Source organism: Talpa europaea (genome assembly GCF_964194135.1).
Source record: "Talpa europaea genome assembly, chromosome: 8".
Taxonomy (NCBI): domain Eukaryota; kingdom Metazoa; phylum Chordata; class Mammalia; order Eulipotyphla; family Talpidae; genus Talpa; species Talpa europaea.
The window spans coordinates 10,360,682-10,504,860 of record NC_140075.1 but is presented as its reverse complement, the minus strand read 5'-3'; positions in this window follow the sequence as shown (position 1 = coordinate 10,504,860).

Below are 144,179 nucleotides of genomic sequence, written 5' to 3'. Positions count from 1 at the left end.
TGGTGCTTCCCCTTTCATGTCACTGATTGCGGATCACGGATAGGACAGAGGCTCCTTTACTTAGTGAGTGAGGCCTTCACAGAAAAAATAAGGCCTTGGGATCTGTAGTAGAATCTGAGCAGTCATGACCTTCTGTCGATAAGGACCACACCTGATGTGGTAGAGATCCTTCAGGAAGCTTTGGTGTGGGTGCTGACGGCGTTTACCGTAAACAAACTCAGCATACAGTGGACACCAGAAATAAGACAGTGAGTGAAAGCAGTTAATTTCACGGGCAGTATAATCACTAAAAAGTTACGAATATATAATGGGTCGGGGTTTTTTAAGAAACAATAAAGGAACTTAGGAAGCTATAATGGTAAAAACAAAATAATAGCTAGTGGACTGCACAATACTCTAATATTTCTTGAGGAATGGCACTCACAACATCACACCACACTTTACACGCGTGTTTATCCACATTGATTTAATTATCAAGAATGACTGGGAATTTGAGGGCAATATATTTTTGGGCACATTATTATGGGGTCTCAGATTGTTTGTGTTTCCATATGGAGTTGTTCAAATGAGAAAACTCATCAGCTTTACATATCATAAATAATGCTATAATTTAGTTAAATGTAAAGACATAAAGAATTTGAAGAAGGGCCTCCTGGGTGGTGCACCGGTTGAGCACTGGGCTGTGAAGCTGCCCGCAGCCTCTGCAGCACCAGTTCTATCCCCGGCCACTAGGTGGGGGTCCCACATGGTGCGCAGACCTCTCCTGCTGCCCTCTGCTCCCCTCAGCAGTGTACGTCACTCTGCCTGTTCTGTTCTCTGCTCTGGCTCTGGTGAATTTTCTCACCCTCCCGTGCTTCTGACTGTACTCACTGCTTGTATAAATAAATAAATCTAAAAAAAAAAATTTGAAGATTTAAAATTGGGAAGTGAAATACCCAAGTGTGTGGCTGCTGTCTGGCCTCAGCTTTTGTCTGCTGACTGCATCGAACACTGCTTTCCCATCTTTGATGTCCAATGTTTGAAAATTTCACACCAAAATATTTCATGATAAAATGTAATTCCAACTGGATATCAGACATTTAACTCATTCTCAGACATTCATGCTCTGAGGGTGCTAATCAGGCTGATCTTGCCTTCAGCCCAGGCGAGTCCCATGTGTGCACAATGTCAGATTGGAGGCAGCCAGGAATAGTTAAAACGATGGCAAAAACTCAAAATATAAACTTCTAGGTTGACAACTTGCTACTGTTCTTTTAAATCATTGGCATTTTTATTTATCAACTGATAAATAACTTTCTTAATACTTTATAAATACTTAATTATTGATACTGTCATAGCCTACTCGTAAATAAAAGTTATGGAATATAATAAGAATAGGCTATGGGATACAATGAGAATTAAAAACATGTATTGAATGAAGAAGCTGAATCAGACTATTATAAATTTATACTAAGACTATTCATACTAAGACTTATAAATTTATACTAAGACTATAGTAAGACTATTAATTTTGTCACCTTTGTATACCAGAATTGAAATTTTTAAATTAATAAAACATTAACTGTCTCTAGGTTGTATGGCTTTAAACATTTAAGCACAATTAAATTTGTTGTGGACGTATAATACACACTAAGAACACTAAAGATTCCACCGTAAAAACAAATTAAATCAATAAGCCACTTCAGTGTAGCTAGATTACAAAATCAACACACGAACATCAATTGCCTTCTTATTCCCAAAAATTGAACTAGAAGAGAAGTGAAGAAAACAATCCCACCTATAACCACAAGACTAAGTACCATGGAGTAGACACAACTAAGAAGGTGAAGATACAGGGAAAGGGTAAGGCATTGTTAAAATAAATAGAAAAGCAAAGAAATGGAAAGATATTCCCTGTCCTGGGCTTGGAAGAATCAACATTACCAAATGCCCATCTTACAGAAAGCAGTTTACAGATTCAATGCAATCCCAATAAGGACTACAATGACATTCTCCAAGGATATAAAACAAACATTACAGAAATGTATATGCAACAACCAAAAATCTTACAAAAATGAGGAAGCATGGTGAAGGTAACGCATTCCAGACTCCAGTCCATACACTAAAGATCTAATACATAAAGCAGCATGGCACTGGGACAAAAACAGACACACAGACCTCTGGAATATAGAGGGCATTCTGAGGAGCCAAGCCATGAAGTCAGCTGTGGGGAGACTGATGAAGGGGCAACTCAGCAAAATGTAACAGAGAAGTTGATGTCATGACTCCATTATAAGACACATATTGTAAGTTTTCACATTATATTACTGGGCCGCTCTGGGAGGCCCAGTGAGGCCGATGGGGCCCTGCACCTGGTGGACACTGTGGCTGGAGCCCCGCAGTGCGGAGGTTGCTGAGGTGCGCTCAGACGCACAGGGGTCCCCCCTGCTCCCCAACAGGAGGCCCCGCGGTTGAACACAGCACAGCCCCAGTGAGGGGAGTCACGCAGAGGGTGAAGCTCTGTCTGGGCGAGCACGGCCAGCCCGGGGTGGCACTCCGAGGGAGTCGGGGCGCGCGGGAGCTCCCCCCCGCACCCCTGCCTCAAGCCACCCTGGGACCTTTTTTGCCTCTCCCTAAGCAGTGTCACCCCGGCCATCGGGAACCTGGACTAGGAGGTGCCTCCGCGCTCCGTTGAGTCTGTTTCTTTAGGGCTGTGCTAAGCGCCTCTTTTATTCATGCTGTGGCGTGGCCCGGACATGGTTCAATGTATAGAAATATAAACCCATGTCTAAGTGACCAAAATATAATTTTCATTAAGTACTTTTAGGCAATATGTCTGTTTAGCACGATAAATCTCTTGATGTAATAACATTTCTGGACTCTTAGGGACTTAGAGAATGATGTCTAAAGAAAAGGTAATATATTGAACATAAATGTAGTTTCTTTGCTGATTTTAAGAAAATAGCTAAAAATCATGAAATATTTTCATTAAGTAAAAGAAGTATGATCCATCAACAAAATGAAACTGTAACTGATCAAATGGAGGAAGATATTTGCAAATTATATATTTGATAAGACATAATTTCCAAAAATATTAACAACTCATACATCCTGTAGCAACGCCTCAACAATCAGACTAAAAAACAGGCAGACAATCTGAACAGACATGGCCACAGGCCCTTGAGAAAGCGCTTGACATCACTCATCCCCAGTGAACACAGTCAAATCACAAGGCAACAACGGCATGTCATCTGGCAGTCAGGGGATGTGGGGAGAAGGGAGCGACTGGGTACTGCTGGTGGGGGTACAGATCAGTGCCCTCATGTGGAAAGCTGTGGAGGTTTCTTTTAAAAATTAAGAACATAAATGTTATATGACCCAGTAATTCCACTCTACAGATATATGCATACTGGACAATAAAGAGACACAAACCCCCATGTCAGTGCAACAAACAAATGAAATAAATAGTAGAAAAATCCACACCAAAAATAATGAGAGCTTTTCTTTGAAAGATAAGATAGGCAAGCCCTTAATGAGACCAGGTGGAAAAAGACAGGAGCTGAATAAAATAAAAAAAATAAAAGAGGGATTGCAGCTGTTACCACACAAATAAAAAAGAGAATAATGGCTGATTGTGAACAATTACCTATCATGTAACCTGGCAGGAATGCCTGTGTCCCTGAAGCATGTTTTGTGCCAACATTGAATAATGGAAAAAAGGATCAGACAAGCCAATTAAGAGACCATGTGATTGAAACAATAGTTAGAAAGTTCCCCAAGAGGAATGAAATCCAAGTGCAATTAAGCGAAACAGTTCTCGAAATGATGGCGGTGGCAGCTGAAAGCACCCTTGGAGACACCGGGCTTTGCAAAGTGGTGGCAGGGGGACAATTATCCACAATAGAGGTCTTCATTGAAAAGAGACTCTATCTTGAAGCCCTTGGTTGCATCTCAAGTTCTTTTACATAATTCAAGTGAGCAGCTTTATATTAAATTGGTGTATAACGGGTCGAGGTCCTTTCTGGAAAAACCGACTCCTTTAAAAATGAGTATTCAAGACCTTTCAAATCCTCTGCATTCCCTTCCCAAGGAAGCTCAGCTGTGCACCGGCTCTGCCCATGACGCAGACTCCCCTGCCATCGTCCCACCTCCAATGATGAACTGAGAGACTGGGGTTGTACAGGGAGTGTGTGAAGCTTCTGATTTGAAAGTAAAGGGAAAAGTAACTTGATATTAACTGACAGAAGAAACCCAGTGGAAACAATGTGTTGCAGTGAACAGAAGAAAAAGGCTTAGAAAAGTGAATTCATATTTTTTGTCACTTTGAAGTGAGGAATTTAGCTTTTCCCTGTTGAGTTGTACGAGATCCTTATACATTATATATTAATCATTTATCAAATATATTGTTTGCAACCTTTACTCCCACTCCCTAGAAGCCTTCACATTCTGCTGATGCTACTCCCTTTGCCCTGCAGAAACTTTGTACTTTCATGTAGCCTGGCATGTTTATTTTCTTTCTTGTGGATTGTGCTTTTGGTAGCACTTTCCAAAGATCATTCCCAACACCAATGTAAAGAATGCTTTCCCATGTTTCACTAGGATTGTTACAATTCCACCCCTTATGTTTAGTGTTTAATTCATTTGAGCTGACTTTTATGTATGGTTTGAGATTAGAGTCCAATTTTTTCTATTGATTGTGGATGTTGTGTTGTGCAACACCACACTGATGAAGACACGTGAGTCATGGAGAAGGCTGCACAAGGCAGGATGCTGCTGAGAGCAAGATCCTGGCTGTTTTTATTGATAGAATAATCATAGAGCATCAGCTATGTGCATTAGGAGGACAAGGAGAGAAGGATGGGTGAAACTCAGGAATGTTATCTAGGGCTTGGGGGACATGAGTCTGCTGACCATGTTATCACCTTGTTGACCAAGTTTTATCATTGAAACTAGACCCCCGGGCCCCCTGGGCACAGTCCTAATCTTATCAACTGATCAGCTTCTGGGGCTCCTTGTCATATATCGGTCCTTGCCCCCCCGGGGTGTTCCCAGTCATACCTCATGATGCGTGAGTTGGGGGTAAGTTCATGCATCCGTCCTCAGCCCCCTGGACATTCCCGATCATACCTCTTGATGCACACCCTTCCCAGAGTGTTGAAGCTTTCTGCTCTTGATTGATAGGAAAGGCACCTTGTAAGGTTTGGCTCATATGACTATGACTGGACAGTTCCGACCTTTGTATAGGGCTTTATCATTATTAGTATTAAGAAGAGCGGAGGGGATGTCTTGTATCGGGAGGTAACAGATGAGGAGTCAGAAATGATGTTAAGTGACTGTGAAGGAAACAAAGAAAGAGCCAAAATAGTAGCTGCTAGCTCAGCACGTGGGGCCGAAGGGGAAGGTGTGATGCAGGCAGTCGGCCCCTGGGCAGCAGCCTGGGTGCCAGACCATGACTCGGCAGCCTGGGGCGGAGGTGCTGTCCACGAGGGTCGAGAGAGCCTGGGGATGGGAGAACTGACCACGACATTGGAGGAATGATGAGGGAGAAGCTGTGGGGTTTGAACACGTTTATCAGGTGGGGTAGAAAAGAAGAATGATCCACCATAATCCTGGATAACAATCTGAAATTGCTGTGACTGAGCGAGGAGCCCTTCTGTGTCCTGCTCGCAGAGGCCTGTGTTAACAGAGCCGGGATCACAGCTGGATAAGGACTGACAACATAAACGGCCTTTTTGCAATAAGGAACATCTTTGAAAAAATAAGTAGATAAGTGATTTTTTTGGCCGGGAGGGAAGGAAATGCCATTCAATAATGTGAAAAGGTGAGGTCACAGTTTTTCCACTTATTGAAGAGACTGTTTGTTATTTCCCTATGTGTATCTCACTGGAAGGCCAATAAGGCAAGAAAAAAAAAAAATAAAAGGAATCCAACATCAGAAAAGAAGAATTGAAATTGTGTCTCTTTGGAGACAGAATAGCCTTCTATAGGCAGCCCAAGAAACCCCCTCCAAAGACAATCAGAACTGACAAACTCAGGAAGGTTACTGGATACAAAACCAACTGACAAAAATAGTTATGTTTCTGTACTAAAGATCCAAAAAGAAAGAAAATATTCCATTTAGACAAACCTCAAAAAGAGTACATGTTGAGGGAGATGTTGAACCAACGGGGTAGAAAATCTACATGCTAAAATCTATAGACACCAACAAATAAAATTGAAGAAGATACACTATGTGGAAAGAGACCCCAAGTTTATGAATCAGAAGGAGAAAGCGTCTAAAGGCCAGGAGCCAGCTACCAATTCACGGCACACCCTGTGAGAATTCTGACAGCCCTTTCACAGAGCCAGAATAAATAATTTGAAAACATCACAGAAGCACAACCCTGGGCCGGTCACGGCAACCCTGAGAAAGGACGAAGCTGGATTCACCCCCTTCTCGTCTTCAAATCCAAAGCTGACACCATCCAGGAGGCGGGATGGATCTCCTGTCACTGGCCATGCCCTCCTGCTGAGCCGCCTCCGAGTGTCTCCCACCATTCTGTCCCGCCCCCTGGTCTCGGCCTCTGGTGACCTCACAACCTAATTTCAGACACAGGGCACTGTAAGTTCTGTGAGGTGGTGCCACGGGAGGGTCTCGCCTCAACCTGGGATGAATGAAGCATCGGAAACGGGGCCACAGCAGCCCTGCCCGCAGGAAAGAGTGCAGCCGCGAATGGAAGCTGGGAGGGCCCCGCACTTCGACCACTCGCTGAGATTTCCTGCAGGCGCCTGCCGCTGAGCAGCCCACGGGCGCAAGGGCCACTGTCCCGAGGAGGAGGTCCCGTGGTCACTGAGGGCCATTCTGGAAAGTGGTCAGGGCTGGAGGGAGCAGCAGGAGGGTGAAGTAGCCAAGCGTTGCAGACCCTGTGTCTGTCTTTCTGTCTGTCTGGGTGTCAGAGAAGCCAGAATTTTGAAAATCAGTTTTCAAGCACGTCCCTGCCCTGGCACGTCTTAGGGCCCCGCACACGTCATGCACAGCGCCCTCTCGGGGTGCCACGCTCTGTGGGTTTAGACAACCCCACTTGGCCTGAGTCGGCATCCTAATATTACAGGAGGCCCACGGAGCTCTCTGCTCCCCGTTTCTCCCCCTCCCCACCCACCCTGGCCTTTTGATAGTCTTGGTAGTTTTGCTGTTGCAGGATGTCGTGGAGTGGGAAGAGCTGGACACGTGACCTTCCAGGCCTCTGAGCCTCCCCGGCTCCTACACCCCCGCTGCTGACAGCTCGTCCTCTCTAGCCCTGAGCGGCCCCACGGTCTGCCTGGCCTCAGGCCTGTCCTCTGGGACCCGGGCCTTTGTGCAGGCTCACTCCACGGAGACGCCTCTGCCTCCCCTGCTTGCCGCAGCAGGGTTCTCCCGCCCAGACGTGAACACCCTCCCCGCGTGGGCTCAGAGTCCTGCTGCCAGTGCTTTGTTTTCCCATGTACGTCAGTCTTCGGTTTGCATTTTAACTCATACGAAGTCACTAGTTTTGCACTCAGACAACTTCTCATTCCACGTGGATTAAAACATTCCAGAACAGTCTCCACTAAATAGATCCTTTCCCAAACTAAGTGAGCACATGTGACACTTGCAGAATTATTTTACAAGAGGACCCAAGGTTTTACAAATTCATTAACATTCAGCTGTGGCCTTAACACACCGTGCACACATGCTCACTCTCAGGAGAGGTTCTGAGGCAATGGGGGCTCTGGCATCACTGGGGTTCTGGGGTCACTGGGGTCCAGAGTTCACTGGGGTTCAGGGGTCATTGGGATGCAGGGGTCACTGGGGTTGTGATGTCACTGGGGCTCAGGTGCCACTGGGGTTCCGGGGTCACTGTGTTTCTGGGGTCTTTGGAGTACAGAATTCACTGGGGTTCAGAGGTTGGGGCTGCTGTGGTCACTACCGCTCAGGGCTCACTGGGGTTTAGGACCCAGCCCTGACAAGGTTCTTTCTTCCTGGCCCTCAGTGAACACGCAGGACACCGTGCTGACCCCAGGGACACTGGAGCCCCCGGGACCTCAGAACCTATCCTGAGAGTGAAAACGTGTGCACTGTGCATTAAGGCCACAGCTGAATATTAATGAATTTTTTAAATCTCACGATACCACCTCGGGGCCTGTCCCCACCCAGACCAACAAGTATCTCCAATGTAAGGACAACTCTTGGGCGTGTCCCCTGTTGAGAACCACAAATAAGCCCCGTCCAGATGCATGCAGGCCTGATGCAACACCAACCCAGAGACAGCCCAGCGATGGCGACCCCGGGTGCACGCAGGCCGTGCTGGCCAAGGGGAGACACACCCGCCAGGCAGATCTTGGTTCCGGTGTGGGTGGGGCTAAGGTGGCAGCATGGGTGTGACACAGGGATTTCTTCAGTGACAGGAACATTCCCGGTCCCGGGTGCCGGCTCCATCCTGTTGCCCTCAGGTTCTGCTACCCTTCCTGTCTTTCCCACTGTTCCTCCCCATGCTCCTTCCTTCCTGTCTGTTTATCCCTCCTCCAGGCCCCACCTGCCAGGCCCCAGGAGGGCGCACAGGGGGTGGCGGTGAATTTCCAGCTCCCTGTGGACGGGCCTCACCTGGGGCTCTGAGGGGGCCACACCGGCTCCCTGCGGCGGTCAGGGGAGGTGATAGGGCCCAATGGGGGGGGCCAGGTCCTGCTCACGGAGATCCCCTAGGACTCCGTGATGGTGCTGCTGACTCGGGGGGCTCATTACCAGGGACACCGCCGAGAAGTCCACGGGGACAAGGGACACCCGGGCCCCTCGGGCGAGTCCCCTGAGGAAGGGGAGCCAGTGACAGTGTCAGGGTCTGAGGGGGCAGCAGGGGACGGAGATAATGAGCCCTGGGGCCCGTCTGCGGAGTCAGAGAGCCGGAGGCCTGGACCCCACACGTCAGAGGCCAGCACAGAGGAGGGCAGCGGGTGACCAGGCCATCAGAGAGGTTTGCTTTTCCTCCCGTCTCTGTGAGGGCGAGTTTTGTGGGAAGCCACTGCTGGGCCTGCAGGCACGTCCTGCCAGACTGGACGTGTGAGTCAAATCAGGTGAAGTTCCCATTGTGATTACATGTTTTCTCTTCAGTATAAATATATATTCCATTGAACTGCATTTCAAAGTGTCAGCCTTTCAGTATGAACAACTGACCTTATTTTGTTGTCCTACCAAAGGGAATTTTATTTTTTCTCTTTTGAGGTAACGTGTTTTACAACCCGGTATCATTTCACAATGCATTTTGCATTTCAGAGGAGCAGTAGTTAAAATACTTATCTTAGAACTGAAAGCTAATATTTAAAACTCACAGTTCAATGTCACAATGCCATATTTTCTGGGATGAATTTTAAAGTGGGAAAGTATTTTTTTTTTTTTTACTTTTCTTCAACTAAAGGACTTCTGCAGCTTAGTTTTTTAATATATTTATGGTCATATAATATTTTAATTATGGTCTATCTGACAATTACTGCTCATAGCCACGATATTTCGGCATTGAGAACTCTGAGATGCAAGTGCATCACATGTTGAATATCACATGTACGAGAGCTATTTAGGAGCACTGAGGAAGAATCTTAAGAGGAAGTTAAAATTCACACTAGTAGTTTAAAAGGGAAAGCTTCACATGTTCATCCCCAGAATATGACACAATCATGAGTCAGAAATTCATAAAGTTTTGAGGCAATAAATATTGATTTTTTTTTTCTTTCACAATGAAGTGATAGTCCTGTGTAGAAATCAGTCTATCATGGATGTGAACATTTTACCTGACTTCACACAGCAACACAGCTATATAAAATATAATATGATCAACATAAATATTATTTTAAGTCACTGAAAAGATTTTGGCAGAGGTCACAAAACAGCAGGTTCTGAATTTGTTTTCTTGTTTCCATTACAATAGCAAAAATTGTTCCTCTAGTCTCATACAATAATTCTATAGCAGCACAATCTCCTAAAAATCCTGCCTCCCCAGGGCCTTCCATCCGTCATCCCATGGGGGGGGATGAGATTGGGGGGGAGTAGAGTGGGTAGGGCTGTCCCGTGTCCAGACATCCCCACTCATGCACAGGCCTGGGGGAGGAACAAACACGCACCCAGGGGACCCGGGGCCCTGGGACTGGCAGGGACAGCCACACACACAGACCATCCGGTTCAGCCCTGGAGCGGCCTCCTCCCTGCACAGATGTGCATGAGTCTGAGGGGAACAGAGGGGCCGGGAGGGACACGGGGTGGACGAGCCCATCCTGCAGGAGGGACGTGTGGGTGTGACCCAGGAGGAGACTCTGCGGGAAATGTGGTCTCTGGGTCCTCAGATGTGGGGAGTCAGGGGCAGGGAGATGAGGGGGTGAGGGGACAGACCAGGAGGCAGCAGTGAGGACACAGGGGCAGGAATCTGACAGAAGAGGGGTCAGGACACACTGCACAGGGACGCCGAGCCCAGATCATTTATTTCCAGGACAGTGTCAGGACCGGGGAGCAGGAAAATGGGGACCAGCACACCCCATCTCCCTGCATACCCGTCCCTTTGGGGCCTCTCCAGACCAGGGCTGTGCTGGAGGATCAAGGACAGGTTCTCCAGGGTGGGGAGGGGCTGGACATCGTCACGTGTCCTCTGGGGCTGTGCCCTGGACAACCTCTGGGAGGTGTGCTGGGCAGAGATGCTGGGGCCTGGGCAGGAGGTGGGAAAGCAAGACTGGGGCAATGGGGAGGGGCTGTCAGTCACGCTTGAGATCAACCAGGGCAGAATCCCACGATCAGCCTCTCCACTCCACACCCTGAGAGTGGCTGCAGGGACATGCCTGTGACTGTCCTTGTAGGTGTCATCTAGACTCAGACTGGAAGGTTTTGCATGTGTTGTATTCTGCTCAATATTTTTAGGCAGATGATGGCCCGAGGTGACCAATATCACGGCGGTGACAGAATTCGTGCTCTTGGGGTTCCCCACCCAGGGGACCATGAGTTTTCTGCACCCGCTGCTCTTCTCCCTGGTCTACCTGTGCGCCCTGCTGGGAAACGGGCTCATCGTCCTCATCACCACCCTGGACAGGCACCTCCACAACCCCATGTACTTCTTCCTGAGTGGTCTGTCCTTCTCGGACCTCTGCCTCATAACAACCACGGTCCCCAAGTCCATTGCCAACTCACTGAGGCACAGCAGCTCCATCTCGTTCCTGGGCTGTGTCGTCCAGGTCTTCATGATGATTATATCTGTAGGTACAGAGATGTACCTGCAAATGGTGATGAGCGTTGACCACTATGCTGCCATCTGCCACCCCTGCACTATGAGGTCATCATGAGCAGGGTCAGGTGTGTGCAGCTGACAGCTGTGTCCTGGCTGGGTGGGGGTCTCTATGTTGTGATGCACACAGCTGGCACCTTCTCCTTGTCCTACTTGGAGTCCAGCATGGTCCACCATTTCTTCTGTGACGTCCCCCAGGTACTGGCTATGTACTGCTCAGGAAATTTAATGAATGAACTTTTCTCTATTGCCATCGGTGTGATGTTGGATTTCTGCTCTTTCATTTTCATCTTCATTTCCTATGTCCACATCTTCTCTGCTGTCAGGAAGATCCCATCCACAGAAGGGAAGGCCAAGGCCTACCCCACCTGCCTTCCCCACCTGCTGATTGTGGTGTTGTTTCTCTGCATGGCATTCTTTGATTTTATGAAGCTGACTTCAGAGTTCCTGTCCACTTCTGACCTGGTCATTTCTATGTTCTACAAGGTAGTGCCCCCCACATTTAATCCCGTCATATACAGTCTGAGGAACCAAGGTATGAAGTCGGCTGTGGGGAGACTGATCAAGGGTCAATTCACCATAAAATGAGATATCACATTGTATTATTATACTCTGTCATTTATACAGATTCTCCCTCGAACTTTGATACATCATCATTACAATGCAATGACTCCTGTCATTAGGTTTTAATCATTTGTCAGAAATTTATTTTCATATTCTTCCATAATATGTTGTTTCCAACAATATTGCAATCTTTTGCCAAAACCCTCCCTGTGTGATGTTTATAAACTGAATCCAGCTCAGGACTAAAAACATGTACATGCTGTAGAAAGAATATTCTAAAACTCACACATCACCAGCATTTACATGAAACAAAACAGTGGTAAAGGGACGTCTTCCTGGGGAGCCCCTGGGGAAGGGACCCCAGTCCTGGGCATCGGTTCCCTCAGTCTGTGTGTGTGTCCACTGAGGGTCCTGCCCTTGTGGAGGGGGAGACAGCTGAATGGGTGTCCCCACCCTTCACAATTCCTAATGGGGTGTCTTCCTCTAAGAGACAGTCATGCTTCTGTTCAAAAGAAAAAGAAACTGCACTGAAGGAATGATGGACGGAGGCCAAGATGTGAGGCACTTTCTCTCCCTCCCTCGCCTCCTGGTGAGTCCAATCCCTGATTGCTCCCCGCTCACGGGTGACCACTCACTGTGGCTTGGACCTGTGCTGCCCCTAGAATTACTGATGTAGAGCAGGTTTCATGGTTAAAGTCTGGATAAGACACAGAACCGTAAAACACCAGAAAGAACACAGGGGCAGACCTACTGGACACCCCCCCACAGGTGGACTTGGGGACACAAGGCCAAGGACAGAAAAACTCACAAAAACAAGTCCCCATCCACACTAGCAATGTCCTGTGCCTCAGAAGACGCCATCGCAAAGCAGACTCCTGCACCGGGGGAAGCTGTGTGCACATCACACACCTGGCAAGGGCGAGCGTCCAAAGTACACAAAACCTCAGGAGTGCAACAACAGGAAGGACACCCCCACCCAACACGGCCTCAGGCCCCCAGAGACGCTTTCCTCACAGGTCAGGGGGCCTTGGCCTCTCACACTTACTACTGAGGTTGAAACAGTCCCATTGCTGAGCCGGTGACCAAGTCACAGACGCCGGTTTGCACTGCGTAAAATCTCTCGCATTCCTGATGTTTCTTTTGATTTTATCATTGGATAGAATCTGAGTGTCCTGACTGAATTCTGTCTCGTCATTTCCTGCAGCGTCTGACTGTGTCAAACTGATCCTTTCAATCCCACCCGCTCCCTGTCCCCTGTCTCCCCCCATGGCCTCCAGGGTGACAGAGCACCTGAGTCTGTTTTCTGACACTCACACGTGGGCAGCGGGGCTGGACGCTGCGCAGACCAGGACATAGGAAAGGACGGACATTCTCTTCACTGGCTGAGAAGTTTCAGCTAGAAAAGTTGTAGTGAAGAAACGGGATCCCCACGATCCCCACCAGAAGCACCCCAGCTCCTCCAGCACCCCAAGACCTTCTCCCTGAGCCCCTAAAGGACACCCTGCATGAGGCGATGACCCCACCTGCCCCTGGCACCCATGTGAAGCAGGACAAAGGGGGTGTCATCTCCCAGGGGTCTTACAGATCCAAAGCATCGTGGTCACAGTGGCCACCGGCCAGATCCCCCAGGGACAGGGCATGGGTCGTCCTCGAGGCCAAGGGGGCGGACACGGGGCTGCAGTGTGTGTCCCTCTAAATATGCCTGCGGGAATCCCCAGAGTTGGGAAAAGCACCAGGCACCCTTCCCTCTGTGGCCACAGCCCATCCCCTCTGGGCAGCGCGTGTCCCTCACCCAGGCCTCAGCCAGCCCCGGGTTCCGAGCGGACACCCCGACCCCACCCCACCTGCCCTTGAGGCTGTGTCCGCCTTGCAGAGCCCTTAGGGCACAAATATTCACATTTCAGTCAAAGGCGAACATGCATCAAGGAGGTTCAGAGACTTGTCCTGTGTGTACTCTAGTCCCGCAGGCCCAGCCAGACCGCACATGAAGGGGTCACTCCTGTCAGAGGAGGACATGGACTTTGGTCACTCTTGTCCCTACATGCCCAGCCTCACGGTCCATGCAGCTACCCCAGGGCGGCCAGCTCCGAGCTGACCACTGTCTGGTTGGCGACAACGCCAGAGAGAGATTCCCACCGGCCACTCGTCTGAAGAAGGCTCCTCGCCGGCTGCGTGCCTCAGTGCCCCAGAGCCCTGTCCTCCCTCCACACGGCTGCCCACAGGTCCCCCCAGCTGCTGGCCCAGGCTTGGGCAGCCAAGGCAGACACGGACCCTGCCCTCCCTCCCGACCCCCCTCACCCTCGGCCCCCCAAGGGACCCCAGCCCGGCTGTGTCCACCCCACGCCCCAGGCAGGATAGTCCACAAGAAGGCGACCTCCACGCGAGGTCAGCAGCAAGTCAGACTCTCAGGCACTGGAGGGGCCGGCAGGAGCGTCAGGACAGGGATCTTGTTGCGGCGCCAACAACTCGCACTTCAGGGATCCGGGTTCTACCCCATCTCATCCAGGTCCAGGGTGTCTGCTCGTTGTCCTGCTCGCCCTATCCCCCACTCTGCCCTCCCGCCCTTCCAGTGCCTCCACCCACCTGCCAGGCCCAGGAGGGCTCACGAGGATGGCGGCAACTTTCCTGCTCCCTGTGGACAGGGCTCGTCCTGGCTCTGAGGACAGGAGCCCCCAGTCCCCACAGCAGTCAGGGGAGGTGCTTGGGCCTGAGGAGGAACCACGGTCCTGGCCACACAGCGGTAAAAACTAAGGAAATGGCCTCTGACACACTCAGGGCACTAATGATCACTGGGATGGGCCACAGGACGACCCAATTAAGACAGTGACCTGAAAAAAAAGCACTTGTCCCTCGGGAAGGTCACTGAGGGCTGGAATCTGGACAGTGTCCAACCCCCGGACGCCAGCTCCAGAGCTCAAATAGCCCAGCCCTGAGGCCCTGCTCTGTCCATAAGGTGTCAAGGGATGGGGTGGAACATCCTGTGAGTGCTCAGAGGCTCCCCACGAGCCCCGACCATGGAGTGAGAGGCCTGGATGCCCTCTGTCCTGCCATGGGGCAACCTCAGGAGAGAGACTTAACACAGCAGCGGGAACTTCCTCTCCAGACTGCAGGTAACTGCCTCCAGATATTTGCAGGGGAGAATCCACTCACACTTGAAATATTTTAGATCTCAACCTTCATTTTTAGACTTGAGAAAGCTCTGTCGTTAAACTACTCATTTTAAAAATAATACAAGCTAATGAATTCTAAATGAGCTCAAGTCACTCAATGTCCCAATGCCCTAGCAGCCTGGGGAGAGACTCAATGACAGAAAAAAAAAAAATATATATATATATATATATATATATACATATTTTTAAGATGATCAAAGATACTGACTTTTTAATATATTGATCACATTAGAAGATTTTCATTTATGGGAGATGTGATGGTTTTTGCTTCATACCTGGATTTTAGCATTCAGGACACTGAGTATGTTTTTGTACTGAACAAAATCACAACAATTAATGAGATTAGATTGTAGCAAAGAAAGTCCAGACCCCTCCTGTCTCCCCGCTGCTCCCCTCAGCAGTGTGTTTCAGTCCTTCTGCCTGTTCTGCTCCCCACTCTGTCTCTGGGGAATCCTCTCATCCCTGCACCTCTGCCAGTACACGGGTTCTTGTATAAATAAAAATTTAAAAAAAGAAAATACAGAGGAAATTAAAATTATGCATTGTTAAATTCAGAATGTTATGCCTTTTCATCCTAAAAAGTATGACAGAAAGGAGTCAAGTAGAAAATCAATAACTCTTACAGCAACATGTTGACCACTTCATGGCCCTGGCACGAACATGAGGCTGGCAGAGACATGTGACTATTTATGGACGTGAACTTTGGATTTTTCGCCAACTCCCTCTCTCAGGGATTGTTAGTGATTTTGTAAAACAAAGTCACAGTATTTAAACAGGGTCAGGAGGACCTGTCAAAAATTATTTCATCATTTTAAATTTGTATACAAAAAACTAAAGAGATGTCAAAATTCTTGACCAACACATACCCTGATTTATTTCCTTATTTTCATTAAATTATTTAGCATTATTCCCAACAATGTGTTGCGATTATTTTATGTTACTACATGCTCCCAAAATTCCTGCTTTAAGTGGAATAGGACAAGGAGCAGAGAGGGCAGGGCTTCCCCGTGTCTTGACGTCCCCACTCTCGCATGGGCCTGGGGGGAGGAACAAACCCGCACCCGGAGGACCCGGGGCCCTGGGAGCAGTAGGGACAGCCACATGCACAAACTGTGCGGCTCGGCCCTGAGCGGCCTCCTCCCTGCAGAGATGTGCATGAGTCTGAGGGGGACAGAGGGGCCAGGAGGGACCTGGGGGTGGAAGAACCCATCCTGCATAAGGGACGTGTGGGTCTGACCCAGGAGGAGACTCTGTGGGAAACGTGGTCTCTGGGTCCTCAGATATGGGGAGTCAGAGGCAGGGAAATGAGGAGAAGAGGGGACAGACCAGGAGGCAGCAGTGAGGCCACAGGGGCAGGAATCTGACAGAAGATGGTGTCAGGACACGCCGCACAGGGTCGCCGAGCCCAGATCATTCAGTTCCAGGACAGTGTCGGTTCCTGGGGAGCAGGAAAACAGGGATCCGCACAGCCCACCTCCTTGCACACCCGTCCCTGTGGGGCCTCCCCAGACCAGGGTTGTGCTGGAGGAGCAGGGACAGGCTCTCCAGGATGGGGAGGGGCTCTACGTGGTCATGTGTCCTCTGGGGCTGTGCCCTGGACAACCTCTGGGAGGTTTGCTGAGCTGAGACGCTTTGGCCTGGGGAGCAGGCGGCAGCAGCACACCTGGGGCGAGGAGCGTATCGTGGGAGATCTGTTCAGATTTTTGACAAATATGAGATTCTAATTTGTTCAAGTGTTGTAGGGGACAGATAAAATTTTCAGTTTTCACCAAGTTTCAGGACTTATGTGGAGAGTGTAATAATGACATATTCACATATTCATTCAAATGGCTTGAATCAAACAGCAGACATAGATGACATTAGTGTCCATAAAACTGGAAGGAATAATCATGTAGAAAATACATTCAGTTATTATCTTGTATTGATAACCCATTCTATTTTCAATATTGGAAGAATTAAGATTTTGCTGCTCTTTACTATTCTGTACAGATGATGTCCCCAGGGGTGACCAATCTCTCGGCCATGAAATAATTTGTGCGCCTGGTGTTCCCCACCCAGGGGACCATGGGCTTCTTGCACCCGCTGCTCTTCTCCCTGGTCTACCTGTGCGCCCTGCAGGGGAACGGGCTCATCATCCTCATCACCACCCTGGACCGGCACCTCCACACCCCCATGTACTTCTTCCTAAGGGGTCTGTCTTCTTGGATCTCTGCCTCATCTCAGCCACGATCCCCAAGTCCTTTGCCAACTCTCTGAGGCACAGCAGCTCCATCTCCTTCCCGGGCTGTGTCATGCAGGTATTCATGATGATTTTTTCAGCAGGTGCAGAGATGACTCTTTTAACAGTGATGAGCCTTGACCGCTATGCTGCCATCTGCTACCCCCTGCCTGCACTATGAAGTCATCATGAGCAGGGACAGGTGTGTGCAGCTGACAGCTGTGTCCTGGCTGGGTGGGGGTCTCTATGCTGTGATGTTCACAGCAGGAACCTTCTCCTTGTCCTACTGTGGGTCCAATGTGGTCCACCAGTTCTTCTGTGACATCCCCCAGTTATTGGCTATTTTCTGCTCAGGAAATTTGATGAACAAACTTGTCTCCATTCTTATTAGTTTGGTTTTGGGTATCTGCTGTTTTATTTTCATCATCATTTTCTTTGTCCACATCTTCTTTGCTGTCAGGAAGATGTCATGCACAGAAGGGAAGGCCAAAGTCTACTCCACCTGACTTCCCCAACTGCTGGTTGCGGTGCTGTATTTCTTCACTGGATGCTTTGCTTATCTGAAGCCGGCCTCAGAAATCCTGTCTGTATCTGACCTGGTCATTTCTATGTTCTTCACAGTGGTGACCCCCACCTTTAATTCCCTCATATAGAGCCTGAGGAACCAAGCCATGAGGTTGGCTGTGGGGAGACTGATCAAGGGCCAGTACACCAGCATGTGAGATATCACTGTTTTCATTAATTAATGATACCATCTACATTTATAGACCCAGCAGTTATTTAGATTCCCATCCAAATCTTACCAGTGATCATTTTAAAGTAAAATAAGACTTTTCATTACAGATTTCCTTTGCAAATTTTAACATTGTTCTATTCCTCAAAAATATATTTCCTGAGCCTCCCAGGTGGCACAACGGTTGAGCGCTGGGTTACGAAGCTGCCCGTAGTATCTGTAGTGCTGGTTCAGTCCCCAGTCGCACGTGGCGGGCAGAGCTTCCCTGCTGCGCTCTCTGCTCCCCTCAGCAGTGTATTTCATCAGTCGGCCTGTTCTGCTCCCTGTTCTCTTTCTGGTGAATTCTCTCACCCTCCCGTGCTTCTGACTGTACCCAGTGCTTGTGTAAATAAATAAATAAATCTTTTAAAAATACATTTCCTAAAATAATGCAGCCATTTTTTTCAAAACTCATATCTGTGTGACATTCAATATATAAATCCTAGTTTTTTAAATATTATGGCTGGTATATGAATGTTCTAGATAGAACTCACTCATCTCCAACATTTACATGAAATCAAGCAGTTGTAAAGGGGGTTTGTCCTTGGGAGTACACGGTCATGGGACCCCAGTTCTGGGACTCGGTAGCCACAGCCCCTGTGTGTGTCTCCACTGAGGACCCGGCCTTGTGGAGGGGAGGGGAGACAGAAAGTGGGGCCTCCCAAACTTCAGGATTCATAAAGGGCAACATCCTACAAGAGAAATTAATTCTTCTGTTCAAAAGTCAAGTAGGAATTGCACTTTAAACGAATCTCCCACAGATGAGTGGAAGTTTCTTAAACAATCTGAATCTGGGTTGTTTCCATAGTGTACCTATTGTAAACAGTGCTGCAATAAACTAGTGGTGCAGGCGTCCTTTTGAATTATCGTGTTTTTGTCCTTTGGGTAGATCCCTAGGAGTGGGAATGCTGGATCATATGGAAGCTCCATTTTTATCAGTTTGAGAAATCTCCACACAGCTCTCCATAGTGGTTGGACCAGTTCATACTCCCACTAGCAGTGCAGGAGAGTTCGTTTTTCTCCACATCGGATGCCCCCTCATCAATGACTGGATCGAGAAGATGTGGTCTATACACAAAATGGAATATTATTCACCAATTAAAAAGATAAATTTGTGGCATGCACAGAAACACGGATGGAGCTGGAAGGGATCATGCTCAGTGAAATAAGCCAGACAGAAAAAGAAAAACAATACCAGATGATCTCACACATAGCAGGAACGTAGAGGATCCAAATAAGAGAACAGGAAAAAAAAAACATAATTATAATAAAGTAAAAATCAACACCAACAGGCAACTATAAACCAGACATACTACAATGGGGACAAAGGAGCAGTATCAAAACGGGTGGGAAGGGCACAGGGCACAACAGTGATGCTCGCGGTTGAGTGGGTGCTGGGATCTCACAGGGATTATACCTGAGATGAGAAAGCATACATTGTGCAAAAAATGAAAAATGATGTAAAAAATATATAAAAATATATCAAAAATAAAAAAGAATCAGAGTCTATGATTGAAACCTCTGTTTTATGGTCATTTATACGGCATTCTGATTTGATTACTGTCCATGAAAAGCATGTTTTTTTTTTTTTAATGTGAACTCTTTTTGAAGAACTATGTTTCTTTTACTAAGTTTTATAATTTTTAAGATACTTGTTGCTCTTGTGTTTATTTTTAGGAGTCACATTTGAAGGGTTCACAAGGTCGTTTGTTGATATCCTGTACCAGGTCTTCTTCCCCACTTTCTGGTAAGTTTGCAGTTATATAACTTTTTATATTATGAAAAGTAAAGCAGACAATACTTGTAACTTTTATTTTCCAGCAGGTTCTGTGCTATAAACGCAGGGGTCTCACGGCTGCTCACCCACCCTGAGAACATGAGATGGGGTGAGGCTCCTCCCTCACGAGTCCTCTCTGCAGCAGGACATGGTGTCTCCAAACACGCCTGATGGATCATAACAGACTCAGTCAGACAATATTTCTCTTAAAACATACATGTTAATGACCAGACAGCATCCATTGAGATTTCAAATAAAATTGTGTGGGGAAGTCCCCCAAGTTGCTCATCTTTCCATGAAAGACCCTGAAGGTAGGTGTCACCCCCCTGGGCCTTCATCACTCTTGGGCCACAGCCTTTACACACTTTCTGTCTTGGCTTTGAGCGAAGCCTCTAGACTCTGTTGAGAAGAGGATTTGACCTCCCAAGTGGGGTAATGTGGGGTCATGGTAATAATTGCCTTTTGTCACGTCTTTGCTGTCTTTTTTGGGGCTCCATTGCTGCTCCTCTGTGTGTGCAGTGCCCCCTCACACCCCACAGAACATCCTAGTGAACACCCTCCTGCCTCCACAATTCAAGGACAGGGAACCCCAAGGGTAATAAACAAGTGCCCCCCCACACTAGAAACCGCTGTGAGCACAGGCCCTGCACAGGGAGAAGCCACATACACCCACACTCCTGACAAGGGCAAGTGTCCATGCACACACATGTGTGCCCACCACAACAAGCAACAGCACCCCAGTCAAGACACGGGCCAAGGCCTAGGCGGACAGTCTCTAAGGAGGATGCCCAGTGCCTGCAGAGTTGCGGGAAGGTGGATCAGGCTCCAGACCCTGCTCCGTGCTCGCTGGCACATCCTGACCCCGGCAAGGATGTATTTGTTCCCATCCCGGAATGGGCTCATCCTGCGGGGCCAGCGGAGTCCAGGGCATGATCATGTCATTATTCAGCGTTAATGTCTAATTAGCTGGGCGGACTCTGTCCTGCTGCTTCCTGGGACCTCTGAGAGCTGCCGATGACGACGCTTCAGCTCCTCACTCTCAGCCCACACTTTCCATTAAGTCCCCTTCCCTCAGTGGGTGCTGGACCCCGGGGTCCACACAGTGGACAGACTCGAGTCTGTGTCTGGAGAGATTAAATGTGGGGAATGTGCTCCTGGGGCTGAGAAGCTTTTCTCAGCCGGAGTGAGCAGGAAGGACTAATCATTCTCTTCATAGCTGAGGTGTTTCTATCAGAAGAGTTTAAGTGGGAACCCAGGATCCCCAAACCCCCACGAGCAGCACCCCAGCCCCTCCATCCCCCACAACCTTCTCCCTGAGGCATAAAGGACACCCCACCCGGTGCTGACCCTGCCTGCCCCTACCACACAGGCAGCACAGGAAGAAGTGGGTGTCGTCTCCTGGGAGGTCTAGGGCATCCAGAGTATTGGAGGTCACAGTGCCCAGAGGAGGATCCCCCAGGGATAGGCATGTGTTGTCAGCAAGGCCGAGGTGGTGGGACATGTGGGCACACGAGCAGGCAGACGGGGCGTGGGGTCTGTCCCCCTAAACAGCACCCGGGGATCCCCAGAGTTGGGTGAAGCGCCAGGCGCCCTCCCGTCTGCAGCCACGGCCCTTCCCTGCTGGGCAGCACATGATCCCTCACCCCAGATTGGGCCAGTCCCGGGCTCCGAGCAGATACTCCCTGACCCCCACCTCCTGCTCTCGGGGCCACCTCCATCTTGCAGAGACCTTTGGAGATTTCTGGGACTGTCCTGTGTCATCCTGTCCCGTGGGCCCAGCCAGGACCTCACATGAAGGGGTCGCTTCCCATCAGGGGAGGAAACAGACTTCAGTCACTTCGTGTCCCTCCCCTGGCCTCAGGGGCCACACAGATACCCCGGGCATGGACAGCGCTCTGCTGACCACTCTCAGGTTGGCTCTGATGCCGGAGAGGGACATCCTGGTGGCTGCTCCCATGGAGGAGGCTCCTTGCATGCAGGTTCCTCAGTGTCCCCTGAGTCCTGTCCTCCCCTCCCAGTGGCTGACCACGATCCCCTGGCTGCTCGCCGGGCTCAGGCGGCTGAGGTGGTGGCCTGGGTGGAACAGGCAGACCCAAACCCACGCCCCCCAGTGGACCCCAGCCCAGCCGTGTCCACCCCAAGCTCACCCGGGCAGGACTGTCCAGGTGAAGGCGATGTTCACGCGAGGTCAGCAGCAAGTCAGACTCTCAGGTACTAGAGGGGACGGCATGAGCGACAGGACAGGGAGAGAAGCTATGGTCCCAACGCTCGCACTTCAGGGGATCTAGCCTCTGCCCCATCTCCGCCCAGTCCGGGGTGTCTGCTCGTTGTCCTGCTCGCCCTGTCCCCCACTCGGCCCATCCATCCCCCTCCAGTGCCTCCCCCCACCTGCCAGGCCGGGAAGGCACACGCGGGTAGCAGCGACTTTCCCGCTCCCTGTGGCCGGGCTTGTCCTGGCTCTGACGACGGGGCCACCCGGGTCCCCATGGCGGTCAGGGGGGTGATGGGCCTGAGAGGGGACCAGGTCCTGTCCTCACAGTGGTAAAAACTAAGGAAATCACCTCTGACATACTCAGGGCACTAATGATCACTGGGATGAGCCACAGGATGACGCCAATTAAGACTGTGACCTGAACAAGGGCGCTTGTCCCTCTGGGGTAAAGTCACTGGATGGATGGATCTTGGACAGTGTCCAACACGTGGACTCCAGCTCCAGAGCTCAAATAGCCCAGCCCTGAGGCCCTGCTCTGTCCATGAGGTGGCGCAGGATGTGGTACAACATCCTATGAGTGCTCAGAGTCTTCCCACGAGCCCCGAACATGGAGTGAGAGGCCGGGATGCCCTCTGTCCTGCCATGGGGACAACCTCAGGAGAGAGACTCAACACGGCAGCGGGAACTTCCCCCCAGACTGCAGGTATCTGCCCCAGCCGTTTGCAGGGGAGAATCCACTCACAATTGAGGGTTTTCAAATCAAGCTCTGTTTCATTTTATTATTTTTAATAGAGGCACGTTTTATTTATTTATTTGTTTGTTTGTTTGTTTATATAAGCACTGGGTACAGTCAGAAGCACGGGAGGGTGAGAGAATTCACCAGAGCAAGAGCGGGGGGCAGAGCAGGCAGAAGGACCGAAGTACACTGCTGAGGGGAGCAGCGGGTGGCAGGAGAGGTATGCACACCATGTGGGACCCTCCTCCGGTGGCCGGGGAGCAGCCGGGAATCAAACCTGCACCGCAGAGGCCGCGGCGGGCAGCTATGCAACTCAACTCTCAAACGCTGTGCCACTGGGGAGGCCCTCAAGCTTCATTTTAGACTGGATAATGTGCTGTAGTGAAACTATTCACTTTGTAAATCACAACAACTAATGCTGACAGGGCCCAAGTTGTCAAGTCCCAATGCCCTGTCAGCCTGGGTGAGACTCAGGGAGAGAAAACACATTTTCTTGTAATTTACGATGCTCAAACACATTGACTTTTAATACATTGAGCATATGTTTTGATACATGGGAGATGTGATGATTTCTACTGCACACCTGGGATGAGCACCAGCATATCCAGTGGGTTCAGGGCACTGAATAAAATCACAGCAATTAATTGAATTGGATGGTGATGAAGACATTCCAGAGGGAATTAAAAATTACACTTATTGTTCAATTCAGAATGTTATGCCTTTTCACCTAAACATGATGACAGATATGAGTCAGGAAGAAATTCAGTAACTTGTCAGAGACACGCTGACGTCTTCATGGCTCCGGACTAACATGATGGTGGTGCTGAGATCGGTCTATTTGTGGACGTGAACTTGGGATTTTTCCCCAACTCCACACTCAGGGATTGTCAGTGTAATTGTAAAATGAGTCACAGTATTTACACAGGGCTAGGAGGAGACATGTCACGTTATTTTATCTGATTTAAAGATGTATTTAAGGTCACACGATAGATGTCAATATTTTTCACCAACACGAACCCAGATTTATTTTCTTATTTTTATTAATTTTTGGAATTCTTTCCACCAATGTGTAGCAATTATTTTATATTACTATATTCTCCAAAATATCCTGCCCTACCCTGGACCTACCCCTTCGTCACCCCACAGAGAGAGGAGAGGGTGACATTGGGGAGGGGAAGGAGAGCGGGCAGGTCTGCCCCGAGTACAGATGTCCCCACTCACGCACAGGCCTGGGGTGAGGAACAAACCTGCACCCGGGGGAACCAGGTCCCTGGGACCATCAGGGACAGCCACACACACAGATTCTCTGGCACAGCACCGGAGCAGCCTCCTCCTTGCACAGATGTGTCTGAGTCTGAGGGGGACAGAGGGGCCGGCAGGGACCCGGGGTGGACAAGCCCATCCAGCAGGAGGGACGTGTGGGGGTGACCCAGGAGGAGACTCTGTGGGAAACATGGTCTCTGGGTCCTCAGATGTGGGGAGTCAGGGGCAGGGAGATGAGGAGACGAGGGGACAGACCAGGAGGCAGCAGTGAGGCCACATGGGCAGGAATCTGACAGAGGAGGCATCAGGACACGCCGCACGGGGACACCGAGGCCAGATAATTGAGCTCCAGGACAGTATCAGGTAATGGGGAGCAGGAAAACGGGGACCCGCACACCCCATCTCCCTGCACTCTTGTCACTGTGGCGCCTCCCCAGATCAGGACTCTGCTGGAGGAGCAGGGACAGGCTCTCCAGGGTGTGGAGGGACTGGGCATGGTCGCGTGTCCTCTAGGGCTGTGCCCTGGACAACCTACTGGGCAGGAGGGGTAGTCGCAGGCCTGGAAGTGACTGCGCACTGGTGGTCTGTCAATTCAGTTTACAGAGCGATCTGATATTCAGGATTTATCATGAATATCATTTAAAAATTCCTTTCTTCACAAATTTATAGACACTTGTTAGGACAATACATCAATAGTGCCTTCACATGAGTAAAAATATCAATTTGCTCACATAACATTAAAGCATAGATTGCGTGACAGTTATATGTTGATAACACATTTTGTGTTCAACACTGGAAGATATGACAAAGTTTTCTCCTCTTTTTTTGGTACAGATGATGTCTCCAGTGGTGACTAATCTCACGGCCATGACAGAATTTGTGCTCCTGGGGTTCCCCACCCAGGGGGCCATGGGCTTCTTGCACCCACTGCTCTTCTCCCTGGTCTACCTGTGCGCCCTGCTGGGGAACGGGCTCATCATCCTCATCACCACCCTGGACCAGCACCTCCACACCCCCATGTACTTCTTCCTGAGGAGTCTGTCCTTCACGGACCTCTGCCTTCTCTCAGCCATAGTCCCCAAATCCATCGCCAACTCTCTGAGACACAGCAGCTCCATCTCCTTCCCGGGCTGTGTTGTCCAGGTCTGTATGCTGGATTTGTCAACGGGTGCAGAGCTGACCCTGCTCACGGTGATGAGCCTTGACCGCTATGCTGCCATCTGCCACCCTCTGCACTATGGTGTCCTCATGAGCAGGGACAGGTGTGTGCAGCTGACAGCTGTGTCCTGTCTGGGTGGGGTCATCATCGCTGTGGTAAACACAGCTGGAACATTCTCCTTGTCCTACTGTGGGTCCAACGTGGTCCAGCAGTTCTTCTGTGATGTCCCCCAGTTATTGGCTATTTCCTGCTCAAGAAATCTAATGAGCAAACTTGTCCCCATTCTCATCAGTGTGGTCTGGGGTATCTGCTGTTTCGTTTTCATCATCATTTCCTATGTCCACATCTTCTCTGCTGTCAGGAAGATCCCATCCACAGAAGGGAAGGCCAAAGTCTACTCCACCTGCCTTCCCCACCTGCTGGTTGTGGTGCTGTTTGTTTCCACTGGGCTCTTTGATTATCTGAAGCCGATCTCAGAGACCCCGTCCATGTCTGACCTGGTCATTTCTATGTTCTACACGATGGTGCCCCCCACCTTTAACCCCGTCATATACAGTCTGAGGAACCAAGCCATGAAGTCGGCTGTAGGGAGACTGATGAAGGGCCAATACACCAGCATGTGAGGTATCATTGTTTTTAAATTAATTATGCAACCTGCATTTATGACCCCAGCATTTATTTAGATTTTCCCTCTAACTATTACCAGTCACCATTTCAAAGTAAAATAATACTTTTCATTAAATATTTTGTTTGACAAATTTTAACATAGTTCTATTCTTCAAATATATATTTAGAAAAATAATGCAGCCATTTCCAAAACACCCATCCATGTGACATACATGATATTAATTCTGTTCTTTAAATGTTACGGCTGGTATGTGAAAGCATGTTCTAGAACTCACACATCCCCAACATTTTCATGAAATCCGGTAGTGGTAAGGGGTCTGTCCTGGGGAATCATACGGTCACAAGACCCCAGTCCTGGGGCTCGGTTCCCACAGCCTGTGTGTCTCCCCTGAGGCCCGTCCCTGTGGAGGGAGGGAGACAGCTGGTGGGCCCCACCCCCCCATTCCTGATGGGGCAACTTCCTCTGAGAGACATTCATGTTTCTGCTCAAAGGTCAAGTAGAAATTACACTTGACATGAATCTCCAGATATGGATGGAAGTTTCCGAAAGAATCTGAATCTATGATTGAGTCTCTACTTGATGTTCATTTATATGGCGTCTGATCTGGTTACAGCACCTTGAGGGTGCGATATTTTTTATGTGAATTATTTTTGAAGAACAATGTTTCATCTTTTAAATTTTATAACTTTAAGACACTTGTTGTGTTTATTTTTAGGGGTTCCCGTAGTTTTCCTGGTTGTTTCTGGATGTCCTGTACCAGGTCTTCTTCCTCACTTTCTGGTATGTCGGGGTTATGTTACTTTCTACATCATGTAAAATAAAGCACGGCAATATTTGTAAACTTTATTCTCGGGCAGCTTCTGGGCTGTAAACGCTGGGGCCTCCCGGCTGCTCACCCACCCTGAGAACATGAGCTGGGGGGAGGGTCCTCCCTCATGTGTCCTCTCTGCAGCAGGACACGGTTTCTCCAAACATGCCTGTCGATCATAACAGACTCAGTCCAGACAATATTTCTCTTATAACATACATGTTAATGACCAGACTGAGTCCATTGAGATTTCAGAATAAAATCTTTGTGGGGAAGTCCCCCAAGTAGCTCATCCTTCCATGAAAGACCCTGATGGCAGGTGTCTCCCCCCTGGGCCTCCATCACTCTCAGGCCACGGCCTTTACACACTTTCTGTCTTGGCTTTGAGTGAAGCCTCTAGACTCTGTTGAGAAGCGGATTTGACCTCCCGAGTGGGGTGACGTGGGGTCATGGTAATAACTGCCATTTGTCACATCTTTGCCATCTTGTTTTGGGGCTCCATTGCTGCCCCTCTGTGTGTGGTGGCCCCTCACACTCCACGGAACACCCATGTGAACACCCTCCTGCCTCCACAATTCAAGGACAGGGAACCCCAGGGGTAATAAACAAGTGCCCCCCCGCACACTAGAGCACTCCTGGGCCTCAGAAACTGCTGTGAGCACAGGCCCTGCATGGGAGAAGCCATGGGCACTCCACACCACTGACAAGGGCAAGTGTCCATCCATGCAAGTCTCACTCTCCATCATGTCACCTTCCCCTCAGCATGTGCTGGACACTGGGGTCCATATGGTGGACAGACTCGAGTCTGTGTCTGGAGAGATTAAATGTGGGGAATGTGCTCCTGGGCTGAGAGGCTTTTCTCAGCCTGGGTGAGCAGGAAGGACTAACCGTTCCCTTCATTGGCTGAGGCATTTCTACCAGAAGAGTTTAAGTGAGGATGCAGGATCCCCCACAACCCATGTGAGAAGCACCCCAGCCCCTCCAGCCCCCCACGACCTTCTCCCTGAGGCCTAAAGCACATCCTGCCCAGTGCTGACCCTGCCTGCCCCTTCCACACAGGCAGAGCAGGAGGAAGTGGGTGTCGACTCCCGCGCAGTCTCGGCCAGCCCCAGGCTCTGAGTGGACACCCTATGACCCCCAGTCTCTGCGCTGTCCTCGTGGCTGCGTCCACCTCCCAGAGCCCTTTGGGCACAAATACCCACATTTCAATCAAAGGCGAACACGCATTGGGGATGTTCTGGTACTTGTCTTGTGTGTCCTCCCATCCACAGGCCCAGCCGGGATTGCTCATGAAGGGGTCACTCCCGCCAGGGGAAGAAACGGACTTTGGTCAATTCGTATCCCTCCTGCATGGGCTTCACAGTCCACGCAGCTACCCCGGGTGACCACCTCTGTGCTGACCACTCTCTAGTTGGCTCCCACCCAGGGAGTGACCTCCCACAGGCTGCTGGTCTGGAGGAGGCTCCTCGCATACCATGTTTCTCAGCTCCCCTGAGCCCTGTCCTCCCCTCCACGGCTGGTCGCAGATCCCCCTCGGCTGCTGGCCTGGGCTCAGGCAGCTGAGGTGGCGGCCTGGGCAGCGCAAGCGGACCCAGACCCCCGGCTCCCCGCCTCCCGTGTCCTCAGCACCCCAGGGGACCCCAGCCCAGCCGTGTCCACCCCATGCACACCCGGGCTTGGAATGTGCATGTGAAGGTGACGTCCACGCGAGGTCAGCAGCAAATCAGACTCTCAGGCACTAGAGGGGCTGCAGGAGCATCAGGACAGGGAACTTGTTGTGGTGAAACAACTCATGCTTCGGGAGTCCGCCTTCTGCCCTGTCTCATCCCGGTCCAGGTTGTCTGCTCTTTGACCTGCTCGCCCTGTCCCCCATTCTGCTCCTTCCGCCCCTGCCAGTGCCTCCCCCCACCTGCCAGACCCAGGAGGGTGCTTGGGAGTGGGGGCGACTTTCCTTCTCCCTGTGGACGGGTCTTGTCCTGGCTATGACAACAGGAGACTCCGGTCACTTCAGTGGTCAGGGGTTTGATGGGGCTGAGTGGGGACAGGTTCTGTCCTGGTGCAAAAACTAAGGAAATCACCTCTGACACACTCAGGACACTAATGGACACTGAGATGTGCCACAGGACGATGCAATTAAGACAGTGATCTGAACAAGGGCGCTTGTCCCTCTGGGGTAAAATCACTTGATGGATGGATCTTGGACAGTTTCGAACACACGGACACCAGCTCCAGAGCTTAAATAGCCCAGCCCTGAGGCCCTGCTCTGTCCATGAGGAGGCACAGGACAGGGTGGAACATCCTGTGAGTGCTCAGAGGCTCCCCATGAGCTCCGACCATGGAGTGAGAGGCCGGGACGCCCTCTGTCCTGCCATGGGGACAACCTCGGGACAATCAATAGAATTGAATGGTAAGGAAGACATTCCAGAGGGAATTAAAAATTACACTTATTGTTCAATTCTGAATGTTACGCCTTTTCTCCTAAACATGATGACAGATATAAGTCAGGTAGAAATTCAATAACATGTCAGCGACATGTTGACGTGTTCATGGCTCTGGCACTAACATGATGGTGGTGCGACATCTGACTATTTATGGACGTGAAGTTGGAATTTTCCCCAAATCCACACCCAGGCATTTTCAGTGTGATTGTAAATAACAGTCACAGTATTTAATCAGGGCCTGGGGAGATATGTCATGTTATTTTTTCCATTTTAAATGTGTAGTTAAGGTCACTCGACAGATGTCAACATGTCTCACTACCAAGTACCCTGATTGGTTTTCGTGTTTTGATAAAATTTCTGGAATTATTCCCACCAATGTGTGGCAATAATTTTATATTACAATATTCTCCTAAAAATCCTGCCTCCCCAGAGCCTGCACCTGCGTCACGCCACAGAGTGGGGAGAGTATGAGATTGGGGAGGAGGAGAGAGGGCAGGACTGCCCCGTGTCCAGGCGTCCCCATTCACACATGGGCCTGGGGTGAGGAACAAACCCACACCCAGGTGACCAGGGGGCTGGGAATGGCAGGGACAGCCACACGCACAGATCATCCGGCTCAGCCCCAGAGCGAACTCCACCCTGCACAGACGTGCATTAGTCTGAGGGGGACAGAGGGGCCAATAGGGACCCAGGGTGGACGAGCCCATCCTGTAAGAGGGACGTGTGGGTGTGACCCAGGAGGAGACTCTGCGGGAAACATGGTCTCTGGGTCCTCAGATGTGGGGAGTCAGTGGCAGGGAGATGAGGAGACGAGGGGACGGACCAGGAGGCAGCAGTGAGGCCACAGGGGCAGGAATCTGACAGAGGGGGTGTCAGGACATGCCACACAGGGAAGCCGAGGCCAGATCATTCAGTTCAGGACAGCATAGGGTCCTGGTGAGCAGGAAGACAGGGACCCGCACACCCCACCTCCCTGCACACCCGTCTCTTTGGGGCCTCCCCAGACCAAGGCTGTGCTGGAGGAGCAGGGACAGTCTCTCCAGGGTGGGGAGGGGCTTGGCATAGTCACGTGTCCTCTGGGGCTGTGCCCTGGACAACCTCTGGGAGGTGTGCTAGGCAGAGACGCTGGGGCCTAGGCAGGTGGAGGGAGCAACAGGACTGGGAGGTTGTGGGGGAGCTTTGTCTATTGACTTTTTTGACATATATGAGTTTCTAATTGTTCAAGTTTTGCAGGGGAGAGTTGAAATATTTAGTTTTCACCAATTTTCAGGATTTATGTGGAGAGTGTAATAATGACATATTCACATGAGGTGGTAATAAATTGATTGATAAAACAGAAGACATAGATGATATTTGTATCCATAGAACTGGAAGGATTTATTATGTAGAAAATGAACTGAGTTATTATCTTGTATTGATAACCCATTTTATTTTCAATATTGGAAAAATTAAGGTTTTGTTTCTCTTTCCTCTTTTACACATATGACGGCTCCAGGGGTGACAAATCTCACGGTCATGGCAAAATTTGTTCTCCTGGGGTTCCCCACCCTGGGACCATGAGCTTCTTGCACCTGCTGCTCTTCTTCCTGGTCTACTTGTGTGCCCTGCTGGGTAACGGGCTCATGGTCCTCATCACCACCCTGGACTGGCACTTCCACACCCCCATGTAATTCTTCCTGCGGATTCTGTCCCTCACGGAACTGTGCCTCATCTCAGCCACGGACCCCAAGTCCATTGCCAACTCTCTGAGGCAAGCAGCTCCATCTCCTTCCAGGGTTGTGTCGTCCAGGTCTTCAAGATGGTTATTTCAGCAGGTGCAGAGATGTACCTGCTCACAGTGATGAGCCTTGACTACTATGCTGCCATCTGCCACTCCCTGCACTATGATGTCATCATGAGCAGGGACAGGTGTGTGCAGCTGACAGCTGTGTCCTGGCTGGAGGGTGTGTCATGTCTGTGATGAACACAGCTGGAACCTTTCCCCTTGTCCTACGTGGTCCTCCAGTTATTCTATGACATCCTCAAGTTATTGGCTATTTCCTGCTCAGGAAATTTAATCAATGAACTTGTCCCCATGCTCATTAGTGTGGTGTTGGATTTCTGTTGTTTCATTTTCATCATCATTTCCTATGTCCACATCTTCTTTGCTGTCAGGAAAATCCCATCCACAGAAGGGAAGACCAAAGTCTACTCCACGTGCCTGCCCCACCTGCTGGTTGTGATTTTTGTTTCTCTCCATTGGGCTCTTTGCTTATCTGAAGCCGACCTCAAAGACCCTGTCCATGTCTGACCTGATCTTTTCTATGTTCTGCACGGTGGTACCCCCCACCTTTAATCCCGTCATATGCAATCTGAGGAACCAAGCCATGAAGTCGGCTGTGGGGAGACTGATGAAGGGGAGACACACCTAAATGTAATAGGGAAGATGATGTCATGACTCCATTATGAGACATGTATTTTTAATTATTGAATCATACTCCTCTTTATATTTTTCTTATTACGTATAATTCCATTGCACAATTTAAAAATATATGCTCATTTTTAAATTATATTTACGGTGACTTCCTATAGTCTGCTGCTCGTAGACTCTATTGGCATTGATTTGTTCCTCTTTGTTACACTTAGGTGACTTTTTATATTCTCTGTACAATTGAGGTCACTGAACTTGCCGACACTCTTTGCTGGTCTCCATTTCTGTGCTTTCAGCCGAGAGGGGCGATGGTTGGGTTTCATCTCGGCTGTGAGCAGAATTTCTCTCACGGTGAATCTCCCGTCTCTATGGCGGCTTTGCCTTTAATGTTTTCTTGGTCACAGGTGGGATGAGGGGCCACTGGCAGGACAGAGATCCCTTAACTTAGTGAGTGAGGCCTTCACAGCATAAATAAGGCCTGAGGATCCGAAGTTAGAATCTGAGTAGTCAAGACCTTGTTCGATAAGGACCCATATGTGATGTGGTGGAGACCCTCCCAGAAACACTGGTGTGGTTCCGCCCGCATTTGCCATAATTACACTCACCCACGGTGGACACCAGAAATAAGAAAGTTAGGTTCGTGTGCAGTATAATTACAAAAAAAAAATCCAAAATTCACTGCATAGGAATTTTTGAGATACAATAAGAGAACTTAACAAGTTATGATAGTCAAAACAAAATGATAGCTGGTAGTCTGCCTTGTATCTAGTATTTCCATAAATGTGTTAGGGACGCCATCCATCACCTCACACCACACTTTACAGGAGTGTTGTCCCCATTTATTTCGTTCCCTAGAGTGAGCGGGATGGCAGGACAATGCCCTGGCTGGGCAGGTCATCAAGAGGAATCGTACCTAGAATGTCTGCATTTTTCACAAGCACATTGAAATGAAAAAAAAAAAAACTCATCAGATTTACATGCAATGAAATGAATACTATCATTTACTATACTTGTAAAGACATGTAAGGAATTGAAGGAGATTTAAATTGGGGAAGTGAAATGCCCCCATGATTTTCACTTGCTGTCTGGCCTCAGCTCCTCTCCGCTGACTGCATCCACCTTTGCTTTCCCGTCTGTGACAGCCAATATTTGAAAATTTCACATCAAAATATCTCATGATAAAAAATAGTTCCCACTGGATATCAGACATTTAAGTCATTATCAAACAGTTTGCCTTGCGAGGAGGTTATTCAGGCTCACCTTGCTCAGGTCAGAGCCATGCAGGCACAAAATAAATATGGAGGCTGCCTGGAAAGGTTAGAAAATGGCAACATCTGGATATTTGAAATCTTGGATGACAACTTGATACTGTTCTTTTAAGTGATTGGTATTTTTAATTTTGCTGATGATTAATTAATTGCTTAATATCAATTCTTGATACTGTTATAGTTCACTGGTGGGATATAATGACAATTTAATATATGTGTTAAGAACCTGAATCAGAGCATTATACACATGTATGACAATATTCATTGTCAACTTTGTATAATATTATTAAAATATTTAAGTAAACATTAAATGTCTCAAGGTTGTATGAATTTTAAAATTGTAAGCACAATGAAAATTGTTGTGGACACCAAGGTAATATACATTGAGAACTCTATAGACTCCACTGAAAAAACAAATTAAATTAAATAAGCCACTTCAGTATACTTGAAAAGTATAAAATCAACACATGAACATCAATTGCCTTCTTATGTGCAAAAAAGGAATCAGAAGAGAAGAATTGAGAAGGCAATCTTACATATAATCACAAAATTACCTAGGAGTAACCCTAAAAGAGAAAGTGAAAATATACAGAAAATTTTAAGACATTCTTAAAATAAATTGGAAACACAAAAAAAAGGGAACAATATGCCCTCCTCATGGACAGGAAGAATCAGGATTACAAAATATCCACCTGACTCAAAGCAATTTACAGATTCATGCAATCAAATGAAAATTTCAATGGCATTCTCATACTTATGAAACAAACATTACAGAAAAGCATATGGAACTACAAAAGACCACAAACAGCCAAAACAGTCTTGACAAAAATGAGTAAGAAAGGAGAAACACACTTTCAGACTTAAAACTATATAGAAAAGCTCTGATAGTTAAAGCAGCATGGCACTGGGAGAAAAACAGTCAGGCCGGCCTCAGTAATATAACGAGGGGCCAGGACCCACCCTCATCAGAATGGACAGTGACTCTATGGCAGAGGTACCAGAGCAGGCACGGGAGCAGGGAAAGTGGGGAGATGGTGCTGGGAGAAGCAGACAGACACACGCAGCAGAGTGAAGCAGGTCCTGCCCCACCCCCTACAGAAGAGTAAACTCAAGCAGATAAATGCCTGTTTCCATGGTGACGTCACCATCGTCATGCGTCATGCAGCAAACCTAAGTATGACATCATGAGCAGAAACCTAAAATTTCCTACAAGATTAGAAGCAAATTATCCCAACAAAAGGACAATTCTAATGTAAGTGCAGGGACAGGTGTTGTGTTGGAAAAGAACCGCAGGATATACAATTTCAGACACGAGTAAAGTGTCTATTCCCGAAGGGCTGGTGACTCCCGTGGTCACTCACTTCTGCTGGACATCCATTGTCTTTCCACCCCACTCCCCCTTCTTTGGCTCCCTCCTGCCTCTCTCCATTTCACTTCCCTCCCACCTCAGGCCTTCCTCATCCCCCTCACACCCATCCCAAGACCACTCCGTGTAGGGTAAGGGTGGTGACAGGCGACTGTTCAGCTGTCTAGACAGGGACTCAAGGCACTGTTTTGACTGATGGTGCCCACCACGGTGGACAGAACAGGTGGGGAATGGAACCTGGACATGAGAATTTGTCTATTCACTTCCATAGAGAAGTGAAACAGACACAAAATCACATCTACACACCGAGTGTGGTAATTACTTGCTGCGACACACTGCAGGACACTCCAATTAACACAGTCAAGTAAACACATACTTTCCCTCTGGAGGAAGGTCCCTGAGGGCTGGAATGTGGACAGTGCCCAACACATGGACACCAGCTCCAGAGCTCAAATAGCCCATCCCTGCTCTGTCCATGAGGTGGCACAGGATGGGGTGCTACATCCTGTGAGTGCTCAGAGGCATCCCCACGAGCCCTGACTATGGACTGAGAGGCCAGGATGCCCTCTGTCCATGCCAAGGGGACAACCTCAGGACACAGATGGACACGGCAGCTGGAACTTTCCTACCCAATTTGCAAGTATTCAGTTCTTATGCAGTTTTCAGAATGGAAATCATTCAGACTTGAATGTTTTTAGAATGCAAGCTTCATTTAAGATGTGAGAAAGACAGTAATTAAATTATCATTTTTGTAAATCATGAAAAATAATAAATTCTGAAGATGCACAAGTTTCTCAGTGCCACACTGCCTTATCATGCTGGATGAGTCTCAGCCAGAGGAAATATTCTCTCCTTGAACTTAAAGCGTTCAAAAGATTGACTTGTCATTCCTTTATATATTAGAAGGTTTTGATGTACGTGACAATTAATGCTCTATAACTGCTATTTGAGCATTCAGGACCCTGAGTTGTTGTGGGCACTGTATAAACAACAAAAACTCATGGAAATAAATTGTAATGAACAAATTCTGGGGGAAATTTAATATAATACTTTTAAAAATCAGAATGTTGTGCCTTTTGCCTGCATATTATGACAGACCTAAAAGTCAAACGCAAATTATGTCATGTCTACGCAACATTGTTCCCCGTTTCATGCTCTGGCACTAGAGAGAAGATGGGTGTGGACTCCTGTCTCTTCACAGACATGGACTTGGGGTTTTTCCCAACTCCACCACTCAGGGGTCATGACGATACTGCACAGGAAGAGACTATGTCTGTGCTTCTGTCATCATGACAGAGAAGTTTCATATCAGTCACAAGGAGTCTACATCTTGGACCGCCTCATATTCTGATTTATTTTCCTGTTTTTATTAATTTATTAGGAAGATTCCACCAATGAATTGTAATTATTTTATGTTACTCTGTGACCTTAAAAATCCAGCCTCCCCAGGGCCTTCCCCTCCGTCACCCCACAGAGGAGGGAGAGGGTGAGACTGGGGAGGAGGAGAGTGGGCAGGGCTGCCCCGTGTCCAGATGTCCCCACTCACGCACGGGCCTGGGGGGAGGAACAAACCCGCACCCATGGGACCCGGGGCCCTGGGACCGGCAGGGACAGCCACATGCTCAGACTGTCTGGCTCAGCACCGGATTGGCCTCCTCCCTGCACAGATGTGCATGAGTCTGAGGGGGACAGAGGGGTCGGGAGGGACCCGGGGTGGACGAGCCCATCCTGCAGGACGGACGAGTGGGTGTGACCCAGGAGAAGACTCTATGGGAAACGTGGTCTCTGTGTCCTCAGATGTGGGTAGTCAGGGACAGGGAGATGAGGGGACGAGGGGATGGACCAGGAGGCAGCAATGAGGCCACAGGGGCAGGAATCTGACAGAGGAGGCATCAGGACTCTCTGCATTGGGACGCAGAGCCCAGATCATTCAGTTCCAGGACAGTGTCGGGTCCTGGGGGCAGAATATGGGGACCCACACACCCCAACTCACTGTACACCTGTCACTGTGGTGCCTCCCTAGACCAGGGCTGTGCTGGAGCAGCAGGGACAGGCTCTCCAGGGTGGGGAGGGACTGGGAATGGTCACATGTCCTCTGGGGCTATGCCCTGGACAACCTCTAGGAGGTGTGCTGGGAGTTGATGCTGGGGCCTGGGCAGGAGGGGGGAGCCCAGTGGCTGGGGTTGTCAGCTGATTGTCAGCCGAGTTTATTGATAGATATGAGATTTTCAGTTTTTCAAATTTTGTAGGGGATAGTTAAAATTTTTCAGTTTTCACCAATTTCCGGGACTTATTTAGAAAATGTAATAATGGCACATTCACATGCTTGGAAATAGGTGGGCTGAATAATGAACTCTATGCAGATGATTATTTTTGACTCAATAGGAGGTAGAAGGAGTAATTATGTAGAAAATAGATTGATTTATTACCACTATGATAACCCATATATTCCATTTGGAGATTTTTACATTGTCTTCCCTTCAGCTTTCTCAATACAGATGACAGCTCCAGGCGTGAACAATCTCACAGCCATGAGAGAATTCATCCTCCTGGGGTTCCCCACCCAGGGAGCTTCCTGCACCCGCTGCTTTTTTCCCTGGTCTACCTGTGCACCCTGCTAGGGAATGGGCTCATCATCCTCATCACCACCCTGGACCAGCACCTCCACACTCCCATGTACTTCTTCCTGAGGAGTCTGTCCTTCTCGGACCTCTGCCTCATCTCAGCCACGGTCCCCAAGTCCATTGCCAACTCTCTGAGTAAAAGCAGCTCCATCTCCTTCCCAGGCTGTGTCATCTAGGTCTTCATGGTGGTTATTTCAGCAGGTGCAGAGATGAACCTGCTCACGGTGATGAGCCTTGACCGCTATGCTGCCATCTGCCACCCCCTGCACTATGAGGTCATCATGAGCAGGGACAGGTGTGTGCAGCTGACAGCTGTGTCCTGGCTGTGTGGGGGTCCCTATGCTGTGATGCACACAGCTGGAACCTTCTCCTTGTCCTACTGTGGGTCCAACGTGGTCCACCAGTTCTTCTGTGATGTCCCCCAGTTATTGGCTATTTCCTTTTCAGGAAATTTAATGAGTGAACTTGTCCCCATTCTGATTAGTGCGGTCTGGGGTATCTGCTGTTTCATTTTCACTGTCATTTCCTGTGTGCACATCTTCTCTGCTGTCAGGAAGATCCCATCCACAGAAGGGAAGGCCAAAGTCTACTCCTCCTGCCTTCCCCACCTGCTGGTTGTGGTGCTGTTTGTCTCCACTGGATGCTTTGTTTATCTGAAGCCAAACTCAGGGACCCCATCCACGTCTGACCTGGTCATTTCTATGTTGTACACATTGATACCCCCCACATTTAACCCCGTCATATACAACCTGAGAGATAAAGCCTTGAATTCGGCAGTGGGGGGACAAACCAATTCTCCAACAAATAAGGCATCATCAATTATTCACCCGCATTTATTCAGTTTCCCACTAACTCTACATTCATCATTCACAAGGTAAAGATCCTTCCCATTAGTATTTTACTTTCATTGCAAATTCATATTCTCATATTGTCAATGTGTTCCTGTTTCCTAAAATTATGCAATCCTTTGCCAAACCTCTCCCTGTGTGATGTTCATAAACTGAATCCAGCTCTCGGTTAAAAACATGTATTTGGTGTAGAAAGAATATTCTAGAACTCACATATCACCAACGTTTACCGAAACCAAGTGGTGGTGAAGGGGATCTGTCCTCGGGAGCACACGGTCACGGGACCCCAGATCTGGCACTCGGTTCCCACAGCATCAGTGGAGACTGAGGGCCCCGTACCTGTGGAGGGGAGGGGAGACAGGTGAGTGGGGTCCCCCCCACCATTCCTACAGGAGCATCTTCCTCTAAGACACATTCATGTTTCTGTTCATAAGATAAGATATCCCCTCCTGAATCTGCCAGTGATGGGCAGAAGGTGATACTGAAGGAGTCAGAATGGACGACTGAAGCCTGCAGCTGTCGGGCATGTTTGCACTTCCATCCATCCTGTTTCGATCAATTCTCTCCACTGCCTTGATGGAGTATTTTGAAAATAAAATAGCTCTTAGGAGAATGCATCGCTGTTAAGAACTACCTTTCTGGTTTTCACATTTATGACTGAATCCGTGGGCTGTCCTTGGGCTCACAGGCAGCTCCCCTCAGGTTCCAGGTTGCCCCTCGACATGTGGCAGGTCTGCTTCCCAACTGTCCTGCAGAGAACTCTGGCGCTTACTGTGCTTCTGCTCTGGGGATTGTGTCATTCCTTATTTAAACATTCTGTGAGGAGAACAAGGGCGGTGTCGCGGACTCCTGTCTCTCCACGGCATCTGCCCTACACGGCCGAGGTTCTTGCACGTCTCCCCGACCCTGAGGACTGAGCTGGGTGATGTTCTGCCCCTCATGCCTTTTTTCTGGGGGCAGGTCGCTGTGCCCCACACTCTCCCGGTGGCTCTACCATCATCAGTCCCTGAGTGAGCTTCACAAGTAGAAGGCCCGGTGGCCACGAGCTCGAGTCCATTCCAGGTCCCGGTCACACGGCCCAGGAGTCACTCGCATGTAGATTCTCCCCAGCATGGCCTGAGCAGCCACTCAGGGCTGCTCCTGAGTGTCACCGCACCACAGGTGTTACAGGACCACAGTCCCCACCGTCTGGTAGTCACACCCTTCCAGGGTCAGATCCCCACCGTGTGTTTTCTATTTGCCCTTTGAACCAATGTGCCCAGTGTGCTGGGGAGGAGACTCCCCATGGGCTTCATTGCACCACACTGTTCTTCACTGTTATGGTTTGTGGCTGTGCGTGACGTCTGGAGAGTAATGCTGCCCTTCCTCCCCATTTTAGCCAGGAGAGCTTCGGCTATTTGAGAGTTTCTCGGGATTCCCTATGAATTTCAGCAGTATTTGTTCTATTTCTCTCAAGACTGCCATGGAGGTTCCCACTGGAAAGGCGCTGGATCTGGAACTTGTGTTTGGTAGGAGGCTTTTGGATAATACTGACCCTAGTGACCTGTCTGCTGGGGACGTCCTTCCACTTCTTTTTATCTTCCAATATTCCTTTTCAGTGTTTGGAAGTTGTCCTGTTTGAGTCCTTCACCTCTTTGCTAGATTCATTTATCCCCAAAGTCAATTTCTTTACGGACTTTGAGTGGAAGGTTCTCGATTTCCTCCTCCTTAGACTGGCGGCGTGCCTAGAGGTAGGCGCTGACTTGTCCACGGAGAATGTAAATGCTCCGGATGAAGTCTGACAACTACATCTTCCCCATGAAAAAATCTTTGCATGATGCTTTTCATTGCCACTGTGTGTTCTCTTTAGCATTCTTCTATCCAAAGTAAAGGCATCTCAATTAATTCTCATTAACAACCCACACATGTTACTATTCACCCTCAACCTAAGATGGAGAGAGTGCCAGGGAATGGAGGCAGTGGCTGGCACGCGCAGGCGCAGGAGATTTCTCATTATACCTTTTTTTCACATTGGGACAAATTTTTCCACGTCTGCTAAAATGTCAATATAAAATAATAAAGTTTTAACTCTAACAAAAGATGCCCTGATTCTGTGCTTGAAGGTAGATAAATTCACCTTTCCGTATTGATGGGTAACGCAACAATTTTGGCTTTTATTGGAAATGCTGTTTTAAAGTTTATATGCGAAAAGCAGGTAAGAGGAGGCTGTTCTGGCCACAGCCAAACCTCCCAAGCAGAATGCTCCCTCCTTCCCAGCTGCTCCTGGAGCCTCGACTCCATAGTCAGAGATTTTTTTTATTTCCAGGGTGGAGGGGAGGGCAGGGGGTGCGGTATGTGGACAGAGGGGGGCTGTGGCCTTGGGGTCTGTGGTGACTGCATGAGAGATGTTAGTCTGCACCCTTAAATCACGCACTGTCTATGAGACCAAGGTTGCAGAATCACAAAATAAAAACGCAAACAAATGCAGACAAATGGGTTCAGAAGGGAAAACTAGTCACATTTCTCAGAGACATAAACAAATTCACATCCCAGGAGACCCAGACCTCGGCCGTTCTCTCTCACTTCTGCAGAATTTCTCCCTCCTCACCCCTCCTCTCTCTTTCTTCATTTCCTCCCTCCCTCCCACTCTGGCTCCACACAGCTCTGACACCATCCACCACCTGCCAGGGCCCGGGAGGGCTCACAGGGGCAGGCGGTAACTTGCCAGCTACCTGTGGACAGGGCTTGTCCTGGCTCTGACGACGGGGCCAACCCCTGGCCCCACTGCGGTCAGGGGAGGGGATGGGGCTGGGAGAAGAGGATGAATTACATTCCTCCCCAAATGGAAAACCACCAACAAAATCGCCCTGACACACTCAGACACCAATTATCACTGAATGTGCCGCAGGCCGACGCCAATTAAGACAGTGACCTGAACAAAGGCGCTTGTCCCTCTGGAGTAAAGTCACTTGATGGATGGATCTTGGACAGTGTCCAACCCACGGACACCAGCTCCAGAGCTCAAATAGCCCAGCCCTGAGCCCCTGCTCTGTCCATGAGGCAGCGCAGGATGGTTTGGTACATGTTGTGAGTGCTCAGAGGCTCCCCACGAGTCCCAACCATGGAGTGAGAGGCCAGGACGACCTCTGTCCTGCCATGGGGACAACCTCAGGATACAGACTCGACACAAGAGCGGGAACTTTCCCCCAGACTGCAGGTATTTGCAGGGGAGCATCCACTCACACTTGAAAACTTTTAGATTTCAAGCTTCACTTTTAGACTTGAGAAAGTGTTAAACTATTAAATTTGTAAATCACCACAACTGATGCTGACGGGGCCCAAGTCGTCATGTCCCACTGCCCAGTCAGCCTGGGTGAGACTCAGGGAGAGAAAACATCTTCTCTTGTAATTTAAGATGTTCAAAGATATTGACTTTTAATACATTGATCATAGGCTTTGGTTATGGAGATGGGACGATTATTGCTTCAGACCTGGGATGTAGCATCAGCACACTCGGTGGATTCTGGGCACTGAATAAAATCACAACAATCAATGGGATTAGATTGAAATGAAGAAATTCCAGGCAAAGTTAAAAAATAAAACTAGTTGTTTAAATTCAGAACATTATGCCTTTTTGTACAAAACATTATGACAAAAATGAGTCAAGTAGAAAATCAGTAACTCTTACAGCAGCATGTTGACCGCTTCATGGCTCGGACACGAGCATGAGGCTGGCAGGGACATCTGGATATTTACGGATGTGAATTTGGGATTTTTCCCCAACACCCTCACTCGGGGACTGTTAGCCATATTGTACATAATGTCACAGTGTAAACAGGGCTTGGAGGAGATAGATGTCAAGTTATTTTATCCATTTTAAATAGGTATTTAAAGTCACACAACAGATGTCAACATTATTAACAACCAGGAACAATATTTCTTTATTCTCTTGTTTTTATTTAATTTTGGGAGTTATCCCCGCCAATGTGCTGCAAATATTTTATATTACTATACTCTCAAAAAATTCCTGCCCTCACAGGGCCGGCCCACATCACAGCACAGAATGGGGAGAGGGGAGATTGGGGAGGGGAGAGAGGGATGGGCTGCCCAGTGTCCAGACGTCCCCACTCATGCACGGGCCTGGGGGGAGGAACAAACCTGCCCCCGGGGGACCCGGGGCCCTGGGACCGGCAGGGACAGCCATACGCACAGACCATCCAAATCAGCCCCGGACCAGCCTCCTCCCTGCACATATGTGCATGAGTCTGAGGGGGACAGAGGGGCCAGGAGGGACCTGGGGGTGGACGAGCCATCCTGCAGGAGGAATGTGTGGGTGTGACCCAGGAGGAGACTCTGCGGGAAATGTGGTCTCTGTATCCTCAGGTGTGGGGAGTCAGGGGCAGGGAGATGAGGAGAGAGCGGACGGACCAGGAGGCAGCAGGGAGGCCACAGGGGTAGGAATCTGACAGAGGAGGCGTCAGGACATGCCGCTCGGGGACACTGAGCCCAGGTAATTCAGTTCCAAGACAGAGTCGGTCATGGTGGCAGGAAAACAGGGACCTGCACACCCCACCTACCTGCACACCTGTCACTGTGGGGCCTCCCCAGACCAGGGCTGTGCTGGAGGAGCAGGGACAGGCTCTTCAGGGTGGGGAGGGGCTGGACATGGTCATGTGTCCTCTGGGGCTGTGCCCTGGACAACCTCTGGGAGGAGTGGATATGCTGGAGCCTGGGCAGGAGGCGGGAGCAGCTGGACTGGGGGGTTTTGGCGGAGCTTTGTCTATTGATTTTTTGACAGATATGAGATTCAAATTGTTCAAGAGTTGTAGGGGACAGTTGAAATTTTCAGTTTTCACCAATTTTCAGGACTTATGGTAGAGTGTAATAATGACATATTCACATGAGTTGATAATAAATGGGTTGAATGAAACAGCAGACATAGATGATATTAGTGTGCATAGAACTGGAAGGAATCATTATGTAGAAAATACATTCAGTTGTTATCTTGCATTGATAACCCATTTCACTTTCAATGTTGGAATAATTAAAATTTTGTTGCTCTTCCTCTTTTATACAGATGACAGCTCCAGGGATGACCAATCTCACGGTCGTGAAAGAATTCATGCTCCTGGGGTTCCCCACCAAGGGGTCCATGGGCTTCTTGCACCCGCTGCTCTTCTCCCTGGTCTACCTGTGCGCCCTGCTAGGGAATGGGCTCATCATCCTCATCACCACCCTGGACCGGCACCTCCACACCCCCATGCACTTCTTCCTGAGGTGTCTGTCCTTCTCGGACCTCTGCCTCATTTCAGCCACGGTCCCCAAGTCCATTGACAACTCTCTGAGGCACAGCAGCTCCATCTCCTTCCCGGGCTGTGTCCTCCAGGTCTTTGTGCTGGTTATGTCAGCAGCTACAGAGATGAGCCTCCTCACGATGATGAGCCTTGACTGCTATGCTGCCATCTGCCACCCCCTGCACTATGAGGTCCTCATGAGCAGGGACAGGTGTGTGCAGCTGACAGCTGTGTCCTGGCTGGGTGGGGGTCTCTATGCTGTGATGTTCACAGCTGGAACCTTCTCCTTCTCCTACTGTGGGTCCAATGTGGTCCATGAATTCTTCTGTGACGTCCCCCAGTTATTGGCTATTTCCTGCTCAGAAAATTTAATGAGCGAACTTGTCCCAATTTTCATCAGTGTGGTCTGGAGTATCTACTGTTTCATTTTCATCATCATTTCCTATGTGCACATCTTTGCTGCTGTCAGGAAGATCCCATCCACAGAAGGGAATTCCAAAGTCTACTCCACCTGCCTTCCCCACCTGCTGGTTGTGGTGCTGTTTCTCTCCACTGGATGCTTTGATAATCTGAAGCCTACCTCAGAGACCCCGTCCATGTCTGACCTGGTCATTTCTATGTTTTACACCGTGATACCCCCCACCTTTAATCCCGTCATATACAGTCTGAGGAACCAAGCCTTGAAGTCGGCTGTGGGGAGACTGATGAAGGGCCAGTACACCAGCATGTGAGATATCACAATCTACAGTTATAACCACTCATTAATTCAGCTTTTCCCCCTAACTCTTGCATGTCATCATTTATAAGCATCAATTTCTTGCATTAGGATTATTTCCTTGTCACAAATTCATATTCTCATAATCCTCACTATACTCCTGTTTCCTTAATTGCTGCAATCCTTCCCCTAAGCCCTCCCTGTGTGACATTCATAAACTGAATCCAGCTTGTGGTTAAAAACTTGTATTTGGTGTAGAAAGAATGTTCTAGATCTCTTATTCACCAGCATTTACATAACGTGAGTAGTAGTAAAGGGGTCTGTCCTCAGGACCACATGGGCACGGGATCCCAGTCCTGGGGCATGGTCCCCACAGCCTGCATGTGTCTCCACTGAGGGCCTTGTCCTTGTGATGGCAGGGAAGAGGTTGAGTGGACCCCCATCCCTCATGATTCCTCATGGGGTGTCTTCCTCTAGGAGAAGGTCCTGTTCCTGCTCAAAGGACAAAGGAAACCACACCCGACTCTGCCAGAGGTGGAAGGATGGACACTTCCTTGGTTAGTAGGAATCTATGAGTGAAACCTGGAATGGATGGAATATTAATTTCTGTGATGCCTGTTTGGATGCCAACGTGACTGAACCCTCTCGATATGTGTAACTTGTCATTGTGCTGATTTTCAGGTTCCCTTACTTTTCCAGATTGTATCTTGATCCTCTACCTGGTCTTCTCCACTGTATTGTAGAATACACTTAAGTTCACTTTTCTTCCACTTGGGAACTGTTTTTTTTTTTTTTTATGATGTAAAACATTATGCAAACTAAAGCTTGGTGATATTTGCAATTTTTTAAAATAATTCCACACATCTGCACTGCAGTCACTGAGGTTCTCTTTCTTGTTTCCCTAACAGTGAGAACGTGAGCTGGGGTGACGTTGCTCCACTCTGGGAGCAGGTCACTCTCCTGACCAATGAGCACATTTTGTCCATGAAACTATTTGTGATAATACAATGTAGTTATTCAGGGCCTCCCCGGTGGCACAGCGGTTGAGCGCTGGGTTGCAAAGCTGCCTGCAGCCTCTGCAGCACCAGTTCGATCCCAGGCTGCAGGGCGAGGGTCCCATATGGCACACAGACCTCTTCTGCCACCCACTGCTCCCCTCAGCAGTGTACTTCGGTCCACCTGCCTGCTCTGCTCCCTGCTCTGGCTCTGGTGAATTCGCTCCCCCTCCCACACTTATGATTGTACCCAGTGCTTGTATAAATAAATAAATAAATCTTTAAAAAAATAAAATAAAAACAATAAAATGTAGTTAATCACAAGACATGACTTGTCCAATCAAATTTCAGAATGAAATCTACGCTAGAAAAACACTCAAAGTAATATTCATTTCAGTGATAACATGAGAGCACAGTCCCCAAGACCTTGGGATATGACGTCATTCCCTGGTCAGACTCCTGTGGATGTATTTTCTATTTTTCCTTGAATAAATCCAGTGTGTGTTGAGATGGGATTTTACCATGAGTGTTTTATCCCAACATCACGTTAATTTGTTATTTGTTCTCATCAAAGAGGACACTCATTTAGACTTTTTACTGTTTTCACCGTGGGTCACTTTTCACTCCCCCACATGCACCAGTGTCCACTCAGAGTCTACTAAATGTCCTGCAGTGCCCGGCCTCTCCATCCACACTCCTACTCTCCTCCCCTGTTCTGTCTGGTAAACAGAATTTTTTTTTCACTTAGTCCAACTTTTCCTTTTGCTGTTTGCCACTATAATTTTTTAATTGCTGGCTTTTTATATTATAATCCACAGATGGGTGAGACCAGCCAATGTCTTTCACTTTTTCACTCATCTCACTAGCATACGCTCTTCAATGTCCACTTTGGTCCCTAAGGACACTAGTTCACCTCTTCAATAGCCGTGCGGTATTCCGTTGAGTTTGGATCCACATTCTCTATTCACTTCTCTGTCCCCAGTACTTGGATTGGGGCCACAGCCGGCTATAGTGGACGGTGCTGCTGGGAACACAGGTGTGTGTGGTCTGCACTGTAGAGTCTGCGCATCTGGGACAAATACCCGGATGAGGTTGCTCCATCCTGTGGGTTGTCCTGGTGTTACTATCTGAAGATGTCTCCACGCCAATTCCCAGCAGAGGTGAGAGGACATTTCTCTCCCTCCCTCACCTTTTTGCTGGGTCCAGTCTCTTGATTGGTCCCTTTCTCACAAGTGACAACAGTTTGGATTTCTATTTTCCTTATTATTAGGACAATTTGGAATGGGTTAAAAAGTTGCATTAGAGGGCCTCCCTGGTGGCACAGCGGTTGAGCGCTGGGTTGCGAGGCTGCCCGCGGCCTCTGGGGCGCCGGTTTGATCCCCGGCTGCTCCCCAGCCACCGGAGGAGGGTCCCACATGGCGCGCAGACCTCTCCTGCCGCCCGCTGCTCCCCTCAGCAGTGTACTTTGGTCCTTCTGCCTGCTCTGCTCCCCGCTCTGGCTCTGGTGAATTCTCTCACCCTCCCGCGCTTCTGACTGTACCCAGTGCATGTATAAACAAAAACAAACAAACAAACAAACAAAAAAATAAACATGCCTCTATTTAAAAAAAAAAGTTGCATTAGATAAACCCTTAAAATACCAGAAGGAATACCAGGTGTGGCCACCGCACACTCACCCCACAGGTGAACATGGGGACACACGCCACGGACCAGGGAAGAAGAGCACATATCAACAAGTGTCCCCCCACACTAGAGAGCTTCTGTGCCTCAGAAAAGCCATGCCCAAAATGAGCCCCTGCACTGGGAGATTATTGTGCACATCACACGCTTGACAAGGGCGAGTGTCCAAAATGCACAAAACCGACAAAACCAGCAACAGAAAGAGACACCCCAATCCAATACGCCTCAGACCTCCAGAGATATTTTCCTCCAGGAGTTCAGGAGACCACAGCCTCTCACACCTTTTATTCAGGTTGAAACCATACCCGCTCCTGGGCTCGTCCACCTGCCTCACACCTGCAGCCCTCACACCTGAACATCTCTGACCGATTCACAGGTGCAAATTTGTGAGATATAAAGTCTCCTGCATTCCTGATGCTTCTTTTGATTTTAATATTGGATATACTCTGAGTCTCCTGAGTTAGTTCTGTCAGGTGATTGCCTGTGGCGTCTGACTGTTGCAAATTGATCCTTTTCATCCATCCCACTCGCTGTCCCGCTGTCTCCCCAAAGAGGCCTCCCGGGAGACAGAGCACCTGATTCTGCTTTCTGCAACTCACTGGTGGGCTCCCAGGGCTTGACGCTGCCCAGCCAGGATGGGCGGGAAGGATGGACATTCCCTCGTTGGCCGAGACACGACAACAGTCTTGGTGACCACGCAGGTTCCCAGTTAACCCCACAAGAGGCTCCCAGCCTCTGCCCCCTTCTCCCTGAGCCCATAAAGGACACCCCACCAGGGAGCTGACCCCGCCTGCCCTGCCGCCCGAGCTGCCTGCTGAGCAGGAGGTAAGGGGGTGTCCTCTCCCGGGGGGCTTGGCTCCGGGAGGCATCCAGGGCCACCGTCAGGCAGTGTGGACGGTCACTGGTCAAAGGTGACTTGAGAAACTGCTGACCGCACGGTGCCCAGAATCATGATGCCCCAGGGAGACACAGGTGAGCCTTGGGGGCCGCATGCCGCCCACCTGCACTCTGAGCTCGGAGGCGACGCCCCCGACGGCCTCTGGGCTGGGACCGGTCTGCCAGCTCACCAGTGCTGCCACTGTCCCCGACCCCTGTCCCCGGGCCCCACCCCACCCAAGCTCACGGCACCCACGCATGTCAGGGAAGCAAGGGGCCCCACCCGCAGCCCCGCAGCGCAGCCTGCACAGACCCAGGTGGGCCTCGTCCCGGCCCCTGTCTCTTCAGAGCAGCCAGCGGATCATTCCTCTGTCACACGAACAACACATGAGACAAAATGGAAGACCTTTTCTTTATTGTGGATGAAAAGAGACTGTGGATTGTGTTTACAAGACAAAAGAGATTACTTCAAAGGCAGAACATGCGGGACCCTAAACTACATCTCCCACTCACTCGCGTCCATCAGGGAGACGCCTGCTCACATGCAAACAGACAACATGAACATCTCTTCCTCCAGAGCGCGCTGGGCCCAGCCGCTCTCCCTGCATGGCAGCCAGCTCGGGCCTGGCCCCGGGGCCTGAGACGGCGGCTGGGCTGAGCCCGGGTTGAGGTCTCCAGTGCCTGGAGCCCGAGGCGCGCTCACTAAGGGGAGGGACATGTTCCGGCACCGCATCAGGAGTCCATGTGCTCGTCCCCAGTGGGGCCAGGTGACACCCATGCCTCACAGCCCGCAGCGCATGGGAAAAGCGAATATGGACATGCCAGGGCCGGAACAGGAGCCCGGCAGGAGGGAGACGCCACAGTGACCATCCTCAGACCAAACCTCAGCTGGGACGGGAGAGGGCCCACAGAGGGCGCTGTCCCCGACAGTCAGTGCGGTCCCCACGGCGCCCACTCTCAGGGCCGGTCGCCCAGTCAAGGAAGCAACAGAGGGGGTGGTGGGCGGTGTCCTCAGGAAACAGATTCAAAACCAGTGGCCTCTGCGAAGGAGGCAGGGAGAATGATGCACCTGTGCCCATTGGGAGTCCCAGTGAGGGGGACACTGACAGTTCCACACTGAGGGACGGGGAAGAGAAAGCGACGACGCCTCGGCAGGCGCAGGTGGACTCCCAGACACGGGCAGGTGGACAGTGACCTGCACCTCAGGTCAGCCCCGTGAGCAGAAGCGGGAGGAAGTGGATCTGGCAGAGACCAAGGGCAAAGTTCTGGGCCTCCTGCTGCAGGAGGGCGTCCCCCAAGGTCCACCGCCAACTGACCTCCGGGCTGGGCTTGAGTGACTGGAGTCCCTCAGCCTCCGTGAGTCCTCAGTGTCCATTTGCCCAGTCTCGGTGTTCCAGGGGCCCTGACCGACAGGTGCAAGCCCGGGGCATGGCGGCTAGGTTGGGCATCAGCCGTGGATTGACGTACCAGGTGTACCCAGCCTGGCATGAGACACAGGAGAGCAGGCCAAGGGCACTCCCTGTCATCATGGAGGCTGCGAGCCCAGACACAGCTGCTGGACCCACATCTCAGCTGGGCAGTGAGGCGCCTGCATCCAGGCCAAGATACCCTGAAGTGCTCAGGGCAGGCAGCGTCAGGCCCACCAGAGCCGGCTCTGGCCGCGCCTCCCCTGAGAAAATGGCCCAAGAGCCTGCACCAAGCTGAGGGCAGTTTGAGTCTGGCAAGGGGCCGGGGTTTCACTTGGGAACAAGGCGCCAGGATCGTCAATGAACCACACGGGCAGCACCCTGCAGAACTCACAGGGCTGAGCTCTCACTAGCTGCAGCAGGGTTGGAACCCCTGAGCTCTGAACATGGAGCATCTGATGGGAGCTTCGCTGACAACAACAAACAGCGAGCACTGGAAACCATCCATCAGGCTTGAAGGTGGGACCATGAGAGGATGTAAGCCGCGCAGGCGCAGCCTGGACTGATAAATTAGCCTCAGAAGAGGATGCATGCGGCGGCCTCAGAAGAGAAGCATGAGTTGATGGCTGCACACCCTCCCCAGACAGAGTCGTCCCGGCTTCAGGACCTCCATAGACTTAAAGACCCCCGGAGACCTCCGCAGAGGCCCGGCTGCTTCACCTGCCTCAGGCCCTGCCTCTGGCATCTCCTGCAAAGAGTGCTTGGGCCTCACCCCGGTCTCTGCCAGCCGTTTGCAGGTGGCGGGCGCCAACACCCCAAGAGCTGGAACACTGTTGTCGCTGGCACCACCTGCGGGGCCGGGTGCTCACCTGCCTGTTCCCTGGGGGCTGGCGCCTGTGTCTGGCCTCCTTGAGAACTCTCCATGGCCTGGCCACGTCTGGCCTGGCATCTGGTGCTGTCCAGCCTGGTCTGCGGAAAATTGCTGTGGGCTCTGCCCATGCGGGCTACCTCCACGGGACTTGGGGATTTGATCTCAATCCCTGGTTCCCCCATGCTGACTCCTCCCTTTCCTCTGTCCAGGCCCGTGGACTCCTGCGTGTTGCCAGCCACAGCCTACGGGCCCACGTGACGGGGCATCACCTGTGTCCCTGAGGTGCAGGACACCAAGGCCCGAATGGGACCAGAGCCAGTGGACCCGCATACCTGGCGGGGCCGTGCGCCAGCCGGAACTGAGGGGCGGGGGCATCCGTTTCATTGACAGGCCCGTGGGGGCGAGGCCCTCCCCTCATTGTGTGCAGGAAACTCCAGAATCACCGTCAGTTTCTGGGGCTGCAGCTTCTGGGTCTGCTCATCAGGGTGGATCCCTCACGCTTGCTCGGGCCTCCGCCTTCGCTCCTGCGCGTGCAGGGGAGGGTAGCAGCGTGCCCACCACGAGCTTGTTTGTTGTCTGTGATCCTGACCTGGGGGTCCTGTGAGGACTCGGGGAGACCACATCTGGGAGAGGGCCCCCCCACTCTGCGGTGTCAGAGCCTGAGGTACACCCACCGCGAGGACACGCTGTACGGCACCGCCGCGGGCCTGACCCCCATTGTAAGGTCACCACCCACCTCCAGCAGACACACCCAATCACATGTTCTATTTCCAGGCGCTAACGTAAACGGCCTTTTCAAATAAAATATTTCTGAGAGACGTGAACCCTTGTCAGAAGACCAGGTGCTTCCCTGGATCCCTCCTGGGGGTTTCTTGGTTCCCCTTGCTCTCTCCCACTCCTGCCTCCCCGCCCCGTCCCCCCACCAGGACCAGGGGTCCCCCAGGGTCGCAGCAGCTTTCATTCTCCCTGTGGACGGGCTCGTCCTGGCTCTGACACCGGGGCCAACGGGTCCCCGTGGGGTCAGGGTAGATGGGGCTGAGGGGGAACTAGGTCCTGCCCACAGGTCCTCCCGGGCCCCTGACACACCTGACCGGGGGGTCATTACGGGGCTGCCGTGAAGCCCATGGGGACAGGTCAGCAGCCCGGGGAGGCCCCCGAGCAGCGTGCTAGGATGTGTCAGGCCAGGGAGCTGGAGGGGGAAGTAGCAGACCCCTTGGCGGGTCTGTCTGTCCGGGCGTCGGTGGGGACCAGGTGAGAGTCCTGGGCTTGGGAGACCCGAGCTTATGGCTGTCGCCATAGGGTGAACCGTCCCTCCCGCCACGACCGTGTCCACGCCTGAGCCCTGCGGAAGTAGCTGCACGAGAAACCACCTCAGTTCCTTGGGGTATGGAGGAGCAGGACAATGACCAGGAGGGCAGAATGGGAGGTCACCCTCTCAGCGCATATGAGCAGGGGCGAGTGCCAGACGGTCGACACACGGCAACACGGGGCAGGGACTCCCCACCCACTGCCCTGATGAAGGAGGTGGACGCCGACCAGGAACTGATCGGGGCCATCAGTGTCCACTTGGTCCCAAATTGTGCACCTGGAGCTGCGACTGGCCAGTGTTTTGTAGGGACTGGGGGCTGAGACCCCACAGGCTTGATTTGGGGCGTCCTTGACAGTTCGTGTTCCTGAAGGTTCTTGGGGGTCCTGCTCCTGAAAGGTGCATACAGTGTGGCCTCGGGACGGCAGAGGAGGGGCCGGGCTCAGGGTTTCAGGGGTGCCCATGAGTGGGACGTGGTGAGACAGGAGGAGACTGCTCAGGGGGCTGAGAGGTGAGTTGAACTTTCTGCCCTTCAGCATCTCCCACAGGTGGCGTGGACAGTGGTAGCACCTGCAGATCACTGAAGCTTGAGAGGCCGAGCAGAGCAGGAGCTGAGATCCCTGCTAGGGGTCGCTGCTCAGGGCAAGGAGAGAGGTCAGTGGGGAAGGACAGCGCTGGTCACCTGCAGAGATAAACCCTGGGTAACGCACTGGCGGATGGTCCTGGCGTTTTATCCTCTAGACGTTCATGCAGTGATGGCTCCAGGGATGACCAATCTCATGACCGTGAGAGCATTCGTCCTCCTGGGGTTCCCCACCCAGGGGACCCTGGGATTCTTGCACCTGATGCTCTTCTCCCTGGTCTACCTGTGCGCCCTGCTGGGGAACGGGCTCATCATCCTTGTCACCACCCTGGACTGGCACCTCCACACCCCCATGTACTTCTTCCTGAGGAGTCTGTCCCTCACGGACCTCTGCCTCATCACAACCACGGTCCCCAAGACCATTGCCAACTCTCTGAGGCACAGCAGCTCCATCTCCTTCCCTGGCTGTGCCCTCCAGGTCTTCATGATGGTTATGTCAGCAGGTACAGAGATGCACCTGCTCACAGTGATGAGCCTTGACCGCTATGCTGCCATCTGCCACCCCCTGCACTATGATGTCATCATGAGCAGTGACAGGTGTGTGCAGCTGACATTAGGCAAGGCGTTTGCTCCTGACTGCGAACCGCGAGGGCGCCCCGGCTGGTCCTGGGCCTCCCACCCCGCCGGCCTGTGCGTTTCCATCCCGTGGGCTACAGTGCAGTTTGGGGAACTGGCTTTCCACTTTCCCGGGGCCCATCCCCGCCCGCCCCAGGTCCAGCAGGCAGGAGGCCGAGCCGCGTCCATTCTCCCACATGCAGGCTCTGACCAGTGGGCCTGGGCTCTGCTTTTCTCTCCGGGTCTGGGGTGCTGCCCCTGCTGGGCCTGGGCCCATGTCTGAGGGCTGAGGTGTCACTTCCCTGTCACACAGCAGAGGTGGCCATTCAGAGCCTGGAAGGGGCTTTCACACCTGGAAACTGCCTCATGAGGCGACTTTAATTTTTTTTTTAAGATTTATTTATGCATACAAGAACTGGGTTACAGAACAGTGGTATGTTCCTAAATACAATGAAAGTATTTCTAAAGTTTTAGTGTATTTTCAGTGTTCAATGAGCTGTCGCAATATGATAAAGTCATTCCTTTATTTGATGCATTGTTTCTTACTACTGCTTTGAATTTGCCCACAACTGACTTAACAATGAAAGGTGACAGCATGGCTTCTTTGCTGTTTGTTTGTTTGTTTGTTTTACAAAAAGCAAACATAACGAATGTTAACATTGTAATAGACCACACACTAACAGTTTGAACAGTTGAAATATTTCTCAGGCAAGAGAAGTACAAATGGAGATTGTTGAGGTAGAGTTTTGAAAACTGCTCTCCCACAATCATGTGTCTTAAATCACACATTGCCATGTTCACCCTATGGCTCCCAAGGTTAACACTGCTGGGTGTGGGGAGGCATCATGTGTACAGCAGGACCATAGGACATGGAAGATCTGGCAAGAATGCACACAACTCCATTTTTGGACCAGACTAGAGATAGTTTTTTCACTCTGAAAAAAGCTCAAGTAAAGCATAAAGGGAGACAGAGAAATTAAGGTTGTTAGCCCCACAGAAAATAGTGTTCTCTGGTAAACATATTACACTCCCATGTAAATTATTTATTTGGGAAGGTGGTTTACAACAGTGTTTTCCCAAATTATTTAATATTCGTAGGGTGAAGGCGGACTTCCTGGAGAATGTTTTCCTACAGTCCTTATGATCACAGTGCTCCTCTCCTCTGTATGTTCTCCTGTGTACAGTGGGGTATTCCTACATTACTTAGTTCACTCTTACATGGGTCCTCCTATGGACAGTGAGGGCTGACTTCTGGGAATAGGTTTTCCTACACTCTTGACATTCATAGGGTTTCTCTCCTGTGTGGGTTCTCTGATGTACGGTAAGGTGTGACTTCCCGTAGAAAGTATTTCTGCACTGTTGACATTCATAGGGCTTCTCTCCTGCATGTGTCCTCTGATGGACAGTGAGGGTTGACTTACAGTAAAAAAAATTCCTACAGTCTTGACATTCATAGGGTTTCTCCCCTGTGTGTGTTCTCTGATGTACACTGAGGTGTGATTTTCGGGAGAAAGTTTTCATATACTCTGGACACTCATAGGGCTTCTCTCCAGTGTGAGTTCTCTGGTGTACAGTGAGGGCAGACATCCAGAAGAAAGACTTCCTACACGCTGGACACTCATAGGGCTTCTCTCCTGTGTGCATTCTCTGATGTGCAGTGAAGTCTGACTTAGGACTGAAAGTTCTCCTATACTCTTGACCGTCGTATGGTGTCCCCAATCTGTGAGTACTATGATGTTTAGTAAGTGCCGACTGTCGATTAAAAATTTTCCCACACTGTTTACATTCAAAAGATTTCTCTCCTGTGTGAGTTCTCTGATGTACATTGAGGTCTGACATATTTGAGAAAGTTTTCCTACATTCTTTACATTTGTAAGGCTTTTCTCCTGTGTGAGTTCTCTGGTGTACAGTGAGAGCAGACTTCCAGTAGAAAGACTTTCTACACTCTTTTCATTCATAGAGCTTCTCTCCTGTGTGAGTTCTCTGGTGTACAGTGAGAGTTGATTTCCAGGAGAAAATCTTCCTACATTCTTGACATTCATAGGGTTTCTCTCCTGTGTGTGTTCTCTGATGTACAGTGAGAGCTGACTTCCAGTAGAAAGATTTCCCACTCTTGACATTCATGGGGTTTCTCTCCTGCATGATTTCTCAGAGGTACATTAAGGCAGAATGTTTTCCCACATTCTATACATTCATAACATTTCTCTCCTGTGTGGATTCTCTGATGAATAGTGAGGGCTGACTTCCAATAAAAAGTTTTCCTACACTCACGACATTCGTAAGGTTTCTCTCCTGTGTGAGTTTTCTGATGTTTACTGAGGACTGATTTCCGGTGAAAAGATTTCATACACTGCCTGCATTCATAAGATTTATCTCCTGTGTGAGTTCTTTGATGTACAATAAGGGCTGACTTCTGACAGAAAGCTTTCCTACAATCTTTACATTCATAAGTCTTCTCCATGGTTTGAGACTGCTGATGTTCAGTAAGACCTGACTTCCAGAAATAAGTTCTCTGACATTGCTTAGACACTAAGGGTGTCTCTTCAGTCCAAGTTCTCTGACATATTTTGAGGGTTGAATTATCGGACATTTTCCCTAATTCATAAGGTTTATCAGCTGCTTTTATTTTCTCATGTTGAGTAAGGAAAGAAAATTTATAAAATGTTTTCCCACATGTATTATAGTCAAAAACTTTCTCACCTAGTGGTACTTCCTGAAGCTGAGTAAGGTTTAATTTGGTTCCAAACTAATCCCCACTTTCATTACATTTTTAGTGTTCAAAATCCTTATGAAGATTCAAATGTGTTGGTTTCTCAAAAAAGGATGTTTCCCATTCATTACATGCATAGTGTATCTGCCCTACCTGAGCTCTAACTTGGGCAATGAGAGCTCACATATAACAGCCTTTCCTACACTTATATTGGCAGGCATTCTCTCCCATCAAATCCCTTCTATGGGTAAAAAATATATTTTCTTTGTTGACATCTCTCCCTTCGCCACTAAATTCCAAAATTTGCTGCAAAGTTTGAATCATACGATGAAGACTAGGATACTCGGGATATCCAGGGCATTTTTTAGTTACACTAGGCCTCTCAATTTTCTCTATTGCATGCATCTCATCAGGCTCACCAGGGAAGAACATGTTCTTCCAAGTATGAAACTCTACAGGCATCATTCCTGAATGAATGCCATTATTTATACTCAAATTCAATTATACATTGGATGCAAATTAAGTGTTTTTCCTAAGTCAATTATTTCCTTACTGGATGTTTTGACATTGGCGATTAGAACTTGCCACAAATGCCTGCCCTGGTTTTCCTGGTTGGTCTTAATCAGGTCATCCACAGTATGGACATCTAAAATGAGATAAAAATAACCATTCCATAAACAACATCTAGGCATCTAAGCATTTCTGATATAAAGGTAAAGGAGTTTCTTCCCACACTAGGACGATATTTTTTTTTTCCAAAAAGGCATTGATATTATGATGCAAATTATTTCTTTACATAATAAATGAAGGTATAAAATTACATTAATAGATTTTTTAATGTCAAACACATTGATGGAAAAGGTATGTAAAACATTGATTTAGTATCTTACTTTTTAAATTCATAAGGGCATACTTGGTCAACATACTGACTTACACTGTAGGTAGAGATTTTGACTGAGAGCTTTCCACCTAGCATTTATTTATCCTATTCCTTCTCTATATTTTCTCGTGTAACTGTGCATCTTGAACAGGTCTTTTCAGAACAATCAGAACATACTTTGTAAATGGCATGATCATCCTGATCACCTACTTACTAGGCTTAAGGAGAGCCATTTCTGTCACTTAAGCAGGACTTTGGCTCCAGGACAAGGACTTTGCATCTACATTTGCTTAGAGTTTATTTCTCCTTAGGGAACATGTACAGGCATCTGGGGGTTTTCTCAAAGGCATAACCTCTCTCTTCTCTAAGACACATTCATTTGTCTGTGAATCCCTAAATGAACCATACATCAGTGGCTTCTCAGAGCCATAGCAGGTACAGAAAACCCGCTCATCACTTTGTGCAACCCTTCCCTGATGATCTAAAGCATTTAGGTTTTGCAACTTAAGGGTATACTCAACATCTTTGAAAAAAACTTTTCCCACATTCCTCTGATACTAAGATTCCTAGTATTCTTAACTCCACGTCTCAGCACATGTTCCTAGTTGAAATTCACTGCATCTGAAGATTTTAGCTTATATTTTAGGATTTCATTGCATCCTAGTTAAACTTAAATTGGAGTCCACTGTTTCTTTTCTTTGTTTTGGTTTTTCTCCCAACTATTTCCAAAAAAGAAGGTGACATTGTTAGGGGGGAAAGGATGTCCTAAAGCTAATTCCATACAGGCTTTGTGGACTCCACCCCCACCACAGGCTAAAGCCAAAGACACTGGGAACTCCAAATCCCATCACCACCAAAGAGAAGGTGGTTGGGACCTGAGGATGGGGTTAAGCAGTTAGGTTGGTATAAAGCCAGACATGTAGGCTTTGGAGGGGTCCCCCATTTTGACTCTCCGCCGGCTCACAGCTTCCGGCCAGCTCGGAGAGTGCTTTTTGGGTTTCCAGGTCGGCGGATCGGGTAGGACGCATTAAAGACTATATTTCCCTATTTTCTCCCTGAGTTATACATTTTCCTATATCCTTTTCCCTTTTATTAACCTTTTGTGTATTCCTGTAGTGGAGTATTAATAAGTCCCTTGTAAGCGTGCTGGGTGAGGACCCACAGCCAGGCAACCCTTTCAATATCGGGGCACAAACTTCAGTCCCTGATTCCAAGGCCCCTGTTCCCACAACCTGAAATTCTTGGTTCAGTAGCTTTGGAACCGAAAAGATTTGAGTTAACAAATTACAAATCTGCACCTCCAATAGTGATATCCAACCTCTACTCCAGATTGCACATGCAAGTCATCTCAACCTTATACCCTACAATGTAAACAGTCTCTGCAGAAGTACCTTCTGAACCCACATTCTAAAATAATACTGTCAGTTTTCACTCACCCTGGCCATACTGTGGCATTTATCTAATTAATGTGCATTTGCTTCCTCTGCCTTTCTCACAGAATATAAACTCCTTTAAAAAAGGTGGGTGAGAGCCTCCCTGGTGGCACAGCGGTTGAGCGCTGGGCTGTGAAGCTGCCCATAGCCTCTGCAGCACAGGATCGAACCCCGGTCACTGGGTGAGGGTCCCACATTGTGCACAGGCCTCTCCTGCCGCCGGCTGCTCCCCTCAGCAGTGTGCTTTGGTCTTTCTGCCTGTTCTGCTCCCTGTTCTGGCTCTGGTGAATCCTCTCACCCTCCCACGCTTCTGACTGTACACAGTTCTTATATAAATAAATAAATAAATAAATCTTTAAAAAAAAGGGGGCGGACACATTCCTTTGATTACTGTTGTTATCCACACAACTTACCATTAACATGTTGAAAGAATAAACCAATGTATGAGTAATTGCCTGAAAGGACAGTCCCTAAGAATGGAGTAAAACTGAGACTCCAGATATTGATAAATGAAAAAACATTTCTAGGGGAAGGTAGTTAGCGATTGCACGCCAGTTACTCGAAGTATACTTACAACCATTATAAAAGTAGGGGAAGATTAATTAGGGAGCCATATTTGGAGAGCAAATAATGAATGAATCACATACACAGAGACCAACCATTCTAAGATCTGGATATGGGGGAAAATAGCTCAGTAGTGCTGAGAAGTCCTGGGCTCTCCTCCTCCCAGCCTCCCTGCCCAGTATGCAGTGACTGACGTAAGAGGCTCTTGTTTGAGGGTTCCTTGACAGTCCATGGCTCTGCTCCCTGCTCCAATCTGATGATGAAATCAGGTTTGCTAACACAAAACCCTGTTGAAAAGAGAAAATGTTGACTTTAGACAAAACTGCTGAAGTCTCAGTCTTTGAAGACAACAACAGCACAGCTTTAAGAGCTGAGCAATGAAAGGCTGGTGTGGCTCTCAGACAGGGGTGAACACCCTTACCTTCCAGGTTTGCATGTTGAACTAAATAACATTAATTTCATAAACAGCTGTACATTTATCAATGAAGATAAAACAGTGATTTCACTTTTTTATTACAGGGCAGTTTTACTTACCCGTGGACAACAGGCTGTTGTAGGTCTCCAGCATCACATCCCTGTAGAGAGTCCGCTGAGCATCATCTAGGTCCTGCCTCTCCTCCCAGGTGAAAACCATAGTCACATCCTCAAATGACAACATCTTCTGCAATGAACATTTCTCAATTCAAGGCATCAGCCTATGTCAGAATCATAGGACATGACTGGGAGCTCAATTTTGTATGTTTTTATCTTGTGTAGGAAGCAGCCATCACTGGTACTCTATATAGTACAAAAGCGATTCCACAGTAGAATTAACCCACTTGTCTTAACTCATTAGTTCTTAGAAGTACTTTTTTAGTTTTCCTTATGAATCTGGAAATGTCCTTTATGCTAAGGATGAAATAATGAATAAAAACCTAGTCCTCAAAGAAGCTTATAATCTAGTTTGCTGACTTAAGCATAGGCATACATCTGGAATAATGTCCTAAAGCAACTATGAAAAAAACAAGTTTAGTGTAGCCTGGTGTTAAAAAAGGAGTGGGGAGGGGTGGGAATCAGCACTATCTGTTATCAGGTTGTACTTCACTGAACATCCAAAGATGTTTAGCAATTTCATAAACTACATGTTCTCATGAATATGAGGCAGTAGCAGAAATCAAGATGTGAGGAAATAAAGAGCAGTTAGCAAATTAAAGTGCTCCTAGCTTGTGAGGTGAGATAAGAGAAAGACTTAATATGAAGTTAGTTTGCATTTCCAGATACAACCTGATTCTGTCAATAAAAGTCTTAGGTGATCACCATGTATCTAATAACCTATTTAAAGTTTGCATACATCCTAATTACCTAAAGACTTATTTTCACTCCCAAGTGAGCAAAACACTTTCCTAAACCACAGGGTGTAAATAACAAGGGAATAAAAATAGGTAAGTTACAGGCCCTCCCTGGTGGTGCAGGGGTTAAAGTCTCAGTGCTTTCAAGCTATCACCAGCTACTGTGGCTTGAGTTCAATTCCCAGGCATGGAGTTGACCCACAAGGCACAGCAGAACTTTCCTGTCTCGACCACTGCTCCCCTCAGTAGTGTATTGCAGGGAATCTGACTGTTCTGCTCCCCACTCTTATCTCTGGTGAATCCTCTCATGCCCCCCACATCTCTGGCCTACACTCCAGTTCTCTATGCATAAATAAATAAAAATCTAAAAAAAATAAAAGTACATAAGTTACATGGTGGAATTTTCAGTTTAACAGTCATCCCCTAACAGGAAGATGGGGAAAGGCAAAAGGGAAAGTCAGAGAACAAAGCAGAGGGACAGTGTTATGTATACTGTGGTAGCAGACTTGTAGGCATATAGAACACCGCACTAACCCTAACACAGAGGGCAGTGGGGGAGGAGGAATGGAACTGGGTAATACTTGACTGTCTGAAGGGTGAATGCCCTGCTTGATGCAGGCCTGCACGTCACACATTTTCCCTAGGTGACAGGGGCTGACACACTACTGATGTTCTGCAAGTGCCAGCACTCGAGGCCCTAACTCTGGCGAATCCTTGTGCATACAAGACTCAGAATCTGGATCCACCATTGCTATAATGCAGCCAGTATACCATGGCTGAGTGTTTTCATGTACGGAGGACTTGTATATATAACTTTTATAGCCTGGCATTGTGATTCACTATGGTTTTCCAAGTATTGGGTATAACGCTGGGGAGTAGGCCAGTGTTACAGGGGTGAGAAGATTCACCAGACAGAGTGGGGAGCAGAACAGGCAGATCCACTGAAATACACTGCTGAGGAGAGCAGCACACGAGGCAGGAGAGGTCTGCTGTATTGTACTGTGGGTAGCTAACTGGCTGGGGATTGAACTCGTGCAGCAGTGGCTGTAGAGAGCTTCATAGGTTGTGTCTCAATCCCTTGTGCCACCAGGGAGGCCCTGTTTCCACATCATTTTTGAGTCACTGGCTGGCAGGAAATAAAACCGTGTGTATGAGAAAAAAAAGGGGATTTGAAGTGCTGTGGTCACCTACAAAAAAAAAAAAGGGGGTTTTGAAGTGCTGTGGTCAGCTACAAAAAAAAAAAAAATTCAAGCAGGATTCAATCAATGGTGTAAAACCCGGGGAAGAGGTCCAAGCTGGATGGAAACAGTAGGGATAGACAAATCACAGGGGCTGACTCAGAGAGAACTGAAGTATGAAGAATGGGGCACAGAACTGAACACATGGGTGGATGACATTTATGACAAGAAACACAAGCATTCAGGGGAAAGAGAAGAAATCACCAGAGAGGCAGTGACAGAAGCAAAAAGCAGGAATTTTCAGATCACGAGTGGTATTGACATAAACGGCAGAAGGTTCAATCAAGGCAGACTAGAGAAACAGGGAGTAGTCACTGGATTTGACAGCAACTTAATTATAAAGTGGTGAGATTTACACATAGTGAATTGGGACTACATTCAGTGGGCCAAAGCGGATACCCACATTTTATGTCTGCTATCTTAAGCCTCAATAGCTGTTATCAATTTCATAAACATTTATTAATTTTGTAACAGTTGTCCAAAAAATGTAACATCAAACAGCACACCCGTTTACCTGTGTATATAGATCAGCTGAGAGAAATGCCAACACACAGCACATACCACCAAAACGAAGCTCCTAAACCCAGCAGCCATCTCACTGCATCAAGTGACCACACGTCACATTTCACCCAAGCAGCATGAGCGTAGGGATGAAAGGACTAAACCACAGGCCGAGATGGCCGATGAACACAGATGCAGAGGTCCTCAACAAAATCTTAGCAAGCCAAATTCAACAAAATATCAAGAGGATCATACATCATGGCTACGTGGAATGGAATTTATTCCTGGAATATGAGGATGGGTCAACATACATCCATCAATGTCATTAAAGGAAAGATAAAAATCATATGATCATATTAACAGATGCAGAGAAGGCATTTGACAAGATTTGGTACCTACTTATGATATGCACTTAGTGAAACAGGATTAGAAGGAACATAATAAAGGCCATATATGATAAACCAACAGCTAGCATCATACTCAATGGTGAGAAGCTCCTAAAGCTTTTCATGTAAGATCAGGTACATGACAGTGATTAATTCTTGCAACACTACCGTTCAACATAGTATCATACAGCTGAGCTGGAGCAATTAGGCAAGAGACAGAAAAGGAATCCAAATTGGAAAAGTAATATAAGCATGACTACTTCAAGATGACATTACTACAGAGCTACAGAAAATCTGTTAGACCCTAGTAAAAAAGTATTAGAAAGAATAAATCAACACAGTAAAGCGGCAGACCACAAAATCAATATACAAAAAAGGTTGTTACACTCCTATGTGTGAATAAACTAGAAGACAAAGAAATCAAGAAAACAACACCATTTACATTAGCATCAAAATGTAGTAAGTACCTATGAAAAAAGTGAACAAAGGAGGTGAAAGATCTATTCAATGAAAACTACAAGCCATTGCTAAAAGAAATAGAAGACACGGTGAAATGGAAAGATAGTCCATGCTCGTGGATGGGAAGAATTAACACAGTCAAAACGTCCATCTTACCCAAAGAAATTTACAGGCTCAATGCAATCCCTATCAAAATTCTATATGACTTCTTTAAAAAAATACAGGAAATATTACTGAAATTTATATGGAACCACAAAAGACCCTGAATAGCTGAAGTAATTTTGACAAAAAGGAGTATACAGGTGTCACACTTCCAGACTGCATGTCCATAATAATCAAACAGACACAAAGACCAATGGAAGAGAATAGAGAGCCCCAAAATAAACCCACACTGACATGGACCGTTGATCCACAATAAAGGAGCCAAGTGTATGCAATGGAGAAAGGAAAATCTCTTCAAAAAATGGTGCTGGGAAGACTGGACAGTCACTTAAGGAAAAAATGAAACTACTCTCTCACACCATATACAAAAACCAAGTAAAGATTGATTACAGACTTGGATATAAGACCAAAATCCACTAAATACATAAAAAGAAAACGTAGGCAAAACATTCCACAATTATGGCTTCAGGGATTTCTTTGGGGATTCAACTCCATTTGAAAGGAAAATAAAAGCAAAAATATACATTTTTATTTTTACTGCATCAAACTAAAAGACTCTGTACAGCAAAAGGCACTATCAGTAAAGTAAAAACATACCACACTGAATGGGAGTAAATATTTGCACATCATCTATCTGATGAGGGATACAGGCAAGATGTACAAATAACTCATACTTCTCAAAAGGAGAACAAATAATCCAATCAAAAGATGGACAGTGGAGCTAAAAAGATACTTCTCCAAAGACAACACACAAACAGTCTACAAGCACTTGAAAAAAGAGTCAATGTAATTTACTCTCAGGGAATTACAAATCAAAACTACTATGAGATACCTCCTAACTCATTGAAAATTTCCATATTAAAACATACACACATACACAAACAGAAACAACATTGATTAAATTGGTGAGGATGTACAGAAATCCTCATGACTGTTGACGGGAATGCAGACTGGTTCAGCCCCTATGAAAAATAGTGTAGAGGTTTCTCAAAATATCAAAATAGATATGTCATACGATCTAATGATACCACTTCTTGGCATGTAGCCAAATAATGCAAAAACACTAATCTGAAGATATATATATATATATATATATATATATATATATATATGCTTTTCTGCTTATTGTAGCACTATTACAACAGCCAAGTTATAGAAACAACCTACGTGCTCAAGGCGGAAGAGTGGGTGAAGGAGACGCCATCTACCCAGTGGAATACTCAGCTGTACAGTAAGATGAGCACGGGCGCAGGCTTGCAAGGTGCCAGCAGTCAGAGCAGGGATCTGAGAGCACAGCTCAGTCTGTTGCTCTGGAGTTGGCACAGCTCAGGGAGCGCTGAGGCCCAGCAGGCTCCATCAGGGGCAGGTGGCTCCTCATTACAAAAATCCTGGACACGTGGGCTCCCTTGACGGACACGCAGCTGCTGGAGGAGGACTGCGGGGGCTCCAGCACGCAGCGGGTGAAGAGGGGAAGCCGGGGGAGGCCAGGCTTAAAACAAGTGGCCTTGGCTCCGAGCTGCCGCCAGCCCGCCAGCCCGCCAGCCCCCGAGCGGGTGGAAGGCCGCGGGGAGCCCCGGCCGCAAAGCAGGTGGGGACTCTGCCTTCCAGCGAGGACAGGCTCGCTCACAGCTGGAACCTTCTCCTTGTCCTACTGTGGGTCCAGCGTGGTCCACCAGTTCTTCTGTGACATCCCTCAGTTATTGGCTATTTCCTGCTCAGAAAATTTAATCAATGAACTTGTCCCCATTCTCATTGATATGGTGATTGTAACCTGCTGTTTCATTTTCATCGTCCTTTCATATGTCCACATCTTCTCTGCTGTCAGGAAGATCCCATCCACAGAAGGGAAGGCCACGGCCTACTCCACATGTCTTTCCCACCTGCTGGTTGTGGTGCTGTTCCTCTCTGTTGGTTGCTTTGCTTTTCTGAAGCCGACCTCAGGGACCCCGTCCATGTCTAACCTGGTCATTTGTATGTTCTACACGGTGTTGCCTCCCACCTTTAATCCCCTCATATACAGTCTGAGGAACCAAGCCATGAAGACGGCTGTGAAGAGACTGATGAAGGGCCAGTACACCAGCATGTGAGGTATCACTGTTTTCATTAACTAATTACCCAATCTACATTTATGTGCCCCTCAGTTATTTAGACTTTTCCCTCAAACTATTACCATCACCATGTTAAAGTAAAATTAGTCTTTTCATTACAGATTTCCTTTGAAAATTTTAACATTGTTCTAGTCTTCAAATCTCTATTTCCAAAACCAATGCAGCCATTTCCAAAACACCCATCCATGTGACATACATGATGTGAATTCTGTCTTTAAATGTTACGGCTGGTATGTGAAAGCATGTTCTAGAACTCACACATCCCCAACATTTTCATGAAATCCAGCAGTGCTAAGGGGTCTGTCCCCGGGAGCACACTGTCAAGGGACCCCAGTCCTGGGGCTCGGTTCCCACAGCCTGTGTGTGTCTCCCCTGAGGCCCCTCCCTGTGGAGGGAGTGAGACAGCAGGTGGGCCCCACCCTCCCGACTCCTGATTGGGCAACTTCCTCTGAGAGACATTCATGTTTCTGCTCAAAGGTCAAGTAGAAATTACACTTGACATGAATCTCGGGAGATGGGTGGAAGTTTCTGAAATAATCTGAATCTGTGATTGAACCTGTACTTGATGTTCATTTACACGGCATCTGATCTGGTTACAGCACCTTGAGGGTGTGGGTTTTTTTATGTGAATTATTTTTGAAGAACTATGTTTCACCTTTAAATATTATAATGCTTAATACATTTGCTGTTATGTTTATTTTTAGGAGTTCCTGTAGATTTCCAGGTTGTTTGTGGATATCCTGCACCAGGTCTTCTTCCCCACTCTCTGGTACGTCTGGGATTATTTCACTTTCTACATCATGTAAAGTAAGGCACGTCAACATATGTAATTTTTTATTCTCTGTCAGCTTCTGTGCTTCAACACCGGGGCCTCACGGCTGCTCACCCACCCTGAGAACATGAGCTGGGGGCGGCTCCTCCCTCATGCGTCCTCTGCAGCAGGACACGGTTTCTCCAAACATGCCTGACAGATCATAACAGACTCAGTCCAGACAATATTTCTTTTAAAAATGTGTGTTTGTTAACATTTAAGAATGTTTTTTTAACATTCTTTTAAATGCACGTTAACCGCCAGACTGAGTCCATTGAGATTTCAGAATAAAATCTGTGTGGGGAAGTCCCCCAAGTTGCTCATCTTTCCATGAAAGACCCTGAAGGCAGGTGTCTCCCCCCTGGACCTCCATCACTCTTGGACCATGGCCTTTACACACTCTCTGTCTTGCTTTGAGCGAAGCCTCTAGACTCTGTTGAGAAGAGGATTTGACCTCCCGAGTGGGGTGACGTGGGGTCATGTTAATAATTGCCATTTGTCACATCTTTGCTGTCTTGTTTTGGGGTTCCAATTCCGCCCTTCTGTGTGTGCGGTGCCCTCCTCACACTCCAGGGGAACCTCCACATGAACATCCTCCTGCTTCTACAATTCAAGGACAGGAAATAAAGGACAGGAGAGGAAATAAACAAGTGCCCCCCACACTAGAGCACTCCTGGGCCTCAGAAACCGCTGAGAGCACAGTCACTGCACAGGGAGAAGCCATGTGTACCCCACACTCCTGACAAGGACGCTCGTCCATCCACACACGTGTGTCCCCACCACAACAGGGAGCAACACCCCTGTCGAGACCCAGGCCAAGGCCTAGGCAGACAGTCTCTAAGGAGGACGCACAGGTGCCTGCAGAGTCGCAGGCAGGTGGATTCAGGCTCCAGATCCTTCTCCGAGCTTCATAGGCGCCCTAACCCCCGCACGGATGTGTTTGTTCACATCCCTGCCGGGGACCAGCCTAGGCAAAATGTTGTGTCAGGGGTTCCTGAATGGATGAGATGATGTTTGTGAAAACTTAAGGGCTGAGAGGAAGGGGATGAGGTAGTGAGGAGACACTGACACTTGCTGAGGCACAAGTATCTCCTCCTGAGGGACTCAGCAGGTCATTTTTAGCAAGCAGAGAAATTCCATCATCATGTGCAAAGCAGAAACAATCAGTGTATTCTATTCCCAGGGACTACTGGCTCCTTCAGGCCTCAGCTAGATGGTGGCCTTCAAGGTTAATAGATAAAAACTAAGCCTTACACTAAAACTCATTATTTCTGTCCAGACAGTTACCTAAGACAGTCGGGAGCCGCCAGTACACCCCTATCCGCCAAAGCCTAAGTATCCAGAGACTATTCTATGCATACGGCCTTCAGCCGGAGTCCAGCTGCTGCTCACCTATCAGAACTTTTCTACCTAGAAACTCTTTAACACAGTTAACTTCATTTAAAATCTTTCCTAAGAAACTTCTAAAGAGCAAACGGTGGACTGACTATAATTGTTGCGCAGGGTTGCTTGTCAGGCATGAACAGTAAATTGTCTCCCATTGTCAAGTGGACCAAATTGTTTTATAACTAATTTATAGACAGATAATTTTTCCTGCCATTTACGTGCAGTATCTGATACATATAATTGATGGCCGAATGTACTTTCTGAGAAATTTTTTTCTCTTTTTATGACCAAGAAGAAAAAACAAAGGGATGTTAAATCTTCAGCCCCACGTTGTGAGGCCTTTTCTTAGCTGCTTGCCAGTGTCTTATCTGGCTGGGGCAGCAAGGCCCCCTGCAGCACGTCCCGGGATGGGCTCATCCTGGGGGGCCAGCGGAGTCCAGGGCGTGATCGTGTCATTATTCAGCGTTAACGTCTAATAAGCTGGGCGGACTCTGTCCTGCTGCTTCCTGGGACCTCTGAGAGCTGCCGGTGATGACACTTAAGCTCCTCACACTCAGCCCACAGTTTCTACCATGTGCCCTTCCCTCAGTGTGTGCTGGACACCGGGGTCCACACGGTGGACAGACTCGAGTCTGTGTCCAGAGACATTAAATGTGGAGAATGTGCTCCTGGGGCTGAGAAGCTTTGCTCAGCCGGGGTGAGGAGGAAGGACTGACCATTCTCTTCATGGGCTGAGAAGCTTCAACCAAAAGAGTGTAAGTGAGGACACGGGACGCCCCCAACCCCTGCGAGCAGTACCCCAGCCCCTCAAGCCTCCCAGGACCTTCTCCCTGAGGCCTAAAGGACTCCCCAACTGGTGCTGACCCTGCCTTCCCCTACCACGCAGGCAGCACTGGAGAAGTGGGTGTCATATCCCGGGTGGTCTTGGAGTTCCAGAGCATCGGGCATCGGGGGTGACAGTGCCCAGAGGCAGGGTCCCCCAGGGGCAGTCATGTGTCGACCCTGATTCCTAGGGGGGACACGAGGGAGCACTGGTGGGAGGATGGGGCCACAGTATCTGTCCCCCTAAAGGCGACCGCAGGGATCCGTGGAGTTAGGAGAAGCGACTGGTGCCCTCCTGTCTGCAGCCACGGCCATCACCGCTGGGCAGCGCGTGTACCTCCCCCTGGCCTCGGCCAGCCCCGGGCTCCGATTGGATGCCCCCTGACCACCCCCAGCCCTGCGCTGCCCTCAGGGCTGTGTCCACCTCGCAGAGCCCTTTGGGCACAAATATCCACATTTCAGCCAAAGGCGAACATGCATCGGGGCAGTTCCGGCACTTGTCCTGTGTGTCCTCCCGTCCCGTGGGCCCAGCCAGGACCATTCATGAAGGGGTCACTCCAGTCAAGGGAGGAAATGGACTTTGGTCACTCCGAGTCCCTCCCCTCCCAGCCTTAAGGTTCGCACAGCTACCCCGGGTGTGTCTAGCTCTGTGCTGACCACTGTCCAGTTGGCGTCGACGCCAGAGAGAGATTCCCACCGGCCGCTCGTCTGGAGGAGGCTCCTCGCCCCCTGAGTGCCTCAGCACCCCTGAGCCCTATCCACCTCCGAATGGCTGCCCACGGGTCCCCCAGGCTCAGTACCGGGCTTGGGCAGTCGAGGTGTCAGCCTGCGTGGCACAGGTGGACCCAGAACCTCGGCTCCCCGCCGCACCCACCCTCAGCCCACCAGGGGACCCAGCCCATTAGTGTCCACCCCACGCCCAGGGCAGGACTATACATGTGAAGGCGATGTCCCCGTGAAGTCAGCAACAAGTCAGACACTCAGGCACTAGAGGGGCCGGCTGGAGCATCGGGACAGGGAGAGTTGCTGTGGCACCAACAACTCCTGCTTCGGGGTCCGGCTTTAGCCTCGTCTCCTCCCGGTCGGAGTGTCTGCTTGTTGTCCTGCACGCCTTGTCCCCCACTCTGCCCCTCCCGCCCCCGCCAGTGTCTCCCCCCACCTGCCAAGCACAGGACTTTCCTGCTCCCTGTGAACGGGGTCGTCCTGGCTCTGACGTCAGGGCCACCCCGGTCCCCTCCGCAGTCAGGGGAGGTGATGGGCCTGAAGGGGGACCAGTTCCTGTCCTCACAGGGGTAAAAACTAAGGAAATTGCCTCTGACACACTCAGGGCACTAATGATCACTGGGATGAGCCACAGGACGACACCAATTAAGACAGTGACCTGAACAAGGGCGCTTGTCCCTCTGGAGTAAGGTCACTTGATGGATGGATCTTGGACAATGTCCAACATGCGGACACCAGCTCCAGAGCTCAAATAGCCCAGCCCTGAGGCCCTGCTCTGTCCATGAGGTGGTGCAGGACGGCGTGCAACATCCTGTGAGTGCTCAGAGGCTCCCCACGAGCCCCAACCATGGAGTGAGAGACCGGGACACCCTCTGTCCTGCCATAGCCACAACCTCAGGAGAGTGACTCGACACGGCAGTGGGAACTTCGCCCCCAGAATACAGGTATCTGCCCCCAGCAGTTTGCAGGGGAGAACCCACTCACACTTGAGAATTTTCAGATCAAGCTTCATTTTAGACTGGAGAACTCACCGTCATTAGACTATTCACTTTCTAAATCGTGACAACTAATGCTGACGGGGCCCAAGTCGTCATTTTCCACTGCCCTGTCAGCCTGGGTGAGGCTCAGGGAGAGAAAACATATTCTCTTATAATTTACGATTGTTAAACACATTGACTTTTAATACATTGAGCATAGGTTTTGATACATGGGAGCCGTGACAATTTCTGCTGCACAACCGGGATGAGCATCGGCACACTCAGTGTGTTCTGGGCACTGAATAAAATCACAGCAGTTAATAGAATTGGATGGTGATGAAGACATTCCAGAGGGAATTAAAAATTACACTTATTGCTCGATTCAGAATGTTATGCCTTTTCTCCTAAACATGATGACATATATGAGTCAGGTGGAGATTCAATAATTTGTCAGCAACAATGTTGATCCCTTCATGGCTCTAACAGGAATGTGAGCCTGGCAGGGACATGTGACTATTTATGGATGTGAACTTTGGATTTTTGCCTACTCCCTCACGCAGGGATTGTTAGTGATTTTGTAAAATAAAATCATATTATTTAAACACGGCATAGAGGACATATAGGACAATGGATATTTTGTCCATTTTAAATTTGTATTTAAAGACACACAACAGATGTCAACATTATTAATAACCAGGTACACGTGCTTAACCTCCACGAATCCTGATTTATTTTCTTGTGTTTATTAAATTTTGGAATTATTCCCACCGATGCATTGCAATTATTATGTATACTATGTTTTCGAAAAAACCCTGCCCTCCCCAGGGCCTGCCCCTCCGTCACCCGCAGAGGGGTGAGAGGGTGAGGTTGGGGAGGAGGAGAACGGGCAGGACTGCCCCGTGTCCAGACGTCCCCACTCACGCACGGGCCTGGGGGGAGAACAAACCCGCACCCGGGGGACCCAGGGCCCTGGGAACGGCAGGGACAGTCACATGCACAGAACGTCTGGCTCAGCCCGGAGTGGCCTCCTCCCTGCACAGATGTGCATGAGTCTGAGGGGGACAGAGGGGCTGGGAGGGATCTGGGGTGGACGAGCCCATCCTTCAGGAAGGATGTATGGGTGTGACCCAGGAGGAGACTCTGCAGAAAACGTGGTCTCTGGGTCCTCAGGTGTGGGGAGTCAGGGGCAGGGGGATGAGGAGACTAGGGGATGGACCAGGAGGAAGCAGTGAGGCCACAGGGGCAGGAATCTGACAGAGTAGGCATCAGGACTCGCCGCACAGATACGCCGAGCCCAGATCATTCAGTTCCAGGACAGTGTCGGGTCCCGGGGAGCAGGAAAACAGGGGCCCACAAACCCCATCTCCCTGCACACCTGTCTCAGTCGGGCCTTCCCTGACCAGGGCTGTGCTGGAGGAGCAGGGACAGGCTATCTAGTGTGGGGAGGGTCTGGAAATGGTCACGTTTCCTCTGGGGCTGTGCCCTGGACTACCTCTGGGAGGTGTGCTGAGTGGAGACGCTGGGGCCTGGGCAGGAGGGGTAGCCGCGGGGCTGGGGTGGGTTGTAGGGGAGCTTTGTCTATTGACTATTTTGACAGAGATGAGATTTAATTTCTTCAAATTTTGTAGGGGAAAGTTGAAATTGTCAGTTTTCACCAACTTTCATGACTTACGTGGAGTGTAATAATGACATATTCACATGAGGTGGTAATAAATGGGTTGAATAAAATAGCAGACATAGATGATATTAGTGTCCATAGAACTGGAAGGAATAATGATGTAGAAAATGAACTGAGTTGTTATCTTGTATTGATATCCCATTCCATTTTCAGTATTGAAAGAATTAAGATTTTGTTTCTCTTTCCTCTTTTATACAGATGCCAGCTCCAGGGGTGACCAATCTCACGGCCGTGACAGAATTTGTGCTCCTGGGGTTCCCCACCCAGGAGACCATGAGCTTCTTGCACCAGCTGCTCTTCTCCCTGGTCTACCTGTGCTCCATGCTGGGGAATGGGCTCATTGTCCTCATTACCACCCTGGATTGGCACACCTCCCATCCCCATGTACTTCTTCCTGAGGAGTCTGTCCTTCTCGGAACTCTGACTCATCTTAGCCACAGTCCCCAAGTCCATTGCCAACTCTCTGAGGCACAGCAGCTCCATCTCCTTCCTGGGCTGTGTCCTCCAGGTCTTTGTGCTGATTCTTTGAGGGTCTGCAGAGTTTCATATCCTTGTGGTGATGAGCCTTTTCCGCTATGCTGCCATCTGCCACCCCCTGCACTATGAGGTCATCATGAGCAGGGACAGGTGTGTGCAACTGACAGCTGTCTCCTGGCTGGGTGGGGGTCTCTATGTTGTGATGCACACAGCTGGAACCTTCTCCTTGTCCTTCTGTGGGTCCAACGTTGTCCACCAGTTCTTATGTGACATCCCCCCGTTATTGGCTATTACCTGGTCAGAAAATCTAATGAGCGAAATTGTCCCCATTCTCATTAGTGTGACATTGGATGTGGGTTGTTTGACTTCCATTGTCATTTCCTATGTCCACATCTTCTCTGCTGTCAGGAAGATCCCATCCACCTGTCTTCCCCACCTGCTGGTTGTGGTCCTGTTTCTCTCCGCTGGATTCTTTGCTTATCTGACGCCGACCTCAGGGACCCCATCCATGTCTGACCTGGTCATTTCTATGTTCTACACGATGGTGCCCCCAAACTTTAATCCCGTCATCTGTAGTCTGAGGAACCAAGACATGAAGTTGGCTTGGGGGGACTGATAAATTGCCAATATTCCAAGATGTTTGATATCACAATCTATAATTATAACCCATGATTAGTTTTTTCCCTCTGACTGTAGATGTCATTATTTATAAAGTACAGATTTCTTGCATTATTATTTTTCCTTTTCCAGAAATTTATTTTCTCATATTCTTCCATAAGCTTTAGTTTCCTAAATACTGTTCTCATTTGCCAAACCTCCAACTGTGTGATGTTCATAAAGTGAATTCCCACTCATGGTTGAAAACAATGTATGTGGCTTAGAAAGAATGTTCTAGAACTCGCACATCACCAACATTTATGTGAAAGGGAGCAGTGGTAAAGGGGTCTATCATCAAGAGCACACTGTCCCGGGCCCCCTATCCTGGGTACTCAGTTCGCACAGCCTATGTATGTCGCCACTGAGTGCCCCGTCCTTGTGGAGGGGAGGGGAGACCTTAGAATGGGGTCCCTCACCCTCATTATTATAATGCATTGTCTTCCTATAGAGAAATTCATGTTTCTGTTCAAAAGTCAAAGAGAAACTACACTTGAATCTGCTGAAGATGTCAGAATGGAAGGATGGAAGCATCCTTGGGGAGTCAGTGTCCACACTGAACTCCATTCGTGATGTGCATATTGATTTCTATAATGTCTGATTTGATTGTTACAGGACTACACTGTTTTAAGTACTAGAATAAAAGTAAAAAGTATATGATATTTATTGAGGAACTACATATTTACTTTTAAGATGCATCTTGTTTATACACATCTTTTAATGTATTTATTTTTGGGTTCCCTTAGTTTTCAAATTTATTTTTTGAGTCTTACACCAGGACTTCTTGTCGACTCTCTGGTAGATAACATTTATTTACCTTTTCTTCTACTTTCGAAATAGCTATTTATTATACTATGTAAAGAACAGGATGTGAAAGTCAGCATGAAACTATTTTAAATTTTTATTCTTCTATAATATTTGTACCCTAAATACCCTGCTTCTCATTACTGTTTTCCTTATACTCAGAAATGAGCTGGGAGTGATATTCTTCCCTCAAGTGCTCTCTCTGGAGCAGATCACTGTGTCTCCAGACTCTCCTGACAGGCCGTAACATACTCAGTCCAGAAACTCTTTCTTTTAAAAAATGTATATTAACCTCAGACCGAGTCCATTCAGTTATCAGAATAAAACACGCTGCACACTCACTCAAACGAGCATTCATGGCAATGAATGTAATTGACCAAAGATCTATCCCCTCGGGATACTTATTTCAGTCTCTTACATCTTTTAAAAATATTTTCAATTATTCACTTGGATAAAACCTCTGTATTTTGAGACGGGGATTTGATGAGTGACATAACATCAGTGACGTAACATGAGGACATGCTAATTTATAACTTGCCACCATCAAATAAACGCTTTATTCACAGGTTTTGGTTGCTTTTATTTAGGGGTTACTTTCCCACTCTGTATGCACAGTGCTCCCCGTACTTCACACAACAGCCCCGTTATTACATCATCTACTTCCAAGCCACGCCCCCACCCCTTGTTCCCTGTGGTAACAGCACATTTTTTTGCTAGTCCAACATTCGCTTTCACTGGATTTGGTAATACAGGATTTCTGTATTTTCTCTCCCCAGATGTGTGAGACAATCGCTATCTGTCTCTCGCTATCTGCTTATGTCACTGAACAAAATCACCACAAGGTCCATCCATGTGGTCCCCAATACATGATTTACTCTCTTAATAGTTGTGCGGTATTCCACTGAGTGCGGATCTTACACTCTCTATCCTCGCCTCTGTCCATGGCACTTGGGTTGGGGGCATGGACGGCAAGGGTGGATGGTGCTGCTGTGAGCACAGTTGTGCATGGTCTGCGCTGTAGAGTCTGCACATCTGGGACAAATATGCGGATAAGATTTGCTCCATCCTGTGGTTGTTCTGTTGTTATTGTCTGAAGACACCTCCAAGTCATTTTCGAGCAGAGGTGAGAGGCCCTTTCTCTCCCTCCCTCACCTCCTGTTGTGTCCACTCTCTTGATTAGTCCCTGCTCACAAGGGTGACGGACAAGTCATTGCAGTTTAATTTGTGTTCTCTTATCATCAGTGCTGTAGAACAATATTGTGTGGCTCAAATTGCGGTAGGACCCCAAACCATAAAACAGCAGAAAGAACACATGGGGTGATGCCCTAATGGACACCCACCATGGCGTGTTTTCATGGACACAAAGCCAAGGCCAAGGTAACAAGAGCATATAGGACAAGTAGGGCCCCCCCCCACTCGAGCGTTCCTGGGCCTCAGAAACCGCTATGAGCACAGGCCCTGCACGGGGAGAAGCCACGTGCACCCCACACTCCTGACAAGGGGAAGTGTCCTTCCACACACGTGTGTCCTCACCACAACAAGGAGCAGCACCCCAGTCGAGACACGGGCCAAGGCCGACATGGACAGTCTCTAAGGAGGATGTGCTGGTGCCTACAGAGTCGTGGGCAGGTGGATTCAGGCTCCAGACCCTGCTCTGATCTTCGCTGGCACGTCCTGACCACCCCCACCCCTGGCACAGATGTGTTTGTTCCCGTCTCGGGATGGGCTCATCCTGCGGGGCCAGCGGAGTCCAGGGCGTGATCCTGTCATTATTCAGCGTTAACATCTAATAAGCTGGGCAGACTCTGTCCTGCTTCTTCCGGGGACCTCTGAGAGTTGCCGATGACGACGCTTCAGCTCCTCACACTCAGCCCACACTTTCAATCGTGTCCCCTTCCCTCAGCGTGTGCTGGACACCAGGTTCCACAAGGTCCAATTGTGTGTCCGGAGAGACTTAAATGTGAGGAATGTGCTCCCGGTGCTGAGAAGCTTTTCTCACCTAAGATTAGCAGGAAGGACTACCTATACTTTTTCTCAATTTATGAACATAAAATTTTTAGTGACAACACTGGTTACCCCATGATACATGGGGGCAGTAGTGCCAGTTACTCTTCCCCGGCGCACTCCACAACCTTCTCCCCGAACCCCTAAACAGACACCAGCCTGGAGCTGTCTCCTGGCCGTGTCCCCGCATTTGTAACCTCCACTGAACAGGGGCAAAGTGGTGTCACATACCCCGAGGGTCTCTGGCCCAACAGTGCATACAGAGCCCCCTCTTGCTGCAAGAAGGAGCCTCCCAGATTAGGCGGGGAGAGCCAGGCCCTGCCTCCAGGTGGGGTGCTGGGGAAAGACATCCAGTGGACATGCAGTCCCCCGGGCTGAACGAGGGCCTCTCATCAGTGACCACATGACAGAAGCTGATGTCAAATCTCTGTCCCCTTGAGTCTGGGGCGTGGGTCATCCCAGGTCATGGCCCCAATGATCCCTGAGCTTGTCCCCACCCACCATGCAGACCCACCACTGGCTTTAATGATGGGACCAGCACCCAGGTCCCCCTCAGTCAGTGGAGGCTGATGGAGACTGAGGAGGAGGAACCACAGTCCAGTCCTCACAGGGGTAAAAACTAAAAGAACTGGGTCTGGAACACTCAGTGCACTAATTATCACTGAATGTGCTTCAGGATGAAGCCAATTAAGACCATCAACAACAACGAAAAAATGCACTTGTCCCTCTGGAGGAAGGTCCCTGAAGGCTGGAATCTGGACAGTCCAACACGCGGACACCAGCTCCAGAACTCAAATAGCCCAGCCCTGAGGCCCTGCTCTGTCCATGAGGCAGCACAGGATAGTTGGGATATCCTGTGAGTGCTCAGAGGCTCCCCACGAGCCCTGACCATAAAGTGAGAGGCCAGGACGCCCTCTGTCCCCACCATGGGGACAACCTCAGGAGAGAAACTCGACACGGCAGTGCGAACTTTCCCAACAGACTGCAGGCATTCTGTTCTTAGACAATTTTCAAAAAAGAATACATTCAGATTGAACGATTTCAAATTCAAGCTTCATTTCACATCTCAGAAAGCACCGAAGTCAAAATATTCATTCAGAAAAGAACTACACATTCTCAAGGTTCCCAATAGTTCAATTTCACACCACAATATTTTTATGGGATAAGTTTCAAAGAGAGGAATGAACTTTTTCATTAATCTCTCCAAAGGTTGTGACTTTTTTTTAAATAATAAATTTTATTTTTATATTCCCCATACAATGGCAACACCTTATATTGACGCCAATCCCTCCTCTCCCGCCCCCCCCCACTCCCCAAAAACTGTCTCTGGTTCATAGTTTTTTGTTAATTTTGATTTTCACTTTCTTATAGTTATTCATTTTCCTGGTCCCTTATTTAAGTTTTCTAGATTCCTGCTATGAGTGAGACCATCCGGTATTTTTCTTTTTCTTTCTGGCTTATTTCGCTGAGCATGATCCCTTCCATTGCCATCCATGTTGCTGCAAATTGCATGTGTTTATCTTTTTTGAATGCTGAGTAATATTCCATGGTGTATATATATATATATATATATATATATATATATATATATACCACATCTTCTTGATCCAGTCATCTATTTTGGGGCATTTGGGCTGTTTCCAAAGCTTAGCTATTGTAAAGAGAGCTGCTATAAACATAGGGGTGTAGGTGTTCTTTGGAATTGATGTTTCTGTGTCCTTTGGGTAAATACCTAGGAGTGGAATTGCTGGATCATATGGAAGCTCAATGTTTAGTAGGTCCAGAAATATCCACAGAGCTCTCCATAGTGGTTGGACCAGTTTGCACTCCCACCAACAGTGCAGAAGAGTTCCTTTTTCTCCACACCCTAGCCAACATTTGTTGTTGCTAGTTTTTTTTTTTTAATATATGCCATTCTCACTGGTGTAAGATGGTATATCATGGTAGTTTTGATTTGCATTTCCCTGATTACAAGTGATGTTGAACATTTTTTCATATGCCTGTTGGCCATTTGCATTTCCTCTTCAGAGACATTTCTTTTTAGCACTTCTGCCCATTTTTTGACTGGATTATTTCTTTGTTGTTGTTGAGTCTCATCAGCTCTTTGCAGATTTTTGTGATCAGTCCTTTATCATTAGTGTTGTGTGCAAAAATGTTCTCCCAGTTGGTGGGGTTTCTCTTTGTTTTTGTTGTTGTCTCTTTCGCTGTGCAGAAGCTCTTTAATTTGATTTAGTCCCAGTTGTTTATCTTTGCCTTCACTATCACTGCTTTGGGTGATGTGTCTGTAAAGATGTCTTTGATGTGAATATCACGTAGTGTTTTGCCTATATTTCCTTCTATGTATTTTATGGTTTCAGGTCTTATGTCTAGATCTTTAATTCATTTTGAGTTGATTTTTAAGTATGGTGTGAGGTAGTAGTCAAGCTTCATTCTTTTGCATGTAGCGACCCAGTTTTCCCAGCACCATTTATTGAACAGATATTCTTTGCTCCAATACATAGTCTTTGCTCCTTTGTCAAAGATTAGTTGATCATAAATCTGGATTTTCTGGATTTTCTATTTGATTCCATTGATCTGTATGTCTGTTCTTGTTCCAGTACCATGGAGTTTTGATGATTATGGCTTTGTAGTATAGTTTGAAGTCTGGGCGTGTGATGCCTCAATTTCCCTTCTTTTCTTTTTTCAGGAGAGCTTTGGCTATTCGGGGTTTTTTGTGATTCCATATGAATTTCATCCATAATTGTTCTATTTCTTTGAAGAATGTCATTGATATTTTTATTGGAATAGCATTGAATCTGTAGATTGGTTTTGGTAGGATGGCCATTTTAATAATGTTTATTCTTCCAATCCATGAGCAGGGGATGTCTCTCCATTTCTTTGTGTCTTCTTCTATTACTTTTAACAGTGTTTTATAGTTTTCTTTGTATAGGTCCTTTACCTCTTTTGTTAGATTTATTCCCAAATATTTGATTTTTTTTGTTTCAATAATAAAATGGATGCTTTTTTTATTTCTTCTTCTTCAGATTTATTGTTTGTGTATAGGAAGGCTACTGACTTTTGCGTGTTGATTTTGTATCCTGCCACTTTACTGAACTGATTGATGAGTTGAATTAGTTTTTCTGTGGAGTTTTTGGGGTTCTCTATGTATATTATCATATCATTTGCAAATAGTGATAGTTTGACTTCTTCTTTTCCGATTTGGATTCCTTGTATGTCTTTCTCTTGTCTTATTCCTCTGGCTAGGACTTCCAGTATTATATTGAAAAGCAGTGGTGAGAGTGGACATCCTTGTCTTGTTCCAGATCTTAATGGAATTGCTTTCAGCTTTTCACCATTGAGGATGATACTGGCTGTTGGCTTGCGATATATGGCCTATATGATGTTGAGATATGTTCCTTGTATCCCAAGAGTTTCAAGGGCTTTTATCATGAATGGGTGTTGCACTTTGTCAAAAGTTTTCTCAGCATCTATTGATATTATCATTTGGTTTTTATATTTCTTTTTGTTGATGTGTTGGATATCATTGACTGATTTTCGGATGTTAAACCATCCTTGTGTCACTGGCATGAATCCTAATTGGTCGGGGTGAATTATCTTATGGATACATTGTTGGATTCTGATAGCTAACATTTTATTGAGGATTGTTGCATCAGTATTCATTAGGGAGATTGGCCTGTAGTTTTCCTTTTTTGTGTTGTCCTTGTTCAGTTTTGGTATTAGTGTAATGTTGGCTTCATAGAACGTGTTTGGTTTTGTCCCTTCCTTCTCAATTTTTTGGAAGAGTTTGTGAAGGATAGGCACTAATTCGTCTCTGAATGTTTGGTAGAATTCATTTGTAAATCCATCAGGTCCTGGGCTTTTGTTTTTGGGGAGGTTTTTGATTACCATTTCAATTTTGCTGCTTGTAATTGGTCTATTTAGGTGTTCTATTTCTTCTTTATCTAGCTTTGGGTGATTGTAGAGTTGCAGGAATTTGTCCATCTCCCCTAGATTGTTGAACTTGTTTCCATATAACTGTTCATAGTAGTTACTGATTATTCTTTTGATTTCTGCTGTGTCCGTTGTGATTTATCCTCTTTCATTTATGATCCTGTTTATTTGTGCTTTCTCCCTTTTTTCCTTTGTGAGCCTGGCTAGAGGTTTGTCTATTTTATTGATTTTTTTTTTAAGAACGAGCTCTTGGTTTCATTGATCTTTTGCATTGTTTTTTTTAGTTTCAATTTCATTTATTTCTGCTTTGTTTTTTTATTATTTCTTTTCTTCTACTGATTTTGGGTTTTTTTTTGTTGTTCTTTTTCTAGATCTTTGAGCTTCAAGATTAGGTTGTTTCTTTGAGTTCTTTCTTGTTTCTTGATGTGAGCTTCTATTGCTATATATTTTCCTCTTATTACTGCTTTTGCTGCATCCCATACATTTAGGATATTGGTGTCCTCCTTTTCATTCAATTCAAAGATTTTTTTTTAATTTCTTCTTTGATCTCCTCACTAGTCCAGTGGTCTTCCAGTAGTGTTGTTTTTAATCTCCATGAGGTAGGATAGTCCCTTGCCTTCTTTTTATGGTTCATTTCTAGTTTGATTCCTTCATGATCAGAAAAGATGGTTGGTATGATTTCAATCTTGGTGTATCTGTTGATGTTTGTCCTGTGCCCCAGTATGTGATCGATCCTGGAGAATGATCTGTGTGCACTTGAGAAAAATGTGTACTGCAGTTTTTTGGGGTTTAGTGTTATATATATGTCTGTTAAGCCCAAATGCTCTAGGTCCTTATTTAGTTTCTTTACTTATTTTTTGTCTTGTTGATCTATCCATTCTTAATAGTGGTGTGTTCAAGTCTCCCACTACGTATGTGTTTTCTCTGATGTCTGTTTTCAGAGATGTCAATAGTTGTCTGATATATTTTGGTGCTCCTTCGTTTGGTGAATATATGTTAATTATTGTTATTTCTTCTTGAAATATTGTCCCCTTGATCAGAATGTAGTGACCGTTGGGGTCTCTTTTTACCTTTTGAGTTTGAAATCTGTTTTATCTGATATAAGTATAGCTATTCCTGCTTTATTTTTTGGTCCATTTGCTCGTAGGATTGTTTTCCATCCTTTAACTTTGAGTCTATTTTTGTCTTTTGTAGCTAAATGTGTTTCCTGGACACAACAAAAGGTTGGGTTTTGTTTCTTAATCCAGGCTGCAACTCTGTGTCTTTTTATTGAAGAGTTTAGTGCATTTACACTTAGATTTAATATTGAAGTTAGCATCTGTATTTGCCATTGTGTTTGTCTTTCCTTTGATTTTATTTATTTATTCTTTCAATAACTTTTTTTTGTCCTTCTTTCATTGTTATTCGTCCCTGTGAGGTTCTGGCTTTAGGACTCCTTGTAGTATTTTTTGGAGTGGGTGTTTAGTCAATGAAATTCCAGAGTTTCTGTTTGTCTGGGAAGGTCCTTATTCTTCCTTCATAGAGGAAGGAGAGCTTTGCAGGATAGAGTATTCTTGGTTTCCTTGGAGTCTGTTGACTATGTCCCTCCACTCTCTTCTTGCCCGTAGTGTTTCTTCAGAGAAGTCTGATGTCAGCCTGATTGGTTTTCCTTTGAATGTTATCTGTTTCTTCCCTCTTGTCAGCTTCATTATTTTTCCTTGTCCTGGATTCTTGGAAGCTTTACTATTATGTGTCTTGCTGTATTTTTCCTTTCGTCGGGGAAGTTTGGTGTTCTTCTTGCTTCTTGTATATCAATTTTCAGCTCCTTCTTCGCATTTGGGAAGTTTTCTTCAATTATTTCCTGGAATATTTTCTCTGTTCCTACATCTCTCTCCTCTCCTTCTGGAATTCCTATAACTCTTATATTTCCTTTCCTCATGGTGTCAGATAGTTCCCAAAGTATTTCTTCGTTCTTTTTCCATCCTACTTCTCTTTCCTTTTCTGTTTTGGTTCTTTTTATTTCTGTGTCTTCAAGAGTACTTATTCGTTCTTCCATTTCATCTATTCTGCTTTCATTGCTTTTCCCAGAGTTCTTTAGTTGCTCCATTAATTCTTTGATCTCCTACGTTTCTTTTGCTTCCCTCTTTAGGGACTCAATTTCCTTCTTCTGATCATTGTTTTCCTTTATGAGTTCTGTCATTTTTTTAATCACGGCAATTTTAAATTCTCTTTCTGGAAGGCTCAGAAGTTTTTCCAAATTACTGTCGTTGCATTCTGGGGGGTGGTTTTCTTTTTGTGGTGTGTTTTTTTCCTGAAGAGTTGTTTGGTTGTGTGTGGTTCTTCTACTCCCTACTGTCTGTTTTCTAATTTGTCGTATGCATTGGGACACTGTGTTGCTGGGACTAGCCGGCATCGTAGGTGAGTTTCTCTGCTCCCCTCTGGCTCTTCCAGGAGCCATCTGTAATTTTCAAGCAGTCTTTACTGAATAAAGGTCCCTGTTCTAAAATGCCAATGTGGGGACACACTCCCATGTGCGCTTGGTCTGCCCCGGCGGTGGGTTCCCGCTCTCCCTCTGGGTTTGGACTGCAGGCCAGAAAGAGCCTGGCGTGGGAGCTTGCCCACTCTCCTCTGGCACCTGAGGGAGCCTTCTGTAGGCAGTCTTTACTGAAGAAATTTCCCTGTTCTAAAGTGGCAATTCGAGACGCACTCCCTGTGCATCCGGTCTCAGGCACACTCTTCTGTGCGCCTGGTCTGCTCTGGCCGTGGGTGCCCGCTCCCCCTGTGGGCTCAGACTTCTGGTCCGAAGGGGCCTGGTGTGGGCTAACTTCCCAGCTGGCCACGCAGATTTCAAGCAGTCTTTTCTGAAGAAAGGTGTTAGTGACTTTTTTCTGGTCGCTAGGTGGCGCCAGAGATCTCTCCTATTGTTCTTGGGGAGCTGCCTTTTTCACCCCGTGGGACAGGGAACAGAACTGGAATGGTAAGGAAAACCTCAACGGCTTTGGGGTGTTGTGTCTGCCTTGTGCCCCACCGTCGTGGAGAACCCACACCCCGAATTTTGTGCCCTGGGTCTCAGTTCCAAAGACCTCAGTTCCAGGACACAGGCTGTAGCCCAGTTCAATGGCTGCCCGAATGGCGCCTTTTGCACCCCGCTCCCATGTCTGGGTGCCTGGTTTCTGATTACTCAGTGAGAGACTTTCACCTCAGTGAGGGTCCCCGCGCGTCTCCCCGCAAGCCTAGATCACAGGCGCTGTACCTGTGCAGCCAAGATCCGCGTTGCTTTTCAAGTGCGCTGCTTTTATGCGCAAGCTTACAGGCTGGCCCAGGGCTGTGTGCAGGTATCCTTAGGGGGTCTCTATTGTTCTCTAATGGCTCCCGGAGCTGCTCGCTCACCGCTGAGGCAAATCCTGCAGGGTTCTCCACAGCTCCAGTTCACGGGATGTGGTGGCTGAAATAGTTCCTTTCCACTCCCAGTCCCGCTTGATGCGTAGTTTGTTCTTGTTGGTCGTTTTAGTTTGTTTTTGTCCCTCCTTTCTGCTGGTCGGAGAGTGCCGACTCTGTGGGTGGGGGAGGGTGTCAGGGTTCTGCGCTTTCTTCCCTTCTAGTCCTCTTTCATGGCAACTTTCTTCTTCGGGTAGTTTGCTGGAGTCATCTGCTTATCTTCCGTGTCCCAGTTCTCACTGGGACCTGCCGCTTTTCCTCCCTATTAACTTTTTTTTTAATGGGAGATCTTACTGGCAGCGTCTCCTTGCGGCCATGTTGCTCCACCCTCAAGGTTGTGACTTTTATTACATTTATCATAGAGAAAGTTTGGAATTGTGGCACATGACAATATTGCTTAATAACAAATTTTAGCTTTCAGCACAGTGAGCGTATGTTAAGTATTAAATAAAATCACAACTAATGGAATAATGATAAAGAAAGATAAGATGAAAGTTAAAATACTTACAGTTAAAATTCAGAGCGTTATGACTTTTTGTCCCAAAATTTACACACGTGTCAAGTAGACATTCAAAAATATTTTAAGCAACATTGTTGATAGTTTCATGGCTTTGGCACTAACATGAGGCTGGCAGGGACGTGTGACTATTCAGGGACAGGAATTTGGGATTTGTCCCAAACTCCATCACTCAGAGATTGTTAGCGATATTGTAAAATGCAGATGGAACTGTTTTATTACAGAATCATATGTCAAAATATATCTTGTTATAATTAATATTTATTTAAATCATTGAAAAGATTTTTACGTATAGACCACATTGTGTCTTCATTGATTATATTATTTTCATTAAAGTATTTTTAATTGTTCAAACTAATGTATATCCACAAGTTTTATCCCACATTCTCCTTAAAAATCCTGCCTCCCCAGGGCCTGCCGCTCTGTCACCCCATAGTGGGGAGAGAGGATGAGCTTGGGGAGGAGGAGAGCGGGCAGGGCTGCCCCGTGTCCAGACGTCCCCACTCACGCACGGGCCTGGGGGGAGGAACAAACCCGCACACGGGGGACCTGGGGCCCTGGGACCATGGGACCTGCAGGGACAGCCACACGCACGGACCGTCTGACTCGGCCCCAGAGCGGCCTCCTCCCTGCACAGATGTGCATGAGTCTGAGGGGGACAGAGGGGACAGGCGGACCCCTGGACACTCCACAGAGTAGAGGAGGACGGTGCCGTGGACACTCCCCTGTGGATGGGGGGCCAGGCCGGGGTCTCTGGGCAGTGGAACAGTCTGAGGCAGGTCCAAGCTCTGAGTTGGACCCGGGCGCGGGCAGGTCGGGCTGGGCCCGGAGCGTTAGGGGGCATCAGCACCCTTGAACAACGCTCCTTTAGCTGCCCGCGTGGGAGGGGGGCGCGGCCTCTCCTGGGCACCCCTGCCAGCAGCTAGAGCCATGGTGCCTCAGGGCCCTATTATGGAGAACTGCACTTCCTGGGCAGGGTGTGGACCAATCAGGCGCCAAGGTGGACAGGCACGGCCCAATCAGACACAGGGTTGCAACGTGGTCCAATGGGGCTGGGGGCGGGGCAGCCCAGAGGCTCTGCCCCGGTGGCTGAGGGGAGGAGCCTGGGAGGGGGCGGGGCTGCGGCCTGAGGCTGGAGCCAGTGTCTGGGTGGAGAGCAGGGCCGGCTCTGAGGAGAGGGGATACTGCGCGCTGGGGCTGGGACAGGGACATGGGGCTGAGGGGAAGAGGAGCCGCAGGCAGCGCAGGGGCGGGCATAGAAGCTGACGCCTGTCCAGGCGCGGGCTCGGTCCTGTCCTGTGTCCCTGCTGGCCAAGGCGGCCCGAGGCCCGGCCCACGCCTCAGAGCAGGGCACTGTCCGGAGCCCCGGAGCGGGGGACACTCTGGCTCTGACGCCGCCCCAGGCCAGGAGGGACCTCGCACATGCGCCCCTGACCCGTGCGCCCGGCAGCTCGGTGACCGGTGGTGACCACGACCGCTGGCCGGAGCTGCCTGCGCGCCCGGGGCAGCGCCCGCTTCTGGGCTCCCTCGGGCGAGACGCAGGTGCCTGCACGGCAGCCGCTGGCTGGCGGGGCGGGTGGGCGCGGGGCGGGGCAGGCGCCAAAGCCCGAGCTGCCTGTGGACGGGCCAGGCTGACCTCGCCGGGCACACGGGGCAAAGTGTGGCCTCGTGTCTGGAACCGGGCATCTCCAGCGGCCCCAGGGCGGGCGGGTCCTCGACGGGCTTGGAGACTTTGGGGGTCAGGAGCCGGCGGCAGCGGGGCCTGGAGTGGTGCCTCTGAGCACAGCACAGCCCGGGCTTCGTCTCCCTCCCACCCACCCCAGGGTGTCCAGCTCAGCCCTCCCTGTGGCGGTCACCATCATGCTGAAGCAGCCGTAGGCTGGGCCTGCAGACACCGGGCCTGGAGCAGGACGGGGCATGTGGCCCAGGACTTCCCCGTCTCCCTCCCAAATAGCCCCTTGTCCGTGCACCCTGCCCCGCTGGGTGTGAGCACACGTGGGACACCCCTGGGAGAGGGTCCACCCACTGCTGTCTCAGAGCCCAAGACACAGACCAGGGAGTGGACAAGCCAAAGACAGCAGCCCTCGGGACTCGCCCAAATTGTAAGAGAAACACAAGATTAAGTAAAACACGAGGATTCAGGTTGTATCACATATTTAGTAACATGAACAAATTCACATTTTTCTTGGTTTTCCTCCTTCCCTTCCCTCCTGCCTCCATATTTCACCAGTCCCCTCACACCCATCTCCCAGGTCTCCCCATGGAGGGCACACAGTGGGTGACTCTGACTTTCCAGCACCCTTTGGACGTGGTTTATCACGAGGCCAAAACACGGGCCCCTGTGACGGGTCAGTGGAGAGTGCTAGAGCCTGGAGGAGGAGGACCTGCAGTCCTGTCCACACAGGTGTGAACAACTCACAAAATTGCCTCTGGCACCCTCAGTGCAGTAATTGCTCCCTGAGATGTGGTACAGGATGATGCCCATTAACACAGTCAACTCAAAGAGGGCACTTGTACCTCTGGAGGAAGGTCCCTGTGGGCTGGAATATGGACAGTGTCCAACAAGCGGACGCCAGCTCCAGAGCTCAAATAGCCCAGCCCCGAGGCCCTGCTCTGTCCTTGAGGTGGCACAGGATGGGGTGGAACATGCTGTGAGTGCTCAGAGGCGGCCCCATGCGCCCCCACCATGGAGTGAGAGGAAGGGACGCCCTCTGTCCCACCGTGGGGACAACTTCAGGAGAGACAGGACACGGCAGTGGCAACTTCCCCCCAGACTGCTGGTATTTGTCCCCAGCCATTCACAGAGGATAATCCATTCAGAATTGAATTTTTTTTTCTATTTCAAAATTAATTTTTGACTAGATATAGCAGATAAAATACTCACTTTGTAGATTATGAGAACTAATAAATTCTAAAGATGCAAAAGTTGCTGATTTCCACAATTCCATATTCTGGGATGAATTGCAATGGGAGAAAATAATGGTTTTTAAAATAACTCTTCCAAATATTATGTATTTCAATAGCATCAGATTTTGATTTGTGATATATGATGCTTCATAACTGTGATTTAGGCGTAGCACTATGTGTCAATGTGTATTATAAAAAAAAAGCACATTAAATTGTGATAAAAACTAAACCTGAGTTGAAATTAAAATTTTATTATAAAAAATCAAAATGTTATGCCTTTGTGTCCCAAAGGGTGATGAGATCTATAAGAGTAAAGTAGAAATTCATTCACTCTTTATAGCAACTTTCTTCATAGTTTCATGGCTCTGACACTGAAGTGGGGGTGCCATGGACATCTGACTATGGACGTGAACTTGGGATTTTTCGCCAACTCCATCACTAAGAGACTGTTAGTGATATTGTGACATGAAGAAGTAACAGTTTTTTTAAAAAGACAGGAAGGGGTTTAATCAAAACATATTTTGTCATTATATTTACTGTAAAGTAATCAAAGATTTCTACATCTAGACCACTTTGGCAACTAATTCAGTTTATTATTTTTATTAAACTATTTTAATTGTTTGCACTAATATATATCCACAAGGTTAATCACCACATTTTCCTTAAAAATCCTGCCATCACCAGGGCCTGCCCCTCCGTCACCCCACAGAGGGGGGAGAGGATGACATTGGGGAGGGAACAGGTGTGCAGGGAGGTTGGGCGTGCGGGTCCCCATTTTCCTGCTCCCCAGGACCTGACACTGTCCTGGAACTGAATGATCTGGGCTCGGCGTCCCAGTGCGGCCTGTCCTGACGCCTTCTCTGTCAGATTCCTGCCCCTGTGGCCTGACTGCTGCCTCCTTGTCTGTCCCCTCGTCCCCTCATCTCCCTGCCCCTGACTTCCCACATCTGATGACCCAGAGACCACATTTCACGCAGAGTCTCCTCCTGGGTCACACCACACGTCCCTCCTGCAGGTAGGGATCGTCCACCCCGGGTCCTTCTCGGCCCCTCTGTCCCCCTCAGACTCATGCACGTCTGTGCAGGGAGGAGGCCGCTCTGGGGCTGAGCCAGACAGTTTGTGCGTGTGGCTGTCTCTGCCGATCCCAGGGCCCCGGGTCCCCCATGCGGGTTTGTTCCTTACCCCAGGCCCATGCCTGAGTGGGGATGTCTGGACACGGGGCACTGAAACGCAGTTCAATGACCCATGGAGACATAAAGTGAACACAGACCATGGATCACCCGGGCGCGCCCCACTCACCGGACCCACACGCCCAGGCTGGCAGCACCCGCGGCCCAGTGGTGGCTCCCACGAAGCTCGGCCTCGCAGCGTGGGGGGGAGACGCAAACCCCCGACGGCCGGTCCCCGCAGCCCCCGCGGGCTGCCCCCGCCGTCCAGTCCAGCCTTAACTAACTGACTCCGCAGACGGCCCACAGGGCGCGCGATCTCCCCCCGCCGCCCCGGGGTCTGTCATGTCCACGCCCTCCTCAGGGCCTCGCAGGGCCCAGGTGTCCTGTCCCCGGGGGCTTCTCAGCGGCACCCCAGTAATGAGCCTCCCAGGTCAGCGGCGCCGCTGGGGGTCCTTGGGGACCCCGCGAGCAGGACCCGCCCCCTCAGCCCGTCTCCCCCCCACCCTGCGGGGATCTGGGCGGCCCCGCGTCATCGCCTGGATGGGCCCGTCCACAGCCGGACGCTCCCCGAGTGTGCCGCCTGCGCCCCGACCCGCCCGGCTCTGTCTCTGGAGAGCATCCGGCAAGTTGCAAAGGGGGCGCGGAGATTCCCCGCTTAGTCCAGAGTCGGGAGTGAGGGTGGCACAGATATCGAGGATGAGGACCCGAGCCCGGCCCTGCGCTGCTCCCCCCCCCACCCTGTGAGGCTGAGGCCAAGGGACACGTGCTGCCCCAGGGCCGGTGCGGGGGGACGGGTGCCCCTGGCGGGCAGGAGACGCCCCGGCGGGTCCCCTGTGGCCCCTCCCCAGCGGCCGCCTGTCCCGGCGGGCGTTTCCCGGTCAGGGCCGCCCGGGCGTCGGAAGGGTGCGCGTCGCGAGGGGGCGGGAACGGGGGCCTGGTCCCCGGTGCTGGACACGGGACCCCAGAAGCCGACGCGTGGACTGACCCCGCGGCCCTGGAGGGCTCTTCCCCATCTCAGGGCTGAGGGGCAGCTTGAGAGGCCTGGGGACCCTGACACCGAGACCTGAGGCACCCGCCCCTTCCTGCCCCGCCCGCCTTTCCCGGGGTCCCTGGGCCCTAAGGCTGCCCCTGCTGGGTCCAGGACAAAGGGCCAGCCTGGCTCCTCGGCGGCGTCCTGCCCGGGCAGCCTGTCCACCGCGCTCACTTGCCAGGGTGTGGTCACCGCAGCACCTGGGCTCTCCTCGGGCCAGAGGCGCTCCCGGGAGGGACACCCCCTTTTCTCCTGCTCAGCACTGGGTGCGGCCGCAGGGGACAGGGCAAGGTCATCGCCTCTGGGGAGAGTCTTCATGGGCTCGGGGGAGGTCATGAGGCCCAAGGGCAGCTGTGGTGCTGCTCCAGGGCCGGGCCAGCTGGTCATCACAGGAAATACCGTGTCCACAGCTGGTAAATCTACGGCAAGAAACACTCTCATGTTGTGATCCACGGGGCGTTTGGAGACACCGTGTCCCACTGCAGAGAGGATGCGTGAGGTGGGAGCCTCACCCGGCTCATGTGCTCAGGGTGGGTGAGCAGCCGGGAGGCCCCGGTGTTGACAGCACAGAAGCTGCCAGAGAATAAAATGTCTTATATCACCGTGCTTTATTTTATATAAAGTTTTTCACATAACATAAAAAAGCGTAACTCCAAAGTAGAAGAGAAGGACTTAAATATTCTCCATAGGAACACTGACAAGAAGTCCAGGTGCGAGGGCCTCCCTGGTGGTGCAGGGGTTGCACACAGCACTCTCAAGCCATCGCCAGCCTCTGCAGCATGAGTTCGATCCCCGGCAAGGGAGCGACCCACAGGGCGCAGCAGACCTCTCCTGTCTCCCCGCTGCTCCCCCCAGCAGTGTGTTCCAGTGGATCCGTATGTTCTGCTCCCCACTCTGTCTCTGGGGAATGCGCTCACCCCCCTGCACATCTTGCTCACACCCCAGCTCTTCAATGCATAAATAAACATATCTTAAAGAATAAGAAGCCCAGCTCTGAGACATCAAATACAATTTTGAAAACTAAGGGAACCTAAACACAAACACGCAAGAACAAATGTCTAAAACCTACACATTTTAACTGTAAATCTATAGTTCCTCAATAATAATTCACATGCATTTTAATTTTATTATAGTGTGTCACAGTCCAGTCCTGTTACAATCAAATTAGATATCAAGGAATTAATATTCACACCAGTTGTTGCTTTCAATCACAGATTCCTTTTCCCCAAGGACACGTCCATCCTCCCAGCTCCATCAGATTCAAGAGCAGATTCCCCTTGCCTATTCAACAAAAGCATGAATATCTCTTAGAGGAAGACACTCCATTAGGAATCGTGTGGGGTGGGGGACCACACTCAGCGGTCTACCCTCCCCCCCACAGGGCACAGGGCCCTCTGTGGAGACACACACAGGCTGTGAGGACCGAGCAGCCAGGACTGGGGTCCCATGACTGTGTGTGCCTGAGGATAGACCCATTTACCACTGCCTCATTTCACATAAATGTTGGAGATGTGTTAGTTCTAGGAAATTCTTTGACCACCAAATACATGTTTTTAAATGTAAGCTGCATTCACTTTATGAAAATCACACAGGGAGGGGTTGGGGAAAGGATTGCAGTATTTCAGGAAACAGGAGTTTATGGAATGTTATGAGAATATAAATTTTTGAAAAAGGAAAAATGCTAATAGAAGAAGTCTATGCTTTATAAATGTTGACATGTCAGAATTAGAGGGGAAAAGCTGAACTAATGAAGTTATAATTTTATTTTATTTTTTTAAAGAGGCATGCATTTTATTCATTTGTTTGTTTGTTTGTTTGTTTGTTCATACATGCACTGGGTACAGTCAGAAGTAAGGGAGGGTGAGAGAATCCACCAGAGCCAGAGCAGGGAGCAGAGCAGGCAGAAGGCCGAAGTACACTGCTGAGGGGAACAGCGGGCAGCAGGAGAGGTCTGCATGCCATGTGGGACCCTCCTCCGGTGGCCGGGGAGCAGCCAGGGATCGAAATGGTGCCACAGAGGCCTTGGGCAGCTTCGCAACCCAGCACTCAACCACTGTGCCACCAGGGAGGCCCGAAGTTATAATTTTAGATTGTGGTATCTCACATCTTAGAGTATTGGCCCTTCATCAGTCTCCTCACAGCAGACTTCATGGCTTGGTTCCTCAGACTGTATATGATGGGATTAAAGGTCGGGGGCACCACCGTGTAGAACATCAAAATGACCAGGTCAGACACGGACGGGGTCCCTGAGGTTGGCTTCAGATAAGCAAATCATCCAGTAGAGATAAACAGCAAAACAACCAGCAGGTGGGGAAGGCAGGTGAAGTAGACTTTGGCCTTCCCTTCTGTGGATGGGGTCTTCCTGACCTCAGAGAAAATGTGGACGTAGGAAATGATGATGAAAATAAAGTAGCAGATACACAACAATGCAATAACGAGAACGGGGACAAATTTGCTCATTACATTTTCTGAGCAGGAAATAGCCAATAACTGGGGGACCCACAGTAGGACAAGGAAAAGGTTCCAGCTGTGAGAATCACAGCATAGAGACCCCCACCAAACCAGGACACAACTGTCAGATGCACACACCTGTCCCTTCTCATGAGGACCTCATAGTGCAGGGTGTGGCAGATGGCAGCATAGCGGTCAAAGCTCATCACCGTGAGCAGGTGAAGCTCTGTAGCTGCTGACATAATCACCGTGAAGACCTGGGCGACACAGCCCAGGAAGGAGATGGAGCTGCTGTGCCTCAGAGAGTTGGCAATGGACTTGGGGACCGTGGTTGAGATGAGGCAGAGGTCCGAGAAGGACAGACTCCTCAGGAAGAAGTACATGGGGGTGTGGAGGTGCCGGTCCAGGGTGGTGATGAGGACGATGAGCCCGTTCCCCAGCAGGGCGCACAGGTAGAGCAGGGAGAAGAGCAGCGGGTGCAAGAAGCCCCCCAGGAGGACAAATTCTGTCACGGTCGTGAGATTGGTCACCCCTGAAGCTGTCATCTGTGTAAAAGAAGAAAGTGAGAAAAGCCTCGATCTTCCAATATTGAAAATATAAGGGGTTATCAATATAAGTCAATCATTCAATGTATTTTCTACATACTTATTCCTTCTAGGTTCTGTGGATTCTAGTATCATCATCTGTGTATACAGTTTTCTTCAACCCACTTATTTCCTTCTAATGTGTATGTTCCATTATTATATTGTCCAAATATGTCCACCAGATTGGTGAGAGATTCAAATTTCAACTGTCCCCTATAAAACTTGAACACATTAGAATCTCTTATCTGTCAAAAATCTCAGCAAAGTTCCCATACTATGCACCCCAGCCCCAGTCTGCTGCTCCTGCTCTTGCCTTGCCCCAGCATATCTGTCCAGCTCACTTCCCAAAGGTTGTCCAGGGTACAGTCCCAGAGGACACTCGACCATGCCCAGCCCCTCCCCACCCTGGTGAGCCTGTGTCTGCTGCTCCACAACAGCCCTGGTCTGGGGAGGCCCCACAGTGACGGGTGTGCAGGGAGGTGGGGTGTGCGTGTCCCTGTTTTCCTGCTCCCCGGGACCTGACACTGTCCTGGAACTGAGTGATCTGGGCTCGGTGTCCCCGTGTGGTGAGTCCTGACGCCTCCTCTGTCAGATTCCTGCCCTGTGGCCTCACTTCTGCCTCCTGGTCCGTCCCCTTGTCCCCTCATCTCCCTGCCCCTGGCTCCCCACATCTGAGAACCCAGAGACCATGTTTCCCGCAGATTCTCCTCCTGGGTCACACCCATACGTCCCTCCTGCAGGATGGGCTCGTCCACCCCAGGCCCCTCCCAGCCCCTCTTTCCCCCTCAGACTCATGCACATCTGTGCAGGGAGGAGGCCACTCCTGCGCTGTCCCTGCTGGTCCCAGGGACCCGGGTCCCCTGGGTGCAGGTTTGTTCCTCACCCCAGACCCATGCATGAGTGGGGACACCTGGACACGGGGCAGCCCTGCCCTCTCTCCCCCTCCCCAACCTCATCCTCTCCCCCATCTGTGGGGTGACGGAGGGGCAGGCCCTGGGGAGGGCAGGATTTTTTGAAAATACAGGAAATAACTTTGTGGATATACATTAGTGTAAACAATCCAATATTGTTTAATTACAAAATAAATTAGGATACATTTTGGTCTAGTTGTAGAAATCATTTGATTACTTTAAATGTAATGATGAAATATGTTTTGAATTGATCTCTTCCTGACTTAAAAAAAAAAAAAAAACACTGTTACTTCTTCCTTTTACAATATCACTCACAATCTGTGAGTGACGGAGTTGGAGAAAAACCCCAAGTCCATGTCCATAAATAGACAGATGTCCCTGCCACCCACACTTCATTTTCAGAGCCGTGAAACTCTCCCCAATGGTGCTATAAGAAGTTATTGAATTTGTACTTGATATATAGGTCATAAGATTTAAGGACAAAAAGACATAACATTCTGATTTTTGACAATAAGTATTATTTTTAATTTCATCTTGAGTTTGGTATTCATCACATTTATCGCATCAAGTGTTTTGATTGTATTTGACACTGAACACACGCGGACACACTGTTTTGAGTGCCCAACCACAGTGATGACGTGATGTTAGATGTATCATAAGTAAAGATCTACTTTATGATAATGTGCTGCAGGAGGCCTTGATGCCCCAGCCAGATAAGACATTGGAAGGTAAAGGGCCTCACACCGTGGGGCTGAAGATCTAACATTCCTTCATTTTATGTTCTTGGTCATAAAAAGAGAAAAAAAATATCAGAAAAAGTACATTAGGCAATAAATTATATGTATCAGTAGACTGCAAGCAATTGGCATGGAAAATTACCTGTTTAGATATTAGTTATTAAACAATTTGTCCCACTTTTCAATGGGAGATGATTTATTGTACGTATCTGACAAGCAAACCAGCACAACTATTATAGTAAGTCCTTATTTTGCTTTTTTAGAAGTTCCTTTTATTTAGAAGTTTCTTAGGAAAGTTTTTAAATGAAGTTAACTGTGTTAAGAAGTTTGTAGGTGGAAAAAGTTCTGATAGCTGAGTAGCAGCTGGTCTCTGACTGAAGGCCATGTGAATAAAATAGTCTTTTGATGCTTATGCTTTACCTAATAGGGATGCACTGGCAGCTATCCACTGTCTTAGATAATTGTCTAGCTGAAAATATAAGTTTTAGTGTTAGGTCTGGTTTTTTATCTATTAACCTTGAAGGCTACCATCTAGCTGGGATGCGTAGGAGCCAGTAGTCTATGGGAACATAATACACTAATTGTTTCTGCTTTACACATGACAATATATTTTTTTCTGCTTACTAAAAATGAATAAATAAAGACCTGCTGAGTCTCTCGGCAGAAGATACTTGCACCTCATCCAAGTGTTAGTGTCTCCTCACTACCTCATCCCCTTCCCTTCAGCCCTTGAGTTTCAGTCGCTTAACAAGTCTCCGAGGCCATCTCATCCTTTCAGGAACCCCAGACCCGACATTTTGCCGGAGGCTGGTCCCCGGCAATAATGCTATAAAAAGTTATAGTACTTGTAACAGTTAAAATAAAAGAGTTATTTTCTCCCAATGAAATTCATCCCAGGAGAATATGGAATTGTGAAATCCAGCAACTTGTGCACCTTTAGAATTTATTAGTTTCATTAATTATAAAATAAGATTTTAACTGCTATGCTCTCTCCAATGTAAAATGAAGCTTGAAATCTAAAAACTTTCAAGTATGAGTGGATTTTCCTCTGCAAATGGCTGGGGGTTGATACCTGCAGTCTGGGGGGAAAGATCCAGCAGGCTTGTCCTATCTCTGTCCTGAGGTTGTCCCCATGGCGGGACAGAGGTTGTCCCAGCCTCACACTCCATGGTCGGGGCTCATGGAGAGCCTCTGAGCACTCACAGGATGTTCCGCCCCGTCTTGCGCTGCCTCATGGACAGAGCAGGGCCTCAGGGCTGGGCTATTTGAGCTCTGGAGCTGGTGTCCACGTGTTGGACACTGTCCAGGTTCCAGCCCTCAGGGACCTTCCTCCAGAGGGACAAGTGCCCTTTTCTGTGTTCACTGTCTTAATTGGAGTCCTCTTGTAGCACATTCAGTGACCATTAGTGCACTGATTGTGTCAGAGGTAATTCTGTTACCGGTTTACACATCCATGGAAATGAATTTAATTGTCCTCCAGGCTCCACCACACTCCACTGACCCTGCCACGCCACGGGGGCCTGGGTGTGGCCCCGTCGTCAAAGTCACAGATGAACCACGTCCAACAGGAGCAGGAAGGAAACTGTCACCCACTGTGCTCCCTTCAAGGGGACCTGGGAAATGGGTGTGTGGGGGATGGGAAATATTTGTTCATATCACCCCAAATTACTGTAGTTAAATTCCATTTTATTCTCAGCACTGATAGATGTAACAAAACTTGCATTGTCATATTTGACTGAATTGTGTTTTTATCTTACAGTTCAGGTCAGTCCCCATGCTGGCCTCTGTCTTGACCTGTCCACACGCTGGTCTGCAGCTTTGGGACTGAACCAGGGAAGTGGGGGGACCTCCTCCCTGGTGCAGGTTCTCACCTGTGTGCTCACAGCCCTACCAGGTCTCCCCCAGAAATACAGCAGGAGACAAGAGTCCTGACCCCATGCACTGTCCTATCCCATATCCCCAGTGTCCCCCAGGCCAAGTGGGCAGCAGGTCCAGCAAGATGGCGCCGGGACTGGAAGGAGGCTGGACTGGAGACCCCGGGGTGGGGGGAGGACCCAGCTCCAGAGTTGTCAGGTGCTCAGGGGCGTGATCCTAAGACCCCACCTCAGCCCCATCTCTTGGACCCCCTGAAATCCTCTCTCCACCCTTCAGGAACCCCAGCCGCTGCCAGTCCTAAGGCAAACTGAAGGAATCCGTGGCCTCAAGACACGAGGGCCACACACAGCCCCTTGTGTCCGTGGGGTTCAGCCTGGCCCGTCCAAAGGCAGCTCGGGCTTCGGCGCCTGCCCCGGACCCGCGTCCAACCGCCCCACCGGCCAGCGGCTGCCGTGCAGGCGCCGGCGTCTCGCCCGATGGCACCCCAGAAGCGGGCACTGCCCCAGGCGCGCGGGCAGCTCTGGCCATCGGTAGTGGTCACCACCGGTCACCGCGCAGCCGGGCACACGGGTGAGGGATGCTCGTGCGAGGTCCCTCCTGGCCTCGGGCGACATCAGAGCCGGAGTGTCCCCCGCTCCGGGGGTCCGGACAGCGCCCCACTCTGAGGCGCGGGCCGGGCCTCGGGCCGCCTTGGCCAGCGGGGACGCAGGACAGGACCGAGCCCGCGCCTGGACAGCGTCGGCTTCTCCACCCGCCCGCTGCTCGCGGCGCATCTTTGCCCCATCGGCTTCCGGAGCGTCACCCCGAGGCAGGGACACCCCCTTTTCAATGCTGGGTCAGTAGGCTCTTGAGCCGCCGACCCTGGTTTGCTTCCTCCCCGGGCGGCCCCCCCCACACATCTGTTTGGCCCAAGATTCAATCCTGCGTCTGGTCCATTCAGCACCCACAGCTCATAGCTCACACCTGATTGGTCCTTCGAGGATCCGGAAGTGCATAAAGGGCGGTCCTGGGCCCTGCGGCGCCAAGCTTCGCGCCTGGATGCGCCTCCGGGGTCCGCTGCCAGGTCGGCCTCACTCCCCAGTGAGTGTCCACAGCCCCGCCCCCCTCTCCACGGGGGCGTATCCACGGCCCCGTCCCCCTCTGCACGGGGGAGTGTCCATGGCCCCGTCCCCCTCTCCTGGGGGAGTGTCCAAGGCCCCACCCTTGGCCTCCGCCCTGGCCGGTGACCAAGGCCCACAACCCGACTCTGTGGCCAGGACCTTGCTGGCCGCACCAGAGCCGCCACATGTCCACCGCTCAGACCTTCCGGGCCTGACCCCGCAGTGGTCACCCGGGGCAGCCGCACCCCGTGGTCGCAGAGGCGGAGGCAGATGGGGAGACACGCAGGAGAGGGGGGCCCTGGGCTTCCTCCCCACCCCCGCGTGTGCGAGGCCATCGCCCACGGGCGGACATGGGCAGCACGTGTGATGTCCGTCTGCCCTGGTGGGCCAGCAGTGGAGTGACCACCCTGGCAGTGAGAGGGCCCCCGAGGCCCAGGCGTTCCGGGCCTGCCTGAGGCGCCCCCGGGAACCCCTCTCCATGGCTTGTGTCCACCTGGTTACCGCGGTCATGGTGTGAGGTCCAGCGCAGGCCTGTGGGCTGGGAGGACACACAGGACAAGTCCCAGAACCTCCCCACGCGTGTTCACCTTTGACTGAAATGTGGATATTTGTGCCCATGGGCTCTGCGAGGTGGACCCGGACCCCAGGGCAGTGCAGGGTGGGGGGGTCAGGAGGCGTCAATTGGAGCCTGGGGCTGGGCGAGGCTGGGGTAAGCGACACGTGCTGCCCAGCGAATGACGTCATATCCCAAAGGGGAAGGCGACTGTGACCTCATATTATCACTGAAATGATTATTAATTTGACTCGTTTTATTTCTCGGTTTCTTTTTTTTTAAAGATTTATTTATTTGTGCATACAAGGGTTGGGGTACAGGACAGAGGTTTGGGGGTGAGAGGATTCACCACAGACAGAGCGGGGAGCAGAGCAGGCAGACTGAGTGAAGTACACTGCTGAGGGGAGCAGCGGGTGAGACAGGAGGGGTCTGCGTGCCATGTAGGTGGCTCCCTGTCTGGGGATGGAACTCATGCTTCATGGCTACAGATAGCTTCCTATCACGGTGTTTAACTCCTGCACCACCAGGGAGGCCCCTAATTGAGTGATTTTCTAGCTCATGTTTTATTCTGAGATTTGAATGGGCAGTCAGGTCTTGTGGCTAACTACATGTATTATCATAAGAAATATTTTCATGCACAAATATGTGATAATAAGGAGAGTTTGGAGACACAGTGACCTGCTCCCAGACAAAGTGCTTGAGAACAAGAACATCACCCAGCTCACGTTCTCAGTGTTAGGGAAACAATATGGGAACCTCTGTACATGCAGGGAGATGTGTAGAATTAAAAAAAATATTGCCGTGTTTTATTTTGCATAATGTTTTACATAATAAAGAAAACCTCCTTCCCAAAGTAGAAGAAAAATGAACTTTATTTTAATCTACATGAAGGTCAAGAGGAAGACCTGGTATAGAATCAAGATACAATCTGGGAAACTAAGGAACCTAAAAATAAACACAACAAATTAAAAATTATAAATATTTAAGTTGAAACGTAGTTCTTCAAAGATAATTCATATAACTACTTTTGAAAACACCACATTGAGGGGTGCAGTCACATTGGCATCCAAAAGGCATCATAGAAATTAACATTCCATCCATTCCAGTTTTCACTCATAGAATCCTACTAACCAAGGAAGCGTCCATTCTTCCACCTCTGGCAGAGTCAGGTGTGGTTTCCCTTTGTCCTTTGAGCAGCAACAGGAACTTCTCCTAGAGGAACACACCCCATGAGGAATCGTGAGGGACGGGGTGTGGGGGGCCCAATCTCTGTCTCCCCTCCCCTGCACAAGGATGGGACCCTCAGTGGAGAGACACAAAAGCTTTGGGTACCGAGTGCCCAGGTGTAACTAGCAATAAAATATAATTGCTAGCCCTGTGCACAGGTGTTTGAGGGAGGCTCGATTCCATGGGATTCAATGACCACACCGTATTAAAAGAAAAAAGGATTTATTGTGAGCAACACAGGCGATGCACAAGCAAAATTATAAACAGTGCCCCAAACACGACCAAACTGGTAGTCATGCATACATACTGTACAGTTTCCTCAGAAATCAGCATCATGAAAGAAAAGAGTCAGCACTCCGGAAAACAGCATCATGGAGGCAAAAAGGCAGCACTCCAGAGAACAGCATGGGAGACATATCCACGTCCAGCAGCTGCAAGCAGCAGCAGCTAGGCGACCACTGTGTTTTTATCTCCCAAGGTCGGATATGGCCAGTATGCAAGCCCAGGGATTCATGGTGGGCTGGCCACATTCCTGTGCACGATGCCCCGGACTTACATAACCAACCTATTTCTTGGTGGTCCCAGACATCGCAAACAGTTACATAACCAGCCCTATCTTTTGGCTCCTGGTCCGGGCGCTGGCCAGGCTCCCAGACCAGGGGGCCAAAAGGTGGTCGCACATTTCCAATGTTCCCGGCAAAACGACATTAACACTTTATTTTCCTACATTTCGGCCCTACGGTTTGTCGGGGACATAGGGCCAATTTTGATACCAAAAACTATGGGCAAGTGCCGAAGACCAGCTTTTGGCAAAATGTTGGGTCAGAAGTCCATGAAAGGAAAAGATGGCCTAGGTGAAGCGAAAGGGGCTGAGGGGAAGGGGATGAGGTAGAATTGTTATAGAGCAACCCCGATATTAAACGGGTTACTGGCTGTGGGTCCTCACCCGCGCGCTTTAAAGGGACTTATGAATACTCTACTACAGACATACACAAAAGGGTTAATAAAAGGTTTATTTACAAGAGGAAAGGAAATAAGGAAAATGTACAACTCAGGGAGAAAATAGGGAAATAAAGTCTTTAATGCGTCCTACCCGATCCGACGACCTGGAAACCCAAAGTCACTCCCAGAGCTGGCCGGAGGCACCGCGCTGGCCGAGAGCCCAAAAAATGGAGAGCCCCCCAAAGCCCACGTGTCTGCCTTTTGTATCCACCTGGCTGCTTAACCACACCCTCAGGTCCCAGCCACCTTCCCTTTGGTGGTGATGGGATTTGGAGTTCCCAGTGTCTTTGGCTTTGACCTGGGGTGGGGGTGGAGTCCACAAAGCCTGTATGGAATTTGCTTTGGGACCGCCTTTTCCCCCTAACAATTCCCCCCTTTCACTTTTTGCCACCATTTCCATGGTGATGAAGATCAAATATATGGAGGTTGGGATGCACTCTCAGATGAACGTTTTGTCAGGTTCCAGTGTGAAAGAAAACCAGTCTCTCCAGGTATTTGTCCATTGTGGAAAGCAAAAGTCCTCCACTCCAGGAAAAATAGTTCATCAGTTTAAGCCAAAAAAAAAAATCTGGAGGCGTTAGCTAAAACAAGTCAGCAGATATGTAAAAATTTCAGGAAAAAAAAATCTTAAAATGGTTCAACTGATGTAAAAACACAAATTTTCTCAACCTTGATCCCAAACTTTTAACAGCAAAGCAAAAGTTTGCAAACTAAATCTACTTTTAAACCATTTTTCCTATTTTTGCATAAAATCACAGGGTAGAAATAACTAACAGCAATTTTAGCTGGCTTTGTTGAAATATTCCATACAGGATCAGAGCGAACCGGTGGCATCCAGTCGATGTATGCTTCAGGTATAAAGTTGGTCTCATCAGACTCCACCTGGGCTTTCCTCTTCTCGAGGGTACCAGGGCATTTTCGTTGGCCGGGTTGTCCAGTCCTGCCAATGGAGGCAAGCTTCCTCACCTTCTTTGGAGGTCTCTGGAACCCTACAAACAAGGGAAACAGGTTCTCCTCTTCTTGGTTCAGCTCTTTTTCAACTTTCTGGAAGAACTCCACACAAAGCCACACAATCAAACTCACGTCCAATTTTTGTTAAAACAGACAAAATCCCTATGGAAGTTATGCAAAAACAGACTCTGAAATAAGTAGCAAAAATTACTACCACTATTTGTATGCTGTGTTGGTATCAAGGGGAGAGAAAATGTGACAAGTTAGCTTTGCTGGAAAAAAAATTACAACCTTTCTGCAGATCCTGGTTACTCAAAACAAAACAAAACAAAACAAAAATTTCGTGGATTCTGGACAGAATGCATAAAAAAAAATTTCCAGTATTATGTCAAAGAAACCTTAGTAAATGTCAGGTGTATTTCCAGATCTATTCAGTCCTTTGTAGGAAAATTTTTTACTCACAACAGTTCCATCAATAGGAATCTCTTGAGACCTTTTCTCCCTATATTTCCGGAAACAATTTCTGTAGGTGTGAAACAATTGAATTATACAATATTACAAGGTGACAATCACCATTGACAATTTACATACATACCAGATACTACTGTTAACATCTTGTACATACCAAAGTTTTACCATTTTCCCAAGTGACAATGCTTCCCTTTCAGTTTTACTTCATTAGGTAAAAGCCAAATAGAACAAATTCATGTAATGCCTTCCCAGGAGGAAAAGGAGAAACTTTGTGGAGTGTCTCAGGAGCTCTACTGAGGTTCCACAAAATTTCCTTGCATCAGTCAAATGACAGGCTACCAAATTTGTACTTGAATTTAGATTTCTGGGAAGCTTTGCCATAAATACCAGAAAATTAGCAGAAACAACAATATTAAATCTCTATGAAGGCACCGGCTTAGTTCAGTAGCACAATGTTGACAATCAAACCATAACTTTTTGTTTTTCTCATAACTGGAGACTCTTTTTTTTTTTCAACTTATATGGGCACCATGTATACCAATTTGTCGATCACTGGAGGTCAAGACGGTTAGACACAAGGACATACAGACAGACAACATACAGACACAAAGAGCTCTTTAGTTACCATTCATCACGCGTGGGATATCCCATACAACTGCAGTTTGTCTGATAGGCCAAAGTAACAATAAAAAAAACAAGCAGAAAAAAAAACTTCAAAGTAAAAAACAAAAGTTGACAGGAAATAACAAAATCAAGATTAAAAACCTTTCTATGTAAAAAAAAATACTGTCAGCATATGCATGATCCTAGATGTTATTTCACATCTCCTAAACTTTGAAAGGAAGAGATTGGTTAGAGCATGTTAGTTTTTTTTCTCAGGGTTCCTTCAGAAAAAAAAAAATGAGTTCTTAGGTATCCTGCAACAATAACTGGAAAAGAAGTCGATAACATTCAAGTTTCTTTCTGTTTCTTAAATAAATATCTCAAGTCTTCAATGGGTTCACAAGACCAATGGGACTTCGTCTCTGGGTCAGTTCCTTCTGGCGCTTTCTTAACTCTGGAATGATGTACGCAGGGTTTTATATCTGCAAGTTTCAGAGAAGTATGTGTGCTTAGCAAAACATCATATGGACCAGTCCATTTTTCTGACAACTGGTTTTGGGCATCCCCACTCTGCCAGGTCTTCAGTAAGACCTGATCTCCAGGTTTGAAGGGATGCAATGGTTGATCAGGAGGCATAGAGATTCTCGAGGTTGCAAAGTTATGAATTACTGTCAGAACCTCCTGGATGTGCTTCACATATTGTGTGATCCGGCAATCTTGAGCTATTTCTGGACTGGCTTTCAGAACTGATGCCTGGAAGGGTCTTCCAAACACCATTTCAAAGGGGCTTAATTGTAGCCCACTTCTAGGTGCCACTCTTATGCGGAGGAGGGCAAAGGATAGTACCTGGTCCCAACGAAGCTGTGTTTCTTGGCACAGTTTCGCCAAGGTTTTCTTCAAGGTGTGGTTCATCTTTTCTGTTTGCCCAGAAGACTGCGGTCTCCATGCAGCATGCAATTTCCAGTTGATCTGTAACGCACTGCTTACTGCATGAGTAACATCAGAGACAAATGCTGGCCCATTATCACTCTGGATAGAATCCGGCAACCCAAAGCGAGGAATTATCTTCTTTAGCAGCTGTTTTGCAACCTCGGAAGCTTTTTCCGTCTTTGTGGGAAATGCTTCCACCCATCCCGAGAACGTATCCACAAAAACCAACAGGTATTTGAAGTTGCCTGTTGTTCTAGGCATTTGTGTAAAGTCCACCTGCCAGTCCTCAAAAGGGCACTTGCCTCGATATTGAACCCCAACGGCTTTGGGGTGGGAGTCAGTCTTGGGGTTATTCCTGGCACATAGTTGACAACCTCGGGAGATCCGTTGTGCTATTCTATGCAAATATGGTCCCTTCAAATATGGGCGCACAGTTTCTAATAAGGCATCTCTCCCATAGTGGGATCCTTCGTGAAGATGTTTTAGCACCGGATATACCAGGGCCTCCGGGAGGAGTATCATCCCATGGGAGTTTACTCTCCAAGTAGAGCTGGGGTCAAACTCAGTAAATCCCCATGCACGAGCTCTCTCCTCATCCCGCTCGGTGTATTCAGGAGCATACTGAGTCAGGTCCACAAGAGGGATGAGTGCACCCTGGAGGGCAGAACGGGCAGCAGCCTTAGCTGCCCGATCAGCTGCCCTGTTGCCCTTTGCCAAGTCAGACCCACCCTTTTGGTGGCCAGGACAGTGCATCACAGCAACAGCTGATGGTAAAGCTACTGCCTTTAACAAGGCCAGGATTTCTAATGGGTGTTTGACATCCTTGTTACTAGCCGTAAGAAGTCCCCGCTCCTTCCAAATGGTCCCATGCATGTGGAGAATCATAAAAGAGTACTTTGAGTCAGTAAATATATTGACTCTTTTACCTTTTGAGAGTTCCAAGGCACGGGTCAGGGCTATTAATTCGGCTTTCTGTGCTGATGTACCTGCCGGAAGAGCCTTGGCTTCTACGGTGTTCTGGAGCGTCACCACTGCATATCCAGCACATCGACGGCCTTGATCCATAAAGCTGCTGCCATCTGTAAATAGCTCCCACTCTGGATCCCGCAGAGGCTGGTCCGTTAGATCTGGTCGGCTGGCATACACTGTGCCTATGGTTTCTAAACAGTTATGGATTAAAGTGTCATCCTCAAGTCCGTCTGCATTGCTTGGAAGCAGTGTGGCAGGATTCAGGGAATTAGAAACCTGCAGTTTCACATTAGGATTGTCCAACAGAGCTGCTTGATATTTTCCCATTCGCCCAGCAGTTAACCAAAGTCCACCCTTCTGCTCCAGCAATGTCAAAACCTGATGTGGCACACACACAGTGATGGGCTGACCCAATGTAAACTTCTCTGCCTCGTGTAGGAGGTCACAAGTGGCAGCCACAGCACGCAAGCATGAAGGCCATCCCTTAGTGGTGTGGTCCAACTGTTTGGACAGATATGCAACGGGCTGCATTTCTGGTCCCAACAATTGGATCAGCACTCCTAGGGCAACCCCCTGTCTCTCATGTACATAAAGTCTGAATGGCTTCCTAAGATCCGGAAGTCCTAATGCTGGTGCTGAAATCAACTTTACTTTTATTTCATCAAAAGCCTTTTGACATTCTGGAGTCCAAGACAAAGGTTCAGAGTCCAGGCCTTTGAGAGCATCATATAAAGGTTTTGCTATTAGTCCAAAATTAGGAATCCAAATCCTACAAAACCCAGCCATACCCAAAAATCCGCGCAACTGTCGCCGGTTACTGGGGATTCTAAGGGCTGAAATTACCTGTTTTCTTTCCGTCATCAGGCTCCGTCTGCCTTTCTTGATTTCAAACCCCAAATACGTCACAGTTTGTTTGCATATCTGTGCCTTGTTAGGTGACACCTTGTAGCCACATTTTGCCAGGTGGTTCAGTACCACTATGGTATTTTCCAGACAAGATTCGTAGTCTGGACTTGCAATCAATAAATCATCTACATATTGCAATAAGACACCCTGGTTTAGTTGAACCTTCCTGAGATCCCTGGCCAGTATTTCCCCAAAAATAGTTGGGGAGTTCTTAAATCCCTGTGGAAGCACAGTCCAACAATACTGGAGAGTGCTCTTGGACTTAGGGTCCTGCCACTCAAAGGCAAAAAGCGGTTGATCCTGGACATCAATTGGGATACAGAAAAAGGCATCCTTCAGGTCTAATACTGAAAACCACCCATAGTCACCAGGTATTGCAGTTAATAGGGTGTACGGATTAGGCACAGTGGGATGTAAATCCTGAACAATATCATTAATAGCCCTTAAATCTTGGACAAAACGGTACTCGCCTGTATGGGGTTTCTTCACTGGCAGAATTGGAGTATTGTACGGTGAGCGACAGGGCCGAATGAGTCCAGATTGAAGGAACCTTTTCAATACTGGCTCAATTCCCCTCAAGGCCTCCTCCCTTAAGGGGTATTGTTTCCTTCTCGGGGTTTTGCTCCCCTCTATCACTTCTATCCTTACAGGCTCAGCATTTTTCGCACGTCCTGGGGTTCCATCAGCCCAAACCCACTTACTTACTCTTTCAACAATTTCTGGAGGTAAAATTTCACTTTTTGGTGGAGCATCTTGAGTAAGCAACATCTGGAATCGCAGAGCATGCTCTGGAGGAACCTGTAGGTGAAGCCTCTGATTTTTGGGTGAGAATATAATTCGTGCATTGAGCTTACTTAAAAGGTCACGACCAAGGAGAGGGATTGGACACTCTTCCATGTACAGGAAGCTGTGCTGGAGCTGTGTGGTGCCTAGCCGGCACTCCAAAGGTTGCAGGAAGGGTGTCTGTTGTGACTTCCCTGTAACCCCAATGACTGCTGCAGTCTTTTTGCTCATTTTAGTTAATTTCGAATTCAAAACTGAGTATGTTGCTCCAGTGTCCACCAAGAAATCAATCAGACGGTCCCCCACAACGAGGGTTACCCGGGGCTCCGAGGGGGTTATTTTGATGGGTTTAAGATCTAGTGGAACCCCTGGGCACCCCTATTCTTCATCTGAACCTTCTCCATAAACTTTCATTTGTCTCCTTTCCTCCACACTTGGCTCCCGATTCCTTCTACTCTGTCTATATTCCCTCCTATCTTCACCTGAGACCCTACTCTGTGCTATCACTGGTCTCCTGTCCTCTGTGCTGGGCTCTCGATTCCTTCTCCGTCCGTATTCCCTATCATCATCTGAGCCTCTACTCTGTGCTAACATCTGTCTCCTTTCCTCTGTGCTGGGCTCTCGATTCCTTCTCCGTCCGTATTCCCTATCATCATCTGAGCCTCTACTCTGTGCTAACATCTGTCTCCTTTCCTCTCTCCTTGGTTCCTGGTTCTGTGTACCCCTCCTATATTCCCTCCTGTAACCCCTACGTGAATCATCCTGTCGTGGTGTCCTCAGTGTTCTATCCTGCCTTCTGTAATTACTGCGTCTGCCTCTTCTCTGTAACCTGGGACAACTGTCCTTCCAATGTCCCTCTTCCCTACAGAAAGCACACTGATCTCTTCCTAGGGGTTCACATCTCCGTCCATTACTGTTTTCCCGAAACCTTGGCCTGTGCTCTCTTTGTACAAAAACTGTCGCAGGTTTCGGTCTCCTGTCCTCTCTCCTGTCCTCTCTATTATTATAAACCTTAAATGCTAAGTCCACTACCTGGGACGGACTCATCTCTGTGACGCCGTCTACCTTTGCTAACTGTTTCCTTATGTCTGGAGCACAATATGTGATGAACACCATAGTGAACAAATGAGCATTTTCTGGGGCATCCGGATTTATATCCGTGTGGTCTCTGTACGTCTGAATAATCCTCTCAAGGAACTCTGATGGATCCTCATTAGCCCTTTGTGTAAGGTCCAATAATTTGTTAACATTTTTATGTTTGGGGATTCCCTGCTCCAGTCCTACCAATAAACATTTTTTATACAGATCCAACTTCGCCATTCCTCCATTGTTGGGGTCCCATTTAGGATCTACCTCTGGGACAGCAATCTGTGGCTCTGGGGATTGGCTATCCTGTTGGCGGAGACGTGCAGCCTCCTCCCTGGCTTTCCTCACTACTATCCTCTGCTCATCTAGACCTAGTAAAACTTGTAACATCATCTGTATATCTGCCCAGTTAGGGCCGTGGGAGAGAAAAATGGAGGCGAACAAGTCCGCCATCCTCTTAGGAGCCTGCCGGTATGGGGGAACAGAGTTCTTCCAAGTTTGGAGGTCCCCGGTGCAAAAAGGACGGTGCGACCAAAATACCCAGCAGGTCTCCCCTCTTCATTCACGCCACCTATCGGCAGCTGGCGAAGAGGAAACTGTCCTGCCACAGAGCGGTCGTTACTGCCAAAATGGGTGCCGCTCCTAGTGTGGGGAGGAGACGCCATGATAACTACCTCCCTGGAGGGCAATGGAGGCTGTGAAGCCTCAGGAATCTGTGCGGGAGGGCCCTCAGGAGGGGCCTGGTCACGTGGTGAAGGCCCTTGTCCTGAAGCCTCAGGACTGTGCGGGAGGGGCCACTTCACGTGGAGAAAACCTTTGTCCCGACAAGTTTAAGGTATTTAGCATATGAATCTCTTCCTCTTCTTCTAAGTCTGCCTTTCTGCAGTCCTCATGGGAAGGAGAACATTTATCTCTTCTCTGCACCATTATTCTAGCCTTTTTCTGCGTCATATCCCATTCATGGAGGGTGGCCTGTATCTGGTCCTGCACACTTTTAAAGGCGGACTCAAAAACGTTACGATTTTCGTCCCTCACACTGCCAATAGCTGAATCAAAAGCCTGATTTTGTCGTTGCACTTGATCCTGCATGCTTTGAAAAGCTGACTCAAAAATCTGATTTTGTCGTTGCACTTGATGCTGCACGCTTTGAAAAGCTGACTCAAAAGCCTGATTTTGTTGTTTCATCGCTAAGTTAAGAGCTTGAATTTGTTGCAGCACATTCTCAGTATGTGAAGTACCACCACTACTTCTCATAGAAACAAGAATGTAGCACATGGCGCCTCTGCACATTACCAAAAAAACACCTAGAAGCACAGACTGCAAAGGGATGGCTTGGAAACCATTCACATATGTATACAGAATTAAAATCACGTGCCATAAGCTAGGTCTAATCCAATTATTTACACTTATCAAACTGGTGGTAATATTTAATGGAAAAAGGCTACTTAAATTCAAGGCCGGAAAGAAACTGAAAGAACTCAAGTTAGGGATTAAACTGCTGAAGTTCATGGTTGAGGCCACGTTTGGGTCAAAACCACACCCACAACAGCCGTATGCGCGGAGAAAAAAAAAAACTTTTCAAGACGTGAAACAAAGAGTTTCACTGCGAGTCCTGCAGACCTAATGCGCTTTTATGGTGACCAACACAAGAAAAATTACTTTGGGCTGGTCAGCCACGGGTGAAACTTGCAAATCACGTTTGGGCGCCAAGCTGTTATAGAGCAACCCCGATAATAAACGGGTTCCTGGCTGTGGGTCCTCACCCGCAGGCTTTAAAGGGACTTATGAATACTCTACTACAGACACACACAAAAGGGTTAATAAAAGGTTTATTTACAAGAGGAAAGGAAATAAGGAAAATGTACAACTCAGGGAGAAAATAGGGAAATAAAGCCTTTAATGCGTCCTACCCGATCCGATGACCTGGAAACCCAAAGTCACTCCCAGAGCTGGCCGGAGGCTCCGCGCTGGCCGAGAGCCCAAAAAATGGAGAGCCCCCCAAAGCCCACGTGTCTGCCTTTTGTATCCACCTGGCTGCTTAACCCCACCCTCAGGTCCCAGCCACCTTCCCTTTGGTGGTGATGGGATTTGGAGTTCCCAGTGTCTTTGGCTTTGACCTGGGGTGGGGGTGGAGTCCACAAAGCCTGTATGGAATTTGCTTTGGGACCGCCTTTTCCCCCTAACAGAATTAGGAGACATTGACACTTGGTGAGGTGACCGTATCTTCTACTGAGAGATTCAGCGGGGTCTTTATTTATACTTCTTACAAGCCAAGAGATGTCGTCATTATATGCCGGCCCTGCCTGCAGGCCGACGGGGTTCAGGAACACGGCGGAGGGGCTGGGGATGAAAAGACGCGTGCACTCTCTTGGCTGGAAGCAGGAACTCTCTTTATTTTAGGGGAGGGGCTATACCTTGGAAAGCCTGCACATGCACTTTACATGGATTTGCAACATCCGGTTACTGTTGCATCAGCCTCCGCTTTGGGCGGAAGTGACTCATCTTTGGGCGGAAGCGACCACCACCCCAGGTCCCCCTGCTGGTGTAAGCCTGGTACTGACAATTATATACATAGAAACAAAGCTGAAATAATTAGTGTATCCCCTTTTTATAGACTTTTGGCCACTACGTGCTGTTAACAAGAAGGTAACCTTCAAGGTTAATGAAAAAATTAAGCCTTACACTAAAACTCATTGTTTTAGCTAAACAATAACCTAAGACTGTAGACAGCCACCAGTACATCCCTATCAGCAAAAGCCTAAGCAAGAAAATACTTTTCTTATTTGCATGGCCTTTAGTCTGGGACCAGTTGTTACTCAGCTATTAGAACTTTGTTTTTACCTAGAAATATTTTAACTTAAATAGCTTTATTTGAAAAAAAATTAAAGAAACTTTAAGAAAAGGCAAAAGAAGGACCTACTAGAATTATTGTGCTGGATTGCTTGTCATGCATGTACAATAAATTGTCTCCCATTGTCAAGTGGGCCAAATTGTTTAATATCTAATTTTTACAGATAATTTTTCACGCCATCCACCCCCAGTCTGCTGACACGTACTATTCACTGCCCAATATACTTTTTAATAATTATTTTTTTTCTCTCTATGACCAAGAACAAAAAGTAAAGGGATGCCAAATCTTCAGCCCCACGGTGTGAGGCCCTTTACTGGGTTCCAGTGTGAAAGAAAACCAGTCCCTTCAGGTATTGTCCATTGTGGAAAGCAAAGGTCCTCCATTGCTGGAAAAACAGTTCATCAGTCCAAGCCAAAAAAATCTGGAGGCATTAGCCAAAACAAGACAGCAAATATATCAAAATCTCAAAAAAAAATCTTAAAATGGTTTAATTTATGTAGAACACAAATTCTCCCAACCTTGATCCCAAGCTTTAACAGCATAGCAAAAATTTGTAAACTAAATCTACTTTTAAACCATATTATCTATTTTTGCATACAATCACAGGACAGAATAACTAAACAGCAATTTTAGCTGGCTTTGTTGGAATACTCCATATACCATCAGAGCAAACCGTTGGCATCCGGTCCATGTAGGCTTTAGGAACAGAGTTGGTCTCATCAGACTCCACCTGGGCTTTCCTCTTCTCAAAGATACAGGGACTTTTCGTTGGCTGGATTATCCAGTCCTGCCAATGGAGGCAAGCTTCCTCACCTACTTTGGAGGTTTCTGGAACCTGTTCAAAGCAAACAGGTTCTCCTCTTCTTGGTTCAGCTCTATTGTAACTTTGGAAGAACTTCACGCAAAGCCACACAATTAAACTTATGTCCATTTTTTTTTATTTAAGCAGACAAAATCCCTATGGAAGTTATGCAAAAACAGACTCTGAGCTAATTAGTAAAATATTACTATCACTATTTTCATGTTGTATTGGTATCAAGGGGAGAGAAAATGCAAACACAATGCTGGAAAAAAGAATTGCAACCTTGCTGCAGATCATGGTCACCAAAATAAGAAAACTTTGTGGATTCAGAACAAAATACAAAAAAAAAATTACCAGTATTATGTCAAAGAAAATTTAGAAAATATCAGGTGTATTTAGTCCTGTGCAGGAAATTTGTATTCTCAACAGTTCCATCAATAGGAATCTGTTGAGGTCTTGTTTTTTTCCTATTTTTCCAGAAACAATTTTTGGAATAACAATCAATAAACAATAAAAAATCAACAATAAATTGAGGTATACAATATTACAAGGTGACAATCACCACTGACAATTTACATACATATCAGGTACTGAGAGGTTTTATACACATTTTAGAAAACTAGTGTTAACATTTTTGTACATGCCAAAGTTTTACCATTTTCCCAAGTGACAATGCTTCCTTTCCAGTTTTACTTCACTAGGGAAGCCAAATAGAACAAAATTGTCTAACGCCTTTCCCAGGAGGAAAGGGAGAAACCCTGTGGAGTGTCTCAGGAGCTCTACTGAGGTTCCACAAAATTTCCTTGCATCAGCCAAATGACAGGCTACCCAATTTGTACTTGAATTTAGATTTCTGGGAAGCTTTACCATAAGTATCAGAAAAACAATAGAAACAACAAAATCAAATCTCTATGAAGGCATAAGCTTAGTTCAGTATTACAATGTTGACAATTTTACTGAAATGGCCTGTGCGGCCACATGAAAACAAGCTTTAATATTAATTAATTTCTTTTTTTCATTATGTGAATAAATTGATTAAATAATGCAATACAGTTAAATTTCCAGCACATATTATTGTTTTTCTTTAAACCTATTATTTGCAGTTTTTATAGACCAAGGCAGATAAAGTTTAATTTCCCTCAAACCTTTTATGATTTACTACATACCCTCAATTTTAGCTTTTTTTCTATTTTTTTCACACTCTGGCACAACCAGACATTTTAATTTTAAGACAAAACTAATCTCCCTTTCCTTTTTTTTTATTTACCATCAGTCATTAATTGTTCTTTTTTCTTTTCTTCAGACACCACTAAAACTTTTAACAAATCATGATGGTGGTTTTCTTTCAGTAGTCCAGAACATAAGGAGGTGCTTTGTGTGTTCACCACCGCAAAATGTTACTTTAAACATTGCAGATTATTAAAATTGACTTAAGAACAGTACAGCTTAGTTGCACTTGGTAAAGTTAATATGACAAAAAATTTACATATGTAAGTATATTTAGCACTATAACTTTAAGGCATATATGCTTTGAATTATATCATAAAATTTGAACTAGTTCTTGGGCCTCCCTGGTGGTGCAGCGGTTGAGCAATGGGTTACGAAGCTGCCCGCGGCCTCTGCAGCGCCAGTTTGATCTCCGGCTGCTCCCCGGCCACCGGAGGAGGGTCCCACATGGCGTGCAGACCTCTCCTGCCACCCGCTGCTCCCCTCAGCAGTGTACTTCAGTCCTTCTGCCTGCTCTGCTCCCCGCTCTGGCTCTGGTGAATTCTCTCACCTTCCAGTGCTTCTGACTGTACCCAGTGCATGTATAAACAAACAAGCAAACAAACAAACAAACAAACAAACAAATAAATAAATAAACATGCCTCTATAAAAAAAAAATTGAACTAGTTCTTGTATATTAAAAATTTTGGATTGGGCCTCCCCTGGTGGCACAGTGGTTGAGCGCTGAGCTGCGAGGCTGCCCGCAGCCTCTGCAGTGGAGGTTCGATCCCCGGCCACTGGCGAGGGTCCCACATGGTGCGACAGACCTCTCCTGTCGCGTCCGCTGCTCCCCTCAGCAGTGTATTTCGTCAGTCTGCCTGTTCTGTTCCCCACTCTGGCTCTGGTGAACACTGTCACCCTCCCATGCTTCTGACTGTACCCAGTGCTTGTATAAATAAATAAATAAATAAATAAATAAATAAATAAATAAATAAATCTTAAAAAAAATTTCCAAAAAAAAAAAATTTTGGATTATGAGCATTTGTTTTTATGAGAACTGATATAGGCGCCATTTATAATTAGTCTTCCGGAGGTTAAAAAAAAAAGCGAAAAAACAAAGACAGACACAAACAGACACAGAGATCTCTTGATATACATTTAAAATTTTGGCCATATGCATATATTTTAAAACATAGTTATTTTACCAATATGTATGAAGTTACTGAGGTTTTTAATAAGTTAAAAGCTAAAATCTGCACAGAGAATAAATGTCTAATCTTAATTATTATCAAAGACCTTGTTTTCGAGACCACAACAGTTACAGCAGTTTTTATTAACTTTTTAGATAAGAAAATTTTTTTTTGAGTTTATATTTTTAAGAAATGATCCTTTGGCTTTAGGTTATCAATGCTTTATTTCATTGAGAATGAGCATATTTTAAAACAAAAAGAACACTGTTATCTTAAGAACAGGAGAAGAGGTAAATTTTTACAGTCTGGCTGTTTTTAGGCTTTTATCAAAATCTGAGGCTTAGTATTTACCTCAAAAACGTCTGTATTACCACTTTATATTTTACCTGGTTAATTAGTTTTAACAAGAAACTTAACCTTTACAGGTCCAATAAGTAAATTTAAAAGCTTTTATTTAACCAATAAGCATTTTGTATAGCTTGTTAGCAAGTCCAAAGTAACTCAACAGTTTTTACCTTAGATAATTTGTACTTTAAAATCAGAAAAACACAAGAAAATAGAACTTTTTTTTTCCTAGAATGAAACAAAATAGTTTTTTAAGGTGGAGAATTTGAATCCATGGTGGGGCTTAATATTGATCTAAATGTTTGGCCACTATCTGGTGGCAGATAGTGGGGTTATGTTTATATCCTTGTGGCAACCAGGAGAACATGTATTATCAGCCTTTCCATGTAAAAGCAAACTGCTCCCACCTGTCTTGTGAGATTGGGACGGTGAAAAAAGGCATTGGCTTAGTCTAGCACTGCGTACCACTGTCCAGGGTGTCCTTGAATATTTTCAATAAGGGTAACAGTATCAGGGGCTGCAGCAGTCAATGGTGGAGTTACCTAATTTAATTGTCTGTAGTCCACCACCATGACCCGTCACTTTTCGGACTGGCCAAATCGGATTATTCCAAGCAGTGGTGGTGGTTATCAGCACTCCAGTATTAACATAATCTTTAATAGTCTGTTCAATTTTGTCCTGCCCATCCGGAATCTGATATTGTTTATCAGTTATCAATCGGGAGGGGGCCGGAAGATCAACGGGAGGCTGTTTCAACTTTCCCACCAGTACATTATGTATTATTAATGTTTTAATTGCAAAATGATAATTGCCGTCTTTTTCAGGTGTAATGACATTCCCTTTAGGATGTCAATCCCTCTGATATGTTCTGGAATTGGAATGATTACTACTGAATAGGATTTTGGGGGTAACCCACTAATATACATACAGTGGTCTGGGTGGCTCGAATCTCTTTTCCTCCCAGACCCTGTATGATGATAGCCATTCCTTTAAATTTTTTAGGGTTTACATAAATTAGGTTGGCCTCCACTCCGTATCCATTAAGGCCTGTGCTTGAGTCACATTTCTCATCAATCAAATCATCAATCTATGGCATAAGCGGTAATAAGCAGATAACAGCAACCAGCCCCGCCAGGATATTGCTCCTGGTTCTTTCCCCTTCTCAACCGGGACCTTCTGAAGGGCCCTGATTAATTGCGGCAGGGCAGCACATCTTGGAGCAGACCGTCCCAAGACTCACTAAGGCCGTTCCCCACTGCCCATTCCTTAGCCAAAGCAGCAAAGCTTGGATCTTCCCACCCAGGAATATGCTGGGCAGCAATAGTGACCTGAGGTGAGCATTTAGCAAAGAAAGGCATGGCCCTTATCGTCACAAGGAATCATGCCTACTACGCCAATTATATAACTAGCAAAAAAATATAATTGCTAGCCCTGAGCACAGGTGTTTGAGGGAGGCTCGATTCCGTGGGATTCAATGACCACACCATATTAAAGGAAAAAGGATTTTTTGTGAGCAACAGAGGCAATGTGCGAGCAAAATTATAAACAGTGTCCCAAACCCAACCAAACTGATGAACATGCATACATACTGTAAAGTTTCCTCAGAAATTAGCATCACGGAGGCAAAGAGTCAGCACTCCGGAAAGCAGCATCATGGAGGCAAAAAGGCAGCACTCTGGAAAACATCATCACGGAGGCAAAAAGGCAGCACTCCGGAGACCAGCATCGCAGAGGCAAAAAAGTCATCACTACGGAGAACAGCACGGGACACATATCCATGTCCAGCTGCTGCAAGCAGCAGCAGATAGGTGACCACTGTGTTTTTATCTCCCAAGGTCAGATACGACCAGTATCCAAACCCAGGGATTCATGGTGGGCTGGTCACATTTCTGTGCACGACGCCCTGGAGTTACATAACCAACCCATTTCTTGGTGGTCCCGGACATCGCGAACAGTTACATAACCAGCCCTATCTTTTGGCTCCTGGTCCGGGCGCTGGCCAGGTTCCTGGATCAGGGGGCCAAAACGTGGTCAAACATCTTCCAATGTCCCTGGCAAAACGACATTAACACTTTATTTTCCTACACCACGTTGCTGTAAATTGCGTGTGTTTATCTTTTTTGAATGCTGAGTAATATTCCATGGTATATATGTACCACATCTTCTTGATCCAGTCATCTATTTTTGGGCATTTGGGCTGTTTCCAAAGCTTAGCTATTGTAAATAGTGCTGCTATAAACATAGGGGTGCAGATTTTTTGGAATTGATGTTTCTGTGTCCTTTGGGTAAATACCTAGGAGTGGAATTGCTGGATCATATGGAAGCTCTATGTTTAGTAGGTCCAGAAATCTCCACATAGCTCTCCATAGTGGTTGGACCAGTTTGCACTTCCACCAACAGTGCAGGAGAGTTCCTTTTTCTCCACATCCTCGCCAACATTTGTTGTTGCTAAATTTTTTTTTAATATGTGCCATTCTCACTGGCGTAAGATGGTATCTCATGGTAGTTTTGATTTGCATTTCCCTGATTACAAGTGATGTTGAACTTTTTTCATAGGCCTGTTGGCCATTCACATTTCCTCTTCAGAGAAGTTTCTTTTTAGCTCTTCTGCCCATTTTTTGACTGGATTATTTTCTTTGTTGTTGTTGAGTCTCATCAGCTCTTTGCAGATTTTTGTGATCAGTCCTTTATCATTAGTGTTGTGTGCAAAAATGTTTTCCCAGTTGGTGGGGTTTCTCTTTGTTTTTGTTATTGTCTCTTTGCTGTGCAGAAGCTCTTTAATTTGATGTAGTCCCAGCTGTTTATCTTCGCCTTCAGTATCACTGCTTTGGGTGATGTGTCTGTAAAGATGTCTTTGATGTGCATATCACATAGTGTTTCGCCTATATTTCCTTCTATGTATTTTATGTTTTCAGGTCTTATGTCTAGTTCTTTAATCCATTTTGAGTTGATTTTTGTGTATGGTGTGAGGTAGTGCTCAAGCTTCATTCTTTTGCATGTAGTGACCCAGTTTTCCCAGCACCATTTATTGAACAAACTTTCTTTGCTCCAATGTATAGACTTTGCTCCTTTGTCAAAGATTAGTGGACCATAAATCTATGGGTTTATTTCTGGATTTTCTATTTGATTCCATTGGTCTGCATGTCTGTTCTTGTTCCAATACCATGCAGTTTTTATGATTATGGCTTTGTAGTATAGTTTGAAGTCTGGGCGTGTGATGCCTCCATTCCCTTCTTTTTTTTTTTTTTTCAGGAGAGTTGGCTATTCGGGGTTTTTTTGTGATTCCATATGAATTTCATCAATAATTGTTCTATTTCTTTGAAGAATGACATTGAAATTTTGATTGGAATAGCATTGAATCTGTATATTGCTTTTGGTAGGATGGCCATTTTAATAATGTTTATTCTGCCAATCCATGAGAAGGGGCTGTCTTTCCATTTCTTTGTGTCTTCTATTTCTTTTAATAGTGTTTTATAGTTTTCATTGTATAGGTCCTTTACCTATTTTGTTAGATTTATTCCCAAATATTTGATTTTTTTTGTTTTGATAATAAAAGGGATTTTTTTTTTATTTCTTCTTCTTCAGATTTATTGTTTGTATATAGGAAGGCTACTGACTTTTGCGTGTTGATTTTGTATCCTGCCACTTTACTGAAATGATTGATGATTTGAATTAGTTTTTCTGTGGAGTTTTTGGGGTTCTCTATGTATATTATCATATCATCTGCAAAGACTGATAGTTTGACTTCTTCTTTTCCTATTTGGATTCCTTGTATGTCTTTCTCTTGTCTTATTGCTCTGGCTAGGGCTTCCAGTATTATATTGAAAAGCAGTGGTGAGAGTGGACATCCTTGTCTTGTGACAGATCTTAATGGAATTGCTTTCAGCTTTTCACCATTGAGAATGATACTGGCTGTTGGCTTGTCATATATGCCCTTTATGATGTTGAGGTATGTTCCTTGCATCCCAAGAATTCCAAGGGCTTTTATCATGAATGGGTGTTGCACTTTGTCGAAAGCTTTCTCTGCATCTATTGATATTATCATATGGTTTTTATATTTCTTTTTGTTGATGTGTTGGATAACGTTGATTGATTTTCGGATGTTAAACCATCCTTGTGTCACTGGAATGAATCCTACTTGGTCATGGTGAATTATCTTATGGATACATTGTTAGATTCTGATAGCTAAAATTTTATTGAGGATTTTTGCATCAGTATTCATTAGGGAGATTGGCCTGTAGTTTTCCTTTCTTGTGTTGTCCCTCCACTCTCTCCTTGCCTGTAGTGTTTCTTCGGAGAAATCTGATGTCAGCCTGATTGGTTTTCCTTTTAATGTTATGTTTCTTCCCTCTTGTCAGTTTCATTATTTTTTCCTTGTCCTGGATTCTTGGGAGCTTTACTATTATGTTTCTTGCTGTATTTTTCCTTTTGTCATGGAAGTTTGGTTTTCTTTTTGCTTCTTGTATATCAATTTTCAGCTCCTTCTTCACGTTTGGGAAGTTCTCTTCAATTATCTCCTTGAATATTTTCTCTGTTCCTACATCTCTCTCCTCTCTTTCTGGTATTCCTATAACTCTTGTATTTCCTTTCCTCATGGAGTCAGATATTTCCTGAAGTCTTTCCTTGGTCTTTTTCCTTCGTACTTCTCTTTCCTTTTCTGTTTTGGTTCTTTTTATTTCTGTGTCTTCAAAAGTACTTATTCATTCTTCCATTTCATCTATTCTTCTTTTATTGCTTTTCCCAGCATTCTTTAGCTCTTCTGTTAATCCTTTGATATCCTGCATATCCTTCATATCCCTCTTTAGGGACTCAATTTCATCCTTCTGATCATTGATTATTTTTCCCTTATCATTGTTTTCCTTTATGAGTTCTGTCATTTTTTTAATCATGGCAATTTTAAATTCTCTTTCTGGAAGGTTCAGAAGTTCTTCCAAGTTACTGCTGTTGCAATCTGGGTGGTGTTTTTTTTTTTTTTTTTGTGGTATGCTTTTTTCCTGAGGAGTTGCTAGGTTGCTTATGGTTCTTCTACTCCCTACTGTCTGTTTTCTAATTTGCCATATGCATTGGGACACTGTGGTGCTGGGACTGGCAGGAAACTTGTGTGAACTACTACAATCCACTCTGGGTCCTCCAAGTGCAGTAAAATCACTAAAAACTGACAATATATAGTTGGTAGGGTTCTTTAAAAAACAGTAGGGAGGAGTTCCTGGTGGTACAGTGTGTGCAGCACAGTGCTGTAAAGCTGTCCACAGCCTCTGCAGCACGAGTGCAGTTCCCGGCCAGCCAGGGAGCCACCCACATGGCTGGGGTGAGCCTGGTCCTTCAGGAGCCCCACGGAGGGGCCGCTGCCCTTGACCTGGAGAGCCGGCCGTGTTGGAGCGGACAGATGAGGCCGAGGGAGGGAAGGTGTGAGGGCTCGGGTCGGCTCCAGCCCGGTGGGCTGGGTGTGGAGAGCTGGGGCTTTGAGGGTTCATCTTGGGGCCGGTGGGACACAGGGCTCCGGGTCCCTCCTCCGCGTGGCCCCACCGCTCCCCGAGGCTTTTGCTCCTAACTGCGACCCGCGAGGTCACCCTCTTGGGCAGATGGCAGGGGTGTTTCTACCAGGGGACAGACAGGAAGATGGGCAAGGGGCTGCAAAGGGGAGGAGGAAGGGCCACCCCGAGTCAGGTGGGCACCAGCTTGCTTTTCTCAGCTCCTTGGAATGCAAGAACGAACCTGTCAAACAGGGTGGAATGGGAAGAAATATGGGAGAGGCAACCTTGTTATCGCTTATGGGAGAGACCCGTCATCCGTGACTGCCTCGTCGTTTCTCTGACCGGGGAAGACGTTCTTGATCTGCGCGTGGGCCGGTCTTCCGACCCGTCCCAGTCTCCAGCCACGGCCCGGGTGTGTCCTTGTCTCCGCGCTTCATGCCTCAGGGCTGGCCAACATGTGCTGACCTCATGTTTCCACTAGATCACACACCTGCGCGCACACAGAATTTGTTATTGCATCCCCTCACTAGACACCCCCACACACCCTCGGCCCCGCTGCACACCAGCCAGGCACACCCAGGGACGATGTGGGGCCTCACTTGCTCCCCGCGCCCGGCTTCTTCTCACTCCCCACCTGGTCCCCTGACGCCCAACGTCACTTCTCTCCCCAGCCGCCCTCACCCGCACGGGCGCCACCACCCTCGGCACCCAATCGCCACGCTCACACTCGCACTCGCACACTAGCACATGCATGCACACACTCTCACACACACACACACACACTCACATGCACACCACACGCACACACACATACTCTCACATGTACATGCACACCACATGCACACTCACACTCTCACACACACACTCTCACATGCACACGCACACACACACTCTCACACACGCTCACACAGGACGCAGGTGGCGCGCAGAGGCGGCCGCGGCCCACACACACTCCCGTCCTCCTGAACGCGGTCCCGGGGTGTGTCTCTGAAGGGGGCGTTCCTGGCTGGTCGCTGAGGCGGTTCCCACCGCTGGTGACTGACTAACGCGCCGGGTAAGTCCTCACCCATTGAGGGGTTGGAGCGTCTTCCACGCGCCCCCAAACCCCGCCGACGGCGGCACAGAGGCCAGACTCCCCGCCCGGCCCCGCGGGAGGGCGCTCGCGACGCCCTCGGGACCGGGGCACGGGGTCAGCGCCTCCTCGCTGCACGTCCCCCTCCAGCTGCGTCTTCGTGTTCCACACGACCTGTCCCTCTGCCCCCTGCTGGGCCTCCCGGGCCTCCTGCCTGAGCCCTCGCCACCACCCCACCCCCACGCCTGTGCTGGCGCCCTCGGGTAGGTCCCACCAGCCCATCAGCTCCTGGGACAGGGCGGGGTGTCCAGGGTGCACGTCCGGCTCCCCCAGGCCTCACTCTCTGCGTTGGCCCCGTTGCGCGTCTTAGCCCCCTCGCCTCCCCCCTGCAACTCCCCCCTTGCCGCTCCCCCAGCGGCTTCTCTCCTGGGCCCGTGGATCCCCGCCCCGCCTGCCCCGACAACGCCCTCATGTCCCCCAACGACGGCCCCATCTCCGTGCCAGGCCCCAGGAACGGCCGGTGGGAACACCAGGGTGGGGAAGGCCCAGGCAGGAGCCACGGCCAAGTGGGGGGCAGCGTCCCCTGGCAGCGACAGAGGGGGCGGCAGGGGTGCGGGGCCGGGCTGGGGGAGGGGCAGCCCCCCCTAGCAGCGACGGAGGGGGCGGTGGGAGGGGGGAGAGTCTGAGGGGGGACACAGAGCCCCACCCGCTTCCCTGCTTTGCGGGGCACGGGCGGGTGCCGCAGCAGCTGCGGGCGCTGCTCAGAGAACCCAGGACCCCACATCTGCCGCCCCGGGCCCCCTGGACGCTTCAGACCGTCGTGGACACGGCGGGCCGGACCCCGAGGCCGGGTCTGTGCGGGGGTCTCTGGCCCGTCCCCCGGGGGGCCACTGCGGCGGGCCGAGAGTCTGCGAGCAGCGGGCGCGGGCGCGACCTGGTCCTGACGCTCTGGGATGCCCGTGTCGTCCCAGGAATATTCTCTCTCCGCCGAGAGTGCAGGAGATGGAATAGTGAGATGCAAGAGATCGGGGTGCTCCTCTGGGGGGCCGCCAGGAGAGACCTGTCCCTGCCCCTGTCCGCCTCTCTGCAGGCGGCTGCCCTGTGCGTGGACAGTGTCCGCGTCTCCAGGGTCCATCCACAATGTCATGTGTGGTCTTTTATTTCCGTCACGTTTTCACTGAGCGAAAGTGTAAATTGAGGTATAAGAATGGCCTCGGAGGCTTGTGTTCTTGATTAGTAGCATAGACTAGATCAGTATTTTCCCCTAAGACTGACAGCACTGCCCTGTATTGCGTGTTGTGTTGCAGGTGATTGACATCAAGCGGAGTTACGTGATGACGACCGCAACAAAGATTGAGATTACAATGAGAAAAGCTGAGCGTATGCAGTGGGCAAGCCTTGAGCTTCCAGCAGCCAGAAAGCAGGAGCAGCACAAAGATGACAAAACAGAATGAGCTGAGGGGACGATGTTCCTGCCTGTTTCAGAACCCTTAATGTGTGGTGACATGGTGGCTGCTGCTGTACCTTTTTTTTTGTTCTTGATGATGTTGAATCTGGCATTTCAGGGTCAATAATTGCTTCTTTTTTTTTAAGATTTATTTATTTATACAAGCACTGGGTACAGTCAGAAGCACGGGAGGGTGAGAGAATTCACCAGAGCGGGGAGCAGAGCAGGCAGAAGGACCGAAGTACACTGCTGAGGGGAGCAGCGGGCGGCAGGAGAGGTCTGCGCGCCATGTGGGACCCTCCTCCCGTGGCCGGGGAGCAGCCGGGGATCGAATCGGTGCTGCAGAGTCTGCGGGCAGCTTCGCAACCCAGCGCTCAACCGCTGCGCCACCGGGGAGGCCCGTCAATAATTGCTTCTTAAAAACCAAAGTCAGTTTCTCTTTTGTGCCTCCCATCTTCATTTTGAGTTGCTGCCTTACTTGTTCATTTTTTTGCATCAATAGAACTATACGAGTCCTGTACTTGAAGCTGGGTATGCGCCATCAACAGTTACAGTATTTCTTAGTGTAATATGATGTTTAGCAGAGAATTGTAAAGCAACATTTTTTGCAATTGCATACCTTTCAATTAGCCCGTAATTAGTAAAACAGGTGAACTGTCAGATTTTTAATTAATGTTTCCATGAGTCTGCGTTCCTGTTGACACGTGAACCTCTAGGCCTGACTCACAGGGATGTGCCCATGCGCCCGGCAGGTCTCTGCAACGTCCCGCTGGAGCTCCTCTGCTAAAGAGTTACCCTGTGCTGCCTGTTGACAGGATGAGTTCAGGGCATAATAAACACAGGTGAGAGCTTTGAGGTATCAGCTTGGAAACATTCAGCACTCCACATACAGAGCAATAACTTCAACCCTCTTTGTCCTGACTGCAGTGTCTGAATGGTGTCATGTCTAAATTGTACCTGATTTTATAGCCCGCGGCCTCCTCAAGCCTGTAGTTATATAAAGAAAAATTGTGTACATTTGTGTATAAACCTGGCCTCCTGTTGATAACTGTATCTGTAAACTTGAAAGAAATAATGGAAATAAATTAGGGCAGCAGAACTAAATATTTACACTTTGTGACAATTGTCACACATTAAATAAAATAACTTATTTCTTTTGTAGTGTTTTTTTTTTTTTTTTGAGATTTTCATGAAACAGCTTGGCAATCCTAGGTGACACAGTGTTGATTATTGCACTTTATCAAGTAGCGGTTACACAGAATAAGTCTTCATGCTCATTGAGATGCCCACTGAATGATAGGTTCATTTTGAGGCACTACAGAGTTAATGAAGAAAATTAAAATTAATTTTATGAATCCAAAATTCTGGCAGAGCATAATAATTACGATCCTAGAGAGTAAAATTCTTAGTTCCGAAGCCTTATGCATATTTTTTCTTTTCTTGGAATTTTTACAAAGAAAAATTTGTGCAAATACAGTGTCTGAGTGCAGTGTCAGCCCACCGCCTGTGACAGCAGCCACTGTTAGATGCAGTGATCTGAGGATTTAATGGTCTGGCCTGCAAAGAAGTAAGCATGTGGCAACTTGATTTTCATTACCTTAAAAGCTGTGATGGGAAATTTTTGGCAATAAAGGTTGGACCCAAGGAGAAGGTGTCAGTTTGCAGCATGCCACCTTTTGCGGTTCTTGTGTTATTTGGTCACCTCGGTTCATTTGGAAACATGAAATCTTGCTGTTTTGGGGATGGTTGGTACTTTATTCGATTTGAAGTAATTGTTAAACCTTTTTTTTAATGTTTTCTTCTTGAGGCTTTTTTCCCCAGACATATGAATTTGTGATTTTTAATATTGAAAGCTAATGGGTTAGTTAAATAGCACTTTTCAGTGCTCTCCATATTTGATTTGGCTGTATTAGTAGCACTTTCCTTTTTTACTCCAAAATACCTCTGGAGGGGCCTCCCCAGTGGTGCAGCGTTTGAGCGCTGGGTTGCCAAGCTGCCCGTGGCCTCTGCGGCACCGGTTCGATCCCCGGCTGCTCCCCGGCCACCAGAGGAGGGGCCCACATGGCGTGCAGATCTCTCCTGCTGCCCACTGCTCCCCTCAGCAGTGTACTTCTGTCATTCTGCCTGCTCTCCTCCCCGCTCTGGCTCTGGTGAATTATCTCACCCTCCCGCACTTCTGACTGTACCCAGTGCATGTATAAACAAACAAACAAACAAACAAACAAATAAAGAATATGCCTCTATAAAAAGAAAAAAAAAAAGAAAAAAATACCTCTGGATTTGTTGGCCAGATACAAATCTAGGTGGCACTGACCTTAGATTCACCTATGATTGAGTAGAATGTTTTATCAGTGTGTCAAAAATTTTTAAATGTTAAACTTTCATTGTTTCTCTAGAAATAATTGCTGTCTCAGCATTCAGGGTAATGACTATTAGCAATGCAACCAGCTGGTTTATCACATTCTTGGTAGCTAATGTGAGTGCCAAACTCAATGTTGGGAAATCTCATGTAACATAGAACCTTCACAGAACTAAGCAGTTAGCAACTTGGATGAGACTGTTAACTACAGTGTTCATTTTGATCACCTATTTCTAGGTGCAGCTGTATTTAAGGACAATTCTTAAGGTCTAGCCTTATTTTTTTTGTAATAAGCAAGTAGTTTATAAACAATTTATAAGTTGAAACCAACTTCCATCGACAGATGTTCATAGGTCAATGATATAACATCTTGATGAACCATATACTGGCAAAGAAATGTAATGATCTTAAACATTTGAAAATTTTTTAAGATGGCTTTGGATTATTGTTCTGCCACCCCTTGCTTTTAAAAAAAAGTCATTCCCCAATCTGAAAATGCATGCAAACACCCACAATAAACAAAATTTTAAAAGCTTTTTTGAGGTATGACGTCAGTTTTAGGACATTTGGATATGCGTGCTGTTGCCTTTTTTTTTTTTTTAAAGTCTGTGCTTGTGATTTACCCTTTGGAACATGGACATATGTGTGCTTGTTTCATTGCAAATTATTTTGATCTGGCTTTCAAAGTGGGTATTTGATTCTTTTGACTATGTTGTTAATCCATGTCCTAGGGTCTGAAAAGCAAGCTAAGTTCAGCTTGTTTTAGGTTTTCTGATAGGTTTTACCTTCCTTTCTTTTCGTTATTGTCTACCCGGGGTTGGGTGGGTTGTATTTTTTTTTTTCACCTGCCTGCTTTTAAACATTAGCATTACTAAAGTCCTGAACTTGCAAAGATTTTCTTCTGCATAGTAGTGATTTTAAATTTGTATGTAGTTCTGAGTTATGAAGCATTCCTCGGGAATGTCTTCTAAAGGGCATGTTCTTATTACATGGTGTCAGTTTTTATTAATTTTGGAATTTAGTAGGCCATCTTTAATTTCCATTGAAGTGAAACAAGATTCTTAGTGGCCTAGGAGTGGAGTCTCAGACTGTCACTGTCAAGGCCTGAATTTGATCCCAGCCAGGTATCTCCCACAGGGTGCAGCAAACCTCTCCTGTCTCCCTGCAGCTCCCCTCTGCAGTGAATTTCAGTGGATCCACCAGTTCTGCTCCCCACTCTGGCTCTGGGGGGTCCTCTCACCATCCCCCACCTCTGGCCTGCACCCCAGTTCTATGCAAATAGAATCTTAAAAGAGAAAGTAAAATAAAACCTCCACGCATCATCATACTACTTTCAGATTATGTCAAAATAGCTTAATTTTCACTATTTTTGACTGGGTAGCTCATATTGTCAGAATGCTTAAATAAAGTGTCACTGATTTACTAGAAAGAGGGAAAACCTGGAACATGCTGTTCTTTCCCGCATCCGACAAGGGTACTGGGTCAGAGTGATTCAGTTTGTTGAGATCTCTGTGGCGCTGAGTCCCGCTTGCCATTTGGTGTTTGTTCATATTTTATTTGTTGGACTGATTTTCAGATGCTCTCTTCCCCGCGCACCATTGCGGCGGTGGGTCCCGTGTGTGGGTCGGGTCTGCGCTCATGGCCAAGATCCAGGCGCTGGGCGGGTGTTGGAACCGCCAGGGCGGGGCGGGGAGGGGCTTGGGGGAGGGCGGGGGTGTGTTCTGTAGGGGTCCCCCGCCATCAGGGCACAGCGGTTTCAGGAGGCAGACTCGGGCCTTGGGCCACGTCGGGTCTCAGGTTGGCGCTCGTGCCGGAGAGGGTGTTTGTGGAGGAACATGTGGCCCCTGCCCGGATAGGCTGGCCTGACCCGACGCCTCCAGATTGGAGCCGCACCTCGCTGTGGGGTGGGGCGGGGGCTTTGCCCTTGAGAGCCATGGTTCCCGCAGCCTCGGGGTGCAATATCCCGGACGCGGGGTTGCAGTTGTCAGCGGTCCCCAGGGGTCACCCGCTGGTGTCCTGCCCCCATCTCCTCATTCATCTGAAATGGTGAGTGGGCCCCAAACACCACTTCGTCCCACTGTTGTTTTGAAAGTAACAGCGGAGGTGACTTCAGATGCAACTCACGTTTTTCTCCCCTTTGCCAAATCATTTCCATGCGTTTTAGAACAACTAGGGACTTGCAGAGAAATGGCAAGGCAGCAGCACCGCCCCTCCTGCCGCCAGGGAGCTGGCCTGCCCCGCGTCCTCACACCCGCTCCCCTGTCTGGAGGGCAGGCGGCCCCATGCCCCGCTGCAAAGCAGAGACGCTTTCCCCCTGCCCCGACAGCCGCCGATGTTCCATCTAACGGCACAGAAAACACCCTCTTCTTCGCGGAGCTGCTGTGTGTGCTCTCGGCACATGGCAGTTATCAGTAAGGGCTGAACAACATTCCACCGTGGCCGACCCGTCACTCGCCCATGGCGCATACCTGGGCTGTTTCCTCGAGGCTGTTGCCAACAGGCAGGTGTCATCCTTATTGCGCTTGTGTTTTGGTTAGTGCTAGAAGTAGAACCCGGGGGCTAGTAAGTATGTTTCATTTTATAAGAAACTGCCTGTTTTCCAAAGTGGCCCCCAAAGCTCCAGTCTTATAAACGAGGCGTCCACTGATCAGTCTCTGGGGTGAAACAGTCAGCCGGTTGTCCCGGTCACACCTCCGGATGTGCAACTGCTGCCCCAGGGCCGTCAAGCATCCTGCTCTTTTCGAACTTGAAAGGAGCCTCTAAGCTACACCCACATTCATCACCAAAGCCTCTTTTCAGATGAACAAGATGAGAAGTCTAAAGTCAAAATACAGTCTGAAAAGCAAGAATTTAGGATACTTTGAATAAAGCCAGGACCCTCACCATGCAGATTTCTGGGGCTACATCTCTGTCTTGGGATGAATTTTTAATGTGAATCCAAACCACCGTGTGTGAGTGCAAACTTCTAATGAATAGCTTCCAGATGTGGTCTCATATTCTGCTTCTCTAACTAGCTCCCAGGTGCTGCTGCTGGTCTGCAGGGTCACACTGGAATGCTCCCAGGAGTGTACGTGGGTCCTTCCTATCAAGACAGCAAAACTGCTTTCAGAAGTTACATCTGACATGTACAAAGATCAACATGTGAAAGATTTCTGTGAAAGTATGAAGCAACCTGTAAGTTTTTCAAAGCAGAAAGTAAGGAAGATTTTACAAGTAAGAGAGAATCGAAGCACTGTGCATTCTAGAGTCTGGCCTTCCTGCCCTCCCCACTCAAGGCAGGTAAGACTGAACCAATAATGAAACCACTTTTTTGTGGAGCCTTATTACAGACCCATGGACATTATTAGAAAATATTATACAAAGTAGAAAAATGGTTAAATTGGTTCTCAACTGAAGAATCTAGGACATACTATTCAAATTCATCAATTACCAGACAGTATTGCTTTGTCAGTATGTAGTATTGGGACTATTAAGTCACATACTGGATACACCTGGAAATAAACTGTGTTCCTGTAATTACTTAACTGCTTAAATTAGTCATGTAAAATCCCGTTTAAAGACAACAACTGGTGGCACAAAGTGTTGAGTCTCAGCACTGTGAAGCTGTAAGCAGCTGATGCACGAGTTCGATCCCCGGCCGGGAATGGTCCCACATGTCGCGCAGACCTCTCCCGTCTCCCCGCTGCTCCCCTCGGCAGTGTGTTTCAGTCAGTCTGCCTGTTCTGCTCCCCACTCTGGGGAGTCCTCTCACCCCACCCCACCCCCACCTCTGGCATGCACCCCAGCTCTTGTATGCATAAAGAAATAAATCTTAAAAAAAAAAAAAGACAACCCATGACAAACTGATAAATCTAGACAAAGAAATAGGCTCAGGTCTGCTGTGGCCAGACTATGTTGACAGCGTTTCCCAGGACAGGGTCGGTGTCCGGCGTGTTCTCCAAGCCACATCACCGCGGGCTTCCCGCGGGAGCCCCCACAACGCGTGGGCGCCCGTCGCCGCAAGGCCCGCGCCGCTGTGGACTTGGTCTCGGCACCCGCAGCGCCCAGCATCGTAAAGGACATGCGCGCCCCGTCCAGGGGATGCAACCCGCGGGGGCCGGGGTCATCGCTCAGGACGCGACCCCAAGCGCCCAGTCCCCCCAAGCCCGCAGGACTCGCGGGAGGGGCTCCCCAGGGCCCTGTACAGGACAGGAGGCCGCAGCCCTGGAGGCGGCAACCAGGCCTCGGGCCGCAAACACGCGCGCTGCTGGAGGGGGCAGCGCGCGGGCCTCCCTCGCCGCTCCGCCCCAGCACCATGCCCGGTCCCACCCGGGCGCCTTGTTGGCCCCTGCCCACCACGTCACCCCGGAGCTGAGGCGCGTCCTGGGGGCCCTCAAGGCCCTCACGGGCGCGCTGGCTTCTGGATAATGTAGTTCCCCTCTGGCCGGGGCTGCCTCGTCCTTCTGCGCAGGTGCGGCCCCGCCCCGCCCCGTCTGTACCGGAAATCCGGGCTGCAGTTACCTCAGCCGCTGGGAACTCAGCCGGGCGGGCTCGTCTCGGAGGTGGGTGCTGGTGGGCGGCGGGGCCTGAGCTGCGCGGGCCGGGCCCTGCAGGTCGGAGGCGTCTCCTCAGCGTCTCCTCAGGCCGCGGTCCGGGGTGCCGGGACTGTCCGCGGTCGGGACGAGGCCCGGCGGGAGGAGGCGCCGTCGGGAGCCGGAGGGCAGCGCTGCCCCGGGGCCGCCGACCGACGTGGGTGCCCGTCGGGGCGGGGCGGGGGCGCCTGTCCCCGCGGAGAGGCCTGTGCGGCCTCGTGGTGCTGGTCCCGGGGCGGCCTGTTCCCGCCGCGGGGATGCCTGGAGGGCGCCCGCCCCCCCCCCCGCCCTCTCCCCCTCCGCCCCCGCCGCGCCCCCTCAGCCAATGCCAGGCCCACTCAGTCCCCGCCGGGCCCCGCTGCGCCGTCTCAGCACCCGCCCGGCCCCGCCGCGCCCCCCAGCCCCCTCAGCTCCTCAACGCCGCTGCCACCCGGCGGGGCTTGAGGCCCATGGCGCAGCGTGTCCGCCGGGTCCACCGCGGTGTCCCGGAGCCGCCTGCCCGAGCCTCGCGTGGCCGCGGGAGGCGCCTGCTCAGAGTCTGGGCCGAGCCTTTCCCGCGCCGCGAGGCCGGGGGGCCGGGCTGCTACCGCCGAGGGGCACGGGCGCGGCCCGGCCTGGGAACTGAGCCTTGAGTGCCCGTCGGCCTGCGGACCCGGCCTGCTCCCGCCGCTCGCGGTCGGACGGAGCCTGCAGCAGCTGCTGGGCGCGGCTGGAAGAAGCCGCGGGTTCGCAGCAGCGTGGCCTGGCGTGTTGCCCCGGCCCCGGCGCCCCCACAGGCACTGCGCGCGCGTCCTCTGCGAAGCTTTCCTCCTTGGCCGCGGGGCCGCGCGGGCTCCTGCGGGGGGGCGGGGCGGGGGCTCTGCCACAGGCTTATGTCTGCACGGCCCCCACGGGCCTCGATGGCCTCCCGAGCCAGGCAGAGCGCGCCTGTCCCCTCTGGAAGGCAGGGTCCCCGCCTGCCTCGCGGCCAGGGCTCCCCGCGGCTTTCCACCCACTCAGGGGCTGGCAGGCTGGCGGCCAGCTGGGAGCCAAGGCCGCGTGTTTTAAGCCTGGCCTCCCCCGGCTTCCCCTCTTCACCCGCTGCGCGCTGGAGCCCCCGCAGTCCTCCTCCAGCAGCTGCGTGACCCGTCAAGGGAGCCCGCATGTCTAGGATTTTCGTAATGAGGAGCCACCTGCCCCTGATGGAGCTGCTGGGCCTCAGCGCTCCCTGGGCAGTGCCAACTCCAGAGCAACAGACTAAGCTGCGCTCTCAGATCCCTGCTCTGGCTGCTGGCACCTTGCGCGCCTGCGCCCGGGCTCACCTTACTGCACAGCTGAGGAGTGTTCCACTGTGTAGACGGCGCCTCCTTCACCCACTCTTCCGCCTTTGAGCACGTAGGTTGTTTCCATAACTTGGCTGTTGTCATAGTGCTACAATAAGCAGAAGAGCATATATATCTCTTCAGATCAGTGCTTTTGCATTATTTGGATACATGCCAAGAAGTGGAATCATTAGATCATATGACATATCTATTTTTATATTTTGAGAAACCTCTACACTATTTTCCATAGCAGCTGAACCAGTCTGCATTCCCATCAACAGTCATGCGGATTTCTGTACATCCTCACCAACAATTGTTTCTGTTTGTGTATGTGTGTATGTTTTAATATGGCAATTTTAAATGAGTTAGGAGGTATTTCATAGTAGTTTTGATTTGTAATTCCCTGAGAGTAAATTATATTGAATCGTGCTTGTAGAATGTTTGTGTGTTGTCTGTGGAGAAGTATCTGTTTAGCTCCACTGTCCATCTTTTGATTGGATTCTTTGTTCTCATTTTGTGTTGTGTGAGTTCTTTGTAGATCTTGCCTGTAGCCCTCATCAGATATATGATGTGCAAATATTTACTCTCATTCAGTGTGGGATATTTTTGCTTTACTGATAGTGCCTTTTGCTGTACAGAGTCTTTTAGTTTGATGCAGTGAAAATAAAACTTAATTTTTGCTTTTATTTTCCTTGCAATTGGAGTTGAATCCCCCAAAGACTTCCCTGAAGCCACTATTGTGGAATGTTTTGCCTACGTTTTCTTTTTTATGTATTTAGTGGATTTTGGTCTTATATCCAAGTCTGTAATCAATCTTTAGTTGGTTTTTGTGCATGGTGTGAGAGAGTAGTTTCATTTTTCCGTATGTGACTGTCCAGTCTTCCCAGCACCATTTTTTGAAGAGACTTTCCTTTCTCCATTGCATACAATTGGCTCCTTTATTGTAGATCAACGGTCCATGTCAGTGTGGGTTTATTTTGGGGCTCTCAATTCTCTTCCATTGGTCTTTGTGTCTGTTTGATTTTTATGGACTTGCAGTCTGGAAATGTGACACCTCTGTTCTTCTTTTTGTAAAAATTACTTCAGCCATTCAGGGTCTTTTGTGGTTCCATATAAATTTCAGTAATATTTCATGTATTTCTTTAAAGAAGTCTTATAGAATTTTGATAGGGATTGCATTGAGCCTGTAAATTTCTTTGGGTAAGATGGACATATTCACTGTGTTAATTCTTCCCATCCACGAGCATGGACTATCTTTCCATTTCATCGTGTCTTCTATTTCTTTTAGCAATGGCTTGTAGTTTTCATTGAATAGATCTTTCACCTCCTTTGTTCACTTTTTTCATAGGTACTTAATAGTTTTTGATGCTAATGTAAATGGTGTTGTTTTCTTGATTTGTTTGTCTTCTAGTTTATTCACACATAGGAGTGTAACAGCCTTTTGTATATTGATTTTGTGGCCTTCCACTTTACCTTGTTGATTTATTGTTTCTTATACTTTTTTAGTAGGGGCTAACAGGTTTTCTGTAGCTCTGTAGTAATATCATCTTGAAGTAGTCATGTTTTTACTACTTTTCCAAGTTGGATTCCTTTTCTATGGCTCTTGCCTAATTGCTCCAGCTCAGCTGTCTGATACTATATTGAACGGTAGTGGTGAGAGAAATCATCACTGGCATGTACCTGATCTTACATGAAAAGCTTTAGGAGCTTCTCATCATTGAGTATGATGCTAGCTGTCAGTTTATCATATATGGTCTTTATTATATTCCTTCTAATCCTGTTTCACTAAGTACATATCATAAGTAGGTACCAAATCTTGTCAAATGCCTTCTCTGCATCTGTTAATATGATCATATGAATTTTATCTTTCGTTTAATGACATTGATGGATGTATGTTGAACCATCCTCATATTTCAGGAATAAATTCCATTCCACTTAGCCATGATGTATGATCCTCTTGATATTTTGTTGAATTTGGCTTGCTAAGATTTTGTTGAGGACCTCTGCATCTGTGTTCATTGGCCATTTCAGCCTGTGGTTTAGTCCTTTCGTCCCTATGCTCATGCTGCTTGGGTGAAATGTGACGTGTGGTCACTTGATGCAGTGAGATGGCTGCTGGGTTTAGGAGCTTTGTTTTGGTGGTATGTGCTGTGTGTTGGCATTTCTCTCAGCTGATCTCTATAAACAGGTGCATGGGTGTGCTGTTTGATGTTACATTTTTTGGGGCAACTGTTACAAAATTAATAAATGTTTATGAAATTGATAACAGCTATTGAGGCTTAATATGGCAGACATAAAATGTGGGTATCCGCTTTGGCCCACTGAATGTAGTCCCAATTCACTATGTGTAAATCTTACCACTTTATAATTAAGTTGCTGTCAAATCCAGTGACTAGTCCCTGGTTCTCTAGTCTGCCTTAATTGAACCTTCTGTCGCTTATGTCAATACCACTCGTGATCTGAAAATTCCTGCTTTTTGCTTCTGTCACTGCCTCTCTGGTGATTTCTTCTCTTTCCCCTGAATGCTTGTGTTTCTTCTCATAAATGTCATCCATCCATGTGTTCAGTTCTGTGCCCCGTTCTTCATACTTCAGTACTCTCTGAGTCAGCCCCTGTGATTCGACTGTCCCTACTGTTTCCATCCAGCTTGGACCTCTTCCCCGGGGTTTACAGCATTGATTGAATCCTTCTTGAATTTTTTTTTTTTGTAGCTGACCACAGCACTTCAAATCCCCCTTTTTTGTAGCTCACCACAGCACTTCAAATCCCCTTTTTTTCTCATACACACGGTTTTATTTCCTGCCAGCCAGTGACTCAAAAATGAAGTGAAAACAGGGCCTCCCTGGTGGCACAAGGGATTGAGACACAACCTATGAAAGCTTTCTACAGCCACTGCAGCACGAGTTCAATACCTGGCCAGGTAGCTACCCACAGTACGGTACAGCTGACCTCTCCTGCCTCGCCTGTTGCTCCCCTCAGCAGTGCATTTCAGTGGATCTGCCTGATCTGCTCCCCACTCTGTCTCTGGTGACTCTTCTCACCCATGTAACGCTGGCCTACTCCGCAGCTCTTGTGTGCATAAATAAATAAATGTTTAAAAAATCATAATTTGTTATAACCAATACTTGGAAAACCATAGTGAATCACAATTATCAGGCTATAAAAGTAATATATACAAGTCCTCCATACATGAAAACACTCAGCCATGGGATACTGGCTGTGTTATAGCAATGGTAGGTCTAGTTTCTGAGTCTTGCATGCACAAGGAGTCGCCAGAGTTAGGGCCTAGAGTGCTGGCACTTGCAGAACATCAGTAGTGTGCCAGCCCCTGTCACCTAGGGAAAATGTGTGACGTGCAGGCCTGCATCAAGCAGGGCATTCACCCTTCAGACAGCCAAGTATTACCCAGTTCCATTCCTCCTCCCCCACTGCCCACTGTGTTAGGGTTAGTGCTGTGTTCTATATGCCTACAAGTCTGCTACCATAGTATATGTAACGCTGTCCCTCTGCTTTGTTCTCTGACTTTCCCTTTTGCCTTTCCCCATCTTCCTGTTAGGGGATGACTGTTAAACTGAAAATTCCACCATGTAACTTACGTACTTTTATTTTTTTTAGATTTTTATTTATTTATGCATAGAGAACTGGAGTGTAGGCCAGAGATGTGGGGGGGGGGGTGAGAGGATTCACCAGAGATAAGAGTGGGGAGCAGAACAGGCAGATTCCCTGCAATACACTACTGAGGGGAGCAGTGGTCGAGACAGGAGAGGTCTGCTGTGCCATGTGGGTCAACTCCATGCCTGGGAATTGAACTCAAGCCACAGTAGCTGGTGATAGCTTGAAAGCACTGAGACTTTAACCCCTGCACCACCAGGGAGGGCCTGTAATTTACCTATTTGTATTCCCTTGTTATTTACACCCTGTGGTTTAGGAAAGTGTTTTGCTCACTTGGGAGTGAAAATAAGCCTTTAGGTAATTAGGATGTATGCAAACTTTAAATAGGTTATTAGAGACATGGTGATCACCTAAGACTTTTATTGACAGAACGAGGTTGTATCTGGAAATGCAAACTAACTTCATATTCGGTCTTTCTCCTATCTCACCTCACAAGCTAGGAGCACTTTAATTTGCTAACTGCTCTTTATTTCATCACATCTTGATTTCTGCTACTGCCTCATATTCATGAGAACATGTAGTATATGACATTGCTAAACATCTTTGGATGTTCAGTGAAGTACAACCTGATAACAGATAGTGCTGTTTCCCTCCCCTCCCCACTCCTTTTTTAACACCAGGCTACACTAAACTTGTTTTTTTCATAGTTGCTTTAGGACATTATTCCAGATGTATGTCTATGCTTAAGTCAGCAATCTAGATTATAAGCTTCTTTGAGGACTAGGTTTTTATTCATTCTTTCATCCTTAGCATGAAGGACATTTCCAGATTCATAAGGAAAACTAAAAAAGTACTTCTAAGAACTAATGAGTTAAGACAAGTGGGGTAATTCTACTGTGGAATCACTTTTGTACTATATAGAGTACCAGTGATGGCTGCTTCCTACACAAGTTAAAAACATAAAAAATTGAGCTCCCAGTCATGTTCTATGTTTCTTACATAGGCTGATGCCTTGAATTGAGAAATGTTCATTGCAGAAGATGTTGTCATTTGAGCATGTGGCTGTGGTTTTCACCTGGGAGGAGTTGCAGGACCAAGATGATGCTCAGCGGACTCTCTACAGGGATGTGATGCTGGAGACCTACAACAGCCTGTTGTCCACGCGTAAGTGAAACTGCCCTGTAATAAACAAGTGAAAGCACTGTTTTATCTTCATTGATAAATGTACAGCTGTTTATAAAATTAATGTTATTTAGTTCAAGATGGCAAACCTGGAAGGTAAGGGTGTTCACCCCTGTCTGAGAGCCACACCAGCCTTTCATTGCTCAGCTCTTAATGCTGTGCAGTTGTTGTCTTCAAAGACTGAGACAAAAGCAGTTCTGTCTAAAGTCAACATTTTCTCTTTTCAACAGGTTTTTGTGTTAGCAAACCTGAGTTCATCATCAGATTGGAGCAGGGAGCAGAGCCATGGACTGTCAAGGAACCCTCAAATCAGAGCCTCTTAGGTCAGTCACTGCATACTAGGAAGGGAGGCTGGGAGGAGGAGAGCCCAGGACTTCTAGGCCCTAATGAGCTATTTTCCCCCATATCCAGACCTTAGAATGGTGGGTCTCTGTGTATGTAATTCATTTATTATTTGCTCTCCAAATATGGCTCCCTAATTAATCTTCCCCTACTTTTATAATGGTTGTAAGTATCCTTCGAATAACTGGCATGCAATCGCTGACTACCTTCCCCTAGAAATGTTTTTTGGTTTATCAATCTCTGGAGTCTCAGTTTTACTCCATTCTAAGGGACTGCCCTTTCAGGCATTTACTCATATATTGGTTTATTCTTTCAACATGTTTAATGGTAAGTTGTGTGGATAACAACAGTAATCAAAGGTGTCCGCCCCCCCCTTTTTAAAAGATTTATTTATTTATTTATTTATTTATTTATTTATTTATTTATATGAGCACTGGGTACAGTCAGAAGCGTGGGAGGGTGAGAGGATTTACCAAAACCAGAGCAGGGAGCAGAACAGGCAGAAAGACCAAAGCACACTGCTGAGGGGAGCAGCAGGCGGCAGGAGAGGTCTGCGTGCCATGTGGGACCCTCACCCAGTGGCCAGGGATCGATCCGGCACTGCAGAGGCTGTGGGCAGCGTCACAGCCCAGCGCTCAACCACTGCACCACCAGGGAGGCCCTCGCCCACCTTTTTTAATGGAGTTTATTTTCTGTGAGAAAGGGAGAGGAAGCAAATACACATTAATTAGATAATTGCCACAGTATGGCCAGTGTGAGTGGAAACGGACAGTATTATTTTAGAATGTGGGTTCAGAAGGGACTTTCGCAGAGACTGTTTACATTGTAGGGTATAAGGTTGAGATGACTTGCTTGTGCAATCTGGAGTAGAGGTTGGATATCACTATTGGTGGTGCAGATTAGGAATTTGTTAACTCGTATCTTGTCGGTTCCAAAGCCACTGAACCAAGAATTTCAGGTTGTGGGAACAGGGGCCTTGGAATCAGGGACTGAAGTTGTGCCCAGATATTGAACGGGTTGACTGGCTGTGGGTCCTCACCCAGCACGCTTACAAGGGACTTATTAATACTCCACTATAGGCATACATAAAAGGTTAGTAAAATGTTTATTTACAAGGGAAAAGGAAATAAGGAAAATGTATAACTCAGGGAGAAAATAGGGAACTATAGTCTTTAATGCGTCCTACCCATTCCGCCGACCTGGAAAACCAAAAAGCACTCTCCGAGCTGGCCGGACGCTGCGAGCTGGCGGAGAGTCAAAATCGGGGACCCCTCCAAAGCCCATGTGTCTGGCTTTATACCAACCTGACTTCTTAACCCCATCCTCAGGTCCCAACCACCTTCCATTTGGTGGTGATGGGATTTGGAGTTCCCAGTGTCTTTGACTTTAGCCTGTGGTGGGGGTGGAGTCCACAAAGCCTGTATGGAATTAGCTTTAGAACATCCTTTTCCCCCTAACAATGTCACCTTCTTTTTTGGAAATAGTTGGGAGAAAAACGAAAACCAAGAAAAGAAACAATGGACACCGATTTAAGTTTAACTAGGATGCAGTGAAATTCTAAAATATAAGCTAAAATCTTCAGATGCAGTGAATTTCAACTAGGAACATGTGCTGAGAAGTGGAGTTAAGAATACTAGGAATCTTAGTATCAGAGGAATGTGGGAAAAGTTTTGTTCAAAGATGTTGAGTATACCCTTATGTTGCAAAACCTAAATGCTTTAGATCATCAGGGAAGAGTTGCGCAAAGTGATGAGCCGATTTTCTGTACCTACTATGGTTCTGAGAAGCCACTGGTGTACGGTTTAGTCAGGGTTTCACAGACAATTGAATGTGTCTTAGAGAAGGAAGAGGCTATGCCTTTGAGAAAACCCCCAGATGCCTGTACATGTTCCCTAAAGAGAAATAAACACTAAGCAAATGTAGATGCAAAGTCTTTGTCCTGGGCCAAAGTCCTGTTTAAGTGACATAAATGGCTCTCCTTAAGCCTAGTAAGTAGCTGATCAGGATGAGCATGCCATTTACAAAGTATGTTCTGATTGTTCTGAAAAGACCTGCTCAAGATGCACAGTTACAAGAGAAAATATAGAGAAGGAATAGGATAAATAAATGCTAGGTGGAAAGCTCTCAGTCAAAATCTCTACCTACAGTGTAAGTCAGTATGTTGACCAAGTATACCCTTATGAATTTAAAAAGTAAGCTACTAAATCAATGTTTTACATACCTTTTCCATCAATGTGTTTGACATTAGAAAATTTATTAATGTAATTTCATACCTTCATTTATTATGTAAAGGAATCATTTGCATCATAATATTAATACATTTTTTTGGAATTAAAAATCTTGTCCTCGTGTGGGAAGAAACTCCTTTACCTTTATATCAGAAATGCTTAGATGCCTAGATGTTGTTTATGGAATGGTTATTTTTATCTCATTTTAGATGTCCATACTATGGATGACCTGATTAAGACCAACCAGGAAAACCAGGGCAGGCATTTGTGGCAAGTTCTAATCGCCAATGGCAAAACATCAAGTAAGGAAATAATTGACTTAGGAAAAACACTTAATTTGCATCCAATGTATAATTGAATTTGAGTATAAATAATGGCATTCATTCAGGAATGATGCCTGTAGAGTTTCATACTTGGAAGAACATGTTCTTCCCTGGTGAGCCTGATGAGATGCATGCAATAGAGAAAATTGAGAGGCCTATTGTAACTAGAAAATGCCCTGGATATCCTGAGTATCCTAGCCTTCATGGTATGATTCAAACTTTGCAGCAACCTTTGGAATTTAGTGGAGAAGGGAGAGACATCAACAAAGAAACAATATTTTTTTTACCCATGGAAGGGATTTGATGGGAGAGAATGCCTGTCAATGTAAGTGTAGGAAAGGCTGTTATATGTCACCTCTCATTGCCCAAGGTAGAGCTCAGGTAGGACAGATACACTATGCATGTAATGAATGGGAAACATCCTTTTTTGAGAAACCAACACATTTGAATCTTCATAAAGATTTTGAACACTACAAATATAATCAAAGTGGGGATTATTTTGGAACCAAATTAAACCTTACTCAGCTTCAGGAAGTACCACTAGGTGAGAACGTTTTTGACTATAATACATGTGGGAAAACCTTTTATAAATTTTCTTTCCTTACTCAACATGAGAAAATAAAAGTAGCTGATAAACCTTATGAATTAGGGAAAATGTCCAATAATTCAACCCTCAAAATATGTCAGAGAATTTGGACTGGAGAGACACCCTTAGTGTCTAAGCAATGTCAGAGAACTTATTTCTGGAAGTCAGGTCTTACTGGACATCAGCAGTCTCAAACCATGGAGAAGACTTATGAATGTAAAAATTGTAGGAAAGCTTTCTGTCAGAAGTCAGCTCTTATTGTACATCAAAGAACTCACACAGGAGAGAAGTCTTGTGAATTCAGGCAGTGTATAAAATCTTTTTACCAGAAATCAGTCCTCATTAAACATCAGAAAACTCACACCAGGAGAGAAACCTTACAAATATCATGAGTGTAGGAAAACTTTTTATTGGAATTCAGCCCTCACTATTCATCAGAGAATCCACACAGGAGAGAAACCTTATGAATGTATAGAATGTGGGAAAACATTCTGCCGTAAGTCAGACCTTAATGTACATCTGAGAAATCATGCAGGAGAGAAACCCCATGAATGTCAAGAGTGGGAAATCTTTCTACTGGAAGTCAGCTCTCACTGTACATCAGAGAACACACACAGGAGAGAAACCCTATGAATGTCAAGAATGTAGGAAGATTTACTCCTGGAAATCAACTCTCACCTTATACCAGATAACTCACACAGGAGAGAAGCCCTATGAATGCAAAGACTGTAGAAAGTCTTTCTACTGGAAGTCTGCTCTCACTGTACACCAGAGAACTCACACAGGAAAGAAACCTTATGAATGTCAAGAGTGTAGGAAAACGTTTTATCGGAAGTCAGCCCTCACTGTACACCAGAGAACTCACACAAGAGAAAAGCCTTACGAATGTAAAGAATGTGGGAAAACTTTCTGCCATAAGTCAGACCTCAATGTACATCAGAGAACTCACACAGGAGAGAAATCTTTTGAATGTAAACAGTGTGAGAATTTTTTTAATCAAAAGTTGGCCCTTACCAAACATCATAGTACTCACAGAGAGGGGATACCGTACGACAGTCAAGAGTATAGGTGGGGGCCTCCCCGGTGGCGCAGCGGTTGAGCGCTGGGTTGCGAAGCTGCTCGCAGCTGCTGCAGCACCGGTTCAATCCCCGGCTGCTCCCCGGCCACCAGAGGAGGGTCCCACATGGCGCGCAGACCTCTCCTGCCATCCGCTGCTCCCCTCAGCAGTGTACTTTGGTCCTTCTGCCTGCTCTGCTCACCACTCTGGCTCTGGTGAATTCTCTCACCCTCCCGTGCTTCTGACTATACCCAGTGCTTGTATAAATAAATAAAAAATAAGTCTTAAAAAAAAAAAGAGTATAGGAGAACTTTCAATCCTAAGTCAGACCTCACTGCACATCAGAGAACACACACAGGAGGGAAGCCCTATGAGTGTCCAGCGTGTTTGAAAACTTTCTCCTGAAAATTTCACCTCAGTGTACTTCAGAGAACACACACAGGGGAGAAACCCTATGAATGTCAAGACTGTCGGAAATCTTTTTACTGTAAGTCAACCCTCACTGTCCATCAGAGGACCCATGCAGGAGAGAAGCCCGATGAATGTCAACAGTGCAGAAAAACTTTCTCCGGGAAGTCACACCTTACCGTACATCAGAGAACCCACACAGGAGAGAAACCCTATGAATGTCAAGAGTGTAGGAAAACCTTTTCCCAGAAGTCAGCCCTCACTGTCCATAGGAGGGCCCATGCAGGAGTGAACTAAGTAATGTAGGAATACCCCACTGTACACAGGAGAACACACCGAGGAGAGGAGCACTGTGATCATAAGGACTGTAGGAAAACATCCTCCAGGAAGTCGGCCTTCACCCTACGAATATTAAATAATGTGGGAAAACTCTGTTGTAAACCACCTTCCCAAATAAAGAATTCACATGGGAGTGTAATATGTTTACCAGAGAACACTATTTTCTGTGGGGCTAAGAACCTTCATTTCTCTGTCTCCCTTTATCCTTTACTTGAGATTTTTGCAGAGTGAAAAAACTATCTCTAGTCTGGTCCAAAAATGGAGCTGTGTGCATTCTTGCCATATCTTCCATGTCCTATGGTCCTGCTGTACACATGATGCCTCCCCAGACCCAGCAGTGTTAGCCTTGGGAGTCTTAGGGTGAATATGGCAATGTGTGATTTAAGACAAATGATCGTGGGAGAGCAGTTTTCAAAACTCTACGTCTACAATCTCCATTTGGTACGCCTTCCAGCTCCGTTCTAAAAACAAAGGGGGACCTACTACACCTCCCCCTACAGTGACCTTTAGGGCTAATGGCTTTTGCCAAGGTCCCTAGGTCCGGCTGGACAAGAAACCAACGTGCAGGAGAGTACAACAAAGTTCCCTAAAAACATAAATAAGAAAACACCTATCAAAAAATAGCGACCACCAAAAGCCACCACAAAAATGCTGACCAAAAGGAGCCTTATCTCGTCTCCTCAGACCTACAAACTTTATCCCTTCACTCTCTTTCTAAAACTTTTTCCTTGTCTTCTATAAAGGTCATTAATTACTAAATTAAAAAAAAAACATAAAATCTAGTAACAAAAATAACTCAAAACACCACTAAACCTTGTGTAACAACAAAATTGTTAGTTCAATAATTGCTCTGTTATATGTTAAATTCCTTAGCTTTAATCCTTAATGAAAAAAAATGTTATTACATAAAAAATAATAAGTTCACCTCCTATAATTAATGATAATTAAGAAATTTAGTGGTTAACTAAAAAAATATATAAAACAAAAAAACAAAACTAATGGTCTGACTACTTAAAAATGTGCCTAAATCCAAATATAACTCAAGACATAAATCACTGCTTTCTCAATAATAAATTAAACCTATGAGCCAACTGTTTTAGTTCACTGATAACTAATCCTATGCCTTTAAAAAAACATATGTTGGCCACTAACTTAAATAAAATTACACTCAAATTTTCACTCTCTTAAAGATGTCTGTTTGTCATTTCTTTCACCAAATCCCTAACCACCCTGCACAGTCTCTCAACCCTAAAACAGCCTCATCGTTCACTGCTGTGCTGGTCCACGACAATTTGTACTTCTCTTGCCTGAGAAATATTTCAACTGTTGAAACTGTTAGTGTGTGGTCTGTTACAATGTTAACATTTGTTATGTTTGCTTTTTGTAAAACAAACAAACAAACAAACAGCAAAGAAGCCTTGCTGTCACCTTTCATTGTTAAATCAGTTGTGGGCAAATTCAAAGCAGTAGTAAGAAACAATGCATCAAATATAGGAATGACTTTATCATATCGCCACAGCTCGTTGAACACTGATGATATGCTAAAACTTTAGAAATACTTTCAATGTATTTAGAAACATACCACTGGTCTGTACCCTGGTTCTTGTATGTATAAATAATTCTTTAAAAAAAAAAATAAAGTTGCCTCATGAGGCAGTTTCCAGGTGTGAAAGCCCCTTCCAGGTTCTGAATGGCCACCTCTGCTGTGCGACAGGGAAGTGACACCTCAGCCCTCAGACGTGGGCCCAGGCTCGGCAGGGGCAGCACCCCAGACCCCGAGAAAAAAGCAGAGCCCCAGGCCCACGCAACCCGCTGGTCAGAGCCTACACCTGGGAGACTGGACGTGGCTCAGCCTCCTGCCTGCTGGACCAGGGGCGGGCGGGGATGGGCCCCGGGAAAGCATAAGCCCGTTCCCCAAACTTCACTGTAGCCTGCGGGATGGAAACGCACAGGCCAGCGGGGTGGGAGGCCCAGGACAGGCCGGGGCACCCTCACGGGTCGCAGTCAGGAGCAAACGCCTTGCCTGCTGTCAGCTGCACACACCTGTCCCTGCTCATGATGATGTCATAGTGCAGGGGGTGGCAGATGGCAGCATAGCGGTCAAGGCTCATCACTGTGAGCAGGTGCATATCTGTACCTGCTGACATAACCATCATGAAGACCTGGATATGGAGCCCGGGAATCCCGCAAAGGAGATGGAGCTCTGTGCCTCAGAGAGTTGGCAATGGACTTGGGGACCGTGGTTGTGATGAGGCAGAGGTCTGTGAGTGACAGACTCCTCAGGAAGAAGTACATGGGGGTGTGGAGGTGCCGGTCCAGGGTGGTGATGAGGATGATGAGCCCGTTCCCCAGCAGGGCACACAGGTAGACCAGGGAGAAGAGCAGCAGGTGCAAGAATTCCATGGTCCCCTGGGTGGGGAACACCAGGAGCATGAATTCTGTCACGGCCGTGAGATTGGTCACCCCTGGAGCCATCACTGCATGAAAGTCTAGAGGAATAAAACGCCAGGACCATCCGCCAGTGCGTGACCTACCTGCTCATATGGCAGGTGACCAGTGCTGTCCTTCCCTACTGACCTCTCTCCTTGCCCTGACCAGCGACCCCTGGCAGAGATCTCAGCTCCTGCTCTTCTCGGCCTCTCAAGCTTCAGTGACCCGCCGGTGCCGCCACTGTCCACGCCGCCTGTGGGAGATGCTGAAGGTCAGAAAGTTCAACTCACCTCTCAGACCCCTGAGCAGTCTCCTCCTGTCTCACCACGTCCCACTCATGGGCACCCCTGAAACCCTGAGCCCGGCCCCTCCTCTGTGGTCCCCAGGTCCCACTCCATGCACCTTTCAGGAGCAGGACTCCCAAGAACCCTCAGGAACATGAACTGTCAAGGATGCCCCAAATCTAGCCTGTGGGGTCTCAGCTCCCAGTCCCTACAAAACACTGGCCAGTCACAGCTCCAGGTGCACATTTTGGGACCAAGTGGACACTGATAGCCCCGATCGGTTCCTGGTCGATGCCCACGTCCTTCATCAGGGCAATGGGTGGGGAGTCCCTGCCCCGTGTTGTCATGTGACGACCATCTGGCCCTCGCCCCTGCTCATATGCACTGAGAGGGTGACCTCCCATCCTGCCCTCCTGGTCATTGTCCTGCTCCTCCCTACCCCGAGGAGCTGAGGTAGTTTCTTCTGCAGCTACTTCTGCAGGGCTCAGGCGTGGCCACGGTCGGTGCGGGAGCAATGGTCCACCCTATGGCGACAGCCATAAGCTCAGGGCTCCCAACACCGGGACTCTCGCCTGGTCCCCACCGACACCCCAACAGACAGACCCGCCGCAGGGTCTGCGACTTCCCCCTCCAGCGCCCTGGCCTGATGTGTCCTAGCATGCTGCTCTGGGGCCTCCCCGGGCCGCTGACCTGTCCCCGTGGGCTTCTCGGCAGCCCCGGTAATGAGCCCCCCAGTCAGACGTGTCAGCGGCCCGGGAGGCCCCGCGGGCAGGACCTGGTCCCCCCTCAGCCCCATCTCCCCCGACCCCACAGGGACCGGTGGCCCCGGTGTCAAAGCCAGGATGAGCCCGTCCACAGGGAGCAGGAAAGCTGCTGCCACCTTGGGGGACCCCTGGTCCTGATTGGGGGGACGGGGCGTGGAGGCAGGAGTGGGAGGGATGGAGGGGAACCAAGAAACCCCCAGGAGCAGGAAGGGGAAGCACCTGGTCTTCTGACAAGGGTTTGTTCGCGTCTCACAGAAACATTTTATTCGAAAAGGCCGTTTATGTAAGCGCCTGAAAAGGAACTACATGTGAACGGGCATGTCTGACGGAGGCGGGTGGTGACCTTACAATGAGGGTCAGGCCCACGGTGGCGCCGTCCAGCGTGTCCTCATGGTGGGTGTGCCTCGGGCTCTGACACCACAGAGTGGGGGGCCCTCTCCCGGGTGTGGTCTCCCCGAGTCCTCACAGGCCCCCCAGGTCAGGGTCACACACAACAAATGAGCTCGTCGTGGGCACGCTGTGGACCCTCCCCTGCATGCGCAGTAGGGAAGGTGGAGGCCCGAGGGAGCATGAGGGACCTGCCCTGATGAGCAGTCCCAGAAGCTGCAGCCCCAGAAGCTAATGGTTATTCTGGAGTTTCTTGCACTCAATGAGGGGAGGGCCTCGTCCCCATGGGCCTGTCAATGAAACGGATGCCCCCGCCCCTCAGTTCCAGCTGGCGCACGGCCCCGCCAGGGATGCGGGTCCACTGGCCCCGGTCCTGTTCGGGCCCTGGTGTCCTGTACCTCAGGGACACAGGTGATGCCCCATCACGTGGGCCCGTGGGCTGTGGCTGGCAACACCCAGGGGTCCACGGGCGTGGACAGAGGACAGGGAGGGGTCAGCACGGGGAAACCCAGGGATCGAGATCAAATCCCGTCCCGGAGAGGTAGCCCGTGCGAGCAGAGCCCACAGCAATCATCCGCAGACCAGGCTGGACAGCACCAGATGCCGGGCCAGATGTGGCCGGCCATCGAGAGTTCTCAAGGAGGCCAGACACAGGCGCCAGCCCCCAGGGAGCAGGCAGGTGAGCACCCGGCCCCACAGGCGGTGCCACCGACACCAGTGTTCCAGCTCTTGGGGTGTTGGCGCCCGCCACATGCAAACAGCCGGCAAAGACCGGGCTGAGGCCCAAGCACTCTTTGCAGGAGATGCCAGAGGCAGGGCCTCAGGCAGGTGCAGCAGCCGGGCCTCTGCAGAGGTGTCCGGGGGTCTTCAAGTCTATGGAGGTCCTGAAGCCGTGACAACTCTGTCTGGGGAGGGTGTGCTGCCATCAGCTCATGCTTCTCTTCTGTGGCCGCCACATGCGTCCTCTTCTGAAGCCAATTTATCAGTCCAGGCAGCGCTTGCGCGGCTTACATCCTCTCATGGTCCCGCCTTCAAGCCTGATGGATGGTTTCCAGTGCTCGCTGTTTGTTGTTGACAGTGAAGCTCCCATCAGATGCTCCATGTTCAGAGCTCAGGGTTTTCCAGCCCTGCTGCAGCTGGTGAGAGCTCAGCCCTGTCAGTTCTGGCAGACGCTGCCCATGTGGTTCATTGACGATCCTGCCGCCTTGTTCCCAAGTGAAACCCCGGCCCCTGGCCAGACTCAAACTGCCCTGAGCTTGGTGCAGGCTCTTGGGCCGTTTGCTCAGGGGAGGCGCGGCCAGAGCCGGCTCTGGTGGGCCTGATGCTGCCTTCCCTGAGCACTTCAGGGTATCTGGGCCGGGATGCAGGTGCCTTACTGCCCAGCTGAGATGTGGGTCCAGCACCTGCATCTGAGCTCGCAGCCACCATGATGACAGGGAGCGCCCTGGGCCTGCTCTCCTGTGGCTCATGCCAGGCTGGGTACACCTGGTACGTCAACCCACGGCTGGTGCCCAGCCTAGGCGCCGTGCCCCGGGCTTGCACCTGTCGGGCAGGGCCCCTGGAACACCGAGATTTGGCAGATGACACTGAGGAATCACGGAGGCTGAGGGAATCCAGTCACTCAAGCCCAGACCTGAGGTCTGTTGGTGGTGGACCTTGGGGGACGCCCTCCTGCAGCAGAAGGCCCAGAGCTTTGCCCTTGGTCTCTGACAGATCCGCTTCCTCCCGCTTCTGCCCACGGAGCTGACCTGAGGTGCAGGTCACTGTCCTCCTTCCCGTGTCTGGGAGTCCATCTGCCCCCACGGAGGTGTATTCGCTTTCTCTTCCCCACTCCTCAGTGTGGAACTCTCAGTGTCCCCCTCACTGGGACTCCCGGTGAGCACGGGCGCATCATTCTCCCTGCCTCCTCCGCAGAGGCCACTGATTTTGAGTCTGTTTCCTGAGGACACCGCCCGCCACCCCCTCTGTTGCGTCCTTAACCGGGCGACCGGCCCTGAGTGTGGGCACCGTGGGGACCGCACTGACTGTCAGGGACGGCGCCCTCTGTGGCTCCCTCTCCCGTCCCAGCTGAGGTTTGGTCTGAGGATGGTCACTGTTGCGTCTCCCTCCTGCCGGGCTCCTGTCCCGGCCCTGGCACATCTGTCTTTGCTTTTCCCACACGCCGCGGGCTGTGTGGCATGGGCTTCAGCTGGCCCCGCCGTGGACGAGCTTATCGGAGCCTGAACACGTCCCTCCCCCTGGTGAGCGCGCCTCAGGCTCCAGGCACCAGAGACCTCACCCTGGGCTTGGCCCAGCCACATTCTTAGTCCCCGGGGACAACCCCGAGCCAGCAGCCATCCAGGGAGAGTGGCTGGGCCCAGCGCGCTTTGGAGGAAGAGATGTCCACATTGTCTGTTTGCATGTGAGCAGGTGTCTCCGTGATGGACACGAGTGAGTGGGAGATGCAGTTTACGGTCCTGCATGTTCTGCCTTTGAAGTCATCTCCTTTGTCTTATAAATACACCCCACAGTCTCTTTTCATCCACAATAAAGAAAAGGTCTTTCATTTTGTCTCATGTGTTGTTCGTGTGACAGAGGAATAATCCACCGGCTGCTCTGAGGAGACAGGGGCCGGGACGAGGTCCACCCGGGTCTGTGCAGGCTACGCTGAGGGGTGGGGCCCCTCACTTCCCTGACACACGTGGGTGCCGTGAGCTTGGTTGGGGTGGGGCCCGGGGTCAGGTGTCAGGGACAGTGGGAGCACTGGCGAGCTGGCAGACCGGGCCCGGCCCAGAGGCCATTGAGGGTGTCGCCTCTGAGCTCAGAGTGTGGGTGCGCAGCGTGCAAACCCAAGGCTCGCCTGTGTCTCCCCGGGGCATCGTGATTCTGGGCACAGCACGGTCAGTGGTTTCTCAAGTCACCTTTGTCAGTGACCGTACACACTGCCTGACGGTGGCCCCAGATTCCTCCCGGAGCCAAGCCCCCCGGGAGAGGACACCCCCTTCCCTCCTGCTCAGCAGGCGGCTCGGGCAGCAGGGCAGGCGGTGTCAGCTCCCGGGTAGGGTGTCCTTTATGAGCTCAGGGAGAAGGGGGCAGAGGCTGGGAGCCACTTGTGGGGTTAACTGTGACCCTGCGTGGTCACCAAGACTGTTGTCATGTCTAGGCCAATGAGGGAATGTCCGTCCTTCCCGCCCATCCTGGCTGGGCAGCGCCCAGCCCTGCGTGCCCACAAGTGAGTCGCAGAAAGCAGACTCAGGTGCTCTGTCTCCTGGGAGGCCTCTGTGGGGAGACAGTGGGACAGCAAGTGGGATGGATGGAGAGGATCAATTTGCAACAGTCAGACGCTGCAGGAAATCACCTGACAGAACTAATTCAGGAGACTCAGAGTATATCCAATATTAAAATCAAAAGAAGCGTCAGGAATGCAGGAGACTTTATGTATCACAAATTTGCACCTGTGACTCTGTCAGTTATGTTCAAGTGTGAGGGCTGCAGGTGAGAGGCAGGTGGACGAGTCCAGGAGTGGGTATGGTTTCAACCTGAATAAAAGGTGTGAACGGCTGTGGGCTCCTGAACTCCTGGAGGAAAATATCTCTGGGGGCCTGAGGCATGTT